General features: G+C 51.0%; 2 protein-coding genes across 2 annotated transcripts; both read right to left on the bottom strand.

Annotated features, from left to right (window-relative positions):
• Window positions 1–4,723: 4,723 nt before the first annotated feature.
• On the bottom strand, window positions 4,724–82,376 carry NUDT3 (nudix hydrolase 3). Its single transcript, XM_055129047.1, has 5 exons — window positions 82,068–82,376; window positions 36,660–36,770; window positions 17,352–17,396; window positions 16,343–16,427; window positions 4,724–11,551 (listed from the first exon to the last, which is right to left on the bottom strand). Exons 1-5 carry the CDS (start codon window positions 82,164–82,166, stop codon window positions 11,373–11,375), a joined length of 519 nt encoding a protein of 172 aa, XP_054985022.1. The 5' UTR covers window positions 82,167–82,376; the 3' UTR covers window positions 4,724–11,372.
• A 25,370-nt stretch (window positions 82,377–107,746) lies between these two features.
• RPS10 (ribosomal protein S10) lies at window positions 107,747–112,559 on the bottom strand. The gene is made up of 6 exons (XM_004617651.2): window positions 112,409–112,559; window positions 111,926–112,075; window positions 111,494–111,665; window positions 110,253–110,330; window positions 108,450–108,505; window positions 107,747–107,835 (listed from the first exon to the last, which is right to left on the bottom strand). The coding sequence occupies exons 2-6, from the start codon at window positions 112,073–112,075 to the stop codon at window positions 107,794–107,796; spliced, it is 498 nt and encodes a 165-aa protein (XP_004617708.1). The 5' UTR covers window positions 112,409–112,559; the 3' UTR covers window positions 107,747–107,793.
• Window positions 112,560–121,896: the final 9,337 nt, after the last annotated feature.

Genomic DNA, 121,896 nt, shown 5'->3' with positions numbered 1-121,896 from the left:
TTCTCGCGCTTTGCTGCCGGCGCTGTGACCTTCCCGTCCGATGTGCTGCCAGTGCTGTGGAGCTAGGAGCTGCCACACGGCTGTGTCTGTGGCCACGTGCTCCGGGATCTGCAGAACTGGGGTCCCCCTCCCGCAGGCCCCAGAGTTTCAGCCGGAAGACCGGTGTCTCTCCTGACACCAGCGTCCCTGAGCCTGAAGCCGGGCCGTTGTTTACACGGCGGCAGCTGTCCACAGCGGCATTTTCTTCTGCAAGTTTTCTGATTCATTTTCTATATCTGTGGATTGATTTCCATGTACGGTATGAGGTAGGACCTAATTAAGCTTTTCTCCATCTGGCTGGTCGATTGTTCCAATAGCTTTTTCCAAAGGCCTTTTCCTTTCCCGGCCTCTCCCCGCCTCTCCCCACATCCTCACTGCATCTCTTTGATTTTGGCCCACGCTGGAGATCATATGTGGTGCCCGGGATCAAGTCAGGTCAGTCACAGGCGAGCAGCTGACCTTTAGCTATCTCTCCAAACATTCTCACATTGCTCCTCAACTGTCTGGAGTGTGTGTGTGTGTGTGTGTGTGTGTGTGTGTGTGTGTGTGTGTGTGTGTGTCCTAGCTATCTCTCCAAACATTCTCACATTGCTCCTTAACTGTCTGGAGTGTGTGTGTGTGTGTTATGTTGTATGTGTGCTCTGTGTGTGTGTTGTGTGTGTTATGTTGTGTGTTGTGTTGTGTGTGTGTGTGTCCTAGCGAGTCGATGGGTTTTGTGAGTTCTGAGAGCCGTTTCAGGAAATCCATCACACCTGAGGGCGGCCGGGATCAGAAGTACGGTAACAACTTGAGATTTGGGCCAGCAGCTAAAATCTGAGGAGGGGACATGGGAAGCCCCAAACTGCCGTTGGTTCATCTGGCAGCCTGGCCTTGAGAATTGGCACCTGACACGGGGGCATCTTTGGAGAGACTGGGCCTGCGGATCACGGCTCTGGGGAGAGCCAGACCTGGGGTGGTTTCTATTTTTTTTTTTCTTTTTGGGTCACACGTGGCGATGCACAGGAGTCATTCCTGGCTCATGCACTCAGGAATTATCCCTGGCGGTGCTCAAGGGACCACATGGGATGCTGGGATTCGAACCCGGGTCGGCCGTGTGCAAGGCAAACGCCCTACCCGCTACCCCTGGAGTGGTTTCTAGTGTGGGACCCCTGCACACACTCAGGCGGCGAGGCCCCCACGCCTTCTATTTTCTGATTTAGCCTCTGTCTAGTTCTTCCCACTTCTCATGCTGCTTTCATTATTTTATTTAAATCAATTCTTTTTCAGGGCCACACGAGGCAGTGCTCAGGGATATACTCCTGGCTCTGTGCTCAGGGATCACTCCTGGTGGGGCCTGGGGGAGCACAAGGGGTGCTGGGGATCGAAGCACCCAGGTTGGCCGTGTGCATGGCAAGCGCCCTGCCCGCTGTCCTATTTCAACAGGGGCTGCCCCCTGCAGCGCATTGGGGGGATCGGGCACTGCACCGCAGGCCTGAAGGCTTCATGCTCCTGGGTACCACCAGGGCCACGCCCGGCAGTGCTGGGGGGACATGTGTGCCAGCGATCGGACCCATGGTGTTCTCTGCTAGGCACGTGCCCCGCCGCCTGGTCCGTCTCTCGGCCACTACTGTACTTTCCTATTGTCTTTTTGGGGGGCAGGAGAGCCTCCAAAGCAGCTCCCGGAAGGCTGGGCCCCCTCACGGTGTTTCTCGACCAGCGGGGCCAGCGGGTGAGTTCGGGAGGCCCAGACAAGGTGCTTCTGGGGCCCGCAGTGCTGGGGAAACCGGGGCCCCACCCAGGGCTGCCCCCAGCAATGCTCGGGAGAGCGCGGGTGGGTGCTGGAGCTGAGCCCGGGCCGGGCGCGGGCATCAGCCCTATCCGCTGCACCACCTCCGGGCAGGCCTCCGGCAGGACACTGCGGAGACACTGGGCGTCCCGTGTAGGCCTAGGTGTGCCTCACAGCATCTCTGAACTGTCTGTTCCTGGCGCCCACCCGTGGCGCTCTCTCCTCTCACTTTTCAAACCCGCTTGTCCGATTCCTTCGTAAGCAGTTTGCAGGGTGACAGCACGGCGGGTCAGCACGCTTGCCCTGCACACGGCCAGCCTGGGGTCGATCCCCAGCACCGCCCGGGGTTCCCCGAGCCTCAGTGAGAGTGACCCTTGAGCACAGAGCCAGGAGTAAGCCCTGGGAGTGGCCCCCAAACAAAAACAAAATAAAAGCGAATGATAGTAGGTTGCTTCTGTGGGCCCAGCCCGGCCGGGTGCTCTGTGTGCTTGCCTCGCTTCCCCGCCACAGTGCCGCCTCCCACACCGGGGGCCGAGCCTGCGGCAGGGGGCGCTCAGCACGTGGTCACAGCAGCGTCAGTCCCCGGAGGCCCAGCCTCAGCTGCTCCGGTTACAGCCTCAGCTGGCTCCCTCGGGGAGGCCCGGCCTGCCCAGCCACGTGACGCCCGCCGACCTTTCCCAAGGCCTCGGTGGCTCTCAGGTTCCAGCCAAGGCCCCGGCCGGCCCCGGCGCACGTGGGCCCCCCAACTCCTCCCCCCTCAGCCTCCAGGGAGGGAGGTGCCTGCGCGCCTGCTGGGGGACACACCTGGGGGTGCTCACGGTCGGTGCTCCTCCAGCCCGCTGCTCTGGGGGCTGCGGCGGCGGGGTCTGAAGCCAAGCTCCACCGTCATCTCACCGCTCGGCCTGTCCGCCCGCGCGGGCCCCTCTGCACTGGGATGTTTGTGTCCAGGCTGCCAGATTTTTTTTTTTTGGGGGGAAGGGTACCTGGAGATGCTCAGGGGTTACCCCTGACTCTGTGCTCAGGACTCACTCCTGGGGGTGCTCAGGGCACCATAGGGGATGCCAGGGTGAGGATCTAACCCAGATCTGCAGCCTGCAAAGCAAATGCTCTCCCCACAGTGCTCTCTCAGGCCCTAGGCTGCCGGATTCTCAGTGAGCTTAGCAGCCTTGAGGGCTGGGGACTGTCCCAAGGGCATTCACCCATTTCACATCTTTTACCAGTGTGGGCACAACTGTCCCTTCCCTCAGTCTTGGCAGCTGAGCCCTGGTTCCTGTGCTCCCCATTCTCACGCAGGGCGTCTCTCTCTTCAGAGCCTCTCTCCCCCCTCCCCTCTGCCGGGCCTCCTGTGCGTCCCCCCTCCCCTTCCCCTCCACCTTCTCTCCCATTTCACGCCACCTGTCGCCCGAGCAGGTGCCCTTCCGAGGACTGTGTATCCTGGGTCTAGCACGCTGCTGGCAATTCAGAACAGCACACGGGGCCTCAGGGCTGTGGCCGCGGATGCTGGGACGGTCGCTGGCTGTTACAGACCCAGGAGCCAGGAGAAGCTGTCGCGCTCCCGCATGCGTGAAACCAGAAAGCGGCCAAAGCCCCGGCTCCACCACCGAGCTTCCCTGGGCTCAGCCAGGACCGCAGCCCGAGGACTGGCCTGCCGGGGGCCGCCACCCGGTGCCCGAAGGGCAGGAAGTGCACCAGAGGCCCCGCGACACTCCTCCCCACTGCAGGGGTGCCGGCAGAGTCACCCACAGGTCCTACGGCGGCGGTGGCCTTTCCGCACCCCCAGGGCCCCCTGGGAGCTTGCTCCGCGCAGTGTGGCCCAATAAAGACTCCTTTGACGAGGAGGGGAGGTCAGCCCTGGAGGACAATGGAGGCCCACAGAAGGGACTCTGAGGGGAAAGGCCGCCCTGGTCAGCTGACGGGGACTGACATGCAGTTCCTGTTTGGTTACCAACGTTCTGTCTGCCTGTTCCCCATTCAGACACATTCGGGGAAGAACTAGGCAACAGGACCCCAAGGAACTAACCCGATGACGCTTATCGTCACGTGGAAGAGCCAAGTGTCCAGGGCCAGGCACGCCAGTCTCCTCTGAATTAAGGTCATGTGAGTCTCATGCCTGCAGTGACCTTCTGGGCAGTGGCCGAAGCAGGCTTCGGGCTAATGAGACAGGGCCAGCAGCTGTCTTACCAGGTTCTTTAGCTGGGGGGCCACACCTGGCAGTACTGGGGGGACCATCAGGGAGGGGTGCTGGGGATCAAACCCGGGCGGGATGCAAGTCGAGTGCCCCACCCACTGTGCTATCTCTCTGGCCCTGACTCGGTGGATGGTAAGATTTTTGTTTTGGGGCTGTACCCAGTGGTGCTCAGGGGTCACCGCGCAATGCTCAGGGGACCCAACCGGGCCTGGCTGTGCACAAGGCAAACGCCCCGGTGCCTGTCCTCTCTCCAGCCCCCAGACTGCCGCTTCTGCTGGCGGCTTCCTCACGCCTTCCCGTCCACCAGGCGCTCTTCACTCATGAGGCCAGGGTGACGTGGGGTCTCCCCAGCCCCTCTCCCGAGCAGGGTCACCAGCTAAGGGGGCTCCTGCGCCCCTCACAGTGGAACTGGCACAACCACGGCCCGCCAAGAGTTCCGGTATCTCATCCCTCAGTGGAGTTCCCCAAACAGCAAGTACTCCACTGACCTCCGGGACAATCCCCAGTCCCCGGCAGAGAATGGGGGGGCGAGAGGTGGTACAGTGGGTAGGGAGCCTGTTTTGCACGTGGTCGACCCAGGTTCGATCCCCAGCACTCCTTACATCCCCGCTCTCACCTCCTGAGTGCAGAGCCAGGAGAAAACCTGAGCATCACCGCACGTGGCCCCAGACAAAACAGAACAAGAGCAAGAGACGGAGGCCAGGGGAAGAAGAGACCAGACCGTGGGCGGGTGTGTGTGAAATACTGGTTTTTATTGGTTGGCACAAGATTACAACCTACAGTTCCAACGCCCTCCCCTCCCACACGACTCCCGAGGGGGAAACGATGAACAGGCGGGAAGGAACAGCACACTCACAGGTGGGAGCGTTTGCTTTACAAAAGGAGCGGGAGGGGGCGGGGGTGTGGGGTCTATCCGGATCGCTTCCCTGTGGCCACACGGCAGGCTGGTCAGAGAGGGGAGAGTGGGGTCACAGCTCCGCGCCTGCCTCGGCCCGGCCCCCCCCAGACTCCCCCACGAGCCGACACCCTGAGAAGGGAAGCCAGGAAACCTCAGCTTCCTCCATCAGCCCCGAGTCCACGCCCTCAGACCCTGCAGTGTGGTGTGGCTTCCTTCTGAGGCTGGCGGGAGGGCGGGGGGGGGGCAAGGGGCCCCCAGAGGGGAGGGGGGGCGGGGGGGAACTTGACCTTCCATGCAATACCGAGCAAGGTGGCTTCAGAAACGGAAGAAACGTTCAACACGACCTCGCAGCCGCGGGTTCCAGCGCACACGCGCAGGGCGAGGGGGTCACGGGTCCCCACCCCCCTCGGCGCACACGCCCGCCCGGGTGCCCTCTGGGGGGCTCACTCCTCCTGCCTCTCCAAGGAGGGTGCTCAGCCCGGTGCGCCCTGGATGTCTCCAGCACCGCGAAAGGCACGGCTGTGCGTGTGCCCGCGCCGCCAAAGCCAGCAGGGGCGCGGCTGCCAAAGGCCCTTGCTGCTGCTGTTGTCCTTTGTGTTCGGGGCCTACTGCCAGCTCTGAACTCAGGGGTCACTCCTGGTGGGGACCGGGGGCCACAGGAAGTGCTGGATGGAACCGGGCAGGCCACGTGCAAGGCAGGCGCCCTCCCCGCTGTGCCGCGGCTCCGGCTGTGTCTGCCTCTCTGGTACACGGAAGGGGGGCGCGCAGGGCACCGTGGCATCGGGACAGGCTAGAGGTGCCCGGGCCCTCTGAGACTCAGCTAAGAACGGGAGTAGAGGGAAGGGGCCGGGGGGCCTCAGAGTGTCTCTGGGGAAAAGGTCAACTCTACACCCTCGCTACTCTGCCCAAGCGGAAGGGGCTCCCCGGAAACTCCTGCTGCCGCTGCGCAGGAGGCGCCCCCCTGCCCCCCACCGCCCCCCGTGAAGGCCCGTGGCGGGAGAAGCGCAGACAGTCCCTGCGCTGAGGCTCGGCGGGTCACGGGAGGAGCCGGAGCAAGCTACCCTCTTAGCCCCAATGCCACCCCCAGGAGCCCGGGCACGGCGGGGCCTGCCCCCTGCCCTTGGGAGCTGGGGTCCCGTGTCCGAGACGCTCTGACAGACTCAGACCACAGCTCCACCACTGCGATTCCTTCGGGCCTTGGTCACACGTGCTGGTACTCAGAGCTTGCTCCTGCCCTGTGCTCGGGGGTCATCATGGGCCGGGCCAGGGCGCTCACGGCACAGCAGCGGCCATCTCTGAGCGGGGCACCACCTGGCCAGCCTTCTAACTGGCACGACACGAGAGCGGGAAAGCGGCACTAGAGAGCCACACGCACCTGTCTCTCGGGCACGAGACACCAAACCCTTTTCCTAGCTACAAAATGCAACACCCCACAGCTGGCCACGGGGCTCAGGCATGCACCTGTGCCCTAAGCGACACACCTGTCCATCCCTGGGTAGGAAGGGGTGGAGTTCTCAGGCCCAACCGGGGGCGTGTCCCCTTGGGCCCTGAGCACCAATCAGAAGGGGTGGAGAGGGGCTTTGCCCGCCCAGGCTCCGCTGCCTCTAGCCCCCCAGAGCAGCTACCTTCCTAGAAGCCCACGCCCGCTGCCTGCTGAGCAGCCCCCCACCCTCCAGGCCTCACTGCCCCCCGGTGCCTGGAGGCTCCCCAAGACCTCGCTTCAGGTCTGCCCCCGGGGACACCGGAGCCCACCGGCTCCCATTCCTGGCGCTGGGCCCCCTGTTCTTGGCCTTGGTCAGGAATGTACCCCTGATGGCACCGGGCCATGGAGTCGGGGAGTGGGGCCTCCCCCCCAGGGGTGAGAGGCCGACCCCGTGCCTAGGCCCTCTCCGGCGGGAGACGGAGGGAAGAGGGGACGGCTGCTCGGGGAGGCAGCAGGCAGGCGCCTCCCGGCATCTCACTCACAGACCAGCTTCCCCCGCTTCTGCCATGCAAGGACAGGCGGGGACAGTCCAGGGCCGGGCATGGGGCCGAGGAGGCACCCGCTGCCTTTCTCCACAAGATTCCCAAGACTCCTGCTGCAAAGGGGCCTCAGGCCGGAGGAGACTCCAGCGAGGGGTGTGTGCTGGGGGCTCCGCCCACAGCTAAACCTTTGCAGAAGGAAACTGCTCCCTTCTGGAAGGTGCCGGGAGTCGGGAGGCTGGCCGGCCACCTCTGCGGCAGGGGACTAGGCGGGCAAGCGTGTGGTTAGCTGGAAGGGGCAAGAATTCTCCGGGTGTTCTGATGAGGTGCCCTGAAAAGAAACTCAGAGGAAAGGTGAGCTGCCCTCGTGAAAGGCCTCGGGCCTTTGGGGGATGGTGCCAACACTTCCCGCCGGCCCCGGGCACCACAAGTCAGCCCGAGGCATGAAGAAATGACTATTTTGGGGCCTCCCTAGTGGTGTGGGGCCCGGGGTGTCATCACACACAGAAGCTATCTTTGTTTGGAGGCCACATCTGGCAGTGCGTGGGGCTTACTGCTGCACATTCACAGGGACTCACTGCCGGCAGGGCCAGGGGAACATACGGGGTGCCGGGACTCAGACCCAGGCTGGCCGCGTGCAAGGCATGGACCCTCCCTGCTGCACGGTCACTCGGCCCATGGATCTCAGGCCACGCTCCCCTGTTCACGCTTGACCTGAACATCTGCAAAGTCTCACTGCGGAAGGTGAGGCCTACAGAGACCGAGAAACGGCTCTCCTGGACAGCCAGGTCACGAGGGATGCGTGCTTCCCCCCGGAGGTCAGTGCATCACCAGCAGGACGCCTCCTACAGCTGTGGGCCAAGGCCCGGTGCGGCAGGCTCCAGAAACACCAGCAGCCCTCTGGGCGCAGAACTGCGGGGTCCTGTGACTCCCTGAACATGAGCCAGAGAGCCGTCTGTCTTGTGGACTCGCCACTGGCTCATCCTCTCTTCTCCCCAGTGTCGCCTGTGGGAACCGTCTGCTGTGTCCCTCTATTTCTGTCAACTGCCGGTGGGATCAGGCTGAAGCCAGAATTAGCAATGGCAGCTAACCCCCATTTCTCTTGACGCAATGATCCATCCCATCGGGGTATAAGGATTTCTTTTTATTCTGAGTCAATGTCCAGTGAAGACGGCCCTAAAGAACGCTTCAGAAACACCAGCATCGCAGACAACGTGGCAAAACCCAGGCTGTGATCGTCACGTCCTTGGTGTGAAAGAATAATGGGATTCGGCTCTCACTCAGCTGTGGAGGAGCAGCTCAGGTGGGGAGACGGACAAAAGCACGGTGAGAACACAACTACCAGGTCAAGAACAGCGTGCAGGGCTGGGGCAGGGGAACGTGCAGGGGAAGGAGAGGAACCTGCTTCCTTCTAAGCGAGCCTAAGAGACCTACATGTTATCCCTAACATCAAAACAGAAAGCAATTTTTTTTTTTTTTTGGCCACGAAAGAACCTGCAACCATTTACAAAACTGCTGTACCACAAGGGGTGAGGTCGGTGCCCTGAACTCCAGGAGGGTCCGAGACACTATGCAAGGTGGACCCCCAGGCCTCTGCAGCCTCATGGGGCGGGGGTACCCCAGACTCCTCCATCCCTCCCATGGCCTCAGGGACAAGGCACCCTCGGGCTGTGGGGAGCTGAGACGGCAGATGCTTCAGGACCAGACTCAGCCACGGCAGCCTCCCTCCAGCCTGTCACACGGAGTGCGAAAAAGCCAAGATCCTGCGGCCCCAGCCCCTCTCTTACTCTTATACACGCACACCCACCTGCGTCCGGGTCCGAAAGCGCTATGAGAGCATGATGGGGGCTTCCTCAGGGGCTTTAATCGGGAGGGGGGTGGGGAACACAATTCCCGTTCACAAGTATCTGAGAGCTGTGGCATCTGACCCACACTCTCGGAGCAACCAGGACCCAGACCCCGCGAGTTCACCGCGGGGAAGACAGGAAGCTACGGACACACGCTGGGCCGCCGGGCCAGTGAGCGCCTCTGCCAGGAGGCCTGTCTGTGCTTTCCCTCGCTGCCCCGGGCTTCTTGGGCGAGAGATCAAGGGGACAGTCACCGGGAGCCCCCATCACGTGTCACAGCGGGACCAAGACTCCGCATTAGCAGAGACAGCCCTGGCGCTCGTGGTGCCAGGCACTGACCTCGGGCCCCGAGAAGTTCACTGCAACAAAAGCCAGCACCAGCCTCAACAATGCTGGGCTCAGACAGAACCTCCTTGTGCCGGCCATGAAGCGCCCGCACAGTCTCTCCGGCTCGCTGCAGGGCGGGCTCCATTCATGTCGCTGAAAGGGATGTCCTGGCACAGTGCACTCGCCGGGCCCAAGGACGCCAACCACCATCCCGACCGGGCCCGGCAGGGGGGTGGGCTGGTGGCCTGGCCCCGGGAGAGCCTCCCCAGGCCCTTAGAGACACACAGCTCACAGGCTTGCTTCCCCTGCGCCTTCCACAGGAACGCGACTGTTTCCCTGCATACTGTGCTCATCCCTTCCGTTTAGGTAGAATTTATCTGGGAGAATGCGGCTTTTGAGTCCACGTAGCCTTTAGTTGGATTTACTTCCCTTTATTTGGAAAGAGCCTTAAAATGCTCTAAAGCGGCAGCAAGCAGCAGCTGTCTGCCTTACGTGAGGCATGTGGCTGGCAAGTGGCCACTGGGCTCCAGTCCCCTGCTCCACCTCCACCTCGTCACAGGGACCTGACTCGGGGTACGATCTCGCTCTGAGGCTGGGAGGGGTCCGAAGGAGACAGCGGCACTGCCTTGGATTATGTCCCAGGACCGAGAGGGGAGAGGATGCAAGCGGACAGTGTGTGACAGACTTCAAAGTTCCCCACCAAAACGCTGAGCACTGTCTGGCAGGCCTACCAGAGAGACACACAATTATTTCTTTTAGAGGGAGTGAAGAGCAAAACCTTTCCAAAATTCGAGTATTTATTAGAATTTTTAAATAAAGAGAACTACGATTTAAATGTCACATCTTGGCTATGGTTTGCCCCAGGTGATGCCACTGAGAGGCACCGACAGGCTCCTGGCTTCAAGTCATGGACCCCCCCCACTGTCAGCACCCTAAACGGCCCCCGCCCCACCAAGGCCTTTTCTGCTTCCCAACTAAACAAGGCAATTGGCAAACAAAGCCGCAGGAAGCATCTAGCAAAACTAAGGCATTCTGCAGAGACCCGATGGATGCATCGCGTCGCCATGCCGGTAATGACTGTGCCTTCTCCGGGCCCGCCCCCTGGCAGAGGCTGGGCCGTGCACTTCCGGGCAGGAGACACCCTGAGTGTTTCCGAGCATGCTCTGTGGTGCGATCACAAGGGGCTGGAACATTACAAAGACACGCAAACACCCGGGTTTCCCCTCCCACATACTTCTCAGGAACTGCATCTGGGTACCAGGACAGGGGTGAGGCTGCGGGGCTGCTCCTGCCAAGAGCCCTGGGCGCTCCCCAGCCCGGGAACGCCTCCAGGCCTGCACGGTGCGGTCATGGATGCAGAAGGAGAGAGACCGGCGTCGGCAATAAACAGCATCGGGGAAAAAGTCCCAAACCACCAGGATGGAGACAGTGCTCGCTGCTCGGCTTCTCAGGCCAGCATCCCAGGAGCCCAGGCCGGACCCCTACTCCGGCATCTCTGGAGGAATTCAGTCCTATCACTGTCTCCCTGGATCTGGGCCGAGGCCATTAGCTTCTGGCTTGGTAATAAAAAGAAAATAGGTTTCTTCCTATTTCTTTATTGGCATGGAAACAGCTACAGGAAGAGAAGGCCATGAGTCCTGGGGGCAATATGAAGTGAGCTCAAGTCTTTCTCTAACCCAAATAATGACAACCAATGGCTGTGGTAAAGAGAAAGGACACAGAAACGTTCCTAGCACCCCCCACCAAAAAAAAAAAAAAAGATTAATTATGAGCCAAGCTCTCAATTTCAGCAACACCCCTCCTTAAAAAAAAAAAAAGCAGACAAAAAAAAAATTAAATTCCTTCTCTGTCATTTATTTACATATTATATGCCAAGTATATAATGTGTAGATAAATGGATACTGCAAGGAAAGTCACCAACCTATTAGACAGTACACCACAGGAGAAATTCTTGAAAGGTTTCATCTGCTCTTGGTATCTTTGAATTAAAAAAAAAAAATTAAAAATCAAAAAGAAATGTCTGTCTGGCTAGGTCTGGGGTGATGCAAACAGGAACATCTCCGGATCCAAGGCAGAGGGAAGGCGCGGGGCTCCCCTCCCGAGAGGTGCAGGGGTGTGGAGGGGAGGGGCAGATCATGCACAAAAGTACTTACAAATTACACACCCACCCCCCTTGGTAAAAAGAGAAGAAAAAGCCCCGTCACTTAACACCAAACAGCTACGTATCAATGAACCCTTTCTCTGCGGCCTGTCATGCCTTACTGAGAGGCCGGGAGGAGGCGGGCGCGGGAGAGGGGAGGTCTGCACGTCAGTCTAGGTTCCCGCTCCCCGGACAGGAGTCCTCAGTCATCTGATGCCCGACATGGAGCTCTGGGAGGAGACGGAGTAGGTGGGCGCCACCACCGGGGTGCCGTTGTTGGCCGAGTAGCCTTGCCGCAGCGTCTCGAAGTAGGACGCCTGCACCGGCTTGTGGAACTGCAGCACCTTCATGGCGTCTTCTATCTTAAACCATTCCCGCTTCCTTCCTGTGGAGGCAGAGCGAGCGGTCAGGGCCAGGGAAGCCGGGACCTGCCGCCGGCTTCTAAGAAGATACAGAAGAAACCAGAAAGCAATAGTTCCCCATTTTTTTTTTTTAAAGAATATTTCTGCTTTTTTTTTTTTTTTTTACTTTTTTTTGGGGGAGGTGGGCCCACACCCAGCGATGCTCAGGGGTTACTCCTGGCTCTGCACTCAGGAATTACCCCTGGCTGTGCTTGGGGGACCATATGGGATGCGGGGGATTGAACCTGGGTTGGCTGCGTGCAAGGCAAATGCCCTACCCGCTGTGCTATTGCTCTGGCCCAATGGTTCCCAATTTTTAAAACTTGTGTTACAGTTTTCCTTCCTTCTAAAGAAGGTAACGTGAGTACACTTTCTGGGCTCCAAGTATCACACCTAATACAGAACAAAAGTTATGAAGTCTGAAAGCGCAGAAGCTAACGGCAACTGCTGGAGCCCCCCCCACCAGAGAGAACCACGCAACATTTTCCCCTGCAGCCCTGGGCCCTGGGCCTCCCGTGGCCTGCATGGGAGCAGCCCAAGCCTGGTGAGCACCTCCAGTTCCTGCTTTCACTTTCTGGAATGATAGCTGGCTTGCAATCAGCAGTTTATTTAAGAATTATTTTATGAAAGCCTATAAAATAGAAAAATATTGCTATCTATACATAGCTATGAAACAAAATCTATAGAAGACATGTATTCACAAAATACTGAAATATACTGGGGCTGGAGGGATGTGCAACAGGTAGGGTACTTGCCTGTCACAGGGCTGATGTGGATTCAATCCCTGGCACCCTCTATGTCTCCCAAGCCCTGCCAAAAATGATCACTGAGCACAGAGTCAGGAGCAAGCCCTGAGCACAGCTGAGTGTGGCCCATTAATCCAAACAAACAAAAAACTCAAAATACGTATCCAGGGGAGGCACCAGCCCCTCCCGCCGCCGAGATGTGATCCTGGGGCCGCATGCGTGTGCGGCCTCTCCACAGCTGCACGAGCGTGAATCCAGACCTAGCAAAACCTCTTTCAGCATGGGCAACTCCTTGCAGAATGTCTCCAGCCTGAGAAGTAAGCGGCGACCCCGTGCCCGCCCAGAGGGGAAAGGTATTTCTTTCTTTTTCTTTCTTTCTCTTTCTCTTTCTCTTTCTCTCCCTCCCCTCCCCTCCCCTCCCCTCTCCTCTCTCTCCTCTTTCTCTCCAGCGATGAAGGGCGTGGTGTCCGCCATATTATGATGACCACCACAGATAGGGTTGTCAAGCTTGCAATGATCCAATATCCGGAAGAAATCTCCTCCCTGGAATTAGTTGTTAAAGTACAGAAATCCAAAACTGCGCAGCCGCAGTAGCAGTTGCGCGACCTCATATCTCTTCACAACAGGTCTGACTCTAGTGGGGTACTCCTAACAATAATAGTGAGGTTTGTGTTGAAATATTGAATGTAACCAAAGTAAACAGAAAGAAAAGTGAAACTTATCAGTTACAAGGCGGGGGTGGGGGGGCGGGATGGGAGGTGTACTGTGTGGGGTTTTTTTTTTTTTTGGTGGTGGTATATGGGCACTGGTGAAGGGATAGTTGTTTCAGCATTGTATAACTGAGACTTAAGCCTGAAAGCATTGTAATCTTCCACATGGTGATTTAATAAAATAAAATTTTTATAAAAAAAAAATGTATCCAGAGAACCTAAATATCTAGGTCTAGAGAAAGACCACAGTGGGCAGGGCGTTTGCCTTGCACGTGGCTGACCTGGTTTCAACCCCTGGCATCCCATATGGTGCCCCAAGCACTGCCAAGAGTGATTCCTGAGGGGCTGAAGCAATAGTACAGCGGGGAGGGTATTTGCCTTGTACACAGCTGACCCGGGTTCGATCTCCAGCATCCCATATGGACCCCTAAGCACCACCAGGAGTAATTCCTGAGTGTAGAACCAGGAGTAACCCCTGAGCATTATTGGGTGCTCCAAAAAACAACAAAACTGGGTCAGCCTCATACTGTGTTTTTCTCTCCAGCCACCAAATAAAATATTATCATATGCTAACATATTCAATATTACTAAGCGGTGCTCAGGGGCTTGGGACCCCCCCTGGCATGCTCAGCAGACCCAGCCGGCGGGCGTGGGCAGTTCACCCGGGGCCCCATGATGCTACGCTGCTTGGGTCATGTGGCACGACAGGGCTAGGGGCACACTGGCAGGGCTGCCAGGAATCAAACAAGGGCGCGTTCCTGACTCCGTGCCATCTCCCCCATCCCTATCACTGTTACTACTGCTTTTGCAGTTTTGGTTTTTGGGTCACGCTCAGCAGTGCTCAGGGGCTGCTCCGGCTCTGCACTCAGGAGTCACTCCTGGTGGGGTTTGGAGACTATCTGGAATGCCAGGGATCAAACCCGGGTCTGCCATGTGCGAGGAAAATGCCCTACTCACTGTACTGTTTCTCTGGCCCACGGCCTATCCAAATCTTTAGGTGAAAATCAACTTTATTTTTATTTTCATTTCAGATTACTAGTGTAGCTCTAAATAATGTACATTTTTGGCCTCCTTAAGTAGTGCTTAGGAAGCTTGGGGGATCTACTGATAGTTTAAAAATAAAATCTCCCCCCCTTTCTTGGGGGGACATACTGGCCGTGCTCAGGAAGCTGCATCGGGGCCGGGGACTGAACGCAGGCCAGTAGCACGCAAGGCAAATGCTCCGGCCCACACTGACAATACTTGGCCAGCCAGGCGGGGCTGAATGCACGGGCATGAGGGTGCGATGCTGGGGTTCTGACGTGCCAGGGCTGGACCTGCAGTGCTCCGGTGACCGGGCGGGCAAACCTGGAGTGGGCTTGCTGGACTATCTCCTGTGGCCCCCAGTGTGTGATTTCCTATCTTGCTTTCTGAATTCAACACCGCTGGCCAGAGCCACAGCGCAGCGGGTAGGCTGTGTGCCTTGCATGCCGCTGACCCAGGATCGATCCCTGGCACCCCCGACGGCCCCCCAAACACACCAGGAGTGACCCTGGAGTGCAGGGCCAGGACTAAGCCCAGAGCGCTGCCAGGTCACAGCGGAAATGACCCCACTGCTCTGTATCCACCAAGCACTGTGGAGAGGGGCTCTCAGCGTAAGCCAACGTGAGTGTTCCAGGAACAACTGCCCTGACATGTCCCCAGGGCCAGAAGTGGGGCTGGCACTGGGGAGGCCCCTGGTCAGAATCTACCGAGAAGAATCTAATGGATTTTAGAAACACTATTTTTCACTTTTTGGGGGGATGTGTGTGTCAAGGGCTGCTCCTGGCTCAATGCTTGGGGAGGGGTCACCTGGGGAGACCATGAAGTGGTGGAGATAATATGTGGGGCTTGGGGCTGGAGTAGGTACAGCGGGTGGGGCGTTTGCCCTGCATGTGGTCGGCCTGGGTTCAGTTCCCAGCATCCCATTTGGTCCCCGAGCACTGCCAGGAGTAACATCCGGCAAGGCTCAGCTAACTCCTGGCTCTGCATTCGGGAATTACTCCTGGCAGTGCTTGAGGGACCATACAGGATGCCGGGGATAAACTTAGGTTGGCTGCATGCAAGGCAGATGCTCTACCTTTGTCCAATTGCTCGGGTCCCTTGAGTTATTTCTTACATTTCGGTTTTTGGTCCTGGCTCTGCTCAGGGAACCATACGGAGGTGCTGGGAATCAAACCTGGGTCGTCTGTGTGCAAGGCCTTACTTGCTGTCCTCTCTCTCTGGCCCCCGTGTCTCCCTTCTGTTTCTATCACCACGTATTCAACCTCAGTCTCCTTTCACACCTTTCTTTTTTTTTTTTTTTGCTTTTTGGGTCACACCTGGCGATGCACAGGGTTTACCCCTGGCTCTGCACTCAGGAATTACCTCTGGCTGTGCTCAGGGGACCATATGGGATGCTGGGATTTGAACCCGGGTCGGCCGCGTGCAAGGCAAACGCCCTACCCGCTGTGCTATCTCTCCAGCCCCTTTTTTTTTTTTTTTTGCTTTTTAGGTCACACCTGGCGGTGCACAGAGGTTACTCCTGGCTTTGCACTCAGGAATTACCCCGGCGGTGCTCGGGGGACCATATGGGATGCTGGGAATTGAACCTGGGTCAGCTGTGTGCAAGGCAAACACCCTACCCGCTGTGCTATTGCTCCAGCCCCCTTTTTTTTTAATTTTTTTTTTTTTTTTTTTTTTGCTTTTTGGGTCACACCTGGAGATGCACAGGGGTTACTCCTGGCTCATGCACACAGGAATTACTCTTGCAGTGCTCGGGGGACCATATGGGATGCTGGAAATCAAACCCGGGTTGGCTGTGTGCAAGGCAAATGCCCTACCTGCTGTGCTATCGCTTCAGCCCCTCTTTTCACACATTTCTGAATACCAGCTCACATGAGTTGAAAAAAGAACATAAGGGGGTGAGCCAAAAGTAACTAATTCCTGAGTGTAGAGCCAGGAGTAACCCCTGGAGTATGGCCGGTGTGACCAAAAAAGCTCCCTCCCTGCCAAGAAAAGAACACGAGGGGCTTGCATGAGGTTCATGGGCCCAGAGCATGTGCTCTGCATGCAGGAGCCCTGGACCATGCGTGACTGCTAATAAACACATCGTCTCCTAACTTTTCTGAGGGGTCACGTCAAGTGGTACTGGGAGAATCATACAGTTCTGGGGATCAAACCTGGGGGTCCCACATGCAAGGCCTGTTCTGCAGCCCTCTCGGTCGTCTCCCGGCCTTCACGCAGGCTCTTTCTGGTCCGGGTAAGGGCGCGAGCTGCAGCCAGGGCGCTGCTGCTGGTCCTGGGGCTGGGGAGGACTTACCAATGTTGACCGAGTCCTCCCAGTCTTCCAGCACCTCTGTGACAATGAGCACATACACGTATGTCCTGTGCTTTCTCTCCTGGTTCTGGAGGGCAGAGAGAGGACAGAGAAGTTCCCTTAGAGAGCTGAGACTGAAAGGAAGCAAACGCTTCCAGGCATCTCTGGAGAGTTCAGACAGGGGTTCACTTTGGTTTCTCTCCCCCGTCCTCTCGTCATCCACAGGTCAGCGCGGGTGGCTTCCCTAGCAGCGGCCGCGCCTAAGCCTCAACATGGGCTCAGGGGCCGAGCTTCCAAAGCCAAGCTTTCCCCTTTATTCTTTGTTGGTTCTGCTTTGTTCTGAATCACAGGGAAACGATGGCTTCCTTCCTAGCATGAGCCTGGGATAAACTCCCCCAAAGAGCTTATGTTGAAACCCGTCCCCTCGGAGGTGGCCATCTGGGAGGCGGTCGGGGGGAAGGGCAGGCCCGGTGAACGGTATGAGCCGCATAGCAGGAACAGAAGCAGGCCCGTCACAGACATGACCCGCCTTCTTCCTGTTCTGCTTTCAGAACTGTGAGAAATCCATCTCTGCTTCCTATAAATCACTCAGTTGGTGACATTTTGTCACCAAGCCCTAAATGAAATAACACAAACACGTGTGGTTTATTATTTTTAAAAAATTATTTTCAATTTAACCTGTTTTGGGGCCACACCAGTGGCGCCTGGGGACTGTCACTGGCTCAGTGCCCAGAGCTGCTCCTGGCGGTGCTCTGGGGACCACAGAGAACCCGGGCTCCTGTGTGCAGCGCCTGCACCCGCCTTCTGAGTCACCTCTCTGGCCTTATGCTGCTTTAATTTAATTTAGCTTTGGTTTTGGGCCACACCTGTCAGTGCTTAGAGATCACTCCTGCGGGTGCTGGGAGTTGTCTGCACGCAAGACAAACACCTAAGCCCCTGTGCTATTTCTCTGGCCCTCTGTACCTGGTTCGTAAGATGACAACAATTGTACCAAAGATTTTAACAAACTTACCTCGAAAATTCCAACTAATCTTCCCAGTGTCCCTTTTACTCCAGCCTGAAAAGTGAAAAATAAAAAAAAAAATTATGTTGATAACTGTTTCTATTGTTGGTCCCATTTTTTAGTAATTTTGAGCATTTTTTGGAACAGAAATAAAAGTCAGGAGGACGGCCAGGTCTGTGGGAATCACACAGTGCTCCTGAGCCCCAGGCACGGGGCAGGTCTCCGATATACAAGGCATGAGCTACACACACACACACACACACACACACACACGCACACGCACACATAGGCACACATATACATATGTGCATATATACATATATGTTTTGATTTTTTTTTTTTTTTTACTTTTTGGGTCATACCTGACAATGCACAGGGGTTACTCCTGGCTCTGCACTCAGGAATTACTCCTGGTGGTGCTCAGGGGACCATATGGGATGTTGGGAATCGAACCCGGGTCAGCCATGTGCAAGGCAAACGCCCTACCCGCTGTGCTATTGCTCCAGCCCCTATTTTGAATTTTTGAAAGAAATTTACTTAGATGTTACAGGAGAGGAAGAGAGAAAAACTCTAAGGCATGCACTGAGCATATCTCCGGACTTTTAAACTTGATTTTTCATTTTGCTTATAGGTCACACCTAGCTGTGTGCTCCTGTGTACTCCTGGCTCTGTGTTCAGGAGTACCCTAGCGATGCTCAGGGGCTCACACGAGGTTCTGGGGATTCACACTATGGTGAGCAGGATACAGGCAAGTGCCCTAACCCTACACTCTCTCTCTGGTATGTATGTGATGATGTCTGGGCTACGTTAGCCATGTTCAGGGCCTGGGCCTGGTCAGTGCTTGAGGGACCACATGGCACCTGGGATCCAACCCAGGCTTCCCACATGCAAAACACGCAGTTTAGGACTTCCATTTCCCTGGCTGCCTTATAAGTTTTTTAGGGGGCCTTTTTGGGTCACCTCAGGGGTTACTCCTGGCTCTGCACTCAGGAATCACTCCTGGCGGTGCTTGGGGACCCACGGGACGCCAGGGATTGAACCTAGACTGGTCGCTGCGAGACAGACGCCCTACCCGCTGTACTACTGCTCCAGCCCACAAGTTTTTCTTTTGTACTTCAAGAACTTTAGGCCGTGTGACTGGTAGTACTGCTGGCAACAGGGCTTCAAGCATCGGGCACTCCCCCTCCTCAGTGATCGGTTCCTTTCCTCTGCCACTGTCTCAGGGCGACCCTTTCCAAAGCCCCCCCACCTCGGTGAGCTCGGTTCTGTGGACCAGTTCTCACACTCAGCTACCAGTGGCCATTTCCTGTTCCCTTCCTATGTTCCTTTACGTTCCACAGACAAGAGAGCTGTTTCTGTCCCTTAGCAGTTTTATAGTTTACCAGAAAATTCTGTTTTATTGTCCTTTGATTGTATTTCGTAAATACTGCAGTTTTTTGTTTTTTTTTTTTTTTTTGCTTTTTGGGTCACACCTGGCGATGCACAGGGGTTACTCCTGGCTCTGCACTCAGGAATTACCCCTGGCTGTGCTCAGGGGACCATATGGGATGCTGGGATTTGAACCCGAGTCGGCCGCGTGCAAGGCAAACGCCCTACCCGCTGTGCTATCACTTCAGCCCCAATACTGCAGTTTTTACAAATCAAAGATTTGTGACAACCAGGTACTAATTACTTATATTGACACATTTAAAATTTTAGATTATTATTTTTTTCTTTTGGGTCACACCCGGCGATACACAGGTGTTACTCCTGGCTCTGCACTCAGGAATTACTCCTAGCGGTGCTCAGGGGGCCATATGGGATGCTGGGAATCGAACCTGGGTTGGCCGCGTGCAAGGTAAATGCCCTACCAGCTGTGCTATGGCTCCAGCCCCTAAAATTTTATATTATTTTTATAGAAGCCAAAGCTGCCAACTCCCAGGGCCCTGTGGTACTGAGGATTGAAATGAAGGTTCACATATTACATAGGTGCTCACTTAGTGTCTGTCTATATTATATATTCCTAATAACTGCAATATTCCAAATTTTCCCATAGTTCTGACATCTGTCACGGTGAACTGTGACCATTGTACATTAGTAACAACAGTTACTAATGTAATCCTCCACCAGCAAAAAAGATCAGAACTTACTTAAGGCTCAGATACATACTGGCTAAACTTCTAGCAAGTATTCCATTGTAGCACTGTCATCCTGTTGTTCATTGACTTATTCCAGTGGGCACCAGTAACATCTCCATTGTGAGACCTGTTACTGTTTTTGGCATATCGAATATACCATGGGGAGCTTGCCCGACTCTGCCGTGCAGGCGGGATATTCTCGGTAGCTTGCCGGGCTCTCCTCTCCGAGAGGGACAGAGGAATTGAACCCGGGGTGGCCGTGTGCAAGGCAAATGCCCTACCCGCTGTGCTATCGCGCCAGTGAGCAAGTACTAACAAGGAAATTTAGCGGTTCCCATAGGAGGGGGCTCCTTTTTGATAAGGAAGAGGATTTCAGCTGTTCATAGCCACAGTGCGGACAGATAACGAGCGCGAGTCCTCACAGGTCAAGGTCTTCACTGTAACCATTTCACTTTCTTTACAGTCTTCCCCTGTGCACAGTCCCGCTTTCGCTGCCACAGGCAGGAAGAGAGGAGCTATTTTCATCTCTCACATGGTTCGTGCATGCAGGCCGGGGTAGGTGACAGGGTCACAGCTGACACATACTTGGCTCAGGTATCAGGGGCTAAGATTGGATTCACCTAGTCTGGGTACAGCAATGGACCCAGTTTTTCCAAAATCAGTTACAACTTCATTTACTTCATTTGCGGAGATGGGGGTGGGCTGGGTGTTTGGCCGTATCTGGTGGTGCTTAATGCTTACTCCTGGCTATTTAGGGGGTCACACTGGAGGTGCTTCGGGGACCATTCATGGTGCAAGGGGCTAAGGCATGTGCAAGGCAAGAGTCTTAGCCCCTGCCCCATGTGTTTTTCACCTATATTCTATTTTGTGTGACACTATGGCTGTTATCCCAGCATTCTTCTCTTGATTACGGGGCCACACCCAGAGCTGCTCACGGGTCATGTGTGCAGGACTGATCACTGGGAATGCCTGGGGGACCACATCCAGAGAGAGGCACCCATGTGCTATTCTCTCCACCCCGGCAGTATTTGTTTCTAATGCAAGGGACTGAACTCCAGGTTTCACCCAAGTGCAGTAAGCACCCTATGGCTGAGATATATTCCCAGACCCTTCCGAGTTTTCTTTTGGTTAGTATCTGCTTGATACAGGTCTGAGTAAAGGACAGTCAAGTTAACATTTAATGCACTTTACCCTAGAAACTTGACTTTAAATTACGGGATCTCTTCGAGATAAGTCAGAATTAAGGCCCTTATATTTTCATGCTATCCGGAAGCGCTGTGCTGAGCAGTTCACTAAATGGAGAGAACGTGGTCATACGGCACCTTTACCAGGCAATTTAGACTCATCCATTCCAGAGGTTACTGGAAGTTGAGAGTCTAAAAGAATACAGCTGCTGAAACCACTGTGAATTATATTGGAGTCAATGGGAAGTGAGTTATGGATATACTTCCTAAATGACTAAAGATTCTTTCCTGGAATGTGGAGCTGGATGGGAAAGCAAATATAACTGTTTGGAAGAGTCATCTGGGCTCAATTCATTTTGCAGAAGGCTACTGGCTCCTGTCCCAGTAATTTGGTCTCTATTCAGGGTTCCAACACACCAGCTCAAATACAATACTATGTTCTGTACCGCGACAGATTCTTATCTCTATACTGAGTCACTGATTTAACTACTCGGCAGTGGGGCGCATTCAAGTAAGTGTGATAGCAGTCAGATAAATTGACTAAGTACATACTTGAACATCCAGCTTGTAAAAAAAAAAGGCTGAAAGAGAATGTAAGAGTAGTGCGTGAAGAATGAAGCTCACTTGACTTCATGTATGAAGATCTGGGTCTGATCTGCACCACAAACACACACACAAACACAGAGCTGTCATTTGTCCAGGGGCCAGGAGCGAGCCGAGTGGCAGAAGTCCCTAGTTTTCTAGTAGTCTGATCTAGTTAGATTCCCCAGTGCCACCGCATGTGACAAGTAAGGTTTGAAGTTCTAACGGCACAAACGAAATCTGTCTGCTCTGCAGCCAGGTGTGAGCACTGCAACAAAGGAGCACAAGCCCTGATGAGCACCATGACTCAGTGTGCGAGCACCACAACCAAGAATAGGTGCGGCCCCAGGTCACTGCTACAACATCAAAAGAGAGAAAGGAAGTGGGTGGGGGGAGGAAGGGGAGGAGGAGGAGGAAGAAGAGAGGAAGGGGGAGGAGGAGGAGAAGAAAAGAGAAAAAGAGCATCATGGTGGAAGAGCACTGAAGCCCCAGGGCTAGAGTGCGTGTGAGCACACCAGGCTCGAGTCTGGTCCCTTGACACCACAGGCAGCACATGTGTTCCGTAAGGTGACACGGCTGCAGCAGCCCTGGGAGCGCCCCTCAAAGGGGCTCAGGACCTCTACATTAGGCTCTCCTGACTAAACGGGTGTTTTGGGGGGAGGGGTCACATCCAGCCATATTCAGGACTTTTTCCTGGCTCTGGGCTAAGGGGTCACTCCCCGTGCGGCCAAGGGGACCAGATGGGACGCCAGGGACCAAGGTCGGCTGCGTCAAAGGCAAGCGCCCGCCCCACTATACTCCAGTCCCAAGTGATTTTCTTTAACAACAAAAAAACCTGTTAGTGTTTATACCACAGATTACACATATTTATATCACACATGTTTATATTACACAGATATTATAATGTATTACAGATGACTGAACTGACAACAGTGTGATTATTTGCAAGAGTCTTCAGATTCTGGGGCTGGAGCAATAGTACAGCGGGTAGGGTGTTTGCCTTGCACGCGGCCGACCCGGGTTCGATTCCCAGCATCCCATATGGTCTCCTGAGCATCACCAGGGGCGATTCCTGAGTGCAGAGCCAGGAGTGACTCTGTGCTTCGCTGGGTATGACCCAAAAAGAAAAAAGAAAGAGTCTTCAGGTTCTAAACTTACCTACTAAAAGCAAGATACGTCTGTTTGGTAGCTTAGATGACTAGCTTAGATAACAAAAATATTCCTAGAACTACGTCAGAGTCAAAGGAACAGAGATACAATTCTAAAAAGTATAATTGAAACAAAAAAAGGCGGAGGTAGAGATGGACTGAGGCACAGCACAGCACTCTCTTCTTCCTGAAGCTCTATTAAAATGGGAGAATTAAACTGGTTATTGGAAGACAAGCCAAAAAAAAAAAAATCTCCCCCAAGAATACGTAAATGAGGGTGGAAAGATCAAAAAAAATCCTTTGCTTTTGCTCTGGAGGTCAGCTAAGCTTCCAGACTCTGAAAGGGACTAGGACAGGGTATGAGGGAGGCCCAGAGAGACAGCTGACAAAATGGAACCCCCAGTCAGGATAAAAACTCTCAACAACCTAGAAACATCTTCAACTTGACAAAGAGTCTCCTTCCTCACTCCCACCCCTGCAACTATTATCATACTTGTCTTTTTGGTTTTGGTTTCTGGGCCACACTTGCGGTGCTCAGGGATACTCCTACTCTGTACTCAGGGGTCCCTTCTGGTGGGCTTGGGGGAACATAAGGGGTGTGGGGGACTGAACCCAGGTAGCAAGTGCCCTACCTGCTGTACTATCTCTCTGGTCCCAAGTACCATCATACTTAGTAGTGAGAAACTCGGTTTTCCCACGAAGACTGGGTACAAGGCAAGGATGTCTTCTCAACACTCCTTGATAAAGTAAATCTTTTTTTTTGCTTTTTGGGTCGCACCTGGCGATGCACAGGGGTTACTCCTGGCTGTGCACTCAGGAACCACCCCTGGTGGTGCTCAGGGGACCATATGGGATGCTGGGATTCAAACCTGGGTCGGCCGCGTGCAAGGCAAACGCCCTACCCGCTGTGCTATTGCTCCAGCCCCGATAAAGTAAATCTTGTAGAGTGTTAATGGTAGAACCTGGGGTGGTGGTGGTGTGTGTGTGTGTGTCTCTGGGTACAATAAAATTCAATGTAGCAGATTGTTTGAAAATTTATAAATATTAAAAAATGTTTTCAACCTTAACTTTTTTCAAAGACAAAAAGTCAATTTAGAATCTAAAAATAATGTATTTATCCCTCCTTTTTCAATCTTTTTTTGAGATTTCATAAGCTATGTTACAGGCAACATAGAAAGATGGTGGTGGGAGTTTTATCAATTATGTGGAGCATAAAAATTTAAAAACAAAGTCAGCACTAAAGATGTAACTTGTTTCTTTCCTAACTACAGATCTAGCAACATGAAATGTCCCTGTCCTCAGAGTGTCCTCTGATGAGGATGAGAGGGCACGGGAAAGGGGGGGGGCCGAAGAGCCCCAAGCCGTCCTGTACTGTGCGAGCCAAAGACATCTTCTCTTTTTTTGATGTTTGGATCACAGCCAGCAGTGCTCAGGGCAACATATGGGATGTTGGAGTCCAACCCAGGTCTGCCATGTGCAAAACAAGTGCCCTACCCACTGTACTATCTCTTTGGCCCTCAACTCCTCTTTTCTACTGTCACTGTCACTCTGTTGCTCATCGATTTGCTCGAGTGGGCACTAGTAATGTCTCCATCATGAGACTTGTTACTGTTTTTGGCACATTGGATACGCCACAGGTAGCTTGCCAGGCTCTGCTGTGGGGGCAGGATACTCTCGGTAGCTTGCCGGGCTCTCCGAGAGGGGTGAGGGGGTGGAGGAATTGAACCCAGGTCAGCTGCGTGCAAGACCCTACCCGCTGTGCTATTGCTCCAGCCCTATTCTACTAATGACAAGAATTAGTACTTGAGTTCTTACTAAATGGCTACCTATGAGTTAGGCGCTGTCACGCTTCCTTTGTTCCATACAAGAAAAATAAGATGCAATACCGCGCAGTTTTACAGAGGCACCAGGACTTGAAGGTGGGTGTCTAGTACCAAAGCTCCCCCGCCACCAAATGTCCTCCTCACCTCAATTGCTGGGGAAATTAATTTGGGTATTTCTTCTCCCTGCCCACCCCAAGGGACCCAGCCCTGGCAGCCGACCTCCACTACCCAACTGCCGCCACGCTCCAGGCCACTTTCCACACACTTGGGCGAGCCTCACGCATGAGTGAAGTCCCACAGAACCCAGGCAACGCGGAACTTTGTGACCTAGGACTCTGGGCTCAATGGGATCCAGGAGCAGAGATCCTCTGCCTGCGTCCCCCAGTATCTGGTGACCCAGGGGTCATGCCCATATACCACCTCCTGCCGGCACCAGATAATCTCATCGGCCACTGGTCCAGATCTCACGGCTGCTTCTCCCGGGAGGGAGCATAAAATGAGGCCCCTTAACCATGCCACTGGACTCTGTGCCAGGCTGTTTTCACTCGGGGCGCCCCAGAGGAGGGCGGGTGAGAGCCCTCCCCGCCCCAAGGGACCCACCCCTGGCAGCAGACCTCCACTATCCAACAGCTGCCAGGCTCCAGGCGCTTTCCACACGCTCAGGCGGAGCCTCACACATGAGTGAGCGAGCCTATTCCTGGACCATCGTAAGACACTCCCTGCTCATTTTCCATAATTACCACACTATATTAATGATGAGGCCCAAAATCAAACAGAAAAGAGCTTTATCCAGGGGCCGGAGCGATAGCACAGCGGGTAGGGCGTTTGCCTTGCATGAGGCCGACCCGGGTTCGATCCCCGGCATCCCATATGGTCCCCCAAGCACCGCCAGGAGTAATTCCTGAGTGCAAAGCCAGGAGTAACCCCTGAGCATCGCTGGGTGTGACCCAAAAAAGCAAAAAAAAAAAAAAAAAAAAAAAAGAAGAAGAAGAGCTTTATCCTTGTAAGAGATTAATTTTAAATAGTAAAATGAGCCGAGAAAACCTGCTGTATCTGTCCCAGAGTGGAAGCTGAGGTCAGGCCTTTTCTGTCAGATGTCAGAGCACAGAAGGACTCCAGCACATCACTGGCAAAGGCCCTGAGGCAAATCCATTTTGAATCTCCTATTTCTGGCAGGGGGAACTTAGAAAGCCCTTTCCTCTCAGTTACAGTTCAGGGGCAGGAGGAAGCCTTGGCACCGTCCCGGCCGCCAGTGCTGTGATAATCCCCGAGCTCGGCCTGTGCTCCTTCTCACGCGGCCTGCGGTGTAATCCAACCCGGGCCCCGGACCAAGCGGGCTCTTTCCCCCGGGAGGCCAGGGCGCCTCTCTGCTCAGGGCCGGGACAGAATGGTAAGCATCAGCCCCTGGGTTGCTCACATGACTGCCTGTTTGTCTGGTTTCTGGTCCACGCCTCACTGTGCTCAGGGTTCGGTCCTGGCGGGACTCGGGGACAGTAGGTGGTGCAGGGGACTGGACCCAGGTCCGCACGTGCAAAGGAAGCGCCTTACCCGCTGCATCGCTCCAGCTCTAATGCGTTGTTTTGACCAAAAATATGATATTTTAACATGCTGAAAGCTTTTTCAAGTTGCCTACACTGAAAGGCCAGAACATCTCACATGAAAACTGTTTTCAAGCTTCTGTCATATGTATGTATGTGCGTGCATCTAATTTTTTTCTCTTTTTTGGGGGGAAGGGCTGCACTTGGTGATGCTCATACACTCAGCAATTATTCCCAGTGGTGCTGAGGGACCATATGGGATGCGGGAGATGAAACCCAGATGGGCCGCGTGCAGGGCAAGGCCCTATCCACTGCACAATCTCTCTGACCCTCTGTCTGTTACTGTTTAGTGTGAAGGGGGCTGTTACCTGGTAGTGCTCAGGGGACCATGGGTCACTGAATACCGAGCCCAGGGCCTACACAGGCAAACCACATGCTCCAGTCCTTTCAGAAACACCCTCAGCCCTCAGCACCTGCTGAATGATCAAAACCATTCGGGGTCTCAAATGTCGTATGGGTTTACTGGCCGGGTCCAGACAGGGAGCGGAGTGCCCCTCGCCTGTCCCCATGTCTCCCCGCTCTACCTGGTGGGTGAGTGGCTTACACCTGCCGTACTTAACATACAATATATTCACCTTCTACAGATTTGCTCTGGATTTTAATTTTTCTGGGGGGAGGGCTGGCTTTTGGGCCACACCCTGTGGTGCTCCCGAGTGATTGCTGGCAGTGCTCATGGGACCATATATCGTGCTGGGGGTCTGAACCGGGGGGCTGCAGCCAGCCACACTACAAGGCAAGTTCATGACTTGCCTCCTAAGTTCCGGATTTTTCAAGTCATGTTACTTCCTGAATAAGTTCTGTGATAACCTGATTCCCACTTCTTTTTCTTCTCTTTTTCTTTTTGGGCCACACCCGCAGTGTTAAGGGGTTACTCCTGGCTCTGCACTCAGGAATTACTCCTGGCAGTGCTTGAGGGAAACATGTGGGGTGTCAGAGACTAAACCTGGGTCGGAGATGTGCAAGGCAAGAGCCCTAACCGCTGTACTATCTCTCCAGACCCCTGACTCCCATTTCTATTAAGGCCCCAGAATAATAAAGAATAATCAGTTTCCCCACCCCACCCCACCTCTTCACACAGTCGAAGCATGTAGGAGCACAGACTGCTTGCAGAAGTCTGGGTTTGCTCCCCAGCACCAAAAGGCCCCCTAACACTGCAGGAAGCAACCTTGGGTGCCAGGCTGGAAGTAACTGCTGAACACTGCCAAATGTGACTCCACAAAGAAAAGGGGGGCGGTGACATTACTTATTCCCAAGTTCTTAAACCATACCCAAGTGTCACAGACTTCTAGTTTTAATTATGCAGTGCTGGGGACTGAACACAGGGCCTTACACATGCAAAGCAAGTATTCTATGTACCCAAAGCTACATCTCTGGGGCAGTCTCAACATTTTGTGAGGGGAAGAGGTTTTTTTGGGGGGAGGAACACCCAATGATACTCCTGGCTCTGCACTCAGGAACCTGGCATGGCTCAGGGGCCCATATGGGATGCCAGGGGTTGAACCCGGGTTGGCCGCATGCAAGGCAACCACCTTACCCCGCTGTACTATATATTGTTCTGGCCAAAGTCTTAAATTTTAAAAATGTTCTTTCTGGGAGGGTGATATGGTGGTCACTGGTGGAGGGATGCAGACACACTGGGGGAGGAGGTGGAGTCGGAACACCGAATCCATGAAACCCTATTCATGGTGCCTAACGCAAAAATCATGTACAAGAAAACGTCCTTCTTGGGCGAGGGCAATGGCTCAAAGGGCAGGCGCAAGGGCACGTTCTGCTGGTGGGGGACCTGGGGGCCATAGCCCGCACTACTCAAGCACCACTGGGGTGACCCCCAAACAGAGCTGGGCAGAGCTTCTAAGAACTGATGGCTGTATTTCGAAACAGGAAGAAAAAAAACAAACCCAAAATTGGCAAAACCCAAGCTCTTGTGTCCAACGCGAGACCCTGTGTGACCTAGGTCAGCGACAGCACCAGGGGACCGTGTCTGCCCCTGCCGGGAGAGGGAAGCACGGCACAGGGCCGGGTTAAGAAGAATCGAGTTGTCGGAGCTGGAGAGAGTGCACAGGGCTGAGCACGTGTTCTGCACAGGGGGTGGGGGTGGAGGGCTGTGGGCTTGGTGCCCCCAACACTGCCAGAAGTCACTCCTGACCGCACCTGGAGCAGCTCCCGAGCACTGCTTGGCCCCAGACCCAAGCCAAGTAACAACAAAGGCAAAAGAAACAGGGAAGCAACAAGAAGCAACCCAAGTGTTGCTTCTGGGGCGGCGCTTGAGACCTTGGCCCGCAGTGTTAGTGGCAGGGGCCTGGGTCTGCGGCGGCTGCACGCAAGCGCGGGCTCCGGACCTGGGGTCTGCTCTGCAGTGCAGGGCCTCACAGCCGCCAGGCGAGTGCTCGCAGGTGAGCCGCACCCCGGGCCCGCTCCAGCCCTGTAAAGCCAGCTCCTCGCCTCCAAAGATACAGACTTCCAAAATACATTTCATTAGGACATTTTTCCATGTTATTTAAAAATAATATCAGATCAAGAATGGTTACAATAAAATCTGGATAGACTGAGAAAAAATTAGTCAGGTTAGAGATAATTACAAAGCAGCTCTGAACTGGAGGCCAACATCATCCCTGAAACTACAGTCAGGCATCAAAAGGTCCAAAAACTTACTGAAATGAAGATGTAGTGAGATGACGTGCCAAGAAATTTCTACTTTACGTAAGACCCAAACCTTGAGGGGTTGGAGAGACAGTGCACGGGGGAGGCGCTTGCTTGCACACAGATGGCCAAGTCTGCCCCAAGCACCCAGAGGCGCCCCAGGCACTGCCAGGAGTGATCCCTGAACGCAGTGCAGGAGTGACCTCCAAGCAGCATCCCCAGGGTGATGAGTGAATAACCAAAATCTTTTTTTAAACTTGAATAATGTATGAGTACTGCTATTTATTCAGCTACTGATTAAGCTGATTGAATTGGACATGAACTCCACATTATTTTTTTATTCTGTTCTGCATGTTAACTTTATTTTATTATTATTTTTCCCTCTTTGTTTTGATTCACCGTGAGATGCAGCTACAAAGCTTTCATTAAATAACCGAATATAAAAAATTTACATGAGGTCATGTTTCTACAGCAAAGCAACACGTGTGGAAGTCAAAAGAAGGGCAGAAAGGTGTGATATCCGAACAGGTGAGGAACCGGAAGTCAGGAGTCGGCAGACAGAGCCAGTGGTAGGGTTTACGCCCGGCACATGCATGGCCCAAACTCCACCCTGGCACACACCCCGCCCAAACTCCACCCTGGCACACACCCCGCTGCCTCACCACGCTGCACTGCCGGGCCGAGGAGAGGACAGACAAGGAAACAAGCTTCCTATTGGCGAGGGCCACGCTGGGCTGTGCTCAGGGGTCACTCCGACAAGGACTGGTGGGCCATACGGATCACAGAGCACTGACCTTGGGTCTGCTCTAGGTAACAAGCATTATGTTTCTTTTCTTTTTTTTTTTTTTTTTAACTTTTTTTGGGTCACACGTGGCGATGCACAGGGGTTACTCCTGGCTCTGCACTCAGGAATTACCCCTGGCCGTGCTCAGGGGACCATATGGGATGCTGGGATTTGAACCCGGGTCGGCCGCGTGCAAGGCAAACGCCCTCCCCGCTGTGTTATCGCTCCAGCCCCCAAGCATTATGTTTCAAAAGCTTGCTGCTTTTTGTTCTGTTCTACAGCCACATCCAGGGGTACTCAGGAGTTACTCCTGGCAGGCTCAGGGGACCACATGGGATGCCGGGGAGTGAATCTGGGTCAGCCGCCGGCATGGCAAACACCCTCTATCTGCTGTACCACTGCTCCGCTCTTCACTGCTGGGCCACGTTCAGCTATGCTTGGGGCCTGCTCCTGGCAGGGGTCAAAGGGCCATATGAGGTGCCAGGAAATAAACGCAGGTCTGCTGTGAGCAAGGCCAGCACCCTATTTACTCTTTGGTCCCCTTTTATTTTAAAACCTTAAAAACAATGCCCAAGCCACAGGTTACATGACAACTATGTAATCATTTAGAATGGCGCAGCCGATACGGGCCTTGCCCGGCTGTGAACCAGCAGCTAAAAGAACTATTACTTGATCACACGGGCCTACTCATCATCGCTGGGTTATTTTCTCCAAAAGAAACACGCTCATCCTCTCCATCCTTGAGGAAGATGCCACTGAAGGCTCACACAGTTTCCCCCAGCGGCTGGTTTTTGATGTTCTCCTGTCTGTATAATAACCCTCTTGGCTGAGGTGAGAAAGATGAAAAGAAATGGAAATGTAGCAGATGAATAGAGGACAAAACAGTTTCAGATCTAGCTTCTCTTTTTCCCCCTGTCAGCCAACAGTTTTACCTTTCCCATTGATTCAGCAAGAAAGAATGGCTTGGAAGCCACACAAAGACGTGTTTTTCCTTTTCACTGCACAGAGTCACATGGTGGCTGCAGGAGCCTTTGCTGCCTTGGCCTCGAGATGAACTGTAACCAAGGCTCAGCGCCTGCCCTGGGAGGAAGCTTCCTTCCTGTAGTCCTTTGAGAGGTCACTATAATAGGGTTCTGACTCTATGCAAATGAAAAATGGAGGTCAGTTTCCAAAAGGAATGTTTTACTCTTTAAATGCGACTATTAATGTTCTAATTGCTCTGGAATTTATCTGTGTGTGAAATTCAGTCAGTGTGGGTTTTTTTTTTCTCTTTCCAATTATGGGGTGACATCCAGCAGTGTTCTAGGGCTATTCCTTTTTTGGGGGGCTTTTTGGGTCACACCTGGCAATGCTCAGGAGTTACTCCTGGCTCTGCACACTGGAATCACTCCTGGAGGTGCTCGGGAGACCATATGGGATGTCTGGGATCGAACCTGGGTGGGCCGTGTGCAAGGAGTATGTTGGCTCTGTGCTTGGGAACAACCCTGGAAGGTTCTTGTAGGACCGAATGTGGTGCCTGGAACTCAGGGTTGGTAAAATGCAAGCTAAGTACTTCTGTACTGTCCTTCTGGCGCTATGTGAAATTCTCTTTTTAATTTTTTTGCCATACCTGGTGGTGTTTAAGGCTTACTCCTGGGTCTGCGCTCAGGCCCATATGGGGTGCTGGGGATTGAACCCAGGTCAGGTGCGTGAAAGGTAAGTGCCCTACTTCTATATTATCACTCCCGCCCCTCTGCTGAAATTTTTAAGACAAAATGAATAAAGCTTCAGAACAGGTTGAGTTCTGGGGCAGACAAAGCCACAACAAACACTTAATAATCTCATTTTAGGGGCTAGAGAGATAGTACTTGCCTTGCACATGGCCGAGCGGGGTGTGATGAGCCCTGGCACCCTGTACGGTCCTGAGAGCCCTGCCCGGAGTGATCCCTGAGTGCAGAGCCAGGAGTGAGCCCTGAGCACAGCTCGGTGTGACATCAAACAAAACAAATAAACAAATAGAATCAAACATACCGAGTTTATAAACGCAATCTGAAACATTTGAAGGCCTTCAATTAATTGGCCTACAGATTACTCAAAAACTCTTAAAAATGACCATGAAGGGGACCTGGAATAACTCAATGACAGAGGCCTGCCTCTCGAGTATGAAGCTGCAAGTTCAATTCACGACACCCCCCACATGCAGAGTAGCATCCCCGGAACTACTGCAAACTGTGCAACCTCCCGCACACTGCAGCCAAGGTGTGTGCAACTCCTGGTCATTGCAACAACAAAAAGAGAAGGGAAGTTTTTTTTAAAAGTGGGGGCTGGAGTGATAGTACAGTGGGAGGGTGTTTGCCTTGCACGCAGCCGACCTGGGTTTGATCCCCAGAATTCCATATGGTTCGTCTGAGCATCACCTGGAGTAATTCCTGAGTGCAGAGCCAGGAGTAACCCCTGAGCATCTCTGGGTGCAACCCAAAATTAACTAAAAAATTTTTTTTTAAAAAGTCATTATAAAAATCCATCCTTACAAAAAGAGAAATCAGATATGAAATCAAGTTTTTGAATGTTTACTTTTTTTGTCAGGGGCCAGAGACTTAGTGCCGTGGGTAGGGTGCTTGCCCCGCATACAGCTGACCTCAGTTCGATCCCAGCATACCAATGGTTCCATGAGTGCAGAGCCAGGAGTAACTCCCAAGTATCACTGGGTGTGACTCCAAAACAAAACAAAAAGCTTCATAATGGTTCCAATTCAGCCTTGGCCTTGCCATAAAACCACCATATCCATGACAGAGAGGTCAGTGCAGGGGCTGGAGCGATAGCACAGCCGGTAGGGTATTTGCCTTGCTCGAAGCCAACCCAAATTCAATTCCCGGTATTCCATATGGTCCCGAGACCGCCAGGAGAAATTCCTGAGTGCAGAACCAGGAGTAACCCCTGAGCATTGCCGGGTGTGACCCAAAACGTTTAAAAAAAAAAAAAAGGTCAGTGCAGAACTGGGCTGGAAACCTCATGCTGATAATAGGGCTTTAAAAACAACAACAACAAGGGTGTTTCGGGCTGAATGTGGGCTAGAGACTGAGCACAGTGGCCACTCAACACCTTTATTGCAAACCACAACAGCTAATTAGAGAGAGAGAACAGAAGGGAATACCCTGCCATAGTGGCAGGGTGGGGTGGGGAGAGATGGGATTGGGGAGGGTGGGAGGGATGCTGGGTTTACTGGTGGTGGAGAATGGGCACTGGTGAAGGGATGGGTTCCCGAACTTTGTATGAGGGAAGCATGAGCACAAAAGTGTATAAATCTGTAACTGTACCCTCATGGTGATTCACTAATTAAAAATAAATAAATTAAAAAGTACATATATAAAACTAAAAAAAAAAAAACAAACTGAAAAGGGTGATAGAGGTCAGGATGAACACATTTAATTTGGACGAAATCAATTTAGTCTCCAAAATATATCTCAAAAGGCAAAGGATTAAAAACAGGAAGAATTTTTGCACACATTTTATATGTAAATGTTAAATTCAGTAAATGCCATTAAATTATGACTTCTTTCATAAATTTAAATGATTTGTAGAACATTTTTGTGAATTATGTACCACTGACTTTTGCCTATTTTATTTTATTATTATCTTGTCTGTATTTGATTGCCCATCATTGACTTTTATAATTTAATAATATATTTAAAAACTAATCTCTTTTATCACTGAATGTATAAATACAATTTTCAGTTTCTGAAAACAACAACAACAAAAATCCAATAAATTTGGGGGTTGAACTCTGCTCTTTAGTCAACTTATCTACAAAAAGAAAAAAAAAAGTTGTGACATTTTAATTTTGGCCTCAATGACTCTTGGTAAATCTGTGTCCCCTTTTTGCGGGTTCCGAGGAAGAGAGTGCGTGGGGGGTACCCCCAGCTCTGTGCAAGGCGGCCACTCCCAGCAGCGTACGAGGAGCCAGGAGGTGCTGGGGCCTGAACCCAAGATCTCCTGCAGCTCAGGCATACACACCATCCATTTAAGCTATCACCCCCTTCCATTTTTTTTTTTTAGGGGAGCCACACCTGGCGGTGCTCAGGGCTTATTCCTGACTCTACACACAGGGACGACTCCTGGCACGCTCAGGAGAACATACTAGGTGCCGGGGATTGAACCCGGGTCAGCCGTGTGCAAGGCAGGCATCCGTCCCATGCCCTGTCGTTCTGCTCCCCGCCTCAACATTTCTGTACCCCTCCTGCTGCACCTCTCTCATCCCCAACAAGACCACTTCATTCCAGCTGAGCGCGGCTCTCCTACCCGCTGAATGAAGAGTACGTCATCTCCAGGAAAGAGACGGCCAAGCAGGTGCCCTGTATCCCTTCTGCCCCTTCGCCAAATTTCGGCTTCTTTCATCTAATTTTCTGTATCTGAGGAGACTTGTATCACCCAGGGACAATTCAATCACCATATGCAAAAACAACTAATATCAACTTTCCAGAGGTCAACATTGAACTCAAAATGCTATACAATGGCACATTTGGCAGATACCAGCCCAACCCCCTACCCCACCTCCAAACAAACTGCAAGTCTTCACACAAAAATTCTGAAGGTCGGGGCCGGAGCGATAGCACAGCGGGTAGGGCGTTTGCCTTGCACTCGGCCGACCTGGGTTCGATCCCCGGCATCCCATATGGTCTCCCCAGCACCGCCAGGAGTAGTTCCTGAGTGCATGAGCCAGGAGTAACCCTTGTGCACCGCCGGGTGTGACCCAAAGAGCTAAAAAAAAAAAAAAATTCTGAAGGTCTTCCTTTCTCTCTATTCTATTTCTGGTCTCCCCACTACCTGTCTGAATCCACAACTACTAAGAGAACTCTGCTGGTCACCACTTTGTCTTAGGTACCTTAGAACTGACAAAAGCCAACTGGGTTTAAATTAAACATATGAAACACAGGCCCATCAATTGGTCTGACCATACTTACTATACATTCAAATCTTTGTGATCCTCCAGAAAGAAGCAGACAAGATTCTGGCGCTGATATCAGAAAACACATAACTGGTCTCTGCTCTGGGTTGTTGAAGGGTTTCAGAGTTCTGAAACCCTTCTAATCCCTGGAAGTGAGCGATTTTCTTTCTTTTTTTTTTTTTTGCTTTTTGGGTCACACCTGGCGATGCACAGGGGTTACTCCTGGCTCTGCACTCAGGAATTACTCCTGGCCGTTCTCAGGGGACCATATGGGATGCTGGGATTTGAACCCGGGTCGGCCGCGTGCAAGGCAAACGCCCTACCCGCTGTGCTATCTCTCCAGCCCCAAGGAAGTGAACGATTTTCAATGTTTGCGCCAATATTTGGTCTTTTGACCTAGTTCCTGACATTCCTGCAAGTCCCCATGTGATAGCACTGTGCTTAACGAGGAGAATCTCGGGTCCCTGGACGGCTTCAGAATGGGAGGGGTGTGGGACTGGAGAGACGGATCAACTGGTTGAATGCATGTTTGCTTGGTTTTGGGCCACACCTGGTGATGACTAGGGGTGACTCCTGCCTTTGCATTCAGGAATTACTCCTCATGGTACCTGGAGGGCCATATGGGGTGTCAGGAGTGTATCTGGGCTGGCCGTGTGCAAGACAAGCGCCCTATCCACTGTACCATCTCTCCAGGCCCTGTGTCCATGTAAAACGTATATGGGACCCCTGGCTTTTACCCCCTCTACTCTATGGTCCCTGGAGCACAGGACCGGGGAGCCCCTAGGGCTACTGTACGTGGCCTAAACACCCCCCCCCTAAAGTGAAAAATAAAACACAAGAATGGGGTTGGCCAATAGAAAGCTCAAGTCATGGTGAGAAGCCCGAATCTCAGTCCTCCCCCCACCCAGGAAGGGCTGAGTACAGGGCGGAACATCATTAATTTGTGGGCAATCTGAAAGTGCCCATAAAAATTCCATTAGCCCAGGATATAAGGACCAGCAAACATCAATTTTAGGAGGCTGATGGGCACCCCTCAACTTCACAGGAACAGAACCTCCTGTGCTCGGGGCCTTCCCAGAATTTAATTGTCTTCATCGAGTTGTTTTTCGAAATTCTTTTTCGTATTTTTCAAATAAACTTGCAAACATAATGGGTTCTGTGAGTTCCTTGAGCTGCTCCAGCACATCAAACCCGAGGTGAGGGACCGTCTCTGGGACCTCCTGTCTGTAAAAGGGTTGGGAAAAGCACAGGGGATAGCCTGGGCTTGCAACTGGTATACCTAACGCCGTGGGGGACAGTTCTGTGGGATCCGACTCTACTCTCAGGAAGGTGATATTGAGCACTGAAGTCAGGGCTGGGATAGTACAGCAGGTAGGGCGCGTGCCTTGCAGATGGCTGACCGGGTTCAGTCCCTGACACCTCTAAGGTCCCCTGAACACCACCAGGAGTGTTCTCTGAGTGCAGAGACAAGAGTTAGCCCTGAGCACACACAGCTGGTGACCTGATCACTGGGAAGAGAAAAACCTTCCTCTACACTGGGTGTCCAGAATGATCAGAAGTGAAAATCTGAGTTATTCCCTTCCATCACTGTCACTGTCATCCCCTTGTTCATCAATTTGCTTCCATTTGCCCTTAAATCTGCCCCGTGAAACTGGCCTGAACCTCATGCACTCCTCTCTCTGCCTGGTTTGGTAAAGAGTGGGACACCAATATGTACAACCACGAGAATGCTTTTCTGAGGGCTTTAGGGAGAGCCCAAAGGGCATGTCTGGAAAGTGGAGGTCTGGGTTTGATCCCCAGCATGGTCCCCTGAACATCACCAGACAGGATCCCCAAGAAGGAGCCAGAAGTAGTCCCACCCTGTAGTTGCCCTAAAGCACTCTCTACTGGGCAGGATACACAGACGGGGAAGGAAACACTCACCCCAGAATTATGACTCCTACAGGCGAGACACAAGCAGCCCAGAGCACGCTGTCACAAGAGGTGACTACAGATCCTCAGTTCCTTCCCCCAGTTTTGAATTACAATCTCTTTCTCAGTTTACCAACCAAACTGGAAACTGAGTAAGGGGATTAAGGTAGCAAGACTCTTTTTTAATTTCCCCCCCAAGACTCTTTCTTACTGGGCATCAAAATACATTACACGCAGTGAGTACACTCAAATACTTGTATGTTGAGCATCATGTGACCACACAAAAAAGATTCTATTCTCTCAAGTCGCACTGCGAACAGTTTGGAGCTAAGAGAATGTGATGCGTTGCGAGGAGGCAGGATGTGCGGATGCAGACTCTGCACAGTGAGGGCCGGGCACCAGCGGGGGGGCCTTCCCCAGCAGACCGCTCGTTACACACGTTACACGCGGCATGCCGGGCCCCATTACCCCTTCCTCACGCAAAAAAGTGTAAGTGCCATCTTCTGGAGAGAATGTCCACTCAGTCCGTGGCAATCAGCTCAGGAGCTGCGGAGGTGACGCGGGGCCTGGCACTCTAGCGGGGCCAGCCCCTTCCGGTCAGCTTACCTCCTCACACACTTCTCGGACCGCCGCCACGCTCGGCTCCTCCTCGGGCTCCATGCCTCCTCCAGGAACAATCCATCGGTCTGGATGGCGGCTACTGCTCACGAGCAGGACCTGAGTCACAGGGGATGGGGATATGGTTATATGGGCAGCGACGGACACAGGGACACATGCGTGCAAATTCAGAGTTCACATGCTGGAACATGGACTTAGGACCCGCTCACTGTTCACACCTCTCCAAACCACTTCCTGCATGGTCACCTGTTTTTGGCTGGAAAGTAGTCAAAGCAAGAAGGGTGCCTGGACTGGGGGCCCTTTGGTTGTAGGCAGATGGGGGGGGGGGGAGGACACACTGGAAAAGTACTTTCGGATTGCCTCGCCCTGAAGCAGCGCAAGGCACAAGGACCACAGTCCTTTGAAATACAAATCCTGAGCTCTCTGAGGAGGAGAAACCCAGATGCAGAAATCCAAGGTCCCACTCAGGGAAGGGCGGACCCCTCCGAAAGGAAGGGCCCATCAACAGTGCAAGGCTTTCCTGTGACAAAGCCCAGATTGTTATGTATGCTAGCTCCAGAAAACACCTACGTGGAAGAACTGTGCTCTTCAAGCCCGTGCTCTCCCTGAACGCTCTCTCTTGCTTGTCTCGATGTTTCTTTGCTGCCTATGTTCTCCCCTGCACGCATTTCCCCTCTTTGTCTTCTCTCACATCTTTCTAAGCAAGGTTTGTTCAATAAAAACTACTCTGCTTCACTGCGCTGCCTCCTCCTGAAATACTTTTCAGAACTTTCTCTTTCTGACAGGTTTTCCTGATGCTTATCTACAGTCTATGATGTATAGACTCAAAAGGTTTACCAAAAGGAAATCCGCAAATCCACACATAGTCACTTTTATAGGTAGTCCATAAACCAAGGACAAACCATATTACAAGAATTTAAAAGTATAGGGGCTGGAGCGGTAGCACAGCGGGTAGGGCGTTTGCCTTGCACGCGGCCGACCAGGGTTCGATCCCCGGCATCCCATATGGTCCCCCAAGCACCACCAGGGGTAATTCCTGAGTGCATGAGCCAGGAATGACCCCTGTGCATTGCCGGGTGTGACCCAAAAAGCAAAAAAAAAAAAAAAAGTATATATATACATTTAAGTTCCTTTCTTTCTTCTTTTTTTTTTTTTGCTTTTTTTGGTCACACCCAGTGATGCTCAGGGGTCACTCCTGGCTTTGCACTCAGGAATTACTCTTGGCGGTGCTTTGGGGACCATATGGGATGCCGGGGATCGAACCCGGGTCGGCCACATGCAAGGCAAACGCCCTACCCGCTGTGCTATCGCTCCAGCCCCTCCTTTTTTTTTTTTTTTTTTTGCTACTTTGGCCCACATCTGGTGATGCTCAGGGCTTACTCCTGATTCCTTGCTCAGGGATCACTTCTGGCAGGACTCAGGTGACCACATATGGTGACGGGGATGGAACTGGGCTGGCCACCTGCAGAGCAAGAGCCCCACCGCCCTACCCACTGCACTACCGTCCTGGCCTCCTGCTTTGACTAATACAACGAAGATCATTTAACGCAACGTGGGATTCGGTTTCGTTGCTGTGCCATGGAATCGAGAGAAATTACAATCTTCACTAGGATCCTACCTCACAATGTACACGTTAAATAAAAACGAACCAAAGTCCTAAATGTTTTTAAATGTCAAAGATCTAAAACTAAACAAATCTCTGGGACTTTGGATTTCTCAGGATAACGCCAAATTGCCACCTGAAAACAAATACAATCAACAAAATAAAAAGTAGACCAGATAGTCTTTGCCAAAATGGACAGCTTCTGGGCTGAAGCTCTACTCATGGGCTAAAGCTCTACATATGGTGCCCCGACCACTGCCAAGAACAGCCCATACGCACAGAGCCAGGAGTCAGCCCAGAACACTGCTGGGCGCAAAACCGAACCACAATCACCAGCGGGGGGTGGAGAGGGAAAGAGAGACACAGAGACAGAGACACAGAGAGAGAGACAGAGACAGAAAGAATAATTTCTGCAAATAAAGGATACAAGTAAGAATGCAAAGGTAACCCACACAATGGGAGAAAACATTTACAAATAACCTATCTGATAGGGGTCCAATATTCAAAATATTATGAAACTTGGGGCTGGAGTGATAGCACAGCGGGTAGGGTGTTTGCCTTGCACGAGGCTGACCCGGGTTCGATTCCCAGCATCTCATATGGTCCCCTGAGCACCTCCAGGGGTAATTCCTAAGTGCAGAGCCAGGAGTGACCCCTGTGCATTGCCAGGCGTTACCCAAAAAGTAAAACAAACAAACAAACAAACAAACAAAAAAAAAACCAAAAAACCCAAAAAACTCAAAATATATAAAACTTACCTCAGTCAATACAAACTAAAAAAATTTTATAAAGGCAAACTGTTAGGGGAAATTTTACCTCAATAAAAATAAATTGGAAAGAAAAGATGTACTCATTTATAAACCAATAAAATGGGACAGAAGACTAAAACCTTCAATACAAAGGGCGGACTGACATAAAAATTCACGACCACATTCGCATCAGGCTTTCTGCTTGTGTTTTTGTTTTCTGGACCACACGCAGCAGTGCTGCGACTTGCTCCTGGGGGGCTCAGGCCTACGGAGTGACTGCTCCTGGGTGCAGTGCTGCGACTTGCTCCTGGGGGGCTCAGGCCTACGGAGTGACTGCTCCTGGGTGCAGTGCTGCGACTTGCTCCTGGGGGGCTCAGGCCTACGGAGTGACTGCTCCTGGGTGCAGTGCTGCGACTTGCTCCTGCGGGGCTCAGGCCTACGGAGTGACTGCTCCTGGGTGCAGTGCTGCGACTTGCTCCTGGGGGGCTCAGGCCTACGGAGTGACTGCTCCTGGGTGCAGTGCTGCGACTTGCTCCTGGGGGGCTCAGGCCTACGGAGTGACTGCTCCTGGGTGCAGTGCTGCGACTTACTCCTGGGGGGCTCAGGCCTACGGAGTGACTGCTCCTGGGTCAGCTGCGTGCAAGGCAAGCGCCCTAACCACTTTGCTGTCCTATTGCTCCAGCCCTTCTCTACAGCTTTATCTGTCTCCTGGAAAGGTAATCCAGCATTAAAACTAGAATTTGTAAATGTTCTAGTACTCTCTGCTCCCCTGGCCATTTCTTATCCTAACTTGGGGGTCTTACAGGCCCCTGGGTCTCTATGTAAATCCATTACTGTATATGCCACAATGAACTCACTCTACTAACAACAAAAATACAAATAGCATTTTTCCTAACAAATAGTCCATCAGCACACAAAAATGTCCATTATTATCAGTCATCAGGGACGTGCAAAATGAAACCAAAATGAGCTACCACTTGACACCCTCAGAATGGCAATCATTTAAAAACAAGTGCTGGCAGGGACTGCAGAAAAACACCTTCACACAACATCAGCAGGAATGTACCACACTTCACACACGCAGAAAACAGCCAGTGACTTCTCAGGAACAGCCAGAGAGCTAGCACAGGGGTTCAGGCACAAGTCTTGCATTTTGCTGACCCTGGCTTGATGCCCAGTATTCTAATATAGTTCCCTGAGCACTGCCAGGAGTGATCCTTGAGCACAAAGCCAGGAGTAAGCTCTGAGTGTTGCTGGGTGTCGCCAACCCATCTCCACAAAATTACAATATGAGCTAGCAATTCTTTTCCCAGAACAAAACACAGCTTCTCCAACAGAAATTTGCAGTAACACTATTAAGAGCCAAAATGTGGAAGCCAGCTAACAGTTCATCAATAGCTGAAAGCAGAAACAAAATACGCCCATGAACTATTATTCATCCATATACCAGAATGAATACTGATACATACTACACTGCAGATGGATCCTCAGAACACACCGAGAGGTGGAAAAGTAGTCCACCAGGTAGGGCGTTTGCCTTTTATGCAGCCAACCAGGGTGTGACCTGGCAACCCATATGGTCCCCTGAATCTTCCAGGAGTGATATCTGAGCACAGAGCCAGGAGCGCGGCCGAAAGATGAACAAAGAACTGGCTAAGTGAAACCTAGTCTCAAATGTCACAGGGCATATGTAGGGGTCTCCATTAGGCTTATAAAGGGTGTAAAAGGTATAAGTACTTGGCAGGTCAACTGTCTTGAGTGTGTCATGCCCCACTCCACCCTCTGCCCCCGTAATTTGAGTTCTGAATCATTTTTCACCCACGCTAGTGCTTCATACTCCTAGGTGCTATTGGGAGCTGCCAAGCAGCTTACCTCACATCCACAAAGGTAAACATGTCACTGCCAGTTCTGGGGACACTGCTTTTACATTCTATCAAGTGTCTGACACTAGGTATAAGAACGGACAGTTTAGATAGTCCTGCCCAACTGCACGCTGGTCTAAGTGTTCTGCTCGGGCAGTGCAGGCTCAGCTGTGACAGTGTTTGTCGGGAAGCAGCTCCACCCTGAAGAAAAGCTGAGCTTCGTGTGCAGAATAGTACGCAGAATGTAGAGTAGGGGACTCCAGAGGCCAGGAGCAGAGACTCACAAATAAATCTCTCAGATGAGAGCAACACAGAGTGACATGCTGCAGAGAGGCCTCCAGACCCTGTGCCAGGCTGTCTCATCTGGGGCAACACAGAGAGGGGCGGTGAGTTCCCCTCCCCGCCCCAACAGAGCTCTGGCAGCTGAAAACCTCCAGAATTCAGCTGCTGTCATGCTCACGGCTGATCTTCACAGGCCTGAGTGAGCCTCATCCATAAGTAAACCTGATGAAAAGCCCAGGTATGCAGGACACGTGACTGAAATCTCCAGGCTTGCAATGAGTCGGGAATAGGCAACCCCCCATCTCCCTATGCTTCCAGTAGCCAGCCAATCATGCCTGGGAACTGCCTCTGCCGCCACATAAGCTCCTTGATGACCATGATCCAGAGACTCACAGGTCAATCTCTCAGACGAGAGCAACACAGAGACAGGGAGCAGACTGAGGGCTGCCAGGAATGCGCGGTGGGTTGGGGCTTAACTGAACAGGCTTTTATTTTGGAGCCATGATGCTGCTCCAAAACTAGAAAGCAGAGGTTACTATATGCGACTGACTTGGTTCTTTTTACAGAGATTAGTGTTATGTGAATTTAATCTCAACGAAGTAAAACAAGTTTTTTTTTTTGTTTTTTTTTTTTTACCTTTTTGGGTCACACCCGGTTATGCACAGGGGTTACTCCTGGCTCCTGCACTCAGGAACTACTCCTGGTGGTGCTGGGGAGACCATATGGGATGCCGGGGATCGAACCCAGGTCAGCCGCGTGCAAGGCAGACGTCCTACCCGCTCTGCTATCGCTCCAGCCCGAAGTAAAATAAGTTTTAGGAATAGTTTTTCTTTTTCTTTCATTTTTGGTTCACACCCAGCTGTGCTCAGGGCTTATTCCTGGCTCTGTGCTCAGGGATCACTTCCGGAGTCTTGAGTGACTATCTGAGGTGCTGGGGATTGAACCCAAGCCGACCATGTGCAAGGCATGCACCTAAGCCCCTGTACTATCTCTCTGGCCCCAAGAACGACTCACTGTAGGACTCAGTTGTGCTTAGGAGCCTTGAGGGCCAGATGGGGCAATGCTGTGGGGACCAGATGGGATCCAGCGATCCTTGACTGGATGCATGCTCGGCACGTGCTCCCACTGTCATACTATCTCCTGGCACCCTAGGATTTTCACCCCGGCTACGAATGGCAAAGCCTGGTAACAACTCCGGTAGCTAACACAGGCTGGAGAAGTCTGAGGACACAGTGTGGGCGAGGGGCAGAGACAGGTCTCCATTAGCAGAAGGGTCTCAGGACCAGAGGAGTGGTTGTGGGCCAGACCAAAGAGGGCGCGCTCCCTCACCGAGAGCAGCTTCAGCAGAGTAAGGAAGGGAGCCACAGGGAGGTCAAGCCCCTGACTATGAGTCTGGGAGTTCGGTAAGATGTGTAGTAAGATGTGTAGTAAGTATCTCTAAGGCACAGTCTCACAAATGTGCGACTGGAGCTAAAAACAGGGAAGGGAGATGCAGTGAACAGCAGTCTCAGACCCTTCCAGCCAGGGTGAGACTGGTGGGGGAGAGTGGGCTTCCGAGAAGCTCCTGTGAGAGGGGTTTCCCTTCCTTTCTTGCCCCTGGGTTGGGGTTGGGCACTCCTACTGCCCAGAGTGCAGTGGGTCAGATGAGAATAATCTTTAGTCATCCTTGGGGCTGGAGTGATAGCACAGAGGGTAGGGCGTTTGCTGTGCATGCAGTCGACCCCGGGTTTGATCCCCGGCATCCCATATGGTCCACCCATGTACCACCAGTGTGATTCCTGAGTGCAGAGCCGGGAGTAACCCCTGAACATCGCTGGGTGTGATACCCCCATTCCCCCGCAACAAAAGGTAAACTTTAGGCATCCGAAAGTTGTGGAAATAGTCTCCTTAAAACACTAGTGGGAGTTAGACCGACAGGCGAAGCACATGCCTAGCCCACAGGCTCCCAATTTGAGTCCCAACACCTCAGGCTCTCTTAGGCGGGGGGTCTTCGGTCTGTATCACCAGGACCTGGCTTTGAACTGTCAGGCCCACATGGCCAGGCTGAGTACTGCTGGGAGTGGCCCCTGAGCATCACTGAGGAGAACTCCCCCCAAACAACAACAGAACTTGATTCTCTATAGCACTAGAGTATGGAAAATCCCAATTAGCAAACTACTGTAGACACTAATACTAATTTCCAGAAAGTTGCATACAATAACAACACATCTAACATGATCTCATTCACAACAACAATGCAAAGTGCCAGCATTCACCAACTGCTGCAACACTGCCATTATTGTCAACGAGCTCTCAAATGGCCCACAGCCCTGTGATCTGTCCCGGGTCAGGTTGGCACACTGACTCTACAGACCAGCTCCTTCCAACTGTAAACAAGTTACCAACAACACCCCCCTTCCAGGGCCAGAGACACTTACGCAGGTAGAGTGCCTGCCCTGCACACCGTTGACCCCTGTTCAATCCCTGGAACCCCATATGGTCTCCTGAGCCTGTCAGGAATAATCCCTATGCTGAGTCAGGAGTAAACCCTGAGCATGCTCCGTGTGTGGCCCAAAACAAAATTTAAACACACACACACACACACCCCAACAACCAAACAAGACCCAACACCCAAATTCTAGGGAATTATCATCTGCACTTCCCTGGTGTCCACATAAATAGAACTTGACTGTGTTTATTTGTTGCTCTGGGGACCAAGAGATTTCTGGCCTTCCTGCATGCAAGACCTACACACTCAGTACACAGATCTACCTATCTTCCTATCTTCCTTCCTATCTTCCTTCCTTCCTTCCCTCCCTCCCTTCCTCTCTTTTCCTCCCTCCCCCCCTCCCTTTTCTTTCTTTTTCTTTCTCTTTCTTTCCAGAATGCTCTAAAAGCACAGCTGCCACAAGTTCTTGTGCACAATGACCCTATAAAACGCTTACAAGATGAGTAAAATTCAACATGAAGTGAAGTTGTTCCTATTAAATCAATAAACTATTATGGGGCCAAACATTACGGTCTCATTTCCTAGCGTGTTAAGGCCCTTTTACTTCTCCCCTTTCTTCCCCTACACAGGAGCTCAAAATACTTCTGAAAGGAGGAAAAGTTAATAAACAGTCAATTTACAAAATGTCTTACAAACATCCCTTCAAATTATCTAAGCAGGGTGTTTATTTAACAAAAGAGGAAATTCTTTGCCCAGTATACAAAGAAAAACATACTAGGCTATAAATAAATATTCTGATGATTTTTGTTTTTTAAGCAAAGATGATTATTTTTTTAGGGGGTTGAGTGGTGGGTGATAGACCACACCTGTTGGTACTTAGGGCTTACTTTCGGCTTTGTGCTCAGTGATTGTTCCTGGTAGTGTTTGGGGAACTATATACAATGATAGAGATCATATTGGGGTTGGCTGCGTGCATGGCAAGCCTCTTGCAACATTGCTCCGACCCAAGTAAAAACATGTTTTAAAAACAATCTAAAGGCGCCAGAGCAAAATATGGCGGGTAGGGCTGTTGCCTTGCATGTGGCCAACCTGGATTCTACCCTGACACCCCAAGCCCACCAGGAGTGATCCCTGGACAGGGCCAGAAGTAAGGCCTGAGCACTGCCCAATGTGGCCCAACATAGAACAAAAAGGACAATATGAAAAGGTAGTCAGACACACATACACAGCAATCATTCCTAAGTATGACTTCCGAACAAGAGTGCCCCGCTGTGTCTTTCCAGTGAATGTGCCAATGGTGAGATGACCACACACAGCGATCTCCGTTACCCAGTATTCAAAGGCTCGTTTCTAAACTGAAGACCAACAGAGTCAATAGTTTTGTTGTAACTGCAGGCTACGTAAGAATGAGGATATAGGCAGAAACTAGATGGACCGTACTGTCTGAACAGAACTCACTGCAACATTACAGTTGTTTCTATAAAACAGCCTCTTCCTTGGGGACCAGAGAGAGAGGATAGGGGTTAATCCCTGGCACCTCACATCACCCGAGCACAGCCAGGAGTGACCTGAGCATAGTCAGGAGTAAGCCTTGAGCACCCTGGATCAGCCCCCTCCCCCCAATCAAACATGACACAAGAACTACCCTCTCCCACAATTATAGTCCACCGATTCATTCAATATATTTACTGGGGAAAAAGGCAGACCAATACTGAGAAAGAAAATAGCAGGTAGCATTTAAATCTCTTTTGTGTAGGTACTGGCATCAACTCCTTTTACTGCTAATGTACTATTTCTAATACCATGCCAAGGCAGAGATGACTTCATTCTCCCCGAGAGACGAGGAAACCAAACCTTAGACATCTGGTGACAAGGACCCCAGAGAGAGGCAGTGCTGAGTCGGAGTCAAACCAAGGAGCCCATCTGACAGAATTCCCAGGCCCTCGTGCAGGCTCAGCCGCTGTGGAAAACCCTTTGGAAGCATAAATCTGGCTCAGTAACAGCCATGAGTGCCTTTGAAAGAAAAGGAAACGGAGAAGAACTCTGATCTGGAACTTCTCTTTCTAAGGGGGACTGTGAACGCCTCTGCGTTATGTAACCAATTACACATCCTTTTTGGAAAATGTTTATTCATATATATGCATACTTATATAGATTCTACATAAAATGTATAATGTATACTTATAATGCAAAACAGAAATATAAAAATTATTACTGATTCTTAAGATGAAGTTCCATTATTAACATTTGTCTCAAAACTACCACACTTAGGGGCTGGAGTGATAGCCCAGTGGGTGGGCTGCTTGCCTGGCACACAGTAGGCAGGGTTCGATCCCCAGCACCGACACGGTCTCCCAAGCAGGGCATGTTTTTTTTTTTTGTTTTATTTATTTATTTTATTATATTGACTCACCATGAGGAAAAAAAAATACAAAGCTTTCAGATTTAAGTCTCAGTCATACAATGATTGAACCCTCATCCCTTCACCAGTGCACATGTTCCACCACCAAGAACCCCAATATATCCCCCTCCCACCCAGCCCCCACCTAAGTAGCTAATGATCTTCATTTTATTCTCTATACTTTGAATACATTCAATATTTCAATAGAGAACTCACTATTATTGTTTGGAATTTTCCCCCAACAATCAGGCCTGCTGAAAAGGCATCATTTAATAATTTCTTTTCATTGCTGAGAATGAAGATTCTATGAGCTTGCGCGGCCACTTTTGCGGCCGCGCGGTTTTGGATTTCTGATATTTTAGTTCAGTTCACAATCTAGATGCATGTCTGTAAGAAGCCACTCTGGGTGCCAAAATGGGTTAGAAGACCTCTTGGATCATAGTCTTTAGGAGCAGAGGGTCTCCAAACAGGGCATGTTACTGGCTCAGGGATTACTTTGGGCTCTGCATTCAGGAATTACTCCTGGTGGTACTGAGTACTGCTGGGTGTGGTGCCAACCCCCATCTCACACACACACACACACACACACACACACACACACACACACACACACACACACACACACACACACACACACACACACACACACACCCTCTACTACTACTACATTTAGGCATTTATTCCAGAACTGCTGACTACTAGCCTTTACAGGCTTGGGAAAGAACTAAGGCCCTAGAAAAGAAGCGGAAAAGATAGAGACACACACAACACTGGAACAGCCCCTTTCTGATGGAAAGAATGGTAAACTGGCCCATGACCTAAAAATGACTCTGCATCAAATTTCAGGATCTAGGAGAGTTACTGAAATACAGAGACGGGGTCACTCCTTTACCTACAGTCTGCAGCTGCTTCCAGGAGACAATGGCACAGGCGACTAGTCTGACAGCTCACGTGGCCCGCAGAGCCAGGAAAGCTAGTACTGAGCAGTCACAGAGGAGAGTCTGCCAACGCTGAAGTCCACTGAAGGGCTGCCGCCAGCCAGCACGTACTGATAAGGAGCACTGTCGAGGAGAGGAGCCTGAAAGGGAGCCGGAATGTTTTCCAAGTGGGAGCAGGGCCTAGCAGAGGAATTCACTCAGCCCAGAAAGGAGGGAAAATGTTCCAGGCAAGGAACCCGGCAACTGCAAAGGCACAGACGCAGGAACCCTTGGATTATATCCGGGGAGTGCTGAGAAATTAAATTATGTTCTTCAGGGCTTTTTTGGTGAAGTCAGTAAGTTTTAGTGAAACTTATTTAGATAGGTATGGGAGGAGAGAAAGGGAGAAGGACATGTTAGAGAGAACACAGGCTTCTCCGGGGTGGAAATAAGCAGAGAAACAAGCAAGGGAGACACATGTCCAATGGAGAACAGGCCCTGAGCAGCAAGCCCCAATTAGTTTTATAACATTTGGAATGTGTGACAGGGGAAAAGGAACAAGGCAACAAAAAAGAATGATAAATTAGACTGGGACCAATATAATTCATATACGTAGCCACGAAAAAGGAATTACAGTAGAGCAAGACCCCTGGGAGTTAATCCTTGGTTTCTGAAACGGTGTTCCCATTTCATGTCCAAAGCATGAACCTGCAGACTGAATCAGGGATGGGCTGGGGTGGGATGAAAGGTCATGGAGAAAGGACACGGCAATGTTAGCATCAGTGCCCCTGGCGATGGCAAGCAGAAAGCGGAGCCAAATCACACCGAGGAAGCACCGTCAGGCAGAGAAGCAGGGCTCACACAGGGATGCAGAAGGCACAGCTTCTGACGGGTGAAGAGGTGGGCGGGTATCAATTTCTCAAAGAAGAGTGAGCAGAGGAGAGAAGTAGGTGGGCAAGAACAAAACCGAAGCACCTACAGAAGTTCAAGTTCCTACACTCTGTATATCATGTGAACTTCAAGAACCTCAGTTTGTGCATCCAACTGAAAGCCCTCATTCAAGGCTCAGCTGACTGGCACTGTCTAGCAAACACGGCAGGCGGAGGAGGATAAAGGAGAAGAGGAATAGGAGGGTACCGTACATTAAAACTTGCGTTCTACCTTGGTTCTATGCCCAGCACCCGCTATGGTCTTGAGTGCCCCCAGGAGCGATCCCTAATCACCGGGAATGGCTCACTGGGTGTGGCCCAAAACCAAACCATAACAACAAGTCTTTAGTACAACTTGAATATTTTAGAAGCATTTAAGAATGCGAGCATTATTCCCCAGCAAATTTCTGGAAGCCAAATAAATGTGAATGAAATATTCAGAATGCTCATGTTTCTTGTAAACAAAGCAACAGCATTCCTGACATCTATGAAGCGCATTATTTCCCCACACAGTCACACAGGACTGACTCCAACTTTAGTAAGATACTGTAAAATCACAGTGAGCAACAGTTCTGTTGTTTTGGTGATGTTCGGGGGTATCAGGTGGTGGTGTGCAAGGGACCATGCAGGACCAGGGATTGAACACAGGGCCTCACGCATCTGAGGCGTGCACTCTGCCCCTCTCAGCTATCTCCACAGACTCTCACCAATACAATTTTGAATAAAAAAGAATAGAAATAACCCAATAGCCAGTACTAGTTGGGTGTGTGGGGGGGGAAAGGAACAACCTCATCAACTATTGGTGGGCATGTCGTCTCGTTCAGCCTCTATGAAAAACTGTATAGGGGCCGGTGTGATAGTACCGTGGGTAGGCGCTTACCCTGTCTGCAGACGACCTGGGTTTGCAAGCAGTAAGGCGGGGAGACAGTAAGGTGCTTGCCTTGCACATGAAATATTGGAACTACTGGAAATAAGCAAGCAAAGATACATGTTCATCAAAAACATGGGCTTGAAGAGCAAGTCCTAATTACGTTTTATAATTCCAACCTCTCTGACCCCAGGAGGTAGCTGTGGTGCTGATTCACACTGGTTTCAGTCTTCACTGGGGGTTACATACATTGGTACGATGCACTGGATGGAGGGATCACATTTGGCATGTGGAGCGGTGCTCAGAGGACCATGTGGTGCCAAAGATCTAAATGGCAAGAGGATGCCTCAACACCTGCACTATCACCCTGGGTCCATCTGCTCAAATTTTTTTTTTTTTTTAGACCCGGGTTCGATTCCTCCATCCCTCTTGGAGAGCCTGGCAAGCTACTGAGAGTATCTCACCCGCATGGCAGGGCCTGGCAAGCTACCCGTGGCGTATTCGATATGCCAAAAACGATAACAAGTCTCACAATGGAGATGTTACTGGTGCCCGCTCAAGCAAATCGATGAACAACGGGACGATAGTGCTACAGTGTTAGCATCTATAAAGTATATGTTAAGAAAGTGGAAGAGAGAAAAAGCATGCCTTTCCTACCTGATTCCCAGTTCTGTTCCTCTGTACCCTTGACATCTTCTAGTACACATGAATACACATATTTTCAGGTACTCAACTTTTTCTGGTGGTACTTAGAACTTACGCCTATGTGCAGGGAACCACATGCAGTGCCAGGGACTGAATCAGGCAGGGTTAGCCGCATGCAAGCAAGTACCTTACCTCTTTGCTACTAACTCTCTGGCCCCTGTTCTACTTAACGTTTTATCTTAAATCATGAAGAGTAGCTCATCATCATACCACAAAAAGCCTGTCTTTTTCTGAAAAATGATGACGTGGTGGGGGCCAGAAAGATAGTACAGCAGGAACAACTGATCAGAGTGTGATCCCCAGCATCCCTGTGGTCCACTGAGCACAAATAGGAGTGATTCCTGAGTACAAAACCAGGAGTAGGCCCTGTGCATTGCCAGGCATGGCCCCAAAACAAATAAACAAAAAAATGAATAAAGTCACAAGGTAGTCTGAAAAATTCCAAAGATAACAAAAATATAACAAATCTCCAAATATTTATCTCCAACTTTCAATACTGACCTATTAACATTTTCCAAATCCTGCTTTATTTATCTCCATCCCACCTCCAGAACATTTTAACTTTATTCATCTTGTTTTTGATTTGGAGGTCACACCTGTTGGGTAGCCCAGTTCAGTGCTCAGGGATCACTCCAGGAGGTGTTTGGGGAACCATGCAGTATTAGGGATCAAATTCAGGCCTCCTGTATGCAAAGCATGCACTCAACCCATTAAATTATCGCTCTGGCCCCTAGAGAACCTGTCTGTGCTCAGGGATCACTCCTGGCAGGGCTCGAGGAACTTATGCAGTGCATTAGGGACTGAGTCTGGTCAGCCGTGTGCAAGGCAAGCACCTTACTATCTCTCTGTCCCCTGCTTGGAGTAGCACTAAGGCAAATTTGGACAACTTTTTTAGGGGGGAGGAAGGGGTGAGTGACTACACTCAGCAATGCTAATTACTGGCTCTGCACTCAGGAACCACTTCTGGTGGTGCTCTGGAGGCCATAGGCTGGGGATTGAACCCGGGTCAGCCGTGTGCAAGGCAAGTGCCCAACTTGCTGTACTACATCTCTCCAACCCAGACAAGAATATATTTTATTTCTCAACACTTAAGCTATGTCTCATTAACAGATAAGAATTGTATAAAATAATCAAATTTCAGTATTATAAACCTGACAGATTAATTCTGTCAAATCATGTATTATCTCATACTCAGATTTCTCTGGGCTGGAGTGACAGCACAGCGGTAAGGCGTTCGCCTTTCACACGGCCAACCCGTGTTCGATTCCTCTGCCCCTCTCGGAGAGACGTTACTGGTACCTGCTCGAACAAATCGATGAGCAACGGGATGACAATGACAGTGACTCAGATTTCTCTAATTTTTTTTTCTTTTTTGGGTCACACCCGGCGATGCACAGGGGTTACTCCTGGCTTATGCACTCAGGAATTACTCCTGGTGGTGCTCAGGGGACCATATGGGATGCTGGGAATCGAACCCGGGTCAGCCGGGTGCAAGGCAAATGCCCTACTTGTTGTGCTATTGCTCCAGCCCCAGATTTCTCTAATTTTTGAAGAAAATGTTATAACTGGATTACCTTAATGAAAACCTAAACCAAGTCTATACATTCATGTGCTTTAAAAAAAAAAAAAAGGAAATTCTCCCTCTTACTCCTTGGTTTTCAAGCAATTTCTTTGTGGAAGGACTATAAGACACATTTGGGGTTCATGTACACTCCTGCATTTGCTAATAGTAATTCCTTCTCAATGTGATATTCCCAGCTTGCTTCTCTGGCTTCTCTTGCTTCCCTTATACCCAGCACTCAGGCTATTACAATTTTTTCTTTTTGGTCTTTGGGCCACACTCAGCACTTATGTGGGGCTACTCCTGGCTCTGGGCTTAAAGGTGCTTCTGCTGGTGCTGGGAAGTGACCCCAGGGCTTCACATGCAAGGCACGTGCCCTGCCACTGAACCACATCCCTGGCCCCAAAGCACATTGTATCTTAAAGCTTGATCAGGTTCGGATTAGCATTCTGAAGGCGCTACATAACTTCCAGAGATGAGAAGAAATCGCTTTCAAGGTCTATCACATGACCTGCCTGGTATAATGCATCAGCCTTTCAGTCTATGTTTTTGTTAATCTCTTTCATTCCTGTGGGGACCACACCCAGAAGTTTCTGGGCAAGCAATAGTGTTGTGCGGTGGTTGAGGTCTCGGGAGCCACGCAATGTCCCAATTTGAGTCCCTCACCCTGAGCTCCTGCCCTTCATACCAATCTTTGATCCAGACAGCTTTTTTATCTTTTGCTACCAGAAGGCACTCGGCTAATCTGAAAGCGTTTTCTGCCAAGTATTCATCCATTATCCAAGGAGAAACAGTCTCTTTTAGCAGAAGATGTTTATAGACTTCAGTTTATAGATACTGGAAATTTTACTTTTTGTATTTTATACTTATTTTTTTATTCATGCTGAAAATAACAATGTAAATTATCTAAGTCATAACATTGAATAATTTCAAATCAACAGTAATAAAACCATAAAACAAGTAAATACAGTTTTAAGATTTCTGTTATTCTTTTTAGCCTAAGTACAAATTCCCACTAGAGATGTTCAAATGCTGCCTTGAAGTCACATGAAAGTACAGGGGATAGGGCATTTGCCTTGCATGTGACTGCTGGGTAGAGAGCCAGGAGTATCCCTTGAGCATCACTGGGTATGATCTCAAAACAAAAAAGTCCCGGGGCTGGAGCGATAGCACAGCGGGTAGGGCATTTGCCTTGCATGCAGCCAACCCGGGTTCAAATCCCAGCATCCCATATGGTCCCCCGAGCACTGCCAGGAGTAATTCCTGAGTGCAGAGCCAGGAGGAACCCCTGTGCATCACCGGGTATGACCCAAAAAGAAAAAAAAAGTTCCATAAAACATTTTATTTTCTGTATTAAGCCACAAGGCTTGATATATAAATTCATTGTTTTTGTTTCCCTTTGGTTTTTGTTTTTATTAGGAACGTTGTGTAATTATAACTGAATTAGAGCTCACACACAGTGGAATATTGAGACAGTAGGGGTTCATGTACAACCCTAGGGAAACACATTTCTCTCTCCCAAGAAGTTCCCCGTGCCTCTTCCCTGCCAGGTCCTGAGCCAGTCATGCTGTTGTGATTTATCCACCACAGATTACTTATGCCTGGCCTGATCTTTATATAAATGAAACCAGACAGTTACCCCTGAGGGTGTTTTTTTTTTCTTTCTTCTTTTTCCCTGCCGCTACAGTTGTACTCTACTTGATTTAACAAGCCCAGTGATGGACATTTTAATTTTCAATTTCTGCTATTAAGACAAAGCTATAAAAATAATTGTGAGCCATTCCCCACGTGTAAATGAAATATATTGGCAGAAATTTGTTCACTTCTTCATTTAAAGCACGCACTCAGTTGTTTGAGCTATCTTTCTGGCCCACCAGAGGTTTCTGAGCAAACAGTCCAAGAGAGTCACTGGGGTATAGTACAGAAAACAGATTATAAGGTAGAACGAAGATCAGACAAGGAAATTGGTTGTGGGGACTTACTCAGGGAGTGACTAGCTGAGACCAGTGGTTTTTCATGCCAGTGCATGGATTCAGTCACAGGTCTCAATCTGGTTTGAGGCCAAAGAATAGCTCAACAACTAGAGCACGTAACAAGCATGCAGAGGTTCCCAGGCTGATACCAGGGACAAGGTCTTCCTAGGGCCCACCAAGGACAGCTCTGGTGGTCTCTATGCCGGGGAGGTCCAATGTAAACAAACAAGAAAATAGAAAACCACTGGTTCAGATCAAAGACGCAGCCGACCCCCAGCATCACACATGGTCCCGCAAGCACTGCCAGGAGTAATTCTTGAGTAAAGAACCAGGAGTAACCCCTGATCATAGCTGGGTGTGACAACAACTCCCCTCCACACACACAAAAGAAAAAGATTGTTTTAAAAAAGAAAAGTGACAGTATCCAAACTGCTTTCAGAATTTCTGATGTGGCTACGACAAGAAGGAAATGAAGATGACCTGGTTCTTCGATTGCACAAACGGACCAAATGAAAAGTCCGAGGGAGAAGCCGGTTCAGAGGACACTAAAGCAGGTCAGGGCTGCACGTTAACGTCACTGCACGTGACTCCTGCAGTGCTCGGACGCACAATGGAACTGCTGAGGAGGCAGCTGGAGAGAGGAGTCTGCAGAGCAGCAACGAGGCCGACATTAGCTTGGCAGGATGTACAATCTGGGGCTGCATGAGATCATTTAGAGCACTCTTGGCCCGAGACTGGGGGCTTCAAAGTTCTGAAGGGTCCAACAAAGGCGTCTCAGAAGGAACACACTAAGATCAAGGAATCAAGGGCAAAGTAAAGAGAAAAGAAAGAATTAGGTTAAGTGCTACCATGAGATCAAAACGAGGTCAGAGAACTGACCACTGGATTTGGCAACATGGAAGCAATTCATACCATGATAAAGGTAGTTTCTTTATATAACCTTTTCTCCATTTCCTTCCCCTTCCTTGTTCCTGCTGCTATTGCAATTGTGAGAGGGGGGATTGGAAGTCACACTTGGTTACAGAGCTGGGGGGGGGGACCTCCAATGACAATACTGCCAGGATCACATTCTCAGCAAGTGGGGTGGCAGGCATTCTCCCTCTGAGTCTGAGCCAGTTTAAGGGGCCCCTTAAAACTTACGAGCTGTGGGCTGGAGTGATAGTACAGCGGGTAGGGCGTTTGCCTTGCACGCGGCCGACCCGAGGTTCGATTCCCAGCATCCCATATAGTCAGTCCCCTGAACACCGCCAGGAGTAATTCCTGAGTGCAGAGCCAGGAGTAACCCCTGTGCATCGCTGGGTATGACCCAAAAAGAAAAAAAAAAAAAAAACTTACGAGCTGTCACTAGCTGTCACTCCAAGGACAGACACATTCACAATCTTTTTTTTTTTTTGCGGCGGTGGGGGGAGGGGCAGCTGCACACTCAGGAGTTCAGCTTATTTAGATTTCACATATAATCACCCCCTTAAGAATGATCCACTTCCATACCTTGGCTACTGCGAATAGGACTCAATGGACACTAGGGGTGCACATAGTTTTTGGAGACACTAATTGTATTTCCTTTAGATACACCCAGAAATGAAAGTGCTGGATCAGACGTAGTTCAATTTTTTGAGGACTGTTTATTCAATTCTCTATGATGGAGTACCAATCCACTTTCTTCTCTCACCTCCAAATTTATAGTTCAGTTACTACTGTAACGGATTTTTTTTATTGCTTCAAAGACGTCAGGCTGGAGCGATAGCATAGCGGGTAGGGTGTCTGCCTTGCACGTGGCTGACCTAGGTTCAATCTCCGGCATCCCATAGGTCCCCCAAGCACCACTAGGAGTAATTCCCGAGAGCAGAGCCAGGAGTAACTCCTGAGCATCACTATTTGTAACCCAAAAAAGAAAAAAAAAGACATCAGGCCAAATCTCTACAGGTTAAAATAGTATGGGCTGGGGCCTAGAGCGATAGCACAGAGGCTAGGGCATTTGCTTGGCATGTGGCAGACCCGGGTTCAATCCTTGGCATCCCATATGGTCCCCCAAGCACCCCCAGGAGTATTCCCGAGTGCAGAAAAACGGGTAACGCCTGAGCATCACCAGGTTTGACACCCCCTGCCCCCAATAAAAGGGCAATAAAATAGCATGGGCTGGAAATTCAGCAGAGGAATTAAGGTGCTTGTTTTTCATATGGCAGACCCCACCTGGACCCCTGCAACCACTGTCCCCTGATAACCTCAAAGTGTGCCCCCCAACCCAAAAATTAAAGAAAAAAATACTAGCTCACAACTACATTAAAAAACTTACAAATTATGGATGGAAAATTCTTTATTTGAAGACAGCTCATTTGTTCTAAAAGAATAAACATAAATGTGGAAGGAGAGGCTTCCTTATAGAGCAAGATATTTTAGTAAAACTTATAAAAAAGAAAAATAAATAAACCTTACCTCAAACTATTATAGGAGCCATAAGACGTCAGTAATATTGGTTACTGGGAAAGAAACTGGTTGGATGGAAGGAAAAGTACAGGAGAGAAAATGTCCACTGTTTTACTTGTGCCTTTTGAATTTTGAAAGATATAAATGTACCTACTCCCTGTAAAAAAATGAATTCAATTCTGAAGATACCACTAGACATTTTATAAAATGCAATGTCAGGAAAAGTTTACAATTAGTCTGATCAACTTACTTTATTTTTTCTTCCAGCTAATCTGAGAGCTAAATTTAGTGGACAACTTCCCATGTTGGAAGAGTTTTGTATTTTGGTTTTGGCAGCTCAGCCAGTAGTGCTCAGAGCTTACTATCAGCTCTGTGCTCAGAGATCAATCCTGGAAGTACTCAGAGGGGCCAAATGACCATCTGTGGTGCCGGGAATCAAACAACTCGGCTGTGTACAAGATAGTGCCTGTTCTACTATCCCCACCCTGCCCTTCCAGAGCTTTAGAAGGTTTTTTCCTAATAATTTTTTTTCAATGTTAGTTGATGTTTTAATGTTTTATATATATATACATATATATATATATACACACACACATACAAAAAATATGTACGATACACACATTTAAATATTTTTATTTGGGAGTGGGGACTGGGGCCACACCTGGAAATGCTCAGGGAACTCTGCTTTGGAGTTGCTCCTGAAGATTTCGGAGGACGATGAGGGGTTAAGTGTTGGACACAGACCTCCTATCTGCAAAGCATGCCCTCCAGCCCTCCACGCTAGTTCTCTGGCTCCTGTTTCATTCTGTCTATGTTTTTGAACCATACTTTGTAGTGCTCAGGAATCACTCTGGTTGGTGCTTGGGGGATTACATCTGGTGCCAGAAGAATTTGTTTGGGGTCAGCTCTATACAAAGCAAGCTCCTAAACCGTGCACAAGCTCTCTGACCCTGTTTCATAATTTATTTATTGAGTTAGCTTTTGGGGTGACACCTATAGTGCTCAGGAGCTATTCCTGGCTTTGCATTCAGGAATTACTCCTGGCAGTGCTCCTAGGCTCATGCGGGATACCAGGGATTGAACCCCGTAGACCTAATGCAAGCACCTTACCTGCAATACTATTGCACTGACCTGTTTCATTTTTTTTTCTTTTCGGCTTTTTTGGGTCACGCCCAGCAATGCTCAGGGGTTACTCCTGGCTCTGCACTCAGAAATTACTCCTGGCAGTGCTTGGGGAACCTTATGGGATGCCGGGGATAGAACCCGGGTCGGCCACATGCAAAGCAAATGCCCTACCCACTGTACTATTACCCTGGTCCCATGTTTCATAAATTTCTAATGCAAGATTTCGTGAAACATCTTAACCTAAAAAAATTAAAATTATGAATTACTGGTATTATTTTTCTTCAACAAAAAATTCTTTCATTCTACACTTAAAATCAGTGTACCTAAACAATTTATTTAGCCACATTTTACATAGTACTTCTGAGACTTTTAGAATCACAATTTGATCCTGAATTTTTCTCTCTCAATTGTACTTCAAAACATTCGGAGAATGCAAGACCTTCATAACACCCACCCAATGAAGTATGTAGAAAACAAATCTTCTTTATCCACAAAATCACAATGAGTAACAAGTTCTCATTTAATAACTGACCATTCTAAAGTAAAACACTTAGGAGAATCATTCTTAAATTGTAATATTCAATTATCTTTTGAAAAAAATAAATGACGGGCGAGAGAGCTAGTGCAGGAGGAAAGTGCCCTAGATGATGTACTTCCCAGCCGTGGTGCTCACACAAGCGAACACACATCTTCAGTGTGAAAGTGACAGCGTCATCTTCAGTATTTCTGAAAGTATGTCAATTTGTTTCCTTCTACAGGAACTTTATATAAAGGGCCAAAGATAAAGCTTAGAGAACAGGAACATATCTTTGGGATATGTAGGCCTGGGTTTGATCCCTGCCAGACCTTCCAAATATCATTGGTTACAATCTTGGTGGTCCTCAAAACCACGGGGAGGTCCCCTGCTCCCAAGAGAATTAATATTTTTATTAATAACAAATTCTACATAAAATTCTAATATCAGAAAATTAATATATAAGTCCGTCCTATTCTCTGTAGAGTCAGCTCTTCTTGACAAGTAGTCGCTGAAGGCCGAGAAGGTGGCTTAGGGGTATGAGACCCTGAATTTGATCCCTGACATCACAAAATAAAAATAAAAACCAAGAGCCAGAAAATAGTACCGGGGCTCAGACACTTGCCTTGTATGTGGTTGATTTTGATTCAATCCTTGGCATTACATCTGATCTGTTGAGCACTACCAAGAGAGATCCTTGAGCACAGAACTAGAAGTAATCCCTAAGCATTGTCAGGTGTGGCCCCAAAACAACACCAAACAAAACAAGATAAAAATAGCTGTCAAGTGACCTAATATAGCTAAGACTTTCAAGGCAACTGCTTTTAATTGCTTTTTATAACAAAGCACATCCTGAATTTTAATTTTAAATGAAGTTTGCTATTTTGGTCTGTTTCCCTTGAGGTTTTATTTTGCTTTGGGCAGTGCTCAGGGGTTACTCCTGGCTCAAGGAACCCTGTGGGATGCCAGGAATCAAACCCAGGTCGCCTGCGTGCAAGGCAAGCGCCCTCTCCTTGTCCTATCACTTCAACTGGCCCTGAGTTGGACTGGAGCAATAGAAAGCACAGCAGGTGGGGCGTTTGCCTTGCACTAGGCCAACCTGGGTTTGATTCCTCTGTCCCCCTCGGAGAGCCCGGCAAGTTACCGAGAGTATTCCACCCGCACAGCAGAGGCTGGCCAGCTCCCCGTGGCGTATTCGATATGCCAAAAATAGTAACAACAAGTCTCACAATGGAGACGTTACTGGTGCCCGCTCGAGCAAATCAATGAACAATGGGACGACAGTGCTACCGTTCTATGGTGCTTCCCCAGAGTTGCTATAGAGAACCGGTGCTTACTTCCCCTTCTGAGACACTGGAGTTCTCCACATTCCTGTGGTGGAAGTATCATGATTACCAACCAAAAATAACCACACAAATCCTTGCCCTGGTCTCTTTTTAATCTTCTTTAGAGTTCTCCTCCTCCCTCCTCCGCATCAACATCAAAGGACTGGAAGACGCCTGAGGAGAGGCTGCTGGCAGTCCCCTGGGCGTGGATTCCCGTTAGGGAGGCTCCGGCTCCACTCCCCTCGCAGGAGCACCTCCAGCCTTCCTTCTGCAACAGACTCCCGCTGCATCACACCTGTCTCCTCTGGCCAACGGTGAAAGGCTCACCTCCAACTCTGATCAATGTTTCTGCAGGAAACTAAATCTCACTGAGATAACCGTGGTCCTTTTTATCACGTTAAATGTACAGATAAATGAAAGAGTAACATCTTGAACATCAATTCCAATCCTTGTTTGATTTCAGACACGCCCAGCAGTACTTATAAAAAAATTTTGTTAAGTTTTACAAATTTATAAAAAATAAGCTTATAGGGGCTGGAGCGATAACACAGTGGGTAGGGTGTTTGCCTTGCAGGCGGCCGACCCGGGTTCGATTCCCAGCATCCCATGTGGTCCCCCGAGCACCGCCAGGAGTAATTCCTGAGTGCAGCACCAGGAGTAACCCCTGTGCATCGCCAGGTGTGACCCAAAAAGCAAAAAAAAAAAAAAAAAGCTTATAAAAAAAAGGAAATCAAGGATTGGCCGACCAACTAAATGTATTAAGTATCTTCTAAACAAAATATTGTATAAAGTATGAAGTACCTGACATGTCTTCACCAATAAATTCAGACATCATTGCTCCAAATAAAGAGCAGAGTACAAATTTAACTTTCATACCAAAACCTGCTGAGGCAAGTGACTCTCAGAAGAGCAGCACACTGCAGACCGTCTCCTCGCCCTGCACCAGGTTCATATCATCAGGGCACCTCGAGGTGGGGCAGGTGTGTCCCTCCACCCACCCCAGAAGAACCCCAGCAGCTGCCAACCTCCAGAACCAACTGCCGCTATGCTAATGGCCAACCCTCACAGGCTCGTCCTGAGCCCCGCACGCATGAGATTGAATCCGCTGAAAAACCCACGTATGCGGGACTCGTGACGGAAATATCCAGGCTTCAGAACAGAGTCGGGTGGGCAACCTCTCCCCATCGCCCTGCACTTCCTGCTTTCCTGGCAGTCTCGCCTATGAACTTCCTCTGTGTGTCACTGAAGCACATTAACAGCCATGACCCAGTCGCACAAATGAATCTCGGAAGAGAGCAACACACTGCAGAGATGCCTCTGGATCCCCAAATCACCATCCAGTTAAAAAAAAAAGTGAGGGGGCTGGAGCAATAGCACAGCGGGTAGGGCGTTTGCCTTGCATGCGGCCGACCCGGGTTCGATTCCCAGCATCCCATATGGTCCCCTGAGCACCGTCAGGAGTAATTCCTGAGTGCAGAGCCAGGAGTGACCCCTGTGCATCGCCTGGTGTGACCCAAAAAGCAAAAAAAAAAAAAAAAAAAAAAAAACTCCAAGTCTAGCACCCTATAAAAAAATTTTAGAATTCCAGCTTTTGAGGCCGCAAAAATCTCATACAAGTATGCCATTGGTATGCCAAGAGTAGCATCCTACATTTGATGGGATATAAGGCTGCAGACAACCCATCTTGATAAAAAAATAAATAAACATGTACATAAATATATGTATATTAACACAGAAGACTCAAACTCTAACAACATGCTAATGATCTCTAACCTCTAATGGCTCCAAGATGAGATACAACAATTTTCACACACTTTCCTCTATAAATTACTTAGCACCTGCCTTTTGGGCAGGCTTAGGTGGTGGTGGGAAAGCTTGAAATAATGGTGGCAGGAAGGAGTAATGGTGGTGGGATTGGTGTTGAAATATTGAATGTAATCAATTACTATGAACAACTCCTTGAAAATGAAATTTGAAAGAAAAATAGTAGGAGCTGGAGTGACAGCGCAACGGGTAGTGCATTTGCCTTGCACACGGCCGACCTGGGTTCAATTCCCAGCATTCCATATGGTCCCCTGAGCATCACCAGGGGTAATTCCTGAATGCAGAGCCAGGAGTGATCCCTGTGCATCGCTGGCTGTGACCCAAAAAGCAAAACAAAACAAAAAAAAGTGATTAAAAGATAATAACTTAAAAAAAAAAAAAAGAAAGATAGTAAACCAAAAAAAGTCAGACAAAAATATTCATTCCTAGAAAAAAAACCATGTTAGCTACAACTTACTATTGTTGGATAAAGCAAGATAGTAATAACCTTCACTGGGAAACACTCAAATGCTCCATTTATATGAATCATGAAAGCTGCATAACACAGTTCAGACTATTACTTGCATTATTACTGGCATGTAAGTCTGACTTAGAAGATCCTACTTTAAAAAATGAGCTGGGAAAATACCTCAGATGCTGGCAGTCATGCCCAGTTTGTGTGTGAGGCCTAGAGTTTGAACCCAACACCACCTGGCTGGGTGTGGGTCTGCATCGCCAGGCCACGCACCACGAGCAGTGGCCTTCAGACACCAAGAACTCCTGGCGAGGCACTCCTCTCCCCATTTTGATGACCGTGCTGTATTTCTAAATTCTACTTTATAACACAACATTGACTTCTAATACCAGAGCAAGAGTTAAGGAAACCTTAGAACTCCCTCTTAATCAAGAAACAAATATGCTTCATAACTTTATTCAAATTCTTTTTTTTTTTTTCTTTTTGGGTCACACCCAGCCACGCTCAGGGCTTACTCCTGGCGCTGCACTCAGGAATGACTCCTGACTCCTGGCGGTGCTTAGGGGACCATATGGGATGCCGGGGATTGAACCCGGGTCGGCCACGTGCAAAGCAAACACCCTACCCGCTGTGCTATCACCGGGCCCCTCTTTATTCAAATTCTAAGAAAAGACCATGTCTCAAAAGCTCAATAATGGTAAAGAAAAATCTCTGTAAATTTCTAGAAACCTTTTGCTAAGTTCAGTAAACAGCTTTGACAGAAATTCTTCTTTTCCCCCCTTATATTTATTTTGTGTTTGGGGGCCACGCCCTGCTCAGAGCTCACTCCTGGCTCTGTGCTCGGGGTCCCCTGGCGGGCTCGGGAGCCTGACGCCCTCTGAACAGGAGCGGAGTCGGGATAGCAGCTGTGCACTGCCAGGTGTGGGCCCTCAATACTAAAAAAAATAATCCTCCGCTTCCCACTTCAACACTCCCATTATTATTCAGAAAATTATTCAGTCAAATTCTATATTCTTTACCCACACTCCTGGACAATCACAGACAAAACTTAAATATTTCCTTTCATCAAGTCACCTCTTTGTTGCTAAATCAAATACCCAATAAGCAGTCTTCATCCCACCCCACTCTCAATCACTCTTTCCTCAGTTTCCCGAACACACATATTCCTGCTGTCTAGTTCTCTTTCTTGCTATTCTTATCTCCTTGGCCTCTCACAGAATCCTTCGGGCTTGGTCTTCTATTCCATACCTACACTGTTACCATTTTTCTACAGGGTTATGTTTTTAGGGTTTTTTTTTTTTTTTTTGCTTTTTTGGGTCACACCTGGTGATGCACAGGGGTTACTCCTGGCTCTGCACTCAGGAATTACCCCTGGCGGTGCTCAGGGTACCATATGGGGTGCTGGGAATCGAACCTGGGTCGGCCGCGTGCAAGGCAAACGCCCTACCCGCTGTGCTATTGCTCCAGCTCCCGGGGTTATGTTTTTAAATGCCACTGGTAAGTGGTAAGTCCCAAAGGTCTACCCCTAACCCATCTCTTGCCTTAAAAGTCAGTTTCTGTACACAGCTAATCTTCACCCCATCCCAAACCGTTTCTTCCACAGTCTTCTGCAGCCCAGAAAATGGCAGCTCCACCCTTCCAGGTACTCTGTACGAATACTGGAGCCCTCCTTGACCTGATTCACACGTCAAACCTAATCTACCAATAACTGAATATTGATACTAGTTAAATATCACTCAGTTGTGACCTCATACCATAGCTTCACCACCATCATCCCAATCTAAGACGTCTGAGCTTTTACTCTGCAAAGTAGCAACTCCCTGTCTCTTGCCCCTGTGCCCACAAAGCCCTTTGTCAACACAGAAGCAAAAGGAAAACAATTTGAGAAAGGGGCTGGGGGGAAAGGACAGTGGGTAGGGCACTTGCTTTGCTGAGGCCAACCCAGATTTGACCCACAGCACTCCAGATGGCCCCTCAAGCCCATCAGAAGTAATCTCTGCACACAAAGCCAGAAGTAACCCCTGAGCATCGTCAGGTGTGGCTCGAAGAAAACAAACCCCCCACCAAAAGAACAAAACCCACATACAACAAAAGCATAAGGTGGGGATGAAGAGTAGTACAGGGGATAAGTCACGTGCCTTGCATGTGGCTGATCCAGGTTTGAGCTCTGGTATCCGATATGGTCCCCAGAGCCTGTCAGGAGTGATCCCTGAACACAGAGCCAGGAGTAAACCCTAAGCACTGCTGGATGGATGCTACTGTAGCACTGCTGCATTGTCATCCAGTTGTTCACCGATTTGCTGGAGCGGGCACAGGGCACAGTAATATCCATTATGAGACTTGTTACTGTTTTTGGCATATCGGATACGCCACGGGTAGCTTGCCAGGCTCTGCTGTGGGGGCGGGATACTCTCGGTAGCTTGCGGGGCTCTCTGAGAGGAATAGAAGAATCGAACCTGGGTCGGCCGCATGCAAGGCAAACACCCTACCTGCTGTGCTATTGCTCCAGCCCATGGACGCTACACAAAACCAAACCAAAACAAAAATGGACAGAGTTAATGAAACATTTTTCAAAGACAACACACAAACAGCCAACAGGGCATGAGATGCTCCACACACTAATCACCAGGATGAATCTCTACCTCACACCTGCCAGAATGGCTGCAATTAAAAAGACAAGATATAACATGCGCTGAGCTTGCTGTCCACACCCGTGTTCTCTCTTGAACATGCACCTCACTTGCTCATCTCCACCTCTGACTTTGCTTGCTTGCTCCAAACTCATGTTCTCTCCTTTCCAATCCCCCATCCCCGCATCTAAGTAATTTCCATTCAATAAAAAAAAGAAGATGTAAAGAAATGAATACCCTTGGCAGTGTTGTTAGAAATAAAAACTGGGTAAGCCATTACGTAAAACAATACAGAGTTCATTAAAAAGTCTAAAAATAGTGCAGGGGTTAAGACATTTGCCTTGCATGTGGCCAACCCCCACCCCATTCCAGCCACCGCAGAAGGTCCCCTAAGCACTGAGTGAAACCTGAGCGAACCCTGAGCACAGAGGAAGGAGTCAACCCTGGGCAGTGCCAGATATGGCCAAGCTCCTCCAAAAGAAATAAAAAATACAACTACCTGCCATCCCCCATTTGGATGCGTATTTGAAGAAAAGAAAATCACTACCGTGGAGATACCCACACACCCAGGAGCACTATGGCATTACTTACTATATGTTGAGCCATGAAACAACCTTACACGCGATGGATGGATGAAGAAAATGATAGGGCTGGGATTAAAGATAGTACTGCGATTAAAGGCATCTGCCCAGCATATGACTGACCCTGGTTTGATCCAGGTACCACGAGTGGCTCCCTGAGCACCACTGGGTGTGGCCCCAAAACAAAAATCAAAGAAACAACAGAAAGGTAAAAAATGTGTACCTTTGGGACTGGAGCAATAGCACAGCGGGTAGGGCGTTTGCCTTGCAAGCGGCCGACCCGGGTTTGGTTCCCAGCATCCCATATGGTCCCCTGAGCACTGCCAGGAGTAACTCCTGAGTGCAAAGCCAGGAGATAATCCCTGTGCACTGCTGAGTGTGACCCAAATAGCAAAAAAAAAAAAAAAAAAAAAAAAAGTGTACCTTTGTAGGACTAGAAAAAGACACTCAATAATTACGATAACCATCAATACTGTCTTCTTCCATGATTTAGCAAATTCATTTATAAGAGAGAAACATTTAAGCAATTGTTTTATCCAAGTGAAAAGGGCACACAACCATTAAGACATGGCCACATGCAAGGCAAATAAATGTCTTGTACAGTTTAAGTGAATGTACATGTACAGTTAAAGTTAAGGAAAATATTTTCGACTCGGCTGGAGAGACCTCAAGGGCTCGAGAGCCTCCTCTACACGCCTTAAGGTCTGGTTTTGATAACCACCACGCCATGGTCCTCTGAGCAGTCAGTCAGGAGTAGCCTGCAAGTACTACTGCCACGTGTGGCCCCAAGTTGTTTTCATGAAAAAATGGATTATTAGGACTGTTTATAAATCAACAGCTATACTGTAAAAATCATAATAATTTTTATTTTTTTTATTTTTATTTTTATTTTTGCTTTTTTGGGTCATAATAATTTTTAAAAAGGATTTCCTTCACCTGTTCTGAAGGAAACTAGAGATTGAACAATTATCATCCTCCCAAGTGCGAGCCTTTTGGAGCAGGAGGACAGCAGGTAGGGCGCTTGCCTTGCACACGGCTGACCTGGGCTCCATCCTCAGCATCCCTGAGCACCACCAGGAGTAATTCCTGAGTTACCCCTCAGCATCACCAGGTGTGACCTAAAAAGCCAGAGGGAAAAGAAAACTATCTTGGAGCAGGCTGGTGAGAGAGCACAATGGGTAAGGCACTTGGCTTGCACATGGCCAACCTGAGTTCAACTCCTGAGAGTTCACTTCCCACGTGATCCCCAAAGCCCACCAGGAGTTCAGAACCAGGAGTAAGCCCTAAGCTCTGTGGCCCAGAAACAACAGACAAAAATTCTCTTTGGCTTTCAAATTTTGCCAAAAATAAGCTGATATATTCAGCCTCTTCCCACAGCACACATGCTGGCTCTAAGATGCGTGATCGGTTGCAGCCAACAGTGACAAGAGCACAAGTCAGGAGAGTCTCTAATAGCTCTTGCTTTGTCATACTGTTTATTTATTTATTTTGCCATTTTGTTTTGACTTTTCGGGTCATACCCAATGTTGGCCAGGGTTACTCCTGGCTCTGCACTCAGGAATTACTCCTCCTGGTGGTGCTCGGGGGACCCTATGGGATGCCAGGATGGAATCCAGGTGGGCCATGTGCGAGGCAAAGGCTAACCCACTGTGCTATCGCTCCAGTCCCGTGTTTTATTGTGTTTAATGTGGGTGCTCGGAGTTCGTTCTAGAAATCTAATTTTATTTCGATTTCTTCCACCTCATAGAACTCATTTAATGGATTTCTCAGAAGAAACTCCTTCTCTTTCTGCTTTTGTGCACATTATTATTACCATTATTATTTTTATGAGGTTTGGGAGTCACACCCAGTGTGTTCAGGAACCATTCCCAGCTCTGTGCTCGGGGTCACTCCTGGCAGGGTTCCAGGAACCCTGCAGTGCCGAGGCTGGAACTCAGACCTGCAAAGCACATGCTTATCAACTGTGACGCTCTCCTGGGAACTGTGCACAGTATTTTATCAAAATCATCACAGTAGGCAGACGTGAACAGCCTTTTGGTTTCAATTCTCTTATCTAACTGGAGTTCCTGGAGGGATCATGTGCAGGGACCATAAACTCACAAAGCTCAGTTTACTACAGTAAATCCTTCCTTTCCCACTTATGTACTTCCAAATGACATGCCACGATGAAGTCTAACTTTGTGACATGTGTTAGAAACAGGATCTGATCCTTTCTTTCTCAAGGCCAATCCAGTGGTACTTGGGGGACAATGTGGTACTGGGGTTTGAACGGACGTCCCCCAGACAGTATGTGCTTCAGTTCCCCCCCCCTTTTTTTTTCTTCTTTGGTGGTGATGGTGGGATGTGGGCCACATCAGGCGGTGCTCAGGGCTTACTCCTGGCTCTGCATTCTGGGATCACTCCAGGCGGGGCTATATAGGATGACTACATAGGGGCTATATAGGGGGACGACATAGGATGCCGGGGATCTAACCCAGGAGCTACAGCCCAAGCCCAGAATGATTATCTTTAAAGACCTGCACAAACTGCTGCAGGGCTAAGCACACTTCTACTTAGCCAACATCCAAGTCTACTCCTGTCCTGTTGTTCCCAACTTCCCAACTGACGCAGGCTCCTCTGCTTTAGAGTGTTTTAGAGTGCCTCAGGGCACTCTAAACTAGGTTCTTGTTTTGTTTTTTGCTTTTTGGGTCATACCTGGTGATGCACAGGGGTTACTCCTGGCTCTGCACTCAGGAATTACCCCTGGCGGTGCTCGGGGGACCATATGGGATGCTGGGAATCGAACTTGGGTCGGCCACGAGCAAGGCAAATGCCCTACCTGCTGTGCTATCGCTCTGCCCCTAAACTAGGCTCTTTTTACATGCAACACTTAACTCACTGTTATCATTTGTTCACCCCTGCAGCTCCTTATTCTGTCTTAATATATAAGACAGTAAACAACTTCTATATGCTTAATATTCATGGGAGGCACTTTTAACTTCCCTCGTCTAAGTCTCAGAGCAACTTCTTGAGTTAAGTACTATTTATTCCCACGTTAGATGAAAACACTGACTCAGCATTCTACTTCTCCGACCTTATATAAAGGTCCCAGCTCAGAAACATACACACGCTTTTCTTCCCCTCTCTAGTTCACATGCACAGGGACAAGACGACATACAAAATTAGGCCAGAGAGATAGTACAGTAGGCAGGGAGCTTGCCTTGCATGCAGCGGGCCTGGTTTCAATCCTAGGATCCCATACAGTCCCAAGTCCCATGAGGAGTGATCTCTGAGCAGAGCCAGGAGTAAGCTCTGAAACAAAACAAACTAACAAAACCCTTAAATATTACACGGGAGCTGGAGAGCTCAATAGGCTGAGCACATACTTTGCATGTAGGAGGCTCAGGTTCAATTCCTGGCACAACATGGTCCTAAGCACCACCAGAAGTGATTTCTGAGCAAAGAACTGCCCCCAAGCACCACCAGGCATGGCCCAATAATCAAAACCAATAAACTCATGATAAACACCATGCTCCATTTTGAGACTACTGGGTTATAACTTATCAGTGTTCTAAAACTGTTTCTCCTACTCAGTTTATCCCCCACAGTTCTCTATACATAGTAGTCCCATGATTCTGCGTGATGCACAAACCACTCAAACTCAGACTGTACAAAACTGATTCAACCCCGGCCACGCCACAGCACTCGGTTAAGACTTTTCCTTCCACTCAAACTTCCCATCACCAGGCCATTTCCAGCAAATGCACTTAAATTCTTTATCTTAGAAGAAAGGGGCCATCTGGATCTTTCCTCATATTCACATTAAAATAATTCAGGCTCAAGGTTTTTTCTTTTGTCTAGTCTCCAATCTCAGGAGAAAATATACTATTTCCCTAAGATGTTTTAATCTACCCAAATCCATATGTCTATTGTATCATTCTAATGGACCCACTTGTTTTTTTAATTTTTCCCCTTTCTTTAAAAAGAAAAAATGTCCCCTTTATTTAAACACCGTGGTTTACAAAGTTGTTCATGATGAGTATGTTATTTACAGGCATTTAATATTCCAACTCCAATCCCACCACCAGTGTGACCTTCCCTACATTATTGTCACCAGTTTCCCCACCACCCCGTCTGCTCCTTTAGCAGGCCCAAAATAATTTATTTTATATTGCTTGTTACAATTAAATGGCTAATGGAATAATCAAAAATTGCTTCAGTAAAAGAAAATTTGTGAAAATTGCTGTATCTCACCAGGGAACATGAAGTTCCTGTCTGAGTTTACTGAGCTACTATTGTTCGATGAGCCTTCTGTGCTCATGCTTCACTGGCTTCTATGTCACTTTCCCATCGAGTTTGGTTGTGCTTCTGCTGAGATGTCAGTACTGTGAGTCTGGAGATGCCCTGCAGCCGTGCATGTGGCCACACTCCAGAAACTCCAGAACATGTAACTGGGCAGTGAGCTCACATGGCGGCGGTTGTGGGATGTGGCTGTGGCTGTGGCTGCCCTGGCTTCCTGTAGTACAGGGGACGGGGCGGGGGGATAAAGGCTGCCCCATGCCCACTTGCAAAGACCCCAGAATTCTCAGACAAAAAAACTGGTGTCCTTGGAAGACACAGGTGAAACTTCCGGCAGGCAGCATTTCTGCAGAGCCCAGCTGTAAGGTGGTCCAGCTGGGCCAGTGTGAGTGTGAGTGTGAGTGTGAGTGTGAGTGTGGCTGCCGGGCTTCGGCACAGCAAGGCCTCGACCCACCCCTCCTGAGGGCACCCTAGAGTTTCCAGCCAGGAGACGGGAACATCCGTGAGTTTTTGCGGCTAGCTGATCTCTTCTGAGGTTTAATCATGAGTCTGTGAAGCTGGGCCGGTAGATGAGCTGACGTGGAGGCGGCTGTGAGAGGTGGGTGCGGCCCGGACTCACTCTTTAAAGTCACTATTCATTCCCTGCTCCTCCTGGCTCCCTTGCATTCAGCTGTTCTACTTCTGACCTACCGCCCACCATTTCCTTTTTTAAATTCCCTTCCACTCTCTTTCTCCGCCTTCTCACTCACTCTCTCACACACACACACACGCACACACACACAGAGCACTGCTGTGGTGCTCACGAGTTTGCTTTTTTAAACAAACATTAAGGCTTTTATGTTCAAATATAAAGCCTCCTAAGCAAAATGTAAGACGCACATATTACAATTATTTATCCGCAACTAAGATTAGCATTTAATTGCACTTATCTGAGATCATTTTCTTTTTAAACTGATGCATATACAAAGTCCCCTTGGTCATTCCTTTCTTCTCTTCACTGCCAAAATGTGTGAGAGTCATTCTTATTAATGTTCCAGACTTTGACGATACTCATATGCTTCTATAAATAATCAATGTATTATCACTATTTGGTGCAGTTGCATTTAGATGAATAAAGTATTCAAGTCAGGGGTACCCTAAAAATGGGTTTGGAGGGTTGCTCTTTCTCAGCTGCACCTTTCACACATGTGCTGGCCAAGAGTCGAACTTCTGGTGCTCACACGTCTTTTCTGTGGTGCTTGCCAGACTGCACCATGTGTTCACACACCCCTGGGTGTGGCACAGCGCTGGGGCCGGCAGGACTGTGCTCGGTGCCCACCGTCCCCCTGCCTGCAGCGTGAGTCTGCACCCGAGGGCCCTCACCTTGCTTCCTGTCTTCTCTCAGGCAGACCTTCCTCTGCCATGCTCCCAACTCCTCCTGTCACCTCTCGTCCCAATCATAACCACCATCCGCTTACTTCAGTGTGTCATCTCAAATTCAGTATGACCAAAGGAAAAAAAAAAGTTCCACCTTCTCCCCAAAGCCAACCTTCTAAGCTTCCTATTTTTCTCTCACCAAGGATAAAAATTTAAAAGTCATCTACAACCAAAACTGGAGTCATCTTTAACATACCATCTGTCACCAAATCTGTCCACTTTTTGGACTGCAGTATCTCTTAGCCGGTGCCAGTCCCTGCTGCCGAGTGGCTCAATCCTAGAACAGAAGAGCGGTCCCCCAGCCTCCCTCCCGAAGAACAGCCCCAAGAGCACTCTGCTCCCAGACACGCCTTTCACAGCAGCTCCTGAAGGTCAAGACCGGTTTCTCTCTGTGGGATCACACACAAACTCTTCTCTTAAATTTCTTTTCTTTTTTTGCTTTTTGGGTCACACCGGGCGATGCACAGGGGTTACTCCTGGCTCTGTACTCGGGAATTACCCCTAGTGGTGCTCAGGTGCCAGGGATGCTGGGTATCGAACCCGGGTTGGCCATGTGCAAGGCAAACGCCCTACCTGCTGTGCTACTGCTCCAGCCCCTCTTCTCTTAAATTCTATACCCTCCCCTTCCCTCCTCACTCACCTGCCCCCTCTCTCTCTCTGCCACTTCCCTACCTCAACGCAGGCCCATGAGCTCTTACGAGTCTCTGGCACGGAAGAAGTAGATTCACCCTCAGTCAGGCCAGGAGTGGGGAGTCTGCTTCTCCTAACACACTCCCGCTCCTCTTTCCTTCCCACTCAAGGCATTTCTTCAAGCTCAACGTTGACTTCAGCACTTTGCCTCCACCATGAAGTACCAGCAAGACCTCTACTTTTTCTAATTGTTCCATAAACTTATTTATTTGGTTTCTGGGCCACACCCAGCAGGGCTCAGGGCTTACTCCTGACCTTGCACTCAGGAATTGCTCCTGTCAGTGCTTGGGGGACCATATGGGATGCCAGGGATTGAATCCAGGTAGGCTGTGTGCAAGGCATGCACCCTACGCATTGTATTGATTAAAATGTACATTATCACTCTTACTGTCAAGTTATTCTTTATCGCAGAGCCAGGAATAACCCCTGAGTGTGGCCGGATATGGCCCCCACAAAAAAACCAAAAACAAGTTAATAAGACTACCCCCACCCCACCCCCCAGCAGACAGGTGCTGGGGATAAAACTCAGGCCTCTGCACACCCAGCGCGAGCTCTACCACTGGGATGCCATGCACTGCACGCATCTCTGCAGCCACTGCCGGGGGTCAGCAGCTGGGGCGCACCGGAGCTCACCACTTCCTAAGGCACGGTGGGAAGGTCCCCCAGCGCAGAACCGCCGGGACTGCACTCAGCATGCGGGGTATTGCCTGGGATCGGCAGTTGTGGCCAAGCTGTGTGTGTGTGGGGGGGGTTGTTTGATTTCGTTTTTCATTTTGTTTTTTTTGGGGGCGCCACGCCGAGCAGTGCACAGAACCACTGCCTTCCTCTCCTCCCCATCCAGCGCCCTTAGGACCCAGACCCCAAAGGCCCCCCGAGCAGCCAACCAGTGGCGCCTCAGCCAGCACGCACAGGGGCACACTGGGAATGGAGCCAGGACGGCAACGTGCTTCTGGGGCAGATGCCGCCCTCCTTTCTGAGCGTCTCTCTCTGGACAGGGAAGCACTCTCAGAGGGAGCCGCGGGGACAGCACAGCGGGCAGAGCACTTGCTCGCACACGGCCAACCCAGCTTCGAGCCCCGGCATTCCACATGGTCCCCAGAGCACTGCCGGAAGGAGTTCCTCAGTGCAGATCTACAAGTTACCCCTAAGCACGGCTGGATGTGGGCCAAAACCAAAAACAAATTCTCAGACGTGCGATATAGTACTGGAACAGGTAGTAATATCATGCAATTAAAACGTAAATGTTCAAGAATATTTCTGGGTCCACTGGTATCTTCAAGGTACAAAGCAGGCTGGGTTCTCCATCGTCTTTCAGTCCGGGGGGATTTTCTCTCTCCCAGTCACAGGCCTGGACTGGACCCTCTCGATTTCTCTCAGCACAAACTGGGAGCACAGGCAGGTAGAGCGCATGCGCCTCATCCAGAGGCGGCTTCTGTCTCCCCTCCCGGCGACTGAGGCTCTGACTGACGGCCCCCAACAGACTGTCAGCGCTTCACAAAGAGTAAAGGGAAAGAGGGTGAGAGGATGGAGGGATGAAGGGGGGGGGACCATTTTCAGCACTGTGCTCCAAATAACAAGGTCCCAAGTGCTCCCTCTCCTGACTGAACTCTCTCTGAACACCAATTATCATGACGGTGACACCAGGGAGGAATTAAACAGCTCAATTTTAAGATCTTCTACTTCAGGAACAGGGAGGCTGTACGGCGGCTAAGGCCTGGTTAGACCCTGTCCCACTGGGGAGGTTCCAGAACATGGCCGGGGCGGCCTGGCTAGCCGCAAGCACCAGCACCACGGGGTCTGCGCAGCACCGCGTTCTGGGCCCCAGCACTGATGCCAGTGTGGCCCCAGGCCTCTTGAGCACTGCTTGGGAGGCCTTAAATTAATTTTTTTAATTGTTGTTTAAATAAAACTTCTACTTCCAGCATCAGGCTGTGCTGCAACCAGTGATCTCTCCAGTGCTCGGCCGTGTAACATGGGCCTGTGTCTGCCTAGTTCCTGCACTGCAGCAGTGCGGCTGCTTAAGTACTAGCTGAATTAATTAGCTAGTGCAACTGGGGTTCAGAAAATTCCTGTGTGCTGGGGAGATGGCTCAAAGTGCTGGGACACAAACCTGGCAGGCACGGAGGTCCCACTTCCATCCCAGCACCCGAATGAACAGGTTCAACCACACAGCAAGACCAAACACCCAGGGTTACTGGGAGCCTTGAAAAATAAGGAAAACAGAGAAATTCCTGGAAACAGGGGCCCAGGGCTCCCTCCCAGCAATTCTCGGCCAACCAGGCCAACCAGGCCGGCAACAGTTCACTGTGAGAACCCGAGGGTGCAATATGGGTTACCGGGGTCACACTGGCAGTGCCGAGGGTCTCCAAGGTTATACCTGGTGGTGTCAGGAGGACCGCAGGGGTGTGACGGTGCTCAGGGATCTGTGTGGTAGCAGGGTTGGAACTGGGGCTGTGGTAATGTAAACTGTGCACCCTAACCCCAACCTCCGCAGTGTCTAAACTTTTGTTTCAGGGGACAGACCGCAGGGCCTCAAACTTCTTACTGGAATTCTCTTTTGGGGCTTTTTGGGTCACACCCAGCGATGCTCAGGGGTTACTCCTGGTTCTGCACTCAGGAATTACTCCTACCAGTGCTCAGGGGACCATATGGGATGCCAGGGATCAAGCCTGGGACAGCTGCGTGTAAGGCAAATACCCTCCCTGCTGTGCTATGACTTTAGCCCCCTTACTGGAAATTTTCTGTAAGTCAAAGTTGCATGAAGCAAGAAAATGCCTTCTTGTTTTTATTTCATGGATGACACTGGATGTTTATATACATCAGGCACTGGACTAAGTGTTCTATGTATCAAATGAGGATTAAATATTAATCCTCCAGCAATGCAATCAAATTGGAAAGTACTACTGTTGTCTCTACTTCCTGTAGAAAATGAGGTAGAGAGAGGCAAACTGATTTGTTCAAGATCTCCAGCCCCCTCAGGGCAGCACTGGACCCCTTCCCAGGGTGTCTGACTCCAGGCCCCATACTCTGACCACCCCGGACAGCTCGACCACCGCACTGGGCCTGGACACAGACGCTTAAACTCTATGAAGTTGTTCACACCATCAGACTTCTCGGACACAGATTTAATACGTTTCCAGTGTAAAGAGACAGGAACAGGTCCTGTTCCATGAAGAAATGTCAACTCTACCATTCTTCTTGAAACACCTAACCTTTCTCTACCTTCTTTCCACTTTTGAGAGAAATGTGTAAGGATACACTAAATATTTTGATTTTCTCAACTGTACCTTAAAAAGCAACAAAATTTCAGCTGCTACAATAAATGTTAAGGACAACAGACATGGTAAAGACTACAGCCACCGGAAGTAGGGTAGATGGTCAAGGGGCAGCTGGCACCCTGCTCTGACCACAGCCACCCACAGGAATGCTGGCCCAGTACTGCCAGAAACCTAAAGACTGGACTTTCTCATTTCAAAATTTCGGCACCATGTAATCTCATCAACAGCCAAGATCCAGAGACTATAAAACAAAGCTCCCTTGGGCTGGAGCGACAGCACAGCAGGGAGGGCATTTGCCTTGCACGCGGCCGACCCAGGTTCGATTCCCAGCATCCCATATGGTCCCCCGAACACCACCACGGGTAATTCTTGAGTGCAGAGCCAGGAGTAACCCCTGAGCATTGCCGGGTGTGACCCAAAAAGCAAAAACAAAAAACAAACCCCAAAGCTCCCAGAAGAGAACGATGCAGAACCGCACACGGCCAAAGTCTGGCAAGCTACCCGTGACGTATCCAACATGCCAAAGACAGTAACAATAATGGGCTTCATTCCCCTGACCCTGAACGAGACAGGGATGAACGGAGATATTACTGGCACCCGCTCCACAAATCAATGAGCAACGGGACGACAGTGATACAGTGATGGAAATATGGTAGAAATATAACTATTACACAAAGAAATGCTTCTTTGTATTTACATTTTTTTATCTGGCTCTGGAGCCACATCCAGTGGTACTCAGGACTTAGTCCTGAGGGGACAGTTAAGCAAGTATGCAGCTGCCATACCCGGCACATTCTCTCCTGACAGTACGTTCTAAATCTCACAAGAACTGATCCGACGAACACATCCTCACTGTTCCCAGCAGTTAGCCTCTCTAGAAAAATCCCTGGAACAGATGATAAGCAAACCTCAATAAAAGTAGCTAAGTGCTGAAAAGCCAAAAGCATTCAAATGGCCTGGGTTGAAATTCAAGGGGAACATGGAGAATATTACTGCGTTTTACATATCTTTTGTTCTCTCCTTTTTGGAGAAAAAGAATGGTATGGGACCACACCTTGCAATATATGCAAGCTAAGGATCTTAACCCCTGTTCTTTCTTTCCCTCTCTCTCTCTCCCACCCCGTCCTCAGAACTCCCAAGACCCCGTCTCCAACTCCAGGGGAACTCAGGGTGGGGAATGGGATGGCTAGGAAACATGTCAGAAGGAAACTCACTCCATACCTTTTGTACCTTTTTTTGGTTATTGTTTGTAAATTACAAACAATGGCTTATTGGGGCTGGAGTGACAGTAGAGCAGGCGGGTACTTGCCTTGCACGCAACTGACCCATGTGCGGCCCCCAGCATCTCACCTGGTCCCCGAGCCTGCCAGGAGTGATTACTGAGTGCACAGCCAGGAGCAAGTCCTGAGCATCACTGGGTGTGGCCCAAAGGCCAAGAAAAACACCAAATACCAAAAAACCAAGAAAAGATTCAGGGCTGGAGTGATAGCACAGAGGGTAGGGCGTTTGCCTTGCACTCGGCCAACCCGGGTTCAATTCCCAGCATCCCATAGGGTCCCCTGAGCACCGCCAGAAGTAATTCCTGAGTGCAGAGCCAGGAGTAACCCCCGTGCATTGCCGGGTGTGACCCAAAAAGAAAAAAAAAAAAAACAAGAAAAGATTCAGCAATTGCGTACGGTCCCCCTGAGCCCGCCAGGACTGATCTCGGAGTACTGCTGGGTGTGGCAAAGAAACAAAAAACAAGTAGCATGATACACCAATTATAGTCTAAGCACTAAAGATACAGAAATAAAAATAAGGACAATAAATAATGGAAATGTATTAGTTACATTTATTTCCACTACAGCCTGGCAGTGATTTGTGCTGCCAAGAAAAAAGATTAGGCGATAGATACACAGTGACCATGAACTGGTGCTATTTTTATAGGGTGCTCATGAAAGACTTTTATGATGTGGTGAAAGTTAAGCACACCTGACATAGGGAGTAAATCATAAACACAGATCATACACATTTCAGGAGCTACAGCAGCAATGTAGCTTAGTGGCAGAACATAGATCTTGCATGTCTGATGTGTGAAGTCCTGGCATTTGCTCCCTGACACCAATTTAAAATAAACAAAACCAAAAAACCCAAACTAACAAAAGTCAGACTTATTTTACCAGTAGATAGCTGACTGGCTATCTGTAGAGGATCCCTGTAGAATAGAAGACTCAAAGGACTAAAGGCAGAATTAAAGAAATAAGTCAAGAAAATAAATCAAGAAACCAGAGAGCACAGGGTTAAGGCATTTGCCTTTCACACAGCTGACTCTGACTTAATCCCTGGTACCACAAATGGTCCCCTGAGCACTGCCAGGAATAATTCCTGAGCACTAGAGCCAGGAGCATCGTAGGGTGCGCCCCCCACCCCACCAAAAATAGTGCAGCCCTGGGGTTGCAGCAAGACAGCACAGCAGGCAGGCGCTTGTCTTGCACATGGCAGACCCAGGTTCAATCCTTCAGCACCATATGCGGTTTCTTGAACCACATCAGGAGTGATTCCTGAGCACAGAGCCAGTAAGGAGCCCTGCACATTCCTCGGTGTGGTCCAAAAAAAAGGAGTGCATTTGGCCAGGGATGTGGCCCAGCCGTACAGCATTTGTTCTGCACGTGTGAGGACCCGGGTTTGATCCTTGACACCATAAACAAACAATAAAAATACATGCTGAAGGAATAAATATTATTTTTTCTTCAAGTTGGGGGGAGGGGATGTGACCAGAAACACCCAAGGCTGGCTTTGTGCTCCAGGGGTCTCTCCATGTGGTGCTTTGGGGGGAGTAAGCAGGAGGTTGGGGGGGGAGGTGGCCATTCGGTGCTAGAAACTGAACTGGGGTGTCTCGTGTATAAAGCATTCACTCAGCCCCCTTAGCTATCTCTCTGGCCCCAAGAAAGTTACAATCCCTTCCTCTTTTTGTACTAGGCTATAAAGAAAAATACAGACTGCTTCACACACAGTACACAATACTTTTTTTTTTTTTTTTTTTGCTTTTTGGGTCACACCTGGCAATGCACAGGGGTTACTCCTGGCTCTGCACTCAGGAATTACCCCTGGTGGTGCTCAGGGGACCATATGGGATGCTGGGAATCGAACCCGGGTCGGCCGCGTGCAAGGCGCTGTGCTATCGCTCCAGCCCCTACACAATACTTTGTTAATTGAGAAATGAGAATCATCCAAGTATAAAAAGTTAAGACTAAGACGAGGAGTGCAAAAGAGTAAGAGACTGCTGTATGCGTTCCAACTGGAATTCACATGTGGGGAAGTCGGCAGAAAACCAGGTAATGGGAGATATGTCTGCCTGACAGTAGGCAGCCACAAGGGAACACATAGGATGGGGCGCACGCACCCCGCAGCAGAAATGTTCTGTGACTGCCACAATGCCCCCATCTTAGGCAACGTGATAGTGGACAACAGCCAAGACGACGCTGCAAACAGACGCCGCAGCCCCTGGGATCTCGTGGAAGCCCTTCGTCACCACTGGCACCACTGGGACTGCCGTCTGAGCCGGCCCCCCCCCCCTCCAGCACCTGGCACCTGGGGGAAGGTGTGGTCTGCTATGACGTCCTTCCACCCGATCCTCTGGGGCATTCATAGAGACAAACACTCAGGCCACCGGAGTCTCTGCCCACCAAGGGCCTCCAACGTCAGTCATCTCCCAACTCTGCCTAGAGAGCTCCGAACCCGAGGGTCTGGTGGAATACCCAACAACAGCAAAAACGAACACCCCAAAAGAGCACTATGTAAAAACAGGTTTCGTGGGTTGTTTTCTGTTTGTTATATTTTGGGGACACGCCTGGCAGTGATGTTGGGGCTATTCCTGGCTCTGTGGAGGGCCCAGAGATGCCCAAGATGGAATCAGGACCTGGCCTAACCTTCTGTACGATCTCTCTGGCCCAAAAAAGTTCTGGGCGTCTTTTGTGTTTAAGTTTTTGGGTCACACCTAGTGGTGCTCAGGAATTATTCCCATTTCTCAGGGATCACTCTTGGCAGGGCTTGGGGCATCATATAGAGTACTGGTGATTGAACCCACATTGGCCACGTGCAAAGCAAGCACCTGACCACTGGACCACTGCTACGGTCCCTCAATTATTTCGGCAGTTCTTCCCCCTTCCTTTGTGTTGTGATGTCCAGTGGCCAGACCCACTTCGTTGTGGCACTGGAGATCTCAACCAGAAGAGGCACTGGAATAACACTTGAGCCTGCAGGGTGGTGCTAGGGATTGAACTTGTGACTCATCAGTCTCTACTTCCGAGCTACTCCACGGCCCCCAGAACAACTGTAAAGCACTACTCCTAGTGCTCCCGACTGCCTGTCATCATAGCAGGTGCATATATAAAGAAGGAACCACTGCACTGGGAATATATCAGGACGGCCAAGAGGGGACTTATTAATACATATTCCAGTTCAGTAAGTCTTACTCAAGAAGATTCAGTCCTCAAACTAAAGGGTGTTTTCCAAGGGCCTCCCAAGAGGCGCTCGAAGGGCCCATAGGGCCACTCTCAGTAATTCTCAGACAACCAGGCCAAGAATCTGGCAGTTCAACACAGGGGCCCAAGGCTGCAGTGCTTAATCTCTTGGACTATCTCTCTGGCTCCTCTACTGACTTCTTTTTTTGTTTTTGAGCCACACCCAGTGGTACACAGGGCTTACTCCTGGCTCTGTGCTCAGGGATCACTCCTGTTGGTGCTCAATGGACCGTATATGATCCGAACCTGGGTTGGCTGCGTGCAAGGCAAACACCCTACCCACTGTACTACAGCTCCGGCTCCTCTATCAACTTTTTTGACGAAAAAAATAATTAGAAGACATGGCAGATTAAAAATACAATGTAGGGGCTGGAGCAACCGCACAGTGAGTAGGGCGTTTGCCTTGCACGTGGTCGACCTGGGTTTGATTCCCAGCATCCCATATGGTCCCCTGAGCACCGCCAGGAGTAATTCCTGAGTGCAGAGCCAGGAGTAACCCCTGTGCACTGCCGGGTGTGTACTGGAGAGACAGTACAGCAGGTAGGGAATCTACCTTGCATGTGGCCGACCTGGGTTCGATGGATCCTGGACACCACATATGGACCCCAAGACCTGCCCGGAGTGATTTCTGAACACAGAACCAGGAGTACGTCCTGAACATCAGGTATGGCGGGGGGGGGGGGGGGGGAACAAAACAAAACAAAACCCACAAAACAAAAAATACAAAAACCTGGGTCAGGAAAAAAAAAAAAGTTCAAAAAGTTAGTGCATCTGTTTTGCATGTGGGAACCTGGCTTCCTTCCCCAGCACCATATGGTCACTGTACACGGCGGGGAGCATCCTCCGCCCCAGCACCGGCCCACTGTGGCCTGCAGGCACCACCGCGTGAGGAGCGCTCACGAGACAGAAGAGAAGATGAAAAAACCTGAAAACATTCACGAAACAATGTGTGCAAAACCATCGGAGACTTAACTATTAATTCCCTCCTCAGTCTTCTTCATTTTGTTTGGCTATGCATAATTGTTTAATTCTATAATTTAAAAATGAATTTAAAATGCATATAAGACCTGGGGCCGGAGCGATAGCACAGCGGGTAGGGCGTTTGCCTTGCACTCGGCCGACCCGGGTTCGATCCCCGGCATCCCATATGGTCCCCCAAGCACCGCCAGGAGTAACTCCTGAGTGCAAAGCCAGGAGTAACCCCTGAGCATCGCTGGGTGTGACCCAAAAAGCAAAAAAAAAAAAAAAAAAGAAAAAGAAAATGCATATAAGACCATTCTTTGGGGGTTTAAATTTCACTAATTGATGTCATATTTACATAAATATGAACTTAAACAGATACAGGAGTAAATGCAACCGACGTAAATAAACAGTTTTGGGGGAGAACACCCTGGTTAGTAATACACATTTGTGTAGGCTAAAGTGGGGGGAATGAAAGACTGTAGAGCAGGTTGAAGGGACCAAGTAAATGCTACAGCAATGCCCCAAACTGAACAATTGGCACTTACCAAAGCGCCAGTAACAATTAGCAAAATTTGTAAGTGAGGGGATTTTCCAGCTGGTGATTTCTTTTCACCAACTGAAAAAGCAGCCAAAGGTTTGGAGAAAAGGAAACTTCTTTTCATTAAGTTCCTGGTCTGTTTTAAGCTGCCTACTTGTGTCTTTCATAACCTATCACAGAACCTGACACTCAGGGAGTGCCCAATAAACTTGCTGAATATGGCCACACACTCTAACCTGGATGCTATTTCAGCTATCACTGCTGGCCTATAAATAAAACTTTCTGGGACTTAAAAAGCAGTGTTATATGGCTTGTTTCATGGTCTTTTAGCTGCTAATATAGTTCATCTCTTTTTCTTTATATTTGTATGTATGTCATCTGACAGCTAATTAAATTGAAAAGTCAGGGCCCGATTTATACTGACGTTACAACAACAGTAATGCTAATAAGATTCTATAAGCTATTTTAACTTGGTGAAAGCCATTAGTACTTAAAAAAAATAAAATGTTCAAACTCATGTCCTACTGAGTTTGAATTTCACATTCTCACAATGTGTGGCAGCTAATACTTCCAGTTTCTGGCACTTCTATTGAGAACATAAAAGTTCTCCTGGAACTAACAAATTACTTCCCTTCCAACACAATTATATAATCTGAAAGTTGAACAGCACCCTTGAGATTATATTGTGGTGCAAAAATCCCTTTCAATTACAAGATCCTATCAAAAATTACTCAACTCTTACAGGCAAGAAGAGATGTTTATTTTTAAACTCCATGTTACAGAGGACGGTACCCACAGAAGAATCATAATACATACTTGTTACACTGAACTGACCGAGATTAAAACGGGCCCATTTCATTAATTTCTAGTTCTTCCTAGCCTCCAGTGGTAACATCCACTGAATCTGTAATTACCGATTTGCATTCATCTTCTGCTCATTAGCCAATGCTCAAAAAAAGAAATTCAGAAAAAGCGCCTCTATGATCAGTCGAATGCTTTTTCACACCAAATGCTGCTAGTGTGAGAACATCATAAAACCTGCACAGAACACAGAAAAATGAGGTTCCTTCCTTAGTGTGCTTCGGGGCGAACTAAGAGTTGCCAACTCACACCAAATAACTCCCCGTGCCCTTCATTTCAAATATGATTTTTTTGCTTTTTTTTTGGGGGGGTCACACCCAGAGATGCACAGGGGTTACTCCTGGGTCTGCACTCAGGAATTACTCCTGGCGGTGCTCAGGGGACCATATAGGATGCTGGGATTCGAACCCGGGTGGGCAGTGTGCAAGGCAAACGCCCTACCTGCTGTGCTATCGCTCCAGCCCCTCGAATATGATTCTTTTTGGAAGTTTCGCGTCATTCACGCGAACTAAATCACACCCCCTCCCACTGGACAGTCAGGATGCTCGCGGGCTCTACGCCGCGGTCCTGCGACCCGGCGTGCTGGGTGCCCCTCGGCCCCCCACGGCCAGCAGCTCGGTGCCATCTGACTTCCCACGGTGTGACCTGAGAAGGGGGAGAACAAAGCCTCCGGAGCGGGCCCCGCCGGCCACCCCTGCGGACCCCCGCCGGCCCCGCCGACCTCCGGGGCTACCCAGCGCCAGGGGCCTCGGGTCGTCCCGGAGAGCACCCCCCCCGCCCCCCCCGGCTACGCCCCCGGCCCTCCCCGCTCTGCTCGGGGCAGCGGGAAGCCACCGCGGGGCCCTGGCGGCACAAAAGACAATGACCCCCGGGAGCGGGGCCACCCGAGTTCCCCGCGCCCCCCACCCCGGCCTCCCCGGCCGCCGCGGCTCCCGGTCCCCTCGGGCCGACTCTCCCGGCGCGGGCGGGCTGCAGGCCCCGGGCCGTCCCGGCGCGGCGCCCCCCATTGTTCCCGGCCCAACTGCCATTTTCCCCGGCCGGGAGCGCGTCCCCACGGCGGCTCGTCCCGCTCCCCCGCGGCGGCTCTTTGTGGACTCGACAAACACGCGCTTCCTCGGGATCCCCGAGCCGCCCCTGACACGGCTCGGCCGGGGACGCGGAGATTTTTTTATTATTATTTTTTTATAAGCAGTCTATGCAAAAAAAAAAAAATTAAAAAAGGAAGACGAGGACGACGAACCCGACTGCAGCCTTTTTATCCCGCCCCCAATGTCACACTTCGGAGGCTTCCCCCGAAGACCGCGGCGGCGGGGGGGGGGGCGGTAAGGGGCGCAAAAATGAGTCTGAAATCCTGCTGCTCGGCCCGGCCGGTGAAGAATGAGGATCGTCGCCCCCCGCCGCGCCCCCGCCGCGCCCCCCGCCCAGGGTCTCGGCCCCGCGTCGCGTCCCTCCTCCCCCGGCTCCCGCCTCGGGCTCCGCGCAGCGCCCGGCGCCGTCCGGCCCGACCCGGCCCGGCCTCCCGGCCACAAAGGGCCCCGCGCGCCGCCGCCGGGCGCACACGTGCCGCCGACCGGCGCGGCCCGGCCCGGCCCGGCCCGGCCGCCTGACAGGCCCCGGCGCTGCGGGCCGCTCCCCGCGGCGCCCCGGCCCGGCCCGCCGCCCGCCGCCCGCCGGCACACCCTCGGCGGCCGCGCCCCCCGCCCGCGCCCGCTCACCTCCTCCTCGCTCTCGCTGCGGAAGCACAGGCACGCGGCCCGCTTCTTGTAGCCGTCGCCGTCGTAGGTGCGGGTCTGGTTCGACTTGAGCTTCATCATGGTCCGGGCGCGGGTGGGGGGTGCGGTGCGGGTCGCCGAGGAGAGCGGTGGCGGGGGGGTGGGGGCCGCGCGCGCGCCCCCGCCGACGCCGAGGGAGGCAGGGACGCGGGCCGCCGCTCGTCTCCGCTACACGGCTCCGCCGCTGGGCCGCCGCGGCCGCCTCATGCCCCGCTCAGGCTCCGCGCCGCCGCCGCCGCCGCCGTCGCCGCCGCCACCGTCACGGCCGCCGCCGCCGCCGCCGCCGCCGCGGCCGCCGCCCCCTCCGCCGCCCCCTCCGCCGCCGCCACCCCCGACGACGGCTGCGTCGCCATCTTGGGCGCGCTGCGTCAGCGGCGTAAGGCCGCGCCGGGCTGCGGGGCGGCCGCGCGCTCGCGGCGCAGGCGGCGTTCGGGAATCGCGCCCTCCCAGGCCGCGCGGCGTAAACGAGCGTCGGCGGGGGAGAGGGTCGCGCGGCCCGCGGCGGCGGCGGCGGAGGCGGCGGGCGCTACGCCGCCTGCGTAGGGCTGGGCGCGGGCGGGGCGAGAGCGGCCGCGAGGGCCGAGCCGCGCGCGCAGCGCCGAGGGGGCGCGGGCACTTGCCCAAGGTCGCGCTGCCGGTGCGCGGCCCGAAGGGGGGCAAGGTCGGGCCGCCTGGGCCTTGGCCGCGCCCGTCTCGCTGGGCTGGGCGAGGGTGCAGGCTGGAGGGAAGAGGGGGACGCGATCCAGTGCCGCGGAGGATGGGAGGGAAGAGGGGGCACAGTTGAGTGCCCCGGGGGGTGGGTGCCAGCTGCAGGGCCTGGGGTCCGGAAACGGAGCGGGAGGGGAGTCCGTTAGGAAAAACGTGCTCATTCTGCAGCCCGTCCTTGATGGCAGGAAGCAAATGCTCCCTCTTAAGGTAAGCAGAGAGCAGGACAGCACGGCCACACGGGGTGTGTGCATAAAAGGCAATGGGGCTGCAGGGGCGGGGGCCGGGGGTCCCTGGAGCACTGCTAGGAGTGACCCCCTGAGTATTGCTGGGCGTCGTAGTAATAATGATAAGGGATGGGGCCAGGGCGTCATCATTTCCGGTAATAAGTGATATATGATGAATATGTGCTTGATGGATTTGAGAGTTTGATGCACAGGTTGAATATCAGTCTCCAGGGAGAGGTGAGCAGCCAGACGGCGCCCGCAGTGGAGTGTGGCCGGTGAGTGCCCGGCCCATCGCTCCAAACGGGGTGAAAATCCAGTGCAGGGCTTGTCTGCAAATTGCTTTTTACCTATTTTTGTTCGTTGGTATGGAGCCTTCAGGAATGATCCGAATTGGACACCACACAAAGGCAAGATGGCATCTCTGTGCGGTTTGATTTATGTCTAAGATGAGAACAATAAAACTACTTTGACACCTGGCGCTCAGGAACTGAACACGCTGAACCAACAGGGATACTCTGCTCAGCCTTTGCCCGGTTAAGGTGTGGCATTTTAGTTCCTGTTGGTCACTCCTCACTCTCCTCAAGAATTTCCCAAATAGGGCCCAAAACAAAAGGACAGCAGGGGGGCTGGAGTGATAGCACAGCGGGTTGGGTGGCTGTCTTGCATTTGGCCAACCTAGGTTCTAATCCCAGCATCCCCTATGGTCCCCTGAGCACCGCCAGGGGTAATTCCTGAGTGCAGAGCCAGGACTAACCCCTGTGCATTACCAGATGTGACCCAAAAAGCAAAAAAAAAAAAAAGTACAGCAGGTAGAGCATTTCTCTTGTACACAACTGACCCGGATTCAATCCCCAGCATTCCATATGGGCCCTGACCCTGATCCCTGAGCACAGAGACAAGAGGAACCCCTGGCCCAAAATAAAAAAAAATTAAAATGGAGAGGCAATCCAGGGGTTCAGGTACTTGCCTTGCACACTGCCAATCTAGTTCGATTTCCAGCATCACCAGGAGTGACTCCTGAGCACAGAACCAGGACTAAGCCTTAAGCACTGCAGGGTGTGGCCCCCAAAGCAAAAGTAAATATTACCTAAAACTTATTACTACTGTTACTTGTAGTAATACTACTACTACTTGTAATACTACTACTTATATGGGGAGTTTGGACCACACCAGGCAGGCAGTGCTCAGAGGCTACTCCTGGCTCTCTGCTGAGGGATTCCTGCTAGTATGTGAAAGGCCATATTTGAAGCAAATATCAAAGCAGCGTTTGTGGATGCAAGGCAAAAAAGAAAAAAGAAATAAGCTACAGACTCTAAAAAAAATTTTCAAATCAGTAATCAATATCTGTCAGAGAGTTAGTGTACAGAATAAAGAATTCTCAAGACACAGTAGTCCAAAAAAAAAAAGGAAAAAGTTCTTATTGATAGCAACTATATGGTGTTGGCAGCTTTGGGGTTGGGTGGGGGGTTGGAGTCATACCCTGCAGTACTCTGGGACTATTTCCAGTTTGCTTGGGCACTCCATGCCATGTTCAGGGGACCCTACGGTGTCAGGGATCAAACCCCGGCCTCTTGCTTGATGACCTGACCATCAGCACCTTGAGACACCTCTCTGGCCCTGTTTGTAGCATTTACTTGTTTGTTTTAGGGTCACATCCGACGATGCTCAGGGGTTACTGCTGGCTCTGCACTCAGGAGTTACTCGTGGCAGTGCTCATGGAACCATATGGGATGCCGGAACCTGAACCAGAATTGGGAGCATGCAAGGCAAACGCCCTCCTCACTGTACTATCTCTCCAGCCCCTGTCTGTAGCATTTTTACAGAGTAAATTCCATCCAGTCACTAACATCAAATTAAAAAATTTCTGTATGGTAAGAAATCTGGACTAAAATTAAAGGGCACCCTATTGAATGGGGGGAAATGTTTGCACATAATAGGTTAGATAAAGGGTTACTCCCCAAAATCTATAAAGCACTCACACAAAGATGAACAGCAAAGAATCCAATCACCCCATCGAAAAATGGGCAAAGAAAAAAGAACAAGCTCTTCTCTGAAGAAACCAGGATGGATGGCCGGTAGGCGTATGAGAAATTCTCATCCTCACGTATTAGGAACTTCAAATCAAGATGATCATAAGATGTCACACCAATGAGAGTGGCATGTATCAAAAAGAGCAGACGTTGGGGCTGGAGCAATAGCACAGCGGGTAGGGCGTTTGCCTTGCACACAGCCGACCCGGGTTCGATTCCCAGCATCCCATATGGTCCCCTGAGCACAGAGCCAGGAGTAACCCCTGTGCATCGCCAGGTGTGACCCAAAAAGCAAAAAAAAAAAAAAAAAAACCAGACACCACCTGTGTTGGGGGTTATGTGGCCAAAAAAAAAAAAAAATTCATCCCTTGCTGGTGGGCTGGTGGGAATGTTTTCTGGTTCATCCCCTATGGAAAAGAGTATGAAGGCTTCTCAGAAAGTAACACTAGACCTGCCGAAGACTCAGCAATTCCACTTATTGGCATCTACACCCAAGACACAAAAAACTCACTTGAAAGAACAAATAGACACCGTGATTCATAGCAGCACTCACCCCAGGTGTTCGATGGCAGGTGAGTGGCTGAAGAAGGGATGGCATGTACATCCCTTGCTGTGCTGACACATGGAATCATGAAACCATGTGACTCACTGCAGCTTGGCTGGAACTAGGGATACCATGTTAAGTGAAGTCAGAAGGAGGATAAACACTGCATGTTCTCACTCATTCGTGCTATCTAGAATAACATGACACGGGGGTGGAGATAGGACAAACCCTTGGCCCTAGAATACAGAGATGGAGAGGCGGGGAAAGGTGCAGAATGGAGTGGGGGGTGAGAGGCAGTGGTCTGGGGGCAACACAGTGGCAAGGATCAGGGTCCTAGGACCCTACATTGGTCGTGTAGAGCTGAGGTGCTCATATTGATCACAGAGTCACAACCTGTAACATGTTAGTGATCTCCTAAGGAAGGGCTTAATGGCCCCTCAGTGAAATACAATAATCTTCATACTCTAAGGAAACTTTTTTTATAGCATTTTCAGTGGTTTTTCATAACAAACAATACAAAATAAACAACTTTGATTCTGCTTTGGGGCAGGAGTTGGGCCTTGGGATAAAACATCTGAAATATGGTGGTGGGAAGGTGTAAAGGTAGTGGGATTGCTGTTTGAATATTAAATGTAATCAAATATTGTGAACTACTTTATCACTGTATCACTGTCATCCCGTTGTTCATTGATTTACTCGAGCGGACACCAGGAATGTCTCCATTCTTCCCAGCCCTGAGATTTTAGCAGCCTCTCCTTACTCGTCCTTCCAAACAGTGCCGTATTGGAGGCTCTTTCAGGGTCAGGGGAATGAGACCCATCATTGTTACTGTATTTGACATATCGAATACACCACGGGGAGCTTGCCAGGCTCTGCCATGCGGGTGGGATACTCTCGGTAGCTTGCTGGGTTCTCCGAGAGGGACGAAGAATGTATATAAGAGAATACAAGCAAGTATGCTAAAACCAAACCCACGTGCGTTGCTTTAGTTACATCAAGTGGGCCAGACCATAGAGATTGCGCAGCTGCTAATGAAGCTGAGCACTTCTGGGAGTTTTGTTTTATAGTCTTTGGATCCTGGTCGTTGATGGGACGACATGGCACCAGGGGCAGTTTGTGGGTGTGACTGCCAAGGTACTGGAAAGTGGGGGATCTGGGTGGAGGAGGCCCAGTCCTGATCTGAGCAGGCTTCGAGATCTCAGCCACGGGTCCCACATACCTGGGTTCCTCTACCAGTTCCTTCGTGCATGAAGCTCATCCGAGCATGTGGAGAGTGGCCTTGAGCATGGCTGTGGCTGGATTCTGGAGGTTTTCGGCTGCCAGGGCTCTGCTTCGGGCGGGGAGGGAAACTCAACCCCTGCCCCTTCAAGGGGCCCCATTGAGGACAGCCTGGCGAGGGGGCAGGAGACTCTGGAGCCGAAAACCTCCAGAATGCAGCCACAGCCATGCTCAGGGCCACTCTCCACACTACTTTATAAAATATAAAATAAAATACTAAAAAAAATAAATAAACCACAGAGCTAACACAACTGTAAGCAGGGGACCCAAACTATAAAAGTTAAGAACAGTGGGGCGGGGTGGGGGTCATGGTGCTGCCAGCAGGTCAACCTTTGCCTGTGGGGTGAGTGTATCAGCAGCCTAGTGGTGCCTCCTGATAAGTCCCAAATTGCTGCCGTGCCTTTGGCCAGACCCCAATAACTTGGGGCCAAGTTTACCAAGAAATTAAACAGCCAAAAGTTAGGTATGTGGGAGCCACATCCACAAACCACCTCCGGCTCAGCTATACAAGCTCATTTATTGGCCTTATGTCAGGGACCCATAAATCTAGAAAGAGATCAAAAGCCGCAGTTAGGGCTGGCAGCATGGTGCACTACGGGCAAGCGGGCACACCCTATAGGGCATATGCCAATAGTTTATTTCTCTGGAAAAGCTGGAAACAAGGACCATCATCCAAAGACACACAAAAGAATCTCCAAACCGAGCAGCTCGCTACAGAGATTTCTCCGGATCCTAATTAGCTAAAATTTTAGAATTCCAGGAGAACCCGCACAACATCTTATGCTATTCATAACAAGCAATACAAAAGAGAGTATGGGGGAGATTGTCTGCCATAGAGGCAGGGGGAGGGGTGAGGTGTGGGAGATACTGGGAACCTTGGTCGTGGAGGATGTGTACTAGTGGAGGGTTGGATGTTCGATCATTGTATGACTGAAAATCAAGCAGGAAAGCTTTGTAACTATCTCACGGTGATTCAATAAAATAAAAATAAAAAATAAAAGTTAAGAATGGGCCTATAAAGGAGATGAACTGGGGGGGGTGGGACCGTGGGGACACTGGTGGGACTGGAGTAGGAACAGTGTATTCCTGAAATTCTATTGTTGGCAGCTTTGTAAATCACAGAGCCTATTTTTTTTTCCAATTTTTGTTGGAGGGTGGAGCCAGAGCAATAGTACAGGGGGTCGGGCATTGCGTCAATAGTACAACAGGTAGAGTGTTTTGCCTTGCATGTGGCAGACCCACGTTCTATCCCCAGTACCCCATGTGGACCCTGAGCCCCCAGGAGTGATCCCTGAGCTCAGCACCGGACGTAAGCCCTGAGCACTGCTGGCTGTAGGCCTCCCCCCAGTAAAGCACTGTAGCACTGTCCTCCCATTGTTCATCCATTTGCTCGAGCGGGCACCAGTAAGTCTCCGTTGTGAGACTTGTTACTGTTTTTGGCATCTTGAATATGCCACAGGGAACTTGCCAGACTCTGCCGTGTGGGCGAGATACTCTCGGTAGCTTGCCGGGCTCTCCGAGAGGGACAGAGGAATTGAACCCGGGTCAGCTGCGTGCAAGGCAACGCCCTACCCACTATACTATCAAATAGACAAATATACTGTCTATATGAGAAGTTATATGCTTATATTGGCATAAAATACACAATGAACTTCTCATATATAAACAATTCAATATAAGGAAAGCTGAATTGTTTTGAGAGTCCTTTTAATACACCAAAGGCTCTTTGCCTCCTTTCCTCAAAAAGTGTGTTTGGGGGCCAGAGGGATAGTAGGTAAGGCGCTTTCCTTGCACACAGCTGACCAGGGTTCAGTCCCCAGCACCATGTATAGTCCCCCAAACACTGTCAAGAGTGACCCCTAAGCACTACCAGGTGTGGGTCCCCAAAATGTTTTGTTGTCACTATATCACTGTATCACTGTCCCATTGTTCATCGATTTGCTTGAGCGAGTACCAGTAACATCTCCATGTGAGATTGTTGTTACTGTTTTTTTGGCATATCGAATACGCCACGGGGAGCTTGCCAGGCTCTGCCGTGTGGGTGAGATACTCTCAGTAGCTTGCCAGACTTCCAAGAGGGGTAGAGGAATCGAACCTGGATAGGCTGTGTGCAAGGCAAACACCCTACCCGCTGTGCTATCGCTCCAGCCCCTATGCTGCATCTTAACTGTTTATCAGTTTCAATATCCTGGTTGTGATCTGGTTTGGCAAGATTTTAAAATAGATTTCTGCAGGATCTTATCCTGGGGAGAAACTGGGTAGAGGGACACCAGGCGCTCTCTCTCTCTCTCTCTCTCTCTCTCTCTCTCTCTTTCTCTCTCGCTCTCTTTCTCACTCTTTCTCTTTCTCTCTCTTTCTTTCTCTTTCTCTTTTTCTTTCTCTCTCTTTCTGTCTTGCTCTCTCTTTCTCTTTCTCTCTCTTTCTCTTTTTCTTTCTTTCTCTTTCTCTGTCTTGCTCCCTCTTTCTCTTTCTCTCTCTTTTTTCTCTCTCTCACTTTCTCTTTCTCTCTCGCTCTCTCTTTCTCTCTCTTTTTCTCTTTCTCTCTCTCTTTCTCTCTCACTCTAATTTAATTTTATTTTTAGAAAGTTATTCATAATAATTTATTCCATTCAATATTCCAACACCACTCCCACCAACCTTATACCCTGCCATCACCATTATTTCAAATCTTCCCAACTATCACCGAAGCCTGCCCCAATAGCACGCCCTAAATAATTTATTACGTATTGCTGTTGTGAATAACCCACTGAAATGATCAAAACAGGGTTTCCTTGGAAGAAAGCACACAGCCTGTCTCTAGACGAGCTCTGAGAACTTCATCTTGGGGCCGGCGCAGCCTCCGGACAGGCTGTCACTTGCCAAGCCCCAGGCAGGCTGCACGGGAGCCTCCAGGGCCTGGCCACTGAGTGGCTTCTCACACGCCCCCAGGGCAGCCTGGCTCTGAGGTCCCCGTCTCGGTCAGGACCTAGAGGTGGAGATGGAGGAGTCTGTGCAGGGGCCCCAGCCAGCGCCCAGGGTCCCGCAGACAGGCGGTTCCCTGGGCACGCGAGGCCGCTGCAGGGTTTCCTGCCAGCCCAGGGCATCGTGTGCCGGTGGGGCTGAGCCACGAGCAAGGGCGCTTTCGTGGCCTTCACTCATGCCCATCCGCTGCGTCCTGCACAGGGGACATGACCCTGGGGGGCGGGGTACTTCTCAAGGGACTCAGTCCTTTGTACAAATCCAAAATATCTCAGAATTCAAATTTGGACCCGAGATAAGGAATTTGCCTTGCGTGCAGCTGGCCTGGCTTGATCCCTGGCACCTTGAATGGCCCTTTAAGCACTGTTGCATGACACTGGTCTGTCCTTGCTCCTCCTGCAAGGAGCTTAGATTTGTTGAGTTACTCCCACCACAGTGCTCCCGAAGTGCTTCCATCAGTTCCATCCTATATTGTTTTCATCTTTCCTCTATGTCCTTTGCATGGTTTAGTTTTTGCATAGACACAGAAAGACAGTTCATGCTATGCTTTTGTAACATGGGAGTTAGCTGACTCTGAGTAATATTTACTCCTGGGCATCCATCATATTTACTTGACTTAAGCCTCAGCTGCCCTTACTTCCTAACACCCCCTAAAGGAGGGTCCCAGCAAGGGACAAGGATGGACCCAGGACAAGCTGTAAGCTACCCTGGCATCAGAAAGGGGCAGGCTAAGCACCATAAGAAGTATAAGTTGAGAGCACAGTCATGGAACAAACCCTGTCATGACCCCCAAAAAAAGTAACTGAGGGACTGGAGTGATAGCATGGCGGGTAGGGTGTTTGCCTGTCTGGGTTCGATTCCCAGCATCCCTTATGGTCCCCTGAGCACTGCCAGGGGTGATTCCTAAGTGCAGAGCCAGGAGTAACCCCTGTGCATCGCTGGGTGTGACCCAAAAAGCAAAAAAAAAAAAAAAAAAGAAGTAACTGAATAAGGACCCTGCGAGAGTTAGGAAAGACTAGCCTGGCCTGAAGACTATAGTCCGGGATATATAGCAAGATGTCCCCAGGAGGAGCCAAACTTTAAGCTTAATATATCTCTTACTGTGTTCATATGTGTTCATACGAAATGACTAAAAGTATTATAAAAAGTAAATTTACTATGATTGTTTACTAGCTGCTGGAGCGATAGCACAGCGGTTGGGCGTTCGCCTTTCACGCAGCCGACCCAAGTTCGATTCCTCCACCCCTCTCGGAGAGCCTGGCAAGCTACCGAGAGTATCAAGCCTGAGTGGCAGAGCCTGGCAAGCTACCTGTGCCCTTTGGATATGCCAAAAATGGTAACAATAAGTCTATCAATGAGAGATGTTACTGGTGCCCGCTCGAACAAATCAATGAGCAACAGGATGACAGTGACAGCTTACTAGCTAAGGAAAAGAGAAGGCAATAATACCCCCTAGATGGGATCCCACCCTTGAGCGGGTCTCCTAGTCATCTAGAGTGCTGAACCCCCAGATGAGATTTTGTGCCTGAGTTAATCTCCTACAACTTCCCTTGAAGGCGGGGCTTTACATCTGTTTATTGTTTTGTTTTTGGTTTTGGTTTCAATCGCAGTTTATTCCAATCTCCTCTCTATACACACCCGTCTCTGTCTCTCTGCTTCCTCCCGGTTCTCGATCTCTCTCTGGATCTTCTAATATTCCCCTTTCTGCCCCGCTCGCTCTCACTTCTTTCACCTTGTGCTCTGCTTATGTGTGTGCCACTGTGCTCTCTTCTGTCTGTCTCTCTGTGCCTGTCTCTCTGTGCCTGTCTCTCTGTGCCTGTCTCTCCGTGCCTGTCTCTCTGTGTCTGTCTCTCCGTGCCTGTCTCTCTGTGTCTGTCTCTCTGTGCCTGTCTCTCTGTGTCTGTCTCTCTGTGCCTGTCTCTCTGTGCCTGTTTTTCTGTGTCTGTCTCTCTGTGCCTGTCTCTGTGCCTGTCTCTCCGTGCCTGTCTCTCTGTGTCTGTCTCTCCGTGCCTGTCTCTCTGTGTCTGTCTCTCTGTGCCTGTCTCTCTGTGTCTGTCTCTCTGTGCCTGTCTCTCTGTGCCTGTCTTTCTGTGTCTGTCTCTCTGTGCCTGTCTCTGTGCCTGTCTCTCTGTGCCTGTCTCTCCGTGTCTGTCTCTCTGTGCCTGTCTCTCCGTGCCTGTCTCTCTGTGTCTGTCTCTCCGTGCCTGTCTCTCTGTGTCTGTCTCTCTGTGCCTGTCTCTCTGTGTCTGTCTCTCTTTATCTGTCTCTCTTCATCTGTCTCTCTTCATCTGTCTCTCTTTTCTGTCTCCTTCTTCTGTCTCCTTCTTCTGTCTCCTTCTGTCTCCTTCTTCCTCTGTCTCCCTTGTCTTCTTTCTCCCCTTCTTCTGTCTCCTTCTGTCTTCTTTCTCTCCTACATCTGTTTATTGTTATGATAATGTTCAGTCCGCCTATGTGTACCCCCACCTTTTACCATTTCTGTATAACTACTCTGTGCGAGAGAAGTAGGGAGGATGAAGCTGTAAGGACGAGGAGGAGAAGGAAATAAATGGTCACTGACTACCAACCAGCCTGGGCCCCGGTTCTTCCATTCCCCACTCGTTCCTTCGTACTCCTGTCGACTTTGGCGGTCCTGGGGAGGCGGTTCTCGGCCACCAAAGGCACGGCCATGCCCATGCTTTCTGAACTCACAGAGCACTGTCAGGAGCAATCCCTGAGCACAGAGCCAGGGATAAACCCTAGTACTGCTGGGTGTAGCCCAAAACCAAGTCAACAAGTCAACCTTAATTTCCTTCTAGAGGATATTAAATCATTTATTGATTACACATAATAATGAATGATACATAAGCTTCGTTGCCATCTATAATTTATTTGGTATGATTATCCAATTTAGATACATTGCAGAGGTTGTGCCAGCGACCATGAAAGCCCAAATAACTTTCATAAGTGCTGGGAACTTTTCCTTTTTTTTTGGGGGGGGGAACCACCCCCTGGCGCCCCCAGAGCTAACCCCAGTGATGCTTGGGAGGATCAGACCCGGGGCCCTGTGCAAGGCAGACACAGGCTTCGCCCTTTGTGCTAATAACCCCAGCTTTGCGGCCCTCATGACAGTGAATTCCAGGTCACAACACAGGAACTGGTTGTTGGACTGCTCCAAGGTTTCCGAAGACAACAGCTTTCCACCGCAAGCGGCTTATAAATGATTGTCAGATGGAACCTAGCATTACCCTGAAGGAATCTTCATTTATGTGGGAGAAGTTGGCCAAGACGGTGTCAGAGCAGACGGTGTTTCCGCAGCCTGCGGAGAGCCGTGTTTGGGCCTCTCCTGTGCACGGTCTGACTTCAAACAGCTGCTCAGACTCTCCCTGGATCTCTGGCAGCTCAGACCTCCAGGACGAGCTTGCACAACCCTGAGACGCAGGCAGCGGAAAGGGGAGGCCTGAACTCTCCTGACTCGGCCTCAGCCACCGGCCGAAACACCAAGTTCAGTTTTATTTCCCTTTCCCTTCCCGTATGCTGCCACTGTCAGGTCTGGGACCACACTTGGTTGTGGTGTCACTCACGCTTGGTTAAAGAGGGGCAGGAGAGCACAGGTGGCAGGTGGCACGGAGTGCGGGGGGGGGGGGGGGGTAGGAGGGATGCCTCTCACATGCTTATCAGGTGCTCACCGCCTCCATCTTTTTTGGTGTTTTGGATCACAGTAGTGCTCATGGCTTACTCCTGGCTCTGTGCTCAGGGATCACTCCTGGCAGTGCTCAGGAGACCAGATGGGGTGCCAGGGAGCAAACCCAGGTCAGTTGTGCATAATGCAAGTGACTTATCTGCCATACTACCTACACGGCCCTCACCATGTTTTTGTTGTCTTGGAGTCACCCCCTCTGGTGCTCAGGACTTACTCCAGGCTCTGAGCTCAGAGAGCACTTCTGGTAGTGTTCGGGGAACCAAACGGATTGGCCGTGTGCAAGGCAAATGCCCTCCCCGCTATACTCTCTCTCCGTCTTACCCTCCCGCCATCATTTTTAATTTAATTAAATTAATTAATTTTTAATTGATTCACCGTGAGGTACAGTAAACAAAGCTTTCATGTTTGAGCTTCAATCATACAGTCACCAAACACCCATCCCTTCACCAGTGAATGTTTTCCACCACCAAAGTCCCCAGTATCCCCCACCCACCCACCATTCCACACCTCCCCCGCCTGTGTGGCAGACAATTTGCACAGTACTCTCTTTCTCTACTTTGATTACCTTCGATATCTGTGCCCAGTCCCACCACCCCTCATACCTGCCGAAAAGGCAATGCTAGACAACGTGTTTTGTATTGTTTGTTGTGGATACAATATGATGTTGCACGGCTACTCTTGCTCTAAGAATTCTAACATTTTAATAATTAGGGTTTGGAGAAGTTGCTGCAGCAAACTGCTCGGGCCTGAGATTCGTCTGTGTGTGCCTGGATCATGGCCGTGTGGGAGCTTAAGTAGACGGTGGCCGTGTGTGGGCGTCATCTCAGAGTGCCATCAGGGCAGGCAGGGTGGAAGGAGAAGGACCGACTCTTCCCCTATCCTGTGAGGCCTGGCATTTCCCACCCGTCATTTTTTTTAATTTTTGCTTTTTTTGGGATCACACCCGGCGATGCACAGGAGACACTTCTGGCTCTGCAGTCAGGAACCACTCCTGGCGGTGCTCAGGGGACCATATGGGATGCTGGGATTCGAACCCGGGTTGGCCACGTGCAAGGCAGATGCCCTGCCCACTATACTATCGCTCCAGCCCCCCGTCATCATTTTTTGAGTGAAATTTTGTTTTCTTTTTTCCAGTTTTATGGAAGGTGAAACTGACAAACTTTTAAAAAAGTTTCATCATCATCATCCCGTCAATCGTCAAATTTCTCGAGCGGTCTCAGTAACGTCTCCATTCGTCCTATCCCTGAGAGTTTAGAAGCCTCTCTTTACTCGTCCTTCCCAACGATGCTGCATTCGAGGCTCTTTGAGGGTCAAAACCAGCTTGTCACTGGTTTTGGCATATTGATATACCATAGGGACCTTTCAAGGCTCTCCCTTACGGGCAGGAAACTCCCGGTAGTTTGCCAGGTTCTCCCAGAGGAGAAGTAGGCTATAAGAAATTTTAAAAATTTTAAAAAGTTTAAATTTTATTTATTTAGGGGCTGGAGCGATAGCACAGAGTAACCCCTGTGCACCGCCGGGTGTGACCCAAAAAGCAAAAAAAAAAAAAGTAAAGAGTGGTCAGGGCCAAGGCTTTGCATGCACAGGGGCCTGAGTTAGAGCCCTGGCACTCACAGTCCCCCATTACCAGCGGGAGTTTTCCCCAGCCCCAGCGACACCCTGGGGAAAGCCCAGAGACGTCCTGGCATGGCCGGCCCCAGAGCCAAAGAACAAATGCAAAACAGACCGGAATCATTCTGTATAATTCCATTACAGGTAGTCCTAGGACAGGAGTAATCTGAGCAGTGAATTAAGAAATAAAACAAGAACAATGGCTGTTTCATGGGTATGGAGGATGGGGATTCACTGGGAAGAGGAAGGAAGTAAGTTTCTGGAATGATGAAGAAATTCTAGCTTTTAAGAGGCTTGGCTTACATAGATCTCATTGCCATAGCACAGTGAAAGTACACTTGGTATTTTTATATTTCTTTTGTGTAAATAATATCTATAATTAATGCTGGTGTGTTTAGATGGAGTACTGCTATCAGTAGTCCACTGGAAATTCATTTTACTCATTTTATTTTAGATTTGGGGACCACGACAAGCTTGCTCAGGGATCACTCCTGGCACTACTAGAGGTGGCGGGTGCCACCCCATATGTGGTGCTGAGATGGAACTGGGGTCAGCTTCCTGCAAGGCAGGACCTTAAGCCCTGGACTATCTCTCTGGTGTCTGAAATGCATTTCATTTGCTGAGTTATTTATTTGGGTTTGGGGGGGCCACACCCAGCGGTGCTCAGGGCTTACTCCTGGCTCTGCACTAGGGACCATCTCTGGTGGGGTTCGGGGGACCACATGTGATGCTGAACTCAGGCTGATCGCATGCAAGGCAAGGGTCTTACTTGCTGTACTATCTCTCCGGTCCTCTAATACTTCTTGTTCTGTTGTTGTTGTTTTTGGCTTGTGGGCCACAATGGATGATGCTCGGGCTTGCTCCTGGCTCTGTGCTCAGGGATCACTCCTGGCTGGGCCCAGAGGGCCAAATGGAGTGCTGGGAATCAAATCTGGGTGGGCTTCGTGCAAGGCAAGTGCCCGACCTGCTGTACTATCACTCCTTCCCCCTAAATAATTCTCAGAGGCCACAGAAAGTACAAACCATGAAAGGAAAAATTTGATGAACTACATTTCAGTTATAATCTGATCATAATACAACCATTAAGAAAATGAGGGAAGGGGCCCAGATACTCGGTTCTGGAGACTTCGAGTTATTTCCTATTTTTCTTTTGTTTGTTTGAGCGCCACTTGTGCTCAGCGGTGCTCAGGGCTCACTCCTGGTGAGCTCAGGGGACCATACATGGTGCCAGGGATCGAACCCGGGTCAGCCAGGCACAAAACGTCTTCCCTGATGTTCTATCTTTCTGGCCCACCTACCATGTTTCTTTAGATCCCACGTCTGAGCGAGATCACTTTATCTGTCCTTCTTCTGACTCTGCTCAGTATGATATCCTCTAATTCTATCCATGCGGCGGCAACATGATTTTATCCTTTCTTATCGTTGTAGTATTCCAATCTTGAATATATGCTGCAGTTGCTTTATCGACTCATCTGTTCTTCGGCACGTGGGGTTATTTTCAGATCATGGCTATGTGAACATCAGAATGCAAATGCCCTTTTGAAATAGGTCCTTTGGGAATTTGGTTTTTTTGTTTGTTTTTTGGCACTCCTGGCTTTGCACTCAGAAATCACTCCTGGCGGTGCTCAGGGGACCACATGGGATGCTGGGAATCGAACCCAGGTAGGCCGTGTGCAAGGCAAATGCCCTACCCGCTGGACTAAGGCTCCAGTCCCACCTTTGGGCATTTGGAAATTGAATTGCTGGGTCATAAGGAGACTCAAGTCTTCATGTTTTTCTCATAGTCTCCATATTATTTTTTGTAGAGGCAACACAAGCCGGAAAGGGTTTAATTTACCCCACATCACCACCAACACTGGTTGTTTCTACTCTTTTTGATGTTCACTGATTTCAATGATGGAAGGTTGATATGGCTTTATTATTTTAATTTGCTGATAACTGATGAAGAATGTTTTATTACTTTGCTTTTGTTTGGTTTGGGGGCCACACCCAGCAGTGCTCAGAGTTTACTCCTGGCTCGGATCTCTGGGATCATTCCTGGTAAGATTCAGGGGACCATGTGGAGGGTCAGGTTTGACCCTGGGTCAGCCAGGCAAATGCCAGCGCCCTGTCGTCCTATATTATCCCTTTGGCCAGATATATATATATATATATATATATATATATTTTAAATTTTATTATTTTTTTTTTACAAATTTTATTTTTTTGCTTTTTTTGGGGGGGTCACACCCAGCAATGCACAGGGGTTATTCCTGGCTCTGCACTCAGGAATTACTCCTGGCGGTGCTCAGGGGACCATATGGGATGCTGGGAATCGAACCCGGGTTGGCCTCGTGCAAGGCAAACGCCCTACCCGCTGTGCTATCGCTCCAGCCCCAGCCCTATATATTTAAACATGTGCATATATAATGTATTTTTTCCCTTTTACTACTTTTAAAATTTTTATTTTATTTTATTAATTGAAGCACAGTGAGATACAATTACAAAGTTGTTCATGATTGGGTTTCAGGCATATAATCTTCCAGCACCCATCCCTTCACCAGTGTACATTTCCCACCACCAGTGTCCCCAGTTTCCTTCCCGCCCACGCCCTGCCTGCTTCTATGGCAGGCACTTTTCTTCTCTCTCTCTCTCTATCTCTCTCTCTCTCTCTCTCTCTCTCTCTCTCTCTCTCTCTCTCTCTCTCTCTCTCTCTCCCCCCACCCCTCGCCCCCTCCTCCTGGGCCTTATGATTTGCAATACAGATACTGAAAGGTTATCAGGTTATAATGTGTTTTCCACATTCGTTTTTACAGGAGCCACTCCTGGCAAACATTAGAAGTATTTGAAAACCGAATCTTTGGGGTCAGAGAGATAGTACAGTGGGGAGGGCGTTTGCTTTGCACACGGCCGACCCGGGTTCAATCTCTGGCATCCCATATGGGCCCCCAAGCACCTCCAGGAGTGATTCCTGGGTGCAGAACCTGGAGTAACCCCTGAGCATCGCTGGGTGTGGCCCAAAAAGAAAAAGAAAAAGAAAACTGAGTCTTTAAGCAGAGCATGTGAAAAATGAAACCAAGTTTACCATACGCTAATAAAAACAAGAACTAAGTTCTCACGGCATATTTCTGTTCAAAAACACATTAATAAACTTCCCAATAAAGATCAAAACACTTCTACATTGTTCTTTTAGATTTTTTTCTTTCGAGATTACGTATGTACACATTTATATAGCATCTTTTCCATTCCATCACTGACTGCAGTTATAATAGCTGTCTCATATTACTTTGTTCAATTCAACATTTGGTTCAAATCAGGGTTGAACTATGTTGACTTTTTTTTTGTCCCATTGAGAAGGGGTCATGTTGTCCTAATTCTTCTTTTGCTGAATAATTTTGGGCTGCATCCCAGATATATTATAGAGTCTATTCTGAGTCTCTGGATTCTATTCCAGTCCTCTAAAAAAATGTTGGTTCTCGTTTCTTTATTTTCAGATTCTAACTCAGTGGGACTCACACTGAGACAAGTGCGTCTCTTGGGAGAAATTCACATTCCGGTTCCTTTATCCATCTTTTCGATGCTTTGACCTCTGTGTGTATATTAGGAACCAGTATTTATTTTCTTTCTTTTTTCTTTCTTTCTTTTTTTTTTTTTTTTTTGCTTTTTGGGTCACACCAGGCACTGCACTCCTGGCTCTGCACTCAGGAATTACTCCTGGCAGTGCTCGGGGGACCCTATCGGATGCCGGGGATCAAACCCGGGTCGGCCGTGTGCAAGGCCAACAGCCTACCCGCTGTATATCACTCCGGCCTCACGGTCTGCATTTTGTACAGCTTGGAACTGTGCTATGGGAGTGCTAACACAGGGCTAGAGATCACGCAGCGGGCTTAGCACGTGCTCTGCCCAGGTTTGAGCCTCAGGTTCGAGCCTCAGCATAGTACTCTGGGCCCGGCCAGGGATGACCCCAGGCGTGGAGCTATGAGTAAGTCCTGATTATCGCCGGGCATGGTGTGAAATCCAAACCAAAACTAAGAGTGCTAACACTGTAAGATTCTATTGCACGGGGGCTGGAGCAATAGCACAGTGTGTAGGGTGTTTGCCTTGCACGAAGCCGACCCAGGTTCGAATCCCAGCATCCCAGCATCTCATATGGTCCCCTGAGCACCGCCAGGGGTAATTCCTGAGTGCAGAGCCAGGAGTAACCCCTGTGCATCGCCAGGTATGACCCCCCCCCCAAAAAAAAGATTCTATTGCACGCTGCCGACCACGGTTCGATTCCTCCGTCCCTCTCAGAGAGCCCGGCAAGCTACCGAGAGTATCCTGCCCGTATGGCAGAGCCTGCAAGCTACCCATGGCGTATTCGATATGCCAAAAACAGTAACAAGTCTCACAATGGAGACGTTACTGGTGCCCGCTCGAGCATATCAATGAACAATGGGACACGGTGCGGTGCAATAAATATCCAACACAAAAAGTCAGGTGGTGGGGCCAGAGAGTACAGCAGGTAAAGCGCTTGCTTGGTCAACCCGGGTTCAATCCCCAGCATCCCATAGGGTCCCCTGAGTACCCCCAGGAGTGATTCCTGAGTGCACAACCAGGAGTAAGCCCTGAGCACCACCAGGTGTGGCTCAAAACCAAAAAGTCAAATGGTTAGAAGGGGTCTTTACTGGAAACTATTTCACCACAGATGTATCACGAGCAATTAACTGTATTAAATGCATGAGGTTCAATAAAATGTCTCAGGCCCCAAGAATCTGACTCGTGAGGCCAGGGAGAGTGCTCAGTGGATGGAGTGCACGCTTCCCCAAACACTGCACCACTTCCCTTCCATAAGCATTCCATACTAGTTCTTTTCTAACTAAAAATTTGGGGGGGGGGATTTAAATTATTTTTTTCTTTTTAGGTCACACCCGGCGATGCACAGGGGTCACTCCTGGCTCTGTACTCAGGAATTACTCCTGGCGGTGCTCAGGGGACCATATGTGATGCTGGGAATCGAACCCGGGTCGGCCGCATGCAAGGCAAACGCCCTACCCGCTGTGCTCCAGCCCTCTCGTTAAATTTTTAATTGTAGGGCTGGAGAGATAATACAGCAGTAAGGTCCTTTGCTTTGTACACGACCTACCCAGATTCCATCCCTGGCACTGCATATGGCCCCCGAGAGCCCCCAGGAGTAACAGCCAAGCATAGCTGTCCACAACACCCCCCCCAAAAAAAAAAAACCACCTTGTTCGAGCATTGTATAACTGAGACTTAAACCTGAAAGCTTTGTAACTTTCCACATGGTGATTCAATAAAAAAATAAATTAATTAAAAAAACATACTTATGGGATTGTATAGGATTGGGACTTGTGTTAGGGGAATTGGGGGCAGGTTTTTGTTTTTGTTCTGGGACATCTGTGCTCAGGGTTACTCCTGGCAGGCCTCAGGGGATCATCTGGGGTGCAGATGAAGTGGGGGTCAGTCAGAGTATAAGCAAGTGCCCTATCCCTCTGCTCTCTCGCAGCCCCAGGCCTTGGATTTTGATCTATCTGACTTACAGGGTGACCTTGTCTGCGGCTGCTGATGGAGAATGACCTCGCAGAGAGCCAACTGCAAACCGCCAGGAAGGTTAAAGCTCTCGCCCTACACCCACACAGCCCGAGTTTGATCTCCTGGCTCCCAGGAGCAATCCCCAAATTCAGAGACAGGAGGACGAGGAGGAGGAATGAGTCCTGAGCACAGCTGAGTATGCCCCAAAAAGAAAAAGAAGGAATTATGTTTGTATTATTTTTTAAAAATTTTATTAACAGTGACAGTGACCATGATAATATAGTTACAAAGTTGTTCATAATCTTCAGTCATACAATGTTCCAATACTCATCCCTTCATCAGTGCACATTTCCTGCCACCAATGTCCCCAGTTTCCCTCCCCGCAGCCCGTCCCTGAGGCCTGCCGCTACGGCATACTTTGCTTTTATTTTCCTTTTAGGCAGTTTGCACAGCTGTCACTGGAAGGCATCGTGCATACCCCTTTACCTCCTTCCAGCACTCCGCTCCGGTCAGAGTGACCACTGCCCACCCACCCTGACTGTCACAGCGGTCCTTTCTCTGTCCTACCTGCACTGCCCCTCCCCTAGCGTTTCTCAAGGCTGAGAGAAGGAACCGAAAAACAAGTAAGATTGGCAAAAATAAAGATGCTCTCACCACTTAATAATGTTTATGCCACTTATGTAACCTGCTGATCATTGCTAAGCTAAGACTATATAAACCTGCTTGGATTTCAATAAACTTGCTGTATGCTGCATATTGCATGCAGTCCTCCCTAGCCCACTCAACTCTCTTTCCCTCTCTCCGGCCGAGGTTCAAGTTGGCCGCGCAGGCCTCGGCACCCTACCCATTGTACTATTGCTCCGACCCTTACCTCGAAGTTCTTGTAATTTAAAAAAGGTGGGGCACCAGAGACAGCGGTGTGGGTGCCCGCGTGGCACGTGCCCACAGGGTCCCCCAGCAGGGCCAGGCACAGCCCTGAAGACCCCCTGCACCACCGGGTGGCTTGTATTTCCCTGCACTGCTGGGCCCCAGTGGCGCTGCATCCTCAGGCCCTGGCACTGAACCCGGTTGGCCCAGAATCTTTCCCGGGGCCCCTGCACCTCCTCAGCACCATTTGGGTGGTCCCACTCTCCCCCAAACTCCCCCCCCAAAAGATCAAAATGACTAAACAAGTCCTAGTCCCGCCATACAAGAGTACACCACTCAGCAGTAAAATAAACAACACGGGGGCTGGAGCCATAGCACAGCGGGTAGGGTGTTTGCCTTGCCCGAGGCAGACCCGGGTTCGATTCCCAGCATCCCATATGGTCCCCTGAGCAATGCCAAGAGTGATTCCTGAATGCAGAGCCGAGTGTGACCCAAAAAGAAAAATATAATAAAGAAAGAACAACAAATGGGTGCGACATCAGAGGTGAACTGCAAATACCATGTTGAGACAACGAAGCCAGATACACACGATCATGACTGAGTCTGCTGTGGAGCCGACTTCCTGGAAACGGCTCTGTCATAGCACTAAGAACAGTGGTTGCCGCGGTGCTCACCACCAAGCAGGCTGGGGGACCCCTGCAGGTGGTGCAAAGGTCCCGGGGCTTTGCTCTGCCAGTGCTGCCCCAACTACCTACTTATCAAAACTCAGGACTGTGACTTTTTTTTTTAAATTTTTATTAGAGAATCACTGTGATGTACAGTTACAAACTTACGAACTTTCGTGTTTGCATTTCACTCATGCAGTGATCGTTTACCCATCCCCCCACCAGTGCCTATTCTCCTCCACCAAGGAGGGACTGTGACTTTTTTTTTTTTTAGGATCACGGTATACCTCCCCCCCTCCCCCCACCTCCCCAGCCCCCCACCCCGCATGTGTAACTGGTTAATTTCACTTTACTTTCGGGACTGTGACTCTTAAGGGGGTTCATTTTACTGCACACGAATGCAGTGGGTGCGACTCCCACACAAGGCTTACGGAGCAGGGGGAGGGGGCGGGCACTGGGATGCGTAGGTGCAGAATGCTGAGTGTTAGTTACACTCAGCGGGGGGGGGGCTCAGCATACTCTCATGTTTCATTTCTACGTCGGAAATTTTCCATAATAAAAAGTTTGGAAAAAAATGGAAAAGAAGTCTCAGGGATGAGCTCGAAGCGCCACCACCAAAGGGCTGCTTCTCCCCGTACTTCCTGCACGTTAATCAGCTGACGCTCCCCGCCCCTCACGCCGACCCCCCCCCCCTTGCTTTTCATGTTGAACCAGGAGCGGTGACTTGGAGACGTGGCTTGCAGACTCTGGGGGGCTTCGCCGTGTGGCTACCTCCTCATTCCCTCCGCGTGGGTATCCTCTGCCATTGATTTAATATTTATTTTTAAAGATGCCCTTTTCCTCACAATGGCCTCTTTGATATGTCAGCAAAACATGCAGGGCTTATTTTTCAAGTGACAGCTCCCCTGGAACCTTGCCATGCATTTATCACAGGCTCCCAATAAAGCACTTGTAAAAAGAATCGGGCTCCAGGCTTCCTATGAGCTGTAACTTTCTCAACAATTCCTTTCATTCCGCCCAGCCCCCCTGCGTGCCCTCATTCTGTCCGAGCCTCCCTCTGGAGAGCCGAGAAATCCAATGATGGATCTCCCGCCCTCTCCCGCCAGCAGGCCCAGCGGACTGTGGTCGCTACCCAGTGGTTTACCCACGACTACTCCGTGGCCCAGCGTGGCCAAGGCCTGACCCAGATGCAGCTGCTGTTCCCCACAGCGGGGGTGCCAGTCTCTGCCAAGCAGCCCAAAGTCCTGGGCGTGTCGTTCCTGGGTCAGTCATCCCGGGATAAACGAAACTGTTCATACCTACTGGCATGGCCACAGTTAGGACCTGAGAATTGGTGAAGATGAGAAGCAACTGAAGCTCATATACGTGACTGGCGAGAAAGGGGACAGGGCAGGACCAGGGGCAGGAGAGAGCGCGGGTAGGGAACTTGCCTTGCACATGGCAGACCCAGGATTGATCCCAGCATCCCCAAGGTCCCGGAGCACCACCAGGAGTGATTCCTGAGTACAGAGCCAGAAGTAACCCCTGAGCATCTAACGGGTGATCCAAAAACCAAAATAATTTTCTAAAATAAATTTTAATTTTTTTTTAAAGATGCCTTCTGACTTTTAAGATTTTTAAAAGGTTCTGAGATATGGCTTAAAGGACCTGTTCTGTGGGAGACCAGGGTTCGATCCCCAGCACCACAGGGCCCCACAAGCACTGCTAAGAGGGACCCCCCTCCCCACTACCATCACCGGGTGTGCCTCCCTGCAACAGAATGGAGGTGGAGGCGAGAGTCTAGCCTCCCTGGAGTATTTTGTTCACAGAAGCACTATTCCCAACAGCCAAAGTTTGGATACAACCCGAGTCCGGTGGAATACCGCTTGGCTTCCAGGGGGAATCAGGGCTGAAGACAGTACAGGTACAGGAAGTGCCGAGGGCAGTCGCCCGGCACGCAGCTGACAAACTCCACCTGCCAGTACCTGGGTAGAACTAAGGGCTGTGACACCAAGTGAGAGCAGGATAATCGTCATACGGGGGGTATAACGCCACAGGCGTGAACACGAGGGCCCTGCCACCCGCAGCCTGCCAGCTCCCGAGAGGTCAGCTGGATCTACCCGCACTGGGAACTGGTCCCACTGCCTGAGGTTCGGGGAGAAGTGCCCGAGGCAGGAGCAAGGGGCACTTTGCGGGAAAGCCAGTTCTGACCCCACCAGGGCCCCGGGTTCCATCTCCTTGTGCAGAGATGAATTTCAGGGGAGTTAAGGGAAACACTTTGTGGTTTGGGGTCACACTCAGCTATGGTGCAGCTCACTCCTGGCGGTGCTCAGGAGTCTCTATGGGATGCAGAGACTGAACCTAGGGCAGCAAGTGTGCAAGACAAGCACCCACCCGCTGTCACTGCAGCCCTGGATGTGGGGGCTACATCCAGCAACGCACATGCGCCACCCCTGGTTCGGTGCTTGGGGGAGAATGCTGTGCCCTGCGGTTCCCACAGGGAAAGCCTGACCTTGACCCTCTGGCTGCCCACGTCAGCTGTGCCCCATCACCCGGGTAGCAGCAGTGTGGCCACACAGCGAGGGGTGTGCCCAACACACACACAGGCGGCACTGGGGATCAAAACCCACACCAGGGCAGGTACTTCTAGCCAGTGAATCATCAGGTTGTCAATGAGTGGTGGGTCACTCAGCCCACCAACATAGGACAGTGGGCTGGCAGGCAGCATGAGCCCCCTCCAGCCCTAGCAGTGCTTAGGGGACCCTACAAAACGCGGGGACCAAACCGGGCTGGCCACCTGCCAGGCCAGTGGCCCCGCTCCCGCACCTTGGCCTGCTTTGTATTTGGATCACAGTTGGCAGTGCCCAGGGTCACTTGCAGGTGTTTTGCGGGTCATGTGGTACCGGGGAATCGAACCAGCTGGCTTTCATCTCTCCATGCCCATCTGTTTTTAATCTGCAGGGCCTTGGTACACCTTGCAGATTCCTCTGGCTGCCCAAGAGGCCACATGGGGGGGTCTCATAGAACATTCTGAAACGATAAATCATGAGGGTTGGCGAAGAACAGCCTTAGCTGACCTCGTAGCACCAGAATTAGGTGATGGAGAAAACCCGTCCACTGCTGGCCCTGCGGGAGAGGCGGGAGCTGGTTCCAGCCATAGTGGTCTCCAGGGTAACAGTCACGAGGCGTGCGAACACGGGCAGCGCGCTTAACATCACTAACCAGCAGAACAATGGGATAAAGAGCGATGCCGGTGAGGCGGCCAGGCTGCCCTGAAAGGCCTTCCAAACACGCCTGCTGCCAAAGCAAGCTTCCACTTCCCGGTGCTCGATTCCAAGGCCCCTTCTCTACACAAGCACCAGTGTGGAGTTGCTGTCGACTGCCACCCTGTGGTCTAAAGTGACTTCTCAAATGTGCGGCGTATGTTGATGGTGGCCAAAAACAAAAACAAACAGAAACAAAAAAACCCCTGCAAAACAGCTTAGTCTTTTAAAAAAGAAAAAAAAATTCCTTGGGGCTAGAGCGATAGCACGGTGTTAGGGCATTTGCCTTGCACATGGCCGACCCGGGTTTGATCCCCAGCATCCCATTGTGGTCCCGAGCGCTGCCAGGGGTAATTCCTGAGTGCAGAGCCAGGCGTGTTTGTTTTTTGTTTTGTTTTTGGGTCACACCCAGCGATGCACAGGGGTTACCCCTGGCGGTGCTCAGGGGACCATATGTGATGCTGGGATTAGAACCCGGGTCAGCCGCATGCAAGGCAAACGCCCTACCCACCCGCTGTGCTATCGCTCCAGCCCCAAGTGCAGAGCCAGGAGTAACCCCAGGTGTGACCCCCCCCAAAAAAAATAAAGCAATTCCACTCAGCTGATATTATCCATCTCCTTAAAACCTTAGCCCATAATACTCCACAAGTAATTTTCAAGCCCTCACAGGCTTAGCATCCAGTTCTAGGGGCCAGAGATAGAATTCCCCTCCCCACAAGTGACCGGTGTGCAAAGCCTGGGTGAGTTGTGAGCTCAGCCTGGTGTAGCTTAAAACCAACACAAGTTCAAATCTTGGCACCACTAACACCACCCACTCCCAAAGGGAAGAGACCCCTTAGGGGACAAACTGCCCAACAGGCAGGAGCCACGCTGCCTGGATCCCGGCAAGCCCCCTAAGCACCACCAGCAATGACCCCACCGAGCAGATGGGTCCAGCCAGCCCGAGCAATGCTGGGTGTGGCCGATCCCAAAAGGGTGGAGGGGCACATTAGCTTCTACAAGGCGGGAAATTCCTCAGAGGGCCCTGAGGTCGCCAAGACCCGCTGCCTCAGCACAGCCCTTTCATTTTGGGTCACACCCAGTGACGCACAGGGGTTACTCCTGGCTCTGCACTCAGGAATCACTGCTGGCAGTGCTCAGGGGACCATATAGGACGCTGGGAATTGACCTGGGTCAGCCGTGTGCAAGGCAAACACCCTCCCTGCTGCTCCAGCCGCTTGTCACTGTTTTATAAACCGGTCCCACCCTTCTCGTGAAAATAAAATGACATAAAACCTGCCCTTCGGATAATGCAGTGGTCAATGTGTCCAGCTATCTTGCAGGCTTGGAGACTCTACGGAGATAGCATGCGGCCCCACTAAGCGCAACCAGCAGCTCTGACTGACTCCTGCACGCTGAGTCAGAGGCCGCCCCCCACAAGGCCCTTCTGCAGAACCCTACAGGGCGTTAATACAGCGGGCAGGGCATCTGCCTTGCAAATGGCTGACCGAGGTTCGATGCCCAGCATCCATTATGGTCCCCTGAGCAGGAGTAATCCCTCTGTGACCAAAAGAAAAGAGCAAGGCTCTAGCTGGCCTGTTTGGGGGTGCTGGGGTTCGAGCCCAGGCCCTCGTCTGTGGGGCAGAGCACACACCCACACCCCGGACACTTCCCAGGACTCAGACCCCAAGGGCCGCGGCAACCACGGCAAGGCCTTCCCGGGGCTGAAGGTCTCTCCGGGTCACTGGACAGTCTCAGTTCTTCCCGGCCCTCACCCCACGCGGGGAAGGTGGCACGCTGCCGAGGTCGGGCCCCAACAGCATTCCAGGGTTTCTTCTGGATGTTTCAAGATCTGAAGAACAGGATATTCCAGGGCAGTTCCCCTGGAGCAGGGAGACACAGCAACAAGGGACATCGCCCTGGTCAAAGATGGTAACAAAACCAGGCCCAGGGGCTGGAGCAATAGCACAGCAGGTAGGGATTTGCCTTGCACGTGGCCGACCTGGGTTGATTCCCAGCATCCCATGTGGTCCCCTGAGCACCGCCAGGGCTAATTCCTGAGTGCAGAGCCAGGAGTAAATCCTGTGCATTATCGGGCGTGACCCAAAAAGCAAAACAAACAAACCAACCAGGCCTGTCAATATCCTTTTGTTGTCTTGAGGGTGGTGCTCAGCCCACCCTAGAGAGGCGAGATGGAGCCAGGCTGGCCGTGTGCAGGGCAGGCACCTTCCTTCCGCACTGCACCCTGCAGCCCTTGCCAGGTTTATGTTCTGACCCACAGACTGTGGTTCTGCTCAAGCCACACAGTGCAAACAGAACAGGAAGATCAACTTTTCTGGCTGTAGTTTATTCAACACAGAGCAATCTCCAACTTTACTGAGGGGGCTGACCACGTCCGCGACCAAATCCGCCTCTCTGCAAAAGAGAAACATGATCAGCAGGGGAGGCCCTCCGGGGAAGGGCTCGGCCAGCAGGGAGGACCCACTCTCTTACTGGCACTGGGACGGGCACCCCCAGGGCCCATCTCCCCCCTGGCACTCAGGATACACACGATCCCACTCACAAATGGGACCCGAGGCACCCCGTGCCACAGGACAACCACTGCCAAGTGACGCCAGCGCCCCAACAGAATGCTTCCCTCAGATTATTATCTGGATCCCTCGGGAGACTGACGATCCTAATTTCAAGCCCATCTTGATTCGAGTTTGCACAGTATATCGTAATATAAAAATCTGTGGCTGGGCCGGAGAGATAGTGAAGCAGGCAGGGTGTCTGCATTCCATGGGTTCTATCCCCGGCACCCCACATGGCCCCCCGAACAATGCCAGGAGTAATTCCTGAGTGCAGAGCCAGGAGCAACCCCTGAGCATCGAAAGTCAATACATAAATATCTGTGTGGGTTTTTTGGGGGTGGAGGGTTCCTGGAAGCGAAGAATGGGACCCGCCACAAATACTGCAACTTTAGAATGTACGAAGCCACGGGGTGAAGGTCAGAACAGAGCTACTGACGAGACAAGGGGGATACTTACGAACTGGAATTCGGTTGCTGACCCAGCCCCGGCCTCAGCTTTCTTGTCTGCACCAGCTGGAAGAAATACGGGTTTAGATTCAGCATATGATCTCACTCGCTTAGGCACAAGGGCGCTAAGGCTGGGTCAGCGAGGCGCTCCCCGCCCCCCACAGACAAACCAGAGCAGCAGTCGGCCTCCCTGTCCTCTCTCGAGCACCCAGCACTCCCCCTCCAATCACCTGCCCACAGTACCACTCCCTCCCGGAGGCTACCATGGGGTCACTGACCGCCTGCAGCAGGTCCCCAAGCCCCAAGGAGCCCAGGAAGGAAAGGACAAAGACCCTGGACAGAGACGCAGGGCTTGTGCCACTCTGTCCCAACGGACGCCGAGGAGCACTGCCAGGCCGGAAAACGAGGACCCTCCAGGACAGGGAGGGCGCGTGCTTTGCAGCGGAGTCACCCCTGAACGCAGGGCCAGGAGCAGGCCCTGGGGGCAACAGCGTGTGGGAAACGTCCTCACAACCTGCTTGCACCCACTTGGAGCTCTGTGAGGGGCGCAGGACGGCGGTTTCTGTCTGTGCTCCAAGTCAGGGGTCTCCCGTTGGCCCCCCCCATTCCCATCCCCTGCGCCCCCACCCCACCCCAAGGACCTGTGTTCACGCCCATCTCTCCTCTCCACACACTCGGAACCCTGCACGCAGGACCAACGGCGGTACCCAGAGAACCATCCGGCACGGACGGTCCGCACGGCCTGTCTCTATCGAGAGCGCAGGGAAGGAGGCTCCCAGGGCTGGGGGCAGGTGGGAGGCCTGGGCTTGAGCGACAGCACCGTGGGGGTGGGACCCCCCCAAGTGCAGCCCCGGCTTCCTGGGAGTCCAGAGCCTTTTTGTGGGAGTTCACTCTTACCACCCTGCGTGCGCCCAACAACCCAGCATGAGTACCAAGTAAACACGCTCTCTCGACCGTACACGGGAACTGCTTCCGCAGCAGAGCCGCCACTCCCTGACTGCCGACTCCAGCGCCCAGCCCAGGTTCACGTTCACCCCAGCCACGGCTCTCACTCAGGCAGCAACGCCCCACCCCTATCCAGCCGTGTCTTTCTTCCCTTCGCAAGTGCCCCCCCCTTACTCCCATGCCACGGCCCCCCAATTGTGTGATTTCTACCTATGGTTCCTGGGAACATCCTGTGGGCCCACAGGAGACGTGAGAAATGCCAATTTAAACAATTTAAACCAGACTAGCCAAGGGCCTTCCCAGAGGCCCCGTGCATGGACGCATGCTTTCACTCCTCGAAGACTAGCTAACAACACAAGACTTCTGGAGAGCAAGGAAACAACACAGGTGGTGCTGAGAGCCAGCCCACTGGGCTGCGTGCAGGCTCTATGCCTGGCACTGGCCCCCCCACACACACCCACAAGCACCCCTAAGAGCTCTGTCCTCCAGAGCTCAGCACACAGGCACACACCTCAAAGCACAGGAAAGCGTTACTTTCCACATTTTCAGTTTTGCTCTGAACGGTTTCAATCAAGAGGCCCCGTGGTCCCAGATTTCACTGCACCCCCCCCCCCAGCCCGCATAGGGCAGAGTGGCTGCAGGGCCACTGTGGGAGAGGCAGAAAGGACCCTTCCTGTCACACTGGCATCCACAGGGGCCAACTGAGAACCCAGACTTGACCATTCCCACCCACGGCCCCGGGTGTAGAGGGGTCAAACACGTGGCCTGGTACGCCTGCGACCCTGGGCCAGATCCCCGCCCACCCTCCACCCAAACCTCAAGAAGCAAACCAAGCCCCAGAGGTCCCAGTCGGGACACCCTCACTCACGGGGCACAGCGCTTCGCCGGTAGGTGTCTCTGTCCGCTTCCCCGCGGGTGAGTCGTGCAGGCCTCTCGCCCTCCAGACCTACATCAACAAAACACAGTGAACGTTTTCCTTCAGAAGAAAGTGGAAGTTGGTCTCTTATTGCCACTGGGGAAACAAGTTGTGCGTGGTTAAGAGAGCTAGAAATTTCTAAACCCGGAACAGTAAGCTAGCACACCTTAGGAAGGGTTTGGATCTCAAAGGCCTATGAAAATTCACGGGGAATAAAGTTCCCCCCTGTAAGGGTCATGTAAGAGAGAGAGATCGTAAAGGATCCCTTATAGTTCCCCAGGTTTCCACGATCCAAAGACACGCATCTAAAAGACTAAATAACACGGTCTCTACTCAGTTACTGGATAATTAGGAACAACAATTAGCATTTTTAAAAAAAATTTTAAAGTAGAGAATTTGACCTAGAGAGACCCCACCTAGGACTAGAACATGTGGGGGCACAATGGCATTCACCCCCACCCCCAGGCGACACTTTTGCATTGAGATGCTTCTTCCAGGGGCTGGAGTGATAGTACAGCAGGTAGGGTGTTTGCCTTGCACGCGGCAGACCTGAGATCAACCCCTGGTACCCGATACAGTCCCCTAAGCATTGCTGGGTGTGTGCCCCCGCAAAAAGATGCTTCTTCTAAAGCACCACGGATCTCTCAGGAGAGAGATTTCAGCTCACCAGGGGTGGCCCCAGTGAAACGCCAAGGCCCCAGTCTCTCCATGGGTACCCGGCGAGCCTGCTACCAGGTGTTAGCAATCTGTTGCTCCTTACAAAGTTTGTTCCATTTTCTCAGAAACTAAGGACAGGAAGACGCAGCCTTGCAAAAGAGCCAAGGACGCTGATCTGGGCCAGGGTTCCCCCCCCCCCCGAAGGGCATTATTTCAGGCTGTGATCATAGACACTCCCCCACCCCACCCCTGTATTTGAATCCAACTTTTGTTCCCGTTGGCAAAGAACCACGAAACTCTTTTTACAACTGGTCAACAGTCCTGCCCATTCTGCTTACTCAGATTTCTACCAGGTAGGTCTGGTCACCGCCAATCCCAGCAGCCGGAAGCCCAAGTGTGGGCAGGGCCCAAGCTCCCAGGACTGACCCATGATCCCTCTAAATGCCCAAGCCCCTCTAAAGTAGACCCAACAGCCACCCCTCCCGGTTTCAGAGCCTGCACATGGGCGGGCTGGGCAGGGGGGGGGGGGGCTGTACCTTTGGGCCGTGGCCTTCCGGTTTCAGGCCGGCTGCGACGCAAGGTGGCGGGCACGATCTCGGGGGGCAGGTGGAGGTAATCCCGGAGATACTGGATACCGTCGTTGGTGAGATACCAGTAGAAATGTCTCCAGGCAAACTGCTCCTTCACGAAGCCCTTGGATTTGAGAGACTACAGAAAGAAAGGGGGGTTAATTAAGACTGACGGAAGGGGCCTGGGTCGGACCCCGGCGCTGACAGACACACACAGACACGAGACAGCGTTGGAAAAAGCACGTTCCTGCTAGCACGACCTCAGTGGCCAGCAGCGCCCCAATACATACATAAACACACACACTTTCTTGCCAGCACGACCCCAGTGGCCAGCAGCGACACACACACACTTTCCTGCCGGCCCGGCCCCGTGGCCAGCAGCCCCCGCAGCCCGCGTACCTGCATGGCCTTCATGACGTGCAGGTTGGGCACGTTCTTGTCGGCCAGCTCCGGGTGCTTGGGCATGTGCACGTCCTTCTTGGCCACCATCACCCCCTCCTTGAAGAGGAGCTCGTAGATGGCGATCCGGTTCTTCTTGGGCATCAACATCTGCAAGGGGGTCGAGCGACTGTGAGGCCCGACGCGAGGGGACCCCCCCCCCCAGACAACGCCTCCCGAGCCCGACGGCCGGGGTCGCGGCCGAGCCCCCCGGGCTACAGGGCTTCCCGCGCCCCCGCGCTCCCGGGCGCGGCCCCCAGCGCGGGCGGACCGGGCCGGTCCCGCGGCCACCCAGCGCCCCCCGCCCTTCCCGCCGCTCCAAAATGGGCAAGCGGGGGGCAGCGGCCGGCCCCCGCCAACTAGGCCCCGGGGAGGCGCGGCCACTACGGCACCGCGAGAGCCAGGATGGGGCCCGATGGCTCCCGAGCGCCCAGAGAAACCCACCGCGGCGGCTGCTGCGTCCGGCGCTTGGACTGGAAAGGAAGGAGCATGCGCGGTGCGGCGCGGCGTCTCTTCCGGGCCGGCGCGCCCCGCCCCCTGCGAGGACCCGCGGCCGCCTGGGGTGGCCTCGGCGGTGCCTGCGGGGCGGCTGCGGGCGCCGGGGAGCCCGGGCGCGCTCAGGGCGCGCGCGCACGCGCAGAAGCCGCGTGGAGCTAATGCGCTTCTGGGAGACCCGGGCGTTAGAACGCAGCGGAAAGCTGCAGAGAAGCCTCTAGGAGTTGCGCAAGAACCAGAAGCATGTTTTCTAGGTCCCTAATAGTTTTGGAAAGATCGGCGCGTTTTTATCGCTCTCATACTATATTGTGCGGGAGTTAACGCTCTATCATCTGCTGCAGGTTAATTTTTTTTTAAAAAAGGGCGGGGTGGGGGTAGAAAAAGGAGGTTTAAAGAAATAGATGTTTCTTGCCCCAGGTGAGAGGGCGTGGAAGTAGACTGCACAATCTAGGCTTCCGGCTGCCTTTTTGCAACAGTCTTCCCGTTGGGGCCAAGGTCAGGGGCAAGGAACGAGGGTCCAGAATCCCGGGCACTGGGAGGAAAGGCTTTGGTCCCCCGGGATTGATATATCCAGGAGGAAGGGAGGGCGCGGCCCTAGCTTGCAGCTGCGCCCCTGGTTCAGGTGCCCGGAACCCGGAGACCACCAGGAGTGATCCCTCAGCACAGAGCCAGCACAGAGCCAGGAGGAGGCCTGGAACGCAGCTGGGTGTGGCCCTAATACGATAATTTTTTTTTTAAGTGTGACCCCGGGGGCTGGAGCCATAGCACAGCGGGTAGGGCGTTTGCCTTGCACGCTCCGACCAGGATTCGATTCCCAGCATCCCATATGGTCCCCTGAGCACCGCCAGGAGTGATTCCTGACTGCAGAGCCAGGAGAGCATCAGAACTACGACTGTGTGTCTCCACCAAGAGTGTGACAAGTGAGCACAAGAACGAGCACTGTGCAGATGTCAGGGAGAACCACAAGGGTGCGAGCACCGTGACCTGATGTGGGACATCCAGCGAGCAATATAGTGCGTGAGCACTACAGCCAGATGTGTGTGTGCCACCCCCAACCCCATCGCAACATGGATATCAGAGAGGGGCCAGGGGAAGGCAGTTTAAAAAGAGAAGAGTTAGAGGCAAGTCCACACTCCCAGCCCTGCCAGGAGCCATCCATCGGTGTAGAAGTGGCAGTAAGCCCTGAGCACTGTCAGTGAGTCCCCCGCCCCAACCCCAAGAAAGTTTCTGAAAAAGCATCTCATTATTTCACAGCCACTAAAATGGTCTACCCCAGAAATACCTAAGGGCCTTACATAGGAAAGGAAATGAAGGGGCTGGGTGTGTAAGGGGGGGAGCAGGGAGGACCACAGAGGGATAGTTCAGCCAATAAGGCTGTAATTCCTGAGTGCAGAACTAGGAGTAACCCATGAGCATTACCAGGTGTGGCCCAAAAACAAAAAGAAAAAAAAAAAAGAAAGCAAAAGGGAACGAAGGGCAAGAGAGACAGTACAAGAGGTAAAGCAGTGGCCTTTGGCCTTGCAAGCCACCAGTTTGAATCCCGGGACTCCCTGTGATATCCTGAAGACAGCCCGGGGTCCCTCCTGAGCACAGACCCAGGAGCAGTCCAGAGCCACCACCAGGTGTGTCTCCAAAAACGAAAATGAAAGAGATCTGCTAATTTGGATTAGTTTTTAAAATAGCACTGCACTGTAGCACTGCCGCCCCGTTGTTCATCGATTTGCTCGAGTGGGTACCAGTAACGTCTCCATTGTGAGACTTGTTTCTGTTTTTGGCATATCGAATACGCCACAGGGAGCTTGTCAGATTCTGCTCTGCAGGCGGGATACTCGCAGTAGCTTGCCGGAGTCTCCGAGAGGGACGGAGGAATTGAACCCAGGTCGGCCGCGTGCAAGGAAAACGCCCTACCCGATGCGCTATTGCTTCAGTCCGGATTAGTAAAATATCTTTTTTTCTCTCTTTTTTTTCTTTTTGGGTCACACCCAGAGATGCTCAGGGGTTACTCCTGGCTTTGCACTCAGGAATTACTCCTGGCGGTGCTTGGGGGACCATATGGGATGCCGGGGATCAAACCCGGGTCAGCCGCGTGCAAGGCAAACGCCCTACCCACTGTGCTATCACTCCGGCCCGGATTAGTAAAATATCTTAAAAAAACATAAGATGTGGGAGTGTGAGAGAGAATAATAAAAGGATCTATTTTCAAGTTTACCAATTCTTTCCTTATCTTTATTCAGATAATTTTATATTTCAGATATTGTATTTTTCAGGTTTTTTTAAAAATTCATATTTAGTTTTTAAAAACAGATCTGGGCTAGCTAGAGAGATAGTACAAAGGCTAGAGCACTTGCCTTGCACACTCCAGACTTGAGTTTGATTAGTCCAAGATTACTCCTGGCAGGGCTCGGGGGACCATGCAGGGTGCAGGGGGTCAAACCTGGGTTAGTTACCTGCAAGGCCAGTCTCTCTCTCCAACCCCTTGTTCTCAGTGTTTTTAAGATCTGTCACAGGGGGGGCTGGAGCGATAGCACAGCGGGTAGGGCGTTTGCCTTGCACGTGGCCGACCCGGGTTCTAACCCCAGCATCCCATATGGTCCCCTGAGCACCGCCAGGGTTAATTCCTGAGTGAAGAGCCAGGAGTAACCCCTGTGCATCGCCAGGTGTGACCCAAAAAGAAAAAAAAAAAAAAAAAGATCTGTCACAGGGGCCAGAGCAATAATACAGTAGTGGGTAGGGCATTTGCCTTGCACACGGATCACGCAGATTCGATCCCTGTATCCCATATGGTCCCCTGAGCTCTGGCAGGAGTGATTCCTGAGCACAGAGCCAGGAATAACCCATGCGCTTCACCTGGTGTGTCCCAAAATGAAAAAGAAAGGAAAACGATCTGTGTCACAGTAGGAGGAGGTGGGGGGGCAGCCTCCCCCCTCCAGGCCCCGCTCTCACGGAGCAGAAGCTGCGAGGCGGCTGCCCGACACCGTGGGCCACACGCTGACGGCCAGGCAGACTCGCCTTTCCCACCCCTCCCTCCCGCGCCCAGAATAGCTCCTGGCAGAGATGTCACCTCCTCCCACGCCCCGAGAAACCTCAAAAGAGCCATCTGTGCTGTGAGTCTTCATCCATAGCTGCAGGACGCACTAGTCTGGGCAAAGTAGGTTGGTGGCCGCTGAGACATCCTGAAACACCCACACAAACACAGAGACACACACAGATACCCGCACACTCGAAGATAGACACACCCACTCATGCTCACATATGCATACACACACACACACACACACACATACTCATATATACCCATATACTCAGACACACGCTCCCACATATACAGACATACACACACATACAAACACACATCAGCCCACATACTCACACAGACACACTCCTACATATGCCCACATACACACAAATACACACACTCCTAGATATATAGACATACACACATACACTCACAAAGACCCTCACATACACCCACATACACATTCATACATACTCAAAAAACACACCTACACTCACCCTCACAGACACGTACTCAGATACACAAATTCACACCCACCCACGCTGTCCCGTTCCGAGGAACTGGATAACGGGGTTCACGAGGAGAGGGTGCGAGAGTGATAGGGAGAGGAGAGACAAACACACACACACACACTCACACACACACACAGAGATGAGCAAAAGCAAAAGAAGAATCCTTTATTGTAACTCCACAGTGCTTATGTATGCTTAGGTTTCAATCTACTTGTGTCATGGACTTAAGGTAAAACTAGAAGTAACTAATGGCACCCGGGGCAACAAGGCATTGGCCTTGCACGCGGCCGACTTGGGTTTGCTCCTCAGCAACCCCATGGAGAGACTTCTGAGTGCAGGACCAGAGGAACCCCTGAGCATCACTGAGTGAGGCCAAAAGCCAAACAAAAAAAGAAAATAATATTTGGGGGGGGTCGGAGCAATAACACAGAGGGTCGAGCATTTGCCTTGCACGCAGCCGACCCAGGTTCAATCCCCGGCATCCCATATGGTCCCCCGAGCACTGCCAGGAGTAATTCCTGAGTGCAGAGCCAGGAGGAACCCCTGAGCATTGCTGGATGTGACCCAAAAAGAAAAACAAATATTTGGGGGCTGGAGTGATAGTACAGTGGGTAGGCACTTGCCTTGCATGCAGCAGATCCAGGTTCAATTCCCAGCACCACACATGGTCCCCAAGACCACTAGGAGTGATCCATGAGTGTCGAGTCAAGAGTGAGCCTCAAGGTGTGGGAAAGAAAGAGAGAGAGGACAGGAGAGACAGACGAATGGAGAGAAGGGACTGAGAGATGGAAGGAAGGAAAGGGTGGAAGGGAATGATGGAAGGAAGGAAGGAAGGAAGGAAGGAAGGAAGGAAGGAAGGAAGGAAGGAAGGAAGGAAGGAAGGAAGGAAGGAAGGAAGGAAGGAAGGAAGGAGCCAGAGAGATAGTATAGTGGGTAAAGTGCTTGCCTTGATAGAAATGGGGTTGGGTTCTATCCCTGGCACGGCATATGGTACTTTGAACACTGCCAGCAGGAAGCCCCAAGCAGAACCGGGGCGCCAGTGGGTGTGGCCCAAAAGCCCAAAAATAAATTACAGGCAGGCAGGCAGGCAGGAAGGAAGGAAGGAGGAAGGAGGAAGGAAGGAAGGAGGCAGGGAGGGAGGGAGAGAGGAAGGAAGGAAGGAAGGAAGGAAGGAAGGAAGGAAGGAAGGAAGGAAGGAAGGAAGGAAGGAAGGAAGGAAGGAAAAAAGGAAGGAAAGAAAAAAGGAAGGAAGGAGGCAGGCAGGCAGGAAGGGAGGGAGGGAGGTAGGGAGGAAGGAAGGAAAAAAGGAAGGAAAAAAGGAAGGAAGGAAGGAAGGAAGGAAGGAAGGAAGGAAGGAAGGAAGGAAGGAAGGAAGGAAGGAAGGAAGGAAGGAAGGAAATATCCTTCCGCACCTATTAGGGTGTCAGTGGACTCGTTTCTGGGCCCCGCTGTGTGCCGGCTGTGGCTGGAGGGAGCTGGAGACCCCAGCAGCCACTGTGGTTCCCTGACACGGAGCCTCTGGTGCCCTGGTGGTTTTCTCATCCACACTCCAGTTGACACCATTTTGGAACCACACACACACTAGCGCCCCCGCCAGGCGGCCTACCCCATCGAGTGCTGGTGTGCGGGGGCGCCAGGACTCAGCAAACACACCCCAAACGGCCTGAGACCCCCGTCCGGGGATGCGTCCCTCTGAGACGGAAGGACTGCCCCGACAGCCTCCTCCATAACTAAGCAGTCAGGAGTGTGGCCCTGTCACCTTTGCACTCACGGGTCCCTTCCACAAGAGGACGGGGTCACCCCAAGGCTTCGCTCACCGGGGGTCACCTGGTGTGCTGGTCCTCAGCATCTCATTTCCTTGTCTTTTAATTTGGGGGGCACAGCCATACACCTGGGGATGCTCAGGGGTCCGTTGTACCAGGCATCAAACTCAGGGCCCCCTCGAGTCACATTCCCCAACCCCTTTTCTTGGGGTGGGGGGCATGTGGGAGCCACACCCTGTGGTGCGGGCTTACTCCTGGCTCTGTGCTCAGGGATCACCCCAGGTGGGACTCACATATGGGGTGCTGGGATCCAGTCTGGATAGCCACAAGCAAGACCTGTGAGCTGCCCCCCATGCTTTCACTCGTCCTTCCCTTTTCTTTCTTTCTTTTTTTTCATTTTTATTTTTTGCTTTTTGGGTCACACCCGGCAATGCACAGGGGTTACTCCTGGCTCTGCACTCAGGAATTACCCCTGGCCGTGCTCAGGGGACCATATGGGATGCTGGGATTTGAACCCAGGTGGGCCGCGCGCAAGGCAAACGCCCTACCCGCTGTGCTATCATTCCAGCCCCTCGTCCTTCCCTTTTCTTTCTTTCTTTTTTTTATTTTTATGTTTTGCTTTTTGGGTCACACCCGGTGATGCTCAGGGATTGCTCCTGACTCTGCACTCAGGAATTACCCTTGGCGGTGCTCAGGGGACCATATGGGATGCTGGGAATCGAACTCAGTCCCGCCGCCCTGTGCAAGGCAAACGCCCTCCCCGCTGTGCTACCCCTCCAGCCCCTCCCCTTTTTTTTCATTAACAGTGATTTTGTTGAAGCACCCAGGCCATTTGCTCTGCAGAATTTCTAGAGTCTGTATTGGGCTGGACACAGTTCAGCATGTCCCCCTGGCCCCCGTAGGACTGGGCAGTTGGCAGGGGACGCTGAGGACCAGCCAGGCTGCGGTGGGCGCCCTGGGGCGGTGTGGGCCGTCTGTGGTGTGGGCGCCTACGGATGCTGACTTCAGCAAAGTGATGGCATTCTGATGCCGCTGTTTCTTTTCCCTCACTGGCGGCAACGTTGATTCTAATGAATTGGACCCCAACCACCTTCCAAGCTCTTGTTTTATTGTATTTTGGGAGTCACTCCTGGAGATGTCTGGGGGGGGGGGGTCAGGCAATACTAGGGGTGGAATCTGGGGCTTCCATTGGCAAAGCTAGTGCTCCCCCCACCCCGCCCTGCTCACTCCAAACTGTGCTGTGCTTTTTTTGGGTGGAAGATATCGGGCCACATGCAGTGATGCTCAGGGGTGACTGCTGGCTCTGTGCTCAGGACTGACTCCTGCAGGGCTGGAGGGACCCTCTGTGGTGTTGGGGATTTAAAATAGGTTAGTTGGGGCTGGAGCAATAGCACAGCGGGTAGGGCGTTTGCCTTGCACGCGGTCGACCCGGGTTCGAATCCCAGCATCCTATATGGTCCCCTGAGTACCGCCAGGAGTAATTCCTGAGTGCAGAGCCAGGAGTGACCCCTGTGCATCGCTGGGTGTGACCCCAAAAGAAAAAAAATAATAAAATAAATAAAATAGGTTAGTTACCTGCAAGGCAAGCACCTAGACCCTGTACTATCTCTCTGGGCCCATGCAATGCTTTTTGCAGAGATGCTCTCAGCTATTATTTAGTTAATTAGATAGTTAATTAGATAGACAAATCGAATGAATGATGAATTCACTTCTTTTTGTTACCAGTTTTCAAGGTAATAAGTTGGTTCTCTAGTAAGATGACCAGTTATTTTTATTTTTTGCTTTGGGGCCACACCCAGTGTTGCTCAGGATTGGCTCTTGGCTCAGGAATCAGTTTTGCCTGGACTGTGGCAATGGCAAGGTGGCTCAGGGTCAAAGCCAGGGCTCTACTGCAATGGGGGAGGGGGTGCATGTGTGTGGTGTGTGTGTGTGTGTGTGTGTGTGTGTGTGTGGTGTGTGTGTGCGTGGGGGGTGTGTGTGTGTGTGCGGTGTGTGTGTGTGTGTGTGTGTGTGTGTGTGTGTGTGTGTGTGTGTGTGTGAGAGAGAGAGAGAGAGAGAGAGAGAGAGAGAGAGAGAGAGAGAGAAGGCAAGTCGTGTGACCCGCCCAGACTTAAGGGAAGGGACAGAGACCCCCTCCTCCTGCAGGCGGGAGCAGCGGCCGGGCAGATGGAGACCCGGGTTCAGGCTTGGCCCACGCAGGTGGGGCGGGAAGCCCCGACCGAGCGAGGGGCAGGGAGGAGGGCGCGGGGTCCCGCCTCCAGCCCTAGAAGGAGCCCTGGCGGGGGGGCTGGGTGCTCCCGGCACTGTGGCCCTGTGGCCGTGGAGGGGATTAGCTCTGCCCGCCCCTCCGCGGGCTGCTGGACATATGGGCACGCGGGCTAAGCCGGCCGGGAGCGCGGCCAGCGAAGGGCAGCTGGGGCCGGAGCAGGAGGGAGGCACCGCGCCGCCTGCTGCCGCCGCCCCCGCCGGGCCTGCCGGGCTTGGTGGGGGTCCAAGCCCTCCCCCGCCCCCACGCCCCCCAGGGGGCAGCCCGCACACCAGGCCGGTGCCGTGTCCCTCCCGCCCGGCTGCCCTCGCCCCCGCTCCCGGGCTGCTGGGCGTGGGGGGGCACGCCAGATGGCACGGCCGCGCCCCCGACCGCGCACCGTGGGACCGCCGGGCCGGCCCTGGGCACAGGCCGCCTCTCAGTGCCCGGTGCTCCTTCCCCTTCAAGGGGGACCTTGACCTTCTGGCTCCCCGACCCGCGGGCTGGCTCTCTCCTGCTGAGGAAGAGTGCTGGGGCCACAGTGCCGCCGGGAGGTCCCAGCATCCCCAATGGTCCCCCCCCAGCACGGCCAGAGTGATGATCCCTGAGCACAGAGCCAGGAGCAAGCCCTGCGCACTGACAGGGGTGCCCCCCACCCCAAATAGCACTAAAACACTGAAAGGGGTGTATGAGGCACTCCTGTCCCCTGGGGTCCTGGGGTGCTTTTTTTTTTTTTTCTTTTGGGAGTCACACCCAGCGATGGTCAGGGGTTACTCCTGGCTCTGCACTCAGGAATTACTGCTGGCAATACTCATTGGACCATATGGGATGCTGGGGATCGAACCCAGGTCGGCCTCCTGGAAGGCAAATGCCCTCCCCGCTGTGCTATCGCTTCCGCCCCCCTCCCCCCCAGCCCGGGGTGCTTGCTTCCTCTTGATCACTGTCACCGCATTGTTTCTTATTTATTTATTTATTTATTTATTTATTTATTTTTAAGGTAGGAGTACTGCTATTTATTCAGCCATTGATTAAGCTGATTGAATTGGGCATGAACTCTGCATTACTCTTTTTTAAAATTTAGAATCTTAGTTTTATTATTATTATTATTATTATTATTATTATTATCACCACTGTGAGATACAGTTACAAAGCTTTCTCATTAGAGTTTCAGTCATACAATGATCAATCACCCAACCTTCCACCAGTGCACATCTTCCACCACCAAGGTCCCCAGTATCCCGCCCATCCCACCCCCCCTGCCTCTATGGCAGACAATCTTCTCTATACTCTCTTTCATATTGCTTGTTATGAACAGCATAAGATGTCTCTTTGGCCGCGCACTCCTAGAATTCTAAAATGTTAGGTAATTAGGGTCTGGAAGTTAAGGAGCTTAAGGAGTAGCCGGAGGCAGTTTGTGGATGTGACCTCTGGGGTCCCCTGGGGACGTTGGGTGGGGGGGGGGGAGGAGGAGGAGAAGGATGGGCCCATCCCCTCATCCCCTATCCCTGGAGGCCTGGACTTCGCCGTCACAGAACCGGTGTACCTGCACTTCTCATTGGGTTCTGGAAGTTGGTGGCCGAACTGTTTCAACCAGGAAATAACTTAGACTCGGATTCTGCAGGGGGACCCCAAGTCCCTGCAGGGACTCCCCCAAGGGAGCTTCACCTATGTCAGGTCCCATCACTAGAGAGACAGTAGAGCAAGCAGAGCACTGACCTTGCACACAGCTGCCTGGTTCCATCCCACAGGGTCCCCCAAGCCCCATCAGGAGGGATCCCTGAGCACAGAGCCAGGAGTCAGCTCTGAGCATAGCCATGTGATTAAAAAAATAAAAACCACAACATCTAAATAAACCTAAATAAATAAATACGTCAGTTTCAGGGGCCAGAGAGAGATGAAGG

The sequence above is a fragment of the Sorex araneus genome, chromosome 2 (genome assembly GCF_027595985.1).
Source record: "Sorex araneus isolate mSorAra2 chromosome 2, mSorAra2.pri, whole genome shotgun sequence".
Lineage (NCBI taxonomy): Eukaryota > Metazoa > Chordata > Mammalia > Eulipotyphla > Soricidae > Sorex > Sorex araneus.
Note: the sequence above shows the minus strand (reverse complement) of the source record. Positions and strands in the feature narration are given on the sequence as shown.

What these genes read in the sequence shown, in the direction of transcription:
- NUDT3 (XM_055129047.1), bottom strand. Translation starts at nt 82,166, where the DNA reads ATGATGAAGCTCAAGTCGAACCAGACCCGCACCTACGACGGCGACGGC. An exon ending in GATTAGTTGGAATTTTCGAG is followed by an intron (nt 16,428 to 17,351) that starts GTAAGTTTGTTA and finishes TCTGCCCTCCAG; the next exon opens with AACCAGGAGAGAAAGCACAG. An exon ending in GGAGGACTCGGTCAACATTG is followed by an intron (nt 11,552 to 16,342) that starts GTAAGTCCTCCC and finishes CTGCCTCCACAG; the next exon opens with GAAGGAAGCGGGAATGGTTT.
- RPS10 (XM_004617651.2), bottom strand. Translation starts at nt 112,075, where the DNA reads ATGTTGATGCCCAAGAAGAACCGGATCGCCATCTACGAGCTCCTCTTC. An exon ending in CGGAAGGCCACGGCCCAAAG is followed by an intron (nt 110,331 to 111,493) that starts GTACAGCCCCCC and finishes TTGTTGATGTAG; the next exon opens with GTCTGGAGGGCGAGAGGCCT. An exon ending in CAGCAACCGAATTCCAGTTC is followed by an intron (nt 107,836 to 108,449) that starts GTAAGTATCCCC and finishes TCTCTTTTGCAG; the next exon opens with AGAGGCGGATTTGGTCGCGG.